Source organism: Chinchilla lanigera, unplaced genomic scaffold (genome assembly GCF_000276665.1).
Source record: "Chinchilla lanigera isolate Chin_1 unplaced genomic scaffold, ChiLan1.0 scaffold00036, whole genome shotgun sequence".
Lineage (NCBI taxonomy): Eukaryota > Metazoa > Chordata > Mammalia > Rodentia > Chinchillidae > Chinchilla > Chinchilla lanigera.
In genome coordinates, this window is record NW_004955437.1 from 11,012,941 (window position 1) to 11,157,119 (window position 144,179).

The 144,179-nt window shown below is 47.6% G+C and overlaps 1 protein-coding gene across 1 annotated transcript; it reads right to left on the minus strand.

Annotated features, from left to right (window-relative positions):
- Positions 1–40,944: 40,944 nt before the first annotated feature.
- On the minus strand, positions 40,945–105,210 carry Clic5 (chloride intracellular channel 5). Its single transcript, XM_005389839.2, has 6 exons — positions 104,963–105,210; positions 72,632–72,741; positions 67,662–67,787; positions 65,874–65,980; positions 47,962–48,146; positions 40,945–45,107 (listed from the first exon to the last, which is right to left on the minus strand). The coding sequence occupies exons 1-6, from the start codon at positions 105,023–105,025 to the stop codon at positions 44,940–44,942; spliced, it is 759 nt and encodes a 252-aa protein (XP_005389896.1). The 5' UTR covers positions 105,026–105,210; the 3' UTR covers positions 40,945–44,939.
- Positions 105,211–144,179: the final 38,969 nt, after the last annotated feature.

Below are 144,179 nucleotides of genomic sequence, written 5' to 3' on the forward strand. Positions count from 1 at the left end.
GGTCATCAGGTATGTAATAATCTGCAAAGGCTATTAGACCCTAGTAACTAAGGTAAAAAATCAATAAGGTAATTTAGAAAGATTAGCACCTGAAAAGTGTGTGTGAGTGTGTCGGGGGGGGGGGGGGTGTTGTTATTTTTATTGTTTTAACCAGGAAGGAAAAAGCTGTTTCCCAAGCTGCTTGTCTTCTGCAGATTGCAGGTAATAATTCATCAGTGTCCTATTACCTCCAAAGAGAACTTCCTCCTTGCCCACTTCCGGGCCTCTCCTCTTCTCTCTGCCCTTGGTGAGCAATAGACACCCCTGTGCCCCACCCCCACCCCCGCCTCACTTACTCAGTTAAAAAATAATTAGCCAAGTCCGTGTGGTGGCTTAGGCCCATAACCCCAGCACCCTGGGAGGCTGGGGCAGGAAGACCACAAGTTCAAACCAGGCCTGGGCAGCTTAGCAAGACCCTATCTCAAAATAAAAATAAATAAATAAAAATGGCTGACGATGTAGCTCAGCATGAAGACCCTGTGTTCAATCTCTAGTACCTCAGATAAACGTGTAAATAAATAACAGCCAAAGTGTTCGGAAGGAAATGCAGATTAAGACACTGAGGGCGTTTGTGAAGGGATTGCGTATGTGCCCTTCGAAGAGACAGAGGGGCACATGGTTTTGAACACGGGCTCTACCTTCAGGGATTTTGTCATTGTGCGAAGGGACCGAATGTACTTCTATAAACTAAGATAGCCACAGCGTTGCCATCTTTGCAGTGTGTCAGTCACCAAAACATCACCGTAGGAGCTCCCTTGCCTAGGATCTAGGGTTCCAGGGAGGAATGACAGCACATGCCAGACCTCCACACCTGCTCAGGACCAGAGACACTTTGCCCCAGCGTGAGAGGAGCTCTAAGACCTTGCTAAGTCCATGATGTGCCCTAGAAGATTCTTAGGATGGCTCCTGGCATCCTCCCTGATACTTATGGACCAGCCTCTGGTCCACACGTCAGCCCCTATGGGTGGATTTGGTCTGCCGGCCCTGCAGGCGGGAGTGTGTGTAGGGGGGACAACACACAGACACACAGACACAGACACACACACAGACACACACACAGACACACACACACACACACACACACACACACACAGGACCAGTGGGTGGCCTACAGGAAGCTCATCAAGCTGCCTCCCGCCTACCCCATGCCAGGCCTCCTTCCCTCCCCAACATCCTCCCCCTCTGGCCGATCTCAGAACAGCCTACAAAAGAAGTAAGCGCCATCCCTGTACTTTGGAGCATGCTACTTCGCCAGCACAAACAGGGTTTTTTTTTCCCTTCTCTTTTACCAAATTTGGTCATCTGTCTTATCACTGGCTCTGGCCTCTGGCAGCTGCCACACGCGCCAGTGGTTTGTCATGGAGCCTTGGCTCCTCAGGGTTGACAATTTGTCACTTGGGTCTATGTGGCAAAAGGGGTAAATGCCAAGAAACACATGTTTAAAGAATTCAGGAAGGAGCAAGGAAGTGGATACGATCATGGGCTAATTGCTCTGTTAGGCTGAACAGGCTTTTGGGTGCTCACTGCAGCCCCCTAGCCAATTTTTAAGTACTGGTGACCTCTCTTGAGGTCGATGTGTGAATGACTGTGAGAAATGTCTGGTTTGGGAAGATCAGGGCTTTCTCTCTTTTTGCTTGTTCTCTTTCCCCCTTCCTCCCCTTCCTCTGGTTGCTTGGGATCTTATTGAAAATCACAAACCAGAAAGAAAACAGCTTCCAGGATGCGTGGTGAGTTTGTCAAGCATCGGGTTACTGTGGCCTATGGCTCCAGGGCTGCACTGAGAGGAAAGCCATGTGGGCTTGGTGATCTCCAGTGCATTTCCCTTAAACACTAAAATGCCTCTGCCTTTGGTGTAGCACTGAGCGCGGAGGAGAGAGGCCCAGAGTGAGTGGGCTGGGTAGTGTGGCAGGACACGTGTGTCCCCGGCCCCGGGCAGTAATTGGGTCTGCATGGAGCTGCCACTGAGCCACAGGCTCAGGAACAAAGCAATCCTGGAGGCTGTGCCCGCGGTTTGGGAAATTGAGCGATTTTGTAGGCGGGCTCTCTGTGAGCCTTCCCCGAGTGATTCAGGGGCTGTGAGAAGTCCAAGCGCTGGGTCAGCGGAAGATCCCTCGAGGAGGAGCCACGAGGGTCTGGAGCGGGCTCTACAGCCAGCACAAGGGTGGCGAAACAGCTGGCCCTGCAGCCCACAACCACGCTCTCGACGTTTGGTCCAATCATGCTGAGCTGGAGAAACTTAAACAAATCCTGTTGCCTTCCTGGGCCTTACTCCTGTGGTCATAAGATGAAGAGATTGATTCTCTCAACCCTAATATGCTTCCCACCACAGATGCTGTCACCATTACCCGAGGGTGAGTCACATGAGGCAAATTTTACACCATGATGGGGCACATCCCGTTTTCCAGTGTGGCTTATTGTATTGTACCCATCGTTTCTATTAAGTTGCGGCATCCTATACGCCAAAGAGCAAAAGCCAGAAAGCTAGTCCTTAAAGAATAATTTCAGTTCTAATCAGGGTTACAAAGAAAGGCTCAACGCATACAGTGCGAAGGGAGCTACTGAGTCAATTCTGGAGATTCACGTAGGATCATTTGTATTTGTTTATTTGTTTATTTTTGGAGACAGGGTCTTGCTATGTAGTTCAGGCTAGCTTTGAGCTCACCATGTAGCCCAAGCTGGCCCTGAACTCCCAGTTATCCTCCTGCCTCAGTCTCCTGAGTGCTGGGATTACAGGTGTGTGCCACCACACCCGGCTGTATCATTTGTATTTAGCACCTTTTAAAAAATGTGTAAGTTGTATTGTCGTGCACTTGTAGCAGTGTCTCCTTAAGAATATTAAACATTCCTTAAAAACCATGTTTACTACTCTTTGCTTAGATTTGCCTGTGTTCCCTCAAGGTGCATAAACTCTAAATTAGTCAAGTCCAAATTAATGCAATTTTATCATATTTGCTTCTAGAATGTGTCAAGCAAATCGATAACTCTTGAATCAGCCTAAAGTGGGAAAATAAATCTGATATGAGCTACAAGACTACATAGGGACCATGGATTTCTTTATCTAACAAATGCTAGGATACATAGAGTTAAACCAAAACCCAAATATGATTTCCTGAAGTCTTGGAGGCTAATATGTCCCGCATTAGCCTTGAGATGGGAAGAGTCCTTCATAACAGAAGAGAACACATGCCAAATCTGGTATCTTAAAGCAGTAATGTAGACTCCAGCCTTCTGATTAAATTCTTTGGATATTAAAATTTGGTTTGACCTAAATTCGAAGTGACTCGATGTTTTATTTTCCGGCAAACTTCAGGGAATTCCATACCAAGGCAGAGGAGCTGCCTCTAAATCTCTCCTTCAAAGGCACTCATAAAAATACACTCTGTGCGAAGTTTCCACCCATGGAAACGAACAAAATAAGTTGGATTCAAATGGCAACAACAACAACAACAACAACAAAGATAAAATTGGGAAGTTCTGTAATTAGACCTCAACATGGAAAAATGTTCCAAGTAATTCCAGTAATTGTGGTCAAATAAAGAACAGAAATGGTAAAGCACTTCTATTTTTGCAGGAGCTGGGTGTGGGGTTCTTTCTCTGCACTCATTAGCACCCTAAAATATTAGTGCTGGAAGAGTCATTAGTGAGAGGGGCTCCAGTCCCCTTTGGAGAAGGAAGTTGAGAGGTTGGCCAGCATCGGGAGTCCATTAGTGGGAGAAAGGCACTGGAACGTAGGTCTTTCTCAGCCACCACAAGCAGCACGTCTAACAAGCACTTACGAGATCTCTGCAGGATCAGATTAACTTCTGCCTCTTGGGCTGGTACTGGGAGCTAAAGGAATCCAAAGCCAGAACACTTCCTCGAGTGTGTCTTTTCTCAAGACACCTTCTGTTTATCTGATTTCCTGGACTCAGGAAAAGAGCTTTGGGAAGGGCAAAAAAAGAGGCGAGGTGGGACCACTGAGAGAAGAAGTTCTTTCACACAGGTGGACTCCACTCCATTTCTAACGCAAACTCTTTATAGAATAAATGATCGGCTTGTGCAGGAAACAGAAGAACAAGATCAGGTCACAGGGGAGCAGGCTTAGGATCAGAGTGACATGGAGCAAACAGCGGGCTCTCTGGGGACGTGGGTGCATGAGACCCTTCAGCTCTGATGAGCAGGAAGATGGGGTGGGGAGGGAGGGGTCTGGCTGCTGCCCCTCTTCATCCCTTGAGATTTTGGGAATCATTGTTGCTAATGGAAGGCTGCGATCCTCAGTTGAATTCTCTTTCTAACCACAAGGAAACTGAGGCTCTGGGAGGCTTAAAGCCTTGGCCCAAGTCCTAGAATCATTATTGTTATCATTGAAGTCACGTCTTTCATCCCAGGTTTCCTCATTATCATAAGTTGAGGGGGTGGATATTCTACCTTCCCCCATGCCAAGTAAAAATAAATAAAAAAAGCTAGAACCATGTCTGATCACCAAAATACAGGGTATGCACATAGCAGATGCTACGGAAATATTTGAAGAATGAAAGAAAGAAGTCCAGGTCTCAGTCCTGGCTGGTCCCAAGGAGAGAGCCAAAGCAGATCTACAGAGTACAAAATTCCCAGTTTGAGCCCTGAGCTGGTCCAGGATGGAGGTTGAAAATTCTACTATGGGGCAAGACTTTGCATATAACCGAAAAGAATCTCAAGTCAAAATGTTGGTATTGATCTTGTGGAAAGCCAGCTACTTCTCTCTAGTTACAAGGATTCAGTGCCTCCACATTACAGACCTACAGTAGCAGAGGCCAGGTGTACAATAGTCATAGTGCAGATATTGCTGCCCCTGGTAAACTCCGTCCCTTAGCTCAAGGTCCTCCCCAGATTTTGGAGATTGGCTGACTCTACCTTTGCTGATTTCTCTGGACCTAAGCTAGCACTGCCCAGTGATGTTTTGGTGACTAATTGCAGAGTGGTGACACTGTGACACTGTGGCTGTCTTAGTTTATATAAGTGCACTCAGTCCTTCACACAGTGATAAAATTCCTGAAGATAAGCTGCTCAGAAAGAGTCCTCACCTTTAAGCAACACAAAACTGGATATTATTTTTCAAAAGGAAATGAAAATGCTAAGAGAAACAGCGACCTTGGGCCACTCTCCTCCACACACACACACAGAAGACTTTTCTATATCTTGTTCTGCCCACAAGTGAACGGGGATAGGGGAGGAATCCACAGGTCCTGTGGAAATCAGATCAGAACATGGGGCACAAGTAGCTGTACACACTGAGGTCCATTTCACATGGTGAACCATATAGAGATGGATGTCTCTATCATTCTAGAACCTACTGTGGCTTTATCATCACTCTGGAAAAGGATGAGTTCATGAGCCTGGTGCTCATGGTGCCTGAAGGCTTCCTGACTGGTCTCTGGATGGGTCTGAAAGGCGCCCTGCACCCTGGATCCACCTGGCATCACTTCAGTCCCTCCTGCAACTTCCACACTTACTGATCTGTGCCTCCTATCTTTACTTCTAAAACTCTTCCCATTCTCCGACTTCCAGGTTGCCTCTGAGATCTGTGGGAAGTGCTCCCTCCTCTGAGCCTGGAGGGTGCTGTGTTTTGGTTTTGAATGCTTGGGAAGAGCCTGAGTGTCTGCTGCCTTGGTGCAGGACTTTTGAGGTAGCCTTTCACTGTGAGTTATAAACCCTTGGGTTCTAAACTCTTGAGGCTCCTCCACCTCTCACTCATCCTATCTCTCCCTCTGTTCTTCCCAGTGGTGGGTGGTGAGTAGTTTCCCATAAAGGGATGAGAGTATGAGCAGTAGATTTGACCAAAGTTCCTCAAAGAGGCGAAAGCTCTGTGCTCAACAGCGGAGCAGAGGGTCTGGTGGACACGTTGCTCTGCTGGTACTGTGGGATCTGTCATTTTCTCCTGGCTCTGGCTGCTCTCAGGAACATGGAAGTGTGTGTCCCCAGTGCAGTACCAGTGACAGGGCGCCATGCAGGATCTTGGCACTCTGTGTCAGCAGGGCCTGATGTCCTTGCTGGCTGCGAGCCCAGGCCAAATAGTACTTCCCTCAGTGGCTGGTGTCTCAAGCTCTCCAGCTTGGAAGCGCAAAGGGCCAAGAGTCATCAGCAAGGTACTCTTTGGAGTCCCCGTGTAGTTAGCGGCCTGGCCTGGCCATAACTCTGTGCATGTGTACGTGTGCATGCACATGTGTGTCCATGGGAGAAGGACACATAGGCACCTTGGTGTTGAACTAGGCCCTTGCTGTGAGGTGGGGACCAGGACAGGCAGGACTGCCGTGGGAACTGGACCCTGAGCTGGCACCGAGAAGCAGGACTGGAGTGGCCCAGTTGGGCTGCAACTACCAGTGGAGGATGTCACAGTCCCCTTTCAGTCACTGTAACAGAACCAAGAGATGGTAGTTCCTAAAGAAAAAGAATCTGGTTCTTACAGTTCTAGAGGCAGGAATGCAAGGCCGAGGCCCTGCCTGGGAAGTCAGCAAGGATGGTCCCAGGTGGTGCAGGGTACTCCCTGGAGACAGAGGAGCCACATAGAGCTCGCTTCAGTAACAGTCTGTACCTCCACAGCCCACGAATCCTACACACAAAGGATTAATCCGTTTTCCAGGGCTCTGCCCTCCTGACTCAACCTCCAAAGATCATCAGGGTGTAACTTGGGGATTAAATTCCCAACACACAGATTCTGGGGACCAAACATCCAAGCTGCAGTGCTGTTTGAAGTACAAGGGTGCGGTCACATCAGAGAGGACATAGGAGCTGGGCAGAGGCTTTAAACTGCAGAAAGGGAGCTGGGTGACTTGGGGAGTCCAGTCTGGGTGGTGAAAATATCTCATCTGCGGCAGGATTACCTGCTCTGCATGCTGGCTTCTTGCTTAGAAAGTGGCACTTGCCTTATAAGTCATGGTGAAAATTGTATCACATGAAGTATAAAATCACTTTTTGTAAAATGAAGGACGGATAAATTTTGATAAATTATTGGTCTTTTTATTTTTATCATTTTGGTTTTTGCTATGCTGGGGACTGAGTCTGGAACCTTCACTCTGAGCTACATCCACTGCCCAACACTTTTCTTATTTTTTATTTTGAGACAAGGTCTTGTTGCCCAGGCTGGGCTTGAACTTGTGCTCTTTCTGCCTCAGCCTCCCAGAGCGCTGGGGTATGCACCACGACACCCAGCTTAGTCCTATTTTTAAAGATGGTAAAAATGATAGCTTCAGTGAAAAGAATGTCAGCAGAAAGACAAACATGGTATGAAAAGAGGTTGCAAACTATGTCCCCAAAGTAATGACCGGTGGGATCATATCACCCTGCAGACAGCTTCTAAGTGATGCACTGCCAACCCCTACCTCCTTCAGTATTTTAAGAAAAGAACTTAGAGAAATACATTGAAGATCTTCTATGGACTATGCAAATACTGAAGAGCTTGGGAGGAAAATAAACATTAGAGAACTGGACTAGGGATGTGAAACTATTATTTGGAGATGATTGCTGTATTTAGGTTTTGACAGTAAGCACTGTTTACGGCACGATGTGTTTCCAGAACGCTATTCTCCCTGCATCCAAATTGCAAGCACACCCTGTGCTCCCTTCCCTCAGCTTCCCGAGCTTCTGTGGGTATTCGGTTCCCCTTGGCACCGACCCAGCACCATAGGCATGGAACAAAGACAGAACCCTCCTTCTAAGAGCCCCTAGTTGTAAAATTAGTGAAGGAATAAAAAACAGCTGGCAAAATCTGATAGCTGTTATTCTGAGCCCATGAACCTGAAAAGATAGTTTATTTTAGAGGACAAACAAAATCTGCCTGCTGTTTGATCTGGGACAGCATCCCTGTAGGAAACTGTTCACTCACATCTAGTTCCTTTGGAGGCTTGAGACAAGCAGCACCGGCGCTGTAAACAGAGTGCAGAAAGGATCGGCTTCCGTCTTAATTTGACAGTAAACAATACTAATTTGACTCTGCAGCTGTTTATCGATATCTGGGGGTGGGGTGGAGGTTGCAATTCAATAGAGAGAACAGTAGCCAGTGTGTTCGGGGCAGAATTGGTCCTAGGATGGCGGGAGCCAGGCTGTCTTGGATCTATGGATGTTTGCAGAACGCAATGTAAATTGCCACACGATGCGGTTTTCATCTGGCAGCGGGGCCGGCCACGGAGTCTGTGCTCTTGGCCCTGAGAGGGGGCTCTGTAGTTGCTCCGTTGGGGTTTGTCTTAGTACCTGCCAACAGAGGCCCTGTCAATCTTTTCATATTTCACAGAAGACAGGTTTGGCCCCTGGTGAGATTCTCTATTCACTCTTCACTGACTCATTTGACAAATGTTTATTACGTGCTTGCCGTGTGCCAAAAGCTGAGCAATGCATTGAAGATAAAAGATGAATATTAGTCATGCTCTGTGATCTGCCCTGTGAGCTCTGGAGAAGTTTGTAAAAGAATCACAGTGATACACAGTCGATGAGCATGATAGAAGGCATACTGGGGAACTAGAGGATCGCAGTGAATTCCTGAGTGTATTATCCATGAATTGGTCATGGGCAACTAGGCTGTAATATTGCAGTTTAGATTCAGAAACTATGTCCCACTTTCCCTTCCTTCTTACTTCTTCCCTTCCTCCTTCCCTTCTTTCCTTCCTTCTTCTACTTTTCTCCTTTCTTCCCTCCCTGCCTTCCTTCTTTTCTTTCTCCCTCCCTTATCCTCCCTGTCTTTCTCTCTCCCTCCTTTCCTCCCTGCCTTCCTTCTTCCACTTCCTTATTCCTTGCATTCTCATTTTAAAGATTTGGGTAACGCTAACAAGCATACATATTCTAGACACCTTGGCAGGTTTTTTTTGCCCTGCATTCTCTCCACCAACCCTCACAGCCTCCTTATAAGGTAGACCTGATGGCATCATCCATCTGGCCATAAAGAAACTATCGGGTCCTGTAGAGTTTGAATTTCTTGCCTGTTGTCATGCAGCCCTTAAGTGGAGAAGCCAGGAACAGAATCCCAGGTTGGTGGATTCCAGATCCCACGCTCTTTATAATAATGTTTTCATTTAAAAGATCGTAAATCCCAGGAACTCCTCATGGATGCCCATTATTGTTGTCATATACTTTTTGAGATAGTATAGGGTTTTCCAATGAATGCAGTGTATGTTCTAACAATTTATTACAAAGTACATCTCAAGCCTGCTCATATTATTTTGCTTGTTTAGTTTTGTGGTACTGGGATTGAACCCAGAGCCAGCACACTGAGCTACATCTCCAGCCCTGTTTTATTTTTTGAGACAGGATCTCCCCAAGTCACCCGGGCTAGGCTCAGGCTTGCAATCCTCATGCTTCAGCACTCTGAGATTACAGGCATGTGCCACCAGGCCTGGCTGTGTCCATATACTGTAAAACTGCCATCTTAGTGATTCTTGGGGTGTTCTGCTTAGGACAAGGAGGACACTGGATTTTAGTTTTTAAAAACACATTTGTTGGGCATTTCCTGTATGCCAGAAACAAAGGAGCTCTGTCATGACTGGGAGTTCCAAGTCCAACAAGGGCATTCCTGAGGCATTTTTCTGCTCCTTTACCAAGAGTGGCTGTTTGCTTTCCCGATCCAAAATGTACAACAAACACAATCTCACAACGTTTTAGATAAGTCTGAAGACATTTACAATTTGCCATCAGACTAACAAGAACAGGGCGAGCAAATTATTAGAAGGAAACATCTTCCATGTGCTGCACGTTCCGGTGGGCACTGGGATCCTGATAGTAAAGGCGGCGCATGTGTTGGAAAAGCGCTGGAGCTTCCTCCTCACCTGCTGCCTGGATACATGACTTTCATTGCTGTGAGATGGGGGCTGGGGATTTAGCTCAGCGGCACAGTGCCTGCCTGGCAAGCGCAAGGTCATGAGTTCGATTCCTGCTACAAAAAAAAAAAAAAAAAAAAAAGAAATACATTGCTGTGAGGTGGCCACCTTTGCTGAATACAAAAAGTGGAAGGCATGGCTCTGAAGAGCATGGAGGGAAAAATCTACTGGGAAGCTCAGGCGGGCTCCATTTTATGTCCAGATTCTATTTCCCATCACAGATCAGCACCCTGTCATCAGAGTAGGACAACCTGCTCTGGCATCTCCTGGTAATTTTTATATTCTCACCCTCGGGCAGAGTTTATAGGATTCAATGTAAATTGTTGTTATGCATTTAACTCTATGTGCAAATCTATCCATACATAGGCACACATAAAACTATACATAATATATACAACAAAACTATATGTGTGTGTTTGTGTCCATTACTATAACCCCATGCACAGGCATGCATGTGTGTCAATACTTCAAATTGCTATGCCACCTGGGGTATATGAGGGTGCTCTTGGTGGCTAGTGACATAATACCCCAACTCCACGGCTTCTAGCAAAGAATCCATGTTTCCTGTGGCAGTTTCAGAAACAGAGCAGCCCCAGGGTTGGTTCAGGGGTTCAGGGACATTATCTATGGCCTCACTATCCCTAGAGAGGTGGCTGGTGCTCAAGTGGGTCCCTGTATGAAAGCAAGCTGCAGCAGTAGGACCAGTATCTTACCAGCTAGGGCCGTGGCCAGGGGAACAAGACAGTTTCTTCCTTATTCCTCCTTTCAAAAGCAGAGAAGTCATTTCCCCAACCCCACAGGACACTGCCCACTCATCTCAGAGGTCAGGACTGAGTCCCAAACCCTCTACCCGGCGATGGTGGAGGGTATGGAGTCACCATGTGTGCTGAGGCCAATCAGGACACAGCCCCTCCTGTGTGTGGTCATGGGGAAGACATCTACAGCGGCGCAGAATCGGTTTCAATGTTAGAGAAGTCGGGCTGAGGAGCATCAACAGTGTCACTACAAGGGGCCATGTAGGATCTTCAGATAGCCTAACGTGGGATGAAGCCGGGGGTTGCAACCTCCCAGCAAGCAAGCAAAAGAGACAGCGAAAGTTGCCTTGTTTGCTTAAGATCACCTGAAACGAAATGGCAAGGAAAGGCTCCAACCAGGGTCTCCAGTCCTGTGCCCTGTGTGCCTGGTGATCTCTCCCTCGGTCCTGCCATGGTGGGTGGCACCTCACCGCTCCAATGCCTGGCTCCAGCCCTCTTTCCTGGTGCCTGAACTCGACTATGCCTCGTGTTCCTCCAGGGTTGGCTGTGGCTGACACCCAAGCCTCACAGAAGCCCTAGTCACACAGCAAGTACAAGGATCAGTGTTCCAACCTGAGCGATTGGGTTGGGAAACCAGCTCTTAACCCAGGAGGGCAGTGTCTGCTCAGGCTGCAGTGGTCGCCTGTGAAGTCAGTCCAGCTGCACAGGTCTCTTGGGGTGGGGTCTGAACACTCACGGTGAACAGCTACTGGACCCTGGAAAAATTTCCCTCCATTTTCTTCTTTGCAAAATGGAAACAAAATAATTGCTACTGTGCAGCTGCGTGGTTGCAAAGTTTAAGGAGAAGCATCTGCAGAGATACTCTGTGCTTCACAGGCAAGGGTACGAGCGTGGGCGGCACTAACAGAATCAGAGGGCGTACATACATAGCAAGGTGGATGCATCTTGAAGTCAGGCACCGGGGCTCCCTGCGCGCCCAGCAGAGCTCCCTGGAGCTGGTTTTATACGTGCTGCACAGACCTGGAGAGCCACCCTCAGCAGCATGATGCCGACCTGTGATCCATCACAGTCGGGAAACAGAGGCCATGGTGGTCACCTGTGTCCTGAGCACACATGCTCAAAAGTGTCTGGCAAGCACAGCCGTAGGCATAGCTCTTCAAGTTCCCTGATTCCTAGTTGAATTTTTTAGAGTCTTCAATACGTTCATAAGCGTTAAGGTTCTGTGAGGAAAGATTTTCCAGCATTATTTGGTAAGATAATAATTTTTCACGGAACATTTGATAAACTTTGCTGAAATGCAATCCTATTACTTTATATTTGGGGAAACTGAGGTCAGAGTAATTAGCTGAGCTGCTCAAGCAGGTTGAAGAGGGGGTTTCCAGCCCACCGTGTTCTGTGCAGGAGGCTCTGAGTTGTCCCTGAGCAACAGCATCCCTGGAGGGCTGGGTGTGTGGCGCAAGCCTGTGATCCCAGCGCTCTGGGAGGCTGAGGCAGGAAGAACACAGTTTGAGACCAGCCCAGGGGAGTTAGTGACTTACTGAGATTCTGTTTCAAAAGAAGTAATTTTTTAAAAAGGGCTGGGGATGTAGCTCAGGGTAAAGGCTCTGATTTTAACCCCCAGTATCAGAAGAAAAAAGAAAGAAAGAAAGAAAGAAAGAAAGAAAGAAAGAAAGAAAGAAAGAACAAAAAAGAGAGACAGAGACATGCAGTACTTCTAGAACTACTTCAGAAAATGGCGAGAACAAAGGGATAAGTATATTCAAAGTGGGAAGGGGGATATTGAGGGGGATTTGTGGAAATGTGTCGCTAACAGTAATACATTTTACAGAATTTAGATATTCCTATATTTTTCATTCATACCTCATACATTCTCCCATCCTTGCTGAAGTCCTCTTCCCTTATAGGGAACCTTCCCAATTAGAGATGCATAGTAGTTTTTTTCTTTTGTTTTGTTTTTATTTGAAGTTGCCCTTTTGTAATGCAAATATTGCTGGGAAGGTGAAGGAAGATCATCAGTCATTCACACTTGAGTAAAAATTAGTTAAATCAGATTCTCCTTTGTACTTAGCTGAGAATACCCTTGGGAGGGAAGAGGAGTTTTGATCGCTTGGAGAAACCACTGTAGAAAGACCAAACTGGGGAGGGCCAAGGGAAAATTTGTAGCAACTTGCTGGGTACTTGGAGGTTGGGAGTTGGTAGTCACTGAGGTGAGTTGTTCATTCCTCTGTGAGTAGCACCACCCTGAGAGTCAGCAACTGCTGAGCGGAGTGGGGTCAGTGTAGATGCTCCTCTGGATCCTGGAAGCCTTGTCCTCATCCACCTGCAGCAGCCTGAGGTGGCCCAGCTGACACAGATGAGCTCCAGGGCCTTTGCTGACCAAGAAAGCGCCTCCAGGTGACAAAGGGAGGCTCTGGTGAGGGAGTGGGAGCCTGGTGGCCTGTCCCCAGCTGGACTCGGTGTCCCTCTGTTCATGGGAACCTGGTCCGCTGGTCTCACAGCTGATGTCAATTGCTAAGCTGCCTCCCGTTCATTTCTCAGCACTGGAACAAGACCGCAGTCTCCTGCTTGCTTGCTGTCACCCTCTTTCCCCTTGTCCTCCCTGCATTTTCTGTCTCTGGTCCCCAGCACTGGCTACCCCTGAGGAGGGCAATGTGAGGACAGAAATTCCTCTCTAGGGGAGACTGGATCGCCTTTGCCTGTCCTACAGCTTTGCCCATATCTGTTTACATAAAATTTTATTCAACTGTTCAGGAGTCCTGATCCACTTGTGATCCCCTCGTGACCTTTCAGGCCTTGGGGCCAATTCCCTCATCTTCATTGCCGCACCAGGCAGGAGGTGGCTGCCCTCAGGGTCACCCTGAGTAGCAGGTGGATGGGAACGCAAGGCCCCTGGGGTGCAGACCTGGGGGAGCCCCAGGCCTGAGATCTGGAGCTGCGTGTGGCTTCACACTGGATGGGGGACTGCGATCTCCGGAGGTCTGGCAATTGATCTCCTCCACTCTCCGGTTGGTTCCTGCCTTCTGTCCCGAGCCTCAGGGCTGGGCAGAGCTGGACTGCAGCGCAGCGAAGTGTGGAAGTCATTTCTTTGCCTCCCAGTGGAGCGCAGGGCTCCTGATCAAAGTCAGGCCGGCTGCCAGGCAGTGTTTGCCCTCCCCTTCTGGGTGCTGATGACTGACATTGTTCTGTTTTCATTCCTGGCCCTCAGAAGCAATTGTTTTAGAAAAATATTGTCTAGACTTGAAATTGAGTGAATGTGACATTAATTACAGGGCTTTCCTCCGAGTCTCTCTCTGCCAGCTGTGTGATGGGCTGAGCTCTTGGGAGACAGGACGGGGACGAGGGCGTGGCTGGCATAGGGGCCAATGCACGGTGGCCTCTGGACCCCGCCTTGACTTCTCTGTGCCCACTGTACCCTGTGGAAGTCACGTACTTTCCCATTTGATAGTGGGAGAGACTGAGGCGCAGGACAGACTGATATTGTGTTCAAAACACACAAGGTCTGAAAGGTAACATTCAAGTTCAGGCCTGGGTCAGTCTAGCTCTGAAATGGAATGTCAATGAAAATTTCATTTACAAACTTTTCTGGTTTTCTTTCTTTCTTTTTTTTTTTTTTGATGCTAAGGATTGAACTGAGCTACATCCCCAGCCTTTATTTTCTTTTATTTATTTATGTATTTATTATTGAGAGGCTGGGATCACTAAATCACTCAGTTGCCCAGGCTGGTCTTGAACTTGCAATCCTCCTGCCTCAGCCTCCCAGAGGGTGAGGATTGCAGGTGTGCATCATGAGACCAAGCTCATTTGCATAGATTTTTAAGGTACTTTTTTCAACTTTGACTTTCTCCATTTCTAGGCCACACATAGTGTCCATGGAATGAGTTACGATGGCCAACATCAAAAAGTGCAAAGAAGAAGAAATGTTTGTTTTAATTACATAGTGGGGTGTACGCGTATGTTAAGTAGGACACATTTTGTAGACCTAACACTTGCCTTAATTTGGATGTCCTGTTTACAAAGAAGGATACACAATTGTGATACATTTTCAGAATGAAAATAAAATCACAGGAAATTACTAGCTTTTAAAAAGTTCACCACAACACTACGCAATTCAGTTTTATTAATTAACAGTTTGATATGTTCTACAATACTAGTTTTCCCACGTTCGTTGGCCACTTACACCTGTCAAATCTTCATACAATTACAATGTTGTAATATTTTGGCAGGAATAAATAAGCAATTTGAGCTTTAGCTTTGTTAACTGAGTTTTTTTTTTTTTTTTTACTATTGATAGAAACGTTTCAACATGACAAGCTGTCATCAGCTGGGTCATTTGAAATTTTAAGACTTGGGAAAATCTATTAAGTTCTGTTCGTACATGAACTGAAAAGGCCAGGAAGACTTTTCCATGGACTGGCTTTGGGCTTCCGCATCTCAAAGGCCTTTTCTTTCCACTGCCTTTCAGAGATGGCATCAGAGGACAGGGTTGAACAATGCTAGGACTACTGAGTCTGCACCTTAGGGATGAGTCACCCGTCTGAGCTTCTAGGATTTTCCTGTCTTGCGGGGGCTAGCAAAAAGGTGACCAGGGGGACATACGTATCTGTCGTCAGTCTATCTCTGTATGTCCCACTAAACCCAAACTGTAAGGGCTACAGTTTATATCTAGATGTTCTTGTAAAGACTTATGGGATCATAGGAAAGTGATTAGATTATAGGGGTGCTACAGCTGGGTTGCTATTAGGAGGTGGGGCCTGGTTGGAAGAGGTGGGTCACTGTGGAACGTTGTATCTCCCTTTCCCACTTCTCCCTAGAATCCCTCTGCTTTTCAGACACCATGAGGTGAGCAGCTCCTCTTCACCAGGCCCTTCCACCATGCTGCTTTTGTCCGGAGCCAGCCAACCACCCAGTGACTGAACCTCCGCAAACTGTAAGCCAATGTAAACCTGTCTTCCTTTTATTGGTGTGTGTTGGGTATTCTGTCCCAGCAAGGAGGACAGTGACTAAGACAAGAAGTATTCTCAGCTCCAGTTCCCAACACCAGTTTAGTTGGATCCCGCAGGTGTCTCGGCCCCACTCCACATGTGGAGGAAATGATGGAGGAAAGTTGGAATGAAAAGGGACAATGGTCTCTAGATCTCATTTTTCAAATGTTGCAAAATCACACAACCATATGAACACATCACATGGCCTTTCAAGGCCTGGGGACTGGGGGTGAGCATCCCTGAAGCTCACGCCTCACTAACTTCACAGAAAAAGCCTTTAGTGCTGGGTGTGTTCGGGCATCCTCTTTACCAAGATGGGACAGCATTCTTGAAGAGAAGCTTTTCCCTTCCTATGTGCAGGCTTGTTAAACAACTGAGAATCAGACTTCAGAGTTTATAAAATGCAAATATTATATAATGCTCTGAAGCTGCAGCCCTTTCTGACAGGGTCCACAAGAAGCTTCCTGTAGGGGACCAGAGAGCAAATAGTTTATGGGAATGTAGTTTCCATGGCAACCATTCAACTCTATATTTGTTGTACAAATCAGCCCTGGGCAATAGGTGAAGGGATTGTGGGCTGTGTCCGACATAACTTTCTGTGGAAAATCAGGGAGGGTTTTTGCTGACCCCTGTTCTAGTAGATCTCTTCCTGTGTTGGGCATAGGGACGTCGCAAGGAGGGGTGTGGCTCCCCGCTTCTTTTGGTGACTTCCAGGCAGGGGTGGTTTGAAGGAAGAGAGATGGCTTGTGAGATAGACAGGATCAAGAAGGTTTTTTTTTTTTTTAAGATGTATAGATTGTATTTTCTGCTTCCTCTTTGCATTTTTAGGTCAATCACATATCAGCACAGGGCAGGGATGTATGGCTTTTTGAATCCACACCTGAGTCATGTCACTGGATTTAATTGAAATACTTGGTCAGACTACCTTGCTAGGTCTAAAAACTTTGAGAAACTCCAAGGAAACTTCTAAGCTGACCCTTGCCCCTCAGATCTGCCAACACTGGTCTATGTCCATTTCTACAGCATACATGCTCCTGTCATCCATGTCTAAATTTTTAGAGGTCAGGATATTAAAATAATTAAGGTAAACTTACTGTATCTTCCTGAAGAGAGACCTTATAGGAAAAGCAGAGCTATGTCTTTTTCCCTCCCTTTGGAAACTTCAAACTATTACACCAAATCACTGTGATTATTGTATACTTTAGAGTTAAAATTAGGAATAAATTTTAGTATTACTTTCCCTCTCTTCTCTTCCCTCTCATTTTAACTGAGTTATAAAAAAAGAACTTGATTAAATCAAGTAGAAGACATCATGTTATGATTTAAAGCATTTTAGAGTTCGGTTTTCCTCATGTATACTTTCTCTTTATTATATTATATTTCCACTCCCCCAATTAAATGTTTAGCATCTGTAACAGATGCGAACATTACATTCAATGTGTGCTGATGGGAAAATGTCCAATATTAGTTCAAGAGTTAGCTAACGTTCAACATAAATCACATAAAATTACTTTATTTAACCCTTTAGGTATTCTTAATTCCATCGACCAGCTCTACCAAGAAAAACAAACAGCATTTCACTTACATTTAATTTATAGCAAAAAGAGTATGTTTTGGCTAATGATAAGTTAGTTCATTAGAGAAATCTAATGATTATAATCTTTACAGATGCGAAAGGTGTTTGTGTGTGTAATTACTTCCGGGGGAATGGAGAAGATGTTATATTTCTTCTGTGAAGTGTACAGGATGTATCAGGAGGGAAGTGTGCAAGGTCACTCTTTGAGTAGGTGGTAGAGTGGGGACAATCTGAGGCCTAGGGACCTAGCCAAGGACTTTCCTGTGATGAGTGAGTGAAGGCAGAGACTGCGGGATTAGCAGAGTACAGAGCAGGGCCGCAGAGTCTACCTACACAATTTGGAGCAATAATCTCTAGGATTCCTAATTTTCATGTGTGACTGGAAACATTAATACTTCATTTTATTTAGAGTTAAGTGAGACTTTGTCAGAGCATTGATAAACTCTCACTTAACATGATAAGTTGACCTTTTCCTACTTCAGTTTCTATAAAGCAGCGGTTATCGATCTCGGTTATTGCTCTTGGCATTACTTGCACGGCCTTGATGCTTTACACAGCTCCAGACTGACAAAATTTGTTAAGATCATTTAAGTATCCCACACCAAAAGTGGGTACAAGTGACCCAGAAATCTACCCACCCCTCCCTGTGCTTCACATGGATGCCGAGGAATTTATAATAATAGATATTTTCATAGCTCTTTCACATTATGTTTTATACAGCCCTTTGTATAGCGACTGATTTTATTGTCTTGGCAACTCTAAAAGATTTTTTCAGCTTCAGAAAGATCACATCAGTTACTTGCAAAAGGACTTAAGTAGCAGAGGACACAGTTCCAAGTCTTTACACTTGTGTGAGGGACGAAGAAGACTCCTCACTACCTGTTTGTCAGGTGAGGAGGTGGTCCTGGCATGAGGTCCCCTGCAAGATCCTCTGCTAAGGTTCTTCCCCAGTGCGCCCTTTTAAATTTCTTTTAAAATATTGAGACAGGGTCTTGCTAAGATGGCCAGGCTGGACTCAAATTTGCAATTGTCCTGCCTTAGCCTCCTATAGTACTGAGATTCCTGGCTACTGACACCATACCCAGCTTAGTAATCCTTTATTTCATTGAATGACTAAAAGAAAAACAAAGCAAAACACCAGTCATATACTATCAATATCATCTCAACAAAGATGATATTTAACACCACCTCCGAAAAGGCAGAATGATGTTCCATGGAATAAATCTGACTCCACCAACAATTCCTTCTGCGTCCCCCTCCGTCTCCCTCTCCCTCTTGCCATTTCCTCTCTGCATCTCTGTGCAGCTCAGCTCTGAAAAGGGCTCAGAGACCCAGAGCTGAAGCTATCTCACACCCAGAAATACAACAGTGGCCTCTTCTTTTTTCTCAAGGCCCCTGGGTAGCGGGGAACTAAGCCAGCTGGGTGTTTCTTGGCATCTCTGAGGTCTCTGTTTCCAAGAACTGTGAAGGATCAAGGTTACTAGGGTGTGCTGACATAAGACACCAGGCACAGAGTCGGGCCACCAAGATGTTGACATGGGCCCTCTGCAAACAAGGGCTTCCCTCGCCTCTTCCCAGAGGAGATGAGCAGGAAGCGCAGGGTGTGGCCCTGACCGTGCATGTGATAGCCAGGGGAGGGGTCAGTGTTGTTTGGCCAGGACTGTGCACTGGACAGTCCTCTCTCCTGATTGCTTTTCACTCTAGGGCATTTACTGCTTCCTGGAGCAGTCAACTCTAGCATAATGCACTCCATTTCCTGTGTCTCCTACGCTCCCTTCTGCATCCCTCCAGCACACTTAAACCTTCCCCCAAGTTCCCAGAAACTCCCCAGGATGCCCAGTTCCTTGGAGTGAGGCTGAAACCATGGGGAGCAGAGGACAAGAAGAGACAGAGTCACAGAAGCTATGTAAGGACAGCACGTCCTACAGATGCCTTGAGCATTGTGCCCACCCCAGGACTGCTGATCAGATCTGCGTTCTAAGAGTACCTCACCTGATGTACGTCCACACCTCGGGTGCAAGGTGCCACTTCCTGCACCCTAGGTGTTAAAGCCTTTGGTGCTGGCCTCTGCCCACAGCTGAAATGCAGCTGAGCTTTCAAATAATTAAAATGAAAATTCCTGTTCGAATGTCAAGGGAACAAAGAAGTATTAGACTCATGAATCAGGAATTCTGCAAGACACAAATCCAGGTTGAAAGAGATTACAAGAGACTACAGTCAGTACAGGCAACACAAGTGAACTTGCTGAATAAGAGAGAGACTTGATATACGAAAGTAGTTACTATTCTATGGGAAAATGAAACGGTAACCTTTGGGGGTTATCTTTTCTATCAGGCAGACATTGCTTACATCTCTAGCAAATAAAAATGACATGCACTCTATTAACTTCCTACAAGTTAATATGTAACTTTACAGAGCCTGGGCTCTTAATCAATAATACATGAGTAATAAGGAAGGAAAAGCAATCTTAGGATAGAATCAGGAACTCGTAGGAAGGCTCGTCAGACAATGGTCTGGCAGACCCTGAGCCTGGGCACTAAGCTTTGGCATCTTTTCTACCTTCTGGATAAACTTTGTGAACACAGAGTATGGCAGAGAGATACTACATACCTCCTCCCACCACAGAGGATCTTCTCCAACTTTCCAAGGACTCATATCCCGTTCCACTAGGTCCCAATGCCCTCAGGGACATATTTTAGGTTAGGAAGTAAGGCTGAGGTACCCGGGGATGAAATCAGAAGAGCAAGAGGCATGGCTGTCTTTCCTTAGCATGGATTTCTTCATACCTTGTAATCCCAACACTTAGGACACAGGATGCGGGATGGGTAGATACCCATGATGAAGTGGATTTGGGAAGTGGGCAAGCTCTGGGTGCCAGGAAAGAGGCAGAAGTCACAGTGACAGGTCCTGTGAGGCCCTCTCCATGGGCATCATGGCATCCGGAGGTAGGATGAGCCCAAGAGGTGAGGGAGAGGGAGACATCACTGTAGTACCATTTGCTCAGCTTTTAGTCACCAGCTACTACGTTCTGAGCAGGGGCTCCTAAAATGAGTAAAACTCAACCTATCTTCAAAGACAATCTAGTCAAGGTATTTTAGCCTGCGCTTCCTAAGGGAACTTCAGGGAATCCCAAAAATTATAAGTTTGTGTTTATTTTACATTTTCTGAGGAGAGAGAGCCCATCACTTTTGCCAGAATCTCCAAGTGTTTGTGTCCCCAAATAGTCGAAATCTAATGACTTCTTACAAACTTGTAAGAAGGCAAAATCTCACAAATTACCTATTATTAGCACCAGTGCCCAACAAAATGGAGAAATTAGCCAACACAGAATCTATGTAGAAGTTTCCTTCTGGAGAGGTCACAGCTCCCAGGGACAAGCCAATCTATAAACAATGGTGACTCACCCAAACTACCCTCACCCAAGCTCCTGTCTAGAAAGTTCTGGATAGTTCTAGAAGGATTTGTTTTTTTGCTTCCCTCAGCTTTTACAAGGCCCCTCTATCTTCCAGGACCCTCCTGGACCTTCCTACTACTCTCCAGTCTTCAGAAGCCCCTTCTTTCTTTATATGCTGCCCCATCCACATCTTTCACCACATTTAGAAACATTTTTTGAGCATGGAATGGAAGAGAAAAAGAGTGTTGCTTCTTTCTGTCCCAAGAGCATGCAGCTCAGCACTACAGAGGGAGTGTGATTTTATTTTTATTTTGGGGCACTCTGGCCTGCTACGGAGGTGGAGGGAGGTTCTCTTCCTGGGCTCCTCCTGACGGGATCACAATGTAGAGAAAGACCCAGACACAAACCAGAGGGAAAGAAGTGGTAATGACTGGAAATCCTACGCTGTGATTACAGCCTCCATTTTCCTCCATTTCTAACTCGAACCATTTCCTTTGCAAATTGTTTGGCACAGAAACGCTTTAGCCCTGCTTGAGGGAGGTGGAAAAGAAGATAAGTTAAAGGAAAGTGTAGCTGGAAGAGGCAGAAACTGTAAAAAGGCATACAAACTATGGATTCCAGAGGAAGGCGAGAGGCTGTGCAAATAAACAAAGGCGAGGAGAAGCTGCGCCAGACAACGTGAGCTCATCCCGCGCACGCCTGGCCCGCAGCACTGTTTGCACAAATCTATCAGGGGTATTGGGAATGTTATACTGACACGCCATCGCCCGTGGGTCCCGTCCTAACCACTGGAATAAGCAAAACATACAGAGCACATTGCTGGCCCCAAAGACTATAATTTTCTCTGAGGAGAAATATTGCAAAAAGGGAAAAAAGAGAGAGAGAGAAGAAAACATGATATTTTGCTCAGGTCCTAAAAAAAGCCTTTTTTCCCCTTTCTGTTCGGCTCTTTCCTTTCATTACTCTGCCCTTAAGTGCTTTTAAAGAAAACTAAGTAGCCCACAATTCTGGGCTGCTGACTGAATAATTATAAGCCCGGGACAAGGCCGGGAGGGCCGGAGTGAGACCCAGGTCTCCTTCCTGAGTCCCGGAGACCTGTGGGGACCGTGCCAGCTGCGGCCGGACTCTCACGTTGAAATGATTTCTCATCTTGAAGGGAAATCAGGGACATTCTTCTCCATATTAGTCCTCTGAGAACTTGGACCCCTGCCAGATTTTATTGGAAAATTGCAACAAAAGAAATGAGAGATAGTGAGTTCTTATATCCGAAGGGTTACAGGAGAGGCATATCGAAGGCAGATTATTTCCAGATCAGCTCTGCCCCGTGAGCAAAAAATGCATTCTTTGCTTTTAAATATTCACGTTTCCTTTTGCTCAGGTTCTTATTGTTAATGCTCGCTAGATTCTGTGCATGTATAAGACGTTGTTAGAAGGTGACTCCAGGGGAGGGGAAAGGGCGTCTTTAAACTCAGTCCCCCAGGACCTGCGTCTGCCTTGTGGGTTTCAGAGATGGCTGGGGACATAAAGGACGGGAGAGAAGAGACTGGCAGGGTCTGAGTGTGGAGCCCACTGGGAAGTAGGGCGGGGATGGTGCACCCTAGTGCTCAGTGGCCGTTTCAGGAGCCCGGGCACAGACACACAGGCTGCACGTGTCCACCACGGTGCTGGGGTCTGCAATCCCTGGGCCTGGGGCCCGAGCTTTCTACGGGTCTGCAGTGACCAGGGCAAAGGATGCACCCTTTATAGAGAGTCTCAAGAGACTTCTTATCTGAAAGCTTAAAGATGTCTCATTTTCTAGTAACTTTTTGGAAACTGATGCATTTCATTCAGGTCGTAAGCGCAGCATCAAGGTGTCTGCTCAATCCAACCCTGTCTCTCCTTCCCTGTTCCACTGTCCTAGTGTGGCCCCCTGATTTCTGGGTTGTTTTGTTTTGTGCTTCTGTACTGGGGATTGAACTCAAGGCCTTTGTACTGAGCGACATCCCTAGCCTATTTTAAATTTTTAAAATTTCCTGACAGGGTCTCCTTAATCATTAAGTTGCCCAGGCCGGGCTTGAACTTGGCAATCCTCTTGCCTCAGCATCTCACAATTCTGGGGTTACAATTGTATGTCACCATACCCAGCTCTGACTATTCTTAAAACAGTGTCTTTGTACTCCAGAGAAAAACTGTTTTTGAACGGGTTAGAAATATCAAAGAACACAATTACAATGGTGTATAAACTTGGTATAGTAAACTGTGTCCTGTTAGGTATGTCTTGGTTCTCTGATGGTATTAAGATCACAAATATTAAAATCAAAGTGAAAACCAAAAAACTAAGGGGAATTCATAGGCACAGTCTCAGGCAGAGAACCAGCAGTAAGTTAGGTGTCATCTCTCCCCTCTGCCCCTATGTGTGTATGTCATTCAATACCTCTGTGGGATATGGTCGGATTAGCCCCAGGAAAGACACCTTGTTCTGCCACTAGTGGAGAACAAGAATCTCTCCTGAGTGTGGTATTGTCATCCATTTTTAGGTTCCTAAGCTCTCCTGAAGTTCAAATTGCCCTGCCAAAGCCCATGAGGGTAGATGTTCATTTTAGATGCAAGTCCAGTGGCCTCATAGATGTTGAGGGACAGTTGTCATCTCTAGGCATCTTCTCCTTGCTGGTCTTGCTGTATGAGCTGGGATTTGAGAGTCCTTGATACTGAGCCAAATGTCCTCAGGTTGGGAGGCTGGCCCAGGTAAACGTAACGGTGTGGGCAGTCTTCATGGGCACAAGCGGTTTCTATGAGCTGACACAGATTTAAGAGACCATTATGGGCAAAGAGGAAAAGCTCTCTTTGGATGTGGGATGGATACTAGGCATAGCTTTTCTCCTTGAGGGGACATTCATAGACTTTATTATCATTCTCATGCTATAGATATTTACACAATTAAGAACAAAGAGAATTGAGCCGGGGATATAGCTCAGTGGCACACCCACCTGCCTGGCAAGCATAAGGTCCTGAGATTGATTCCTGGTACCATTAAAAAAAAAAAATCATGACAATTGCTCTTTCATTATGTAGGTAGCTAATTTCCGAACATTTTCACAGATTCCATAGACTGTTTCCCAAAGTTACTATTTTTTACCCACTGAAATAAAAAGGAGAAAAAGGAGACCTTTGCACTGGTTTAAAGGCAAGCAAACAAAATTAAAGATAAGCAAAGGATTAAATTGTCCAACAAAGGTAAAGATGAGAATTTCTTTCCTACTGCAGTACTACTCTTCCATCTTGGGCTAACTGTTGGACTGATAACATTTGCTGTGTATTTACCTAACTCTGATCAGATCGAACCAAACTCCTTTGGGTGCAGCCATAGAGGAAAAGTTGGTGCATGGGTGATGGGTGTTTCTTGTAGGGATCAGAGGTAAGCTGTGATTCCTGGAGGACCAGAAAAAAGGAAGGAAGGAAAGAAAGAAGGAAGGAAGGAAGGAAGGAAGGAAGGAAGGAAGGAAGGAAGGAAGGAAGGAAGGAAGGAAACAGATGTCAGTAACTCTGGCCCACATATTCGTAGGAAGACAACCATTCCAGACCTACTGCTAGGTGACTTTTCTCATTTTAAAGTTTGCTCCTTTGGCTCTCAGAGTAACTATTGTCCCTGCCTTTTGGAACATTATTCTGTTATTTAAAGATAAAAACCAAGTCCTTTATGATCAACTGAGTTGGCTGGTGCACCACTGCCTACCTGTGTCTCGTCAGAGAGTGCCCACTCTGAAGACATCACCAAGTAGGATTCTGGGTGTTTTTTTTTTCAGGGGCTGGTGGGGAGATTTGGGTGTAGGAGAGATGGTTTTGAGTAGAAGGAGCAACCAAAAAACTGCAATGTTCATTTAAAAATTTGGGTGCTTAAGACATAGCAAGAATTAGGTGGCTCAGGGCCAGCATTCCTTCTTTTCTTCTCCAACATAAATTTTAAAAATCATAAAGCCACTGAGTCTACTTAGGAGCCTGGCTGCATCCTCCCCTCTCAGCTCCCTGACCATAGTGAGCCTGGTATCCTGTCCTCAGGCTGGCTCTGGAGGCCAGTGTCACACCACATTTTGATAAATGCTTCCTTCACTTCTTCGTGTACTTCTCCCATGCCAGTTAGAGTTGAGGAACAAGGTAGACTCCTGAACCCCTGCATGGAACAGCTCCTTTAATAGCAGCAGCAGAGACTGCTTCTAAAGTCTTTGCCTCCCTGTCCAAGAAGTTCTGACACTGTGATTGTCAGGCACTCCCAGAAGCACCCCTAGAGGAGGCTTAGAGTGAACCTCATCCTTCTTGGTGGTTTGCCTGCCTCAGCTTCCCCCCCTGAGCTGTGAGGACCAAATGCATCACTGCTTTTGTGGGATCTGGCTGAACATCTGGCTCAAACTACACGGGAAGGTGGATATACCGATGATGACAATAACAGGACATAGTCACTGAGCCCTTACCGCAGCTGCCTTGTCCAGAGCTTTGCATAGCGTGTGATTGACTGCAGCTGGGCACAGGCCTTGTTTCCCATACACTTGCACTTGTTCTCATCACCCCAGGCCCTGCTGAGGAGTGTGAGGGGCAGTAGAGCCAGGGTGTGTGGATGAAGATGGCTTGCTATGGGGGACATGATGGTAGAGTAGCAAGGTGAGGCTTGGGTTCACCCAGCAAACTTTGCAAGAGTGATGGCACCTAAGTGACCTTCTCCAGACCTCATGCCCAAGGTCCCCACTTGTCTCATTGCCTCTGGTTTTCACACACACAGTGGCATCTGTGATTGTATTAACAGTGTGTACCACCGTGCAGTGGAGGAGGAGGAGTCAGGCAGTCTATATGCCACGGACGTGTCTGTGGCTTTCACAGGACCAGTCCGAGTGTCCATCCTGAGGTCCTAGCTAGCAGCAGAGGCCCTGTCCTGTAGATATCCGTGCAAGGGAACAGACCAGATTGATTGCCATGGGGGATCTGGAGAAAGAAAGAGTAGGCTCCCCTGTGGGCACCACCTGCCAGCTTGCATACTGGAATGGGGGCATGTGTGTCTATGCTTAGCCCTGATGGCTTTGTGTGAGAGGTCACTGCCCACATTGCCCCAGCCTCATTTAGTCTGTGGAGCTACGTGGTGGTGCCAGCTCCTTTGTGATGGTTGGGATCAGGCAAGTTGAAAGGAGTCATGAGAGTTCAGAGTGGACCTTATGTAGGGGCCAGAGTTGAGTGTGTCTCAGCTTCACACAGCATGTAGCAGCCACTTGCTAGGGCAGAAAGAGCTAGGGGTCCTAGGGGTCCCCAAGCCTGGGTTATGATTTCTTCAGAAAATAGTATCAGAGTTGTGGGATCCACTCAACGTGATGAAGGATCACCTAGGTAGATAGATCTCCCTCCCTCTCTTTCTCTGTCTCTCTGTCCTTCTCTCTCTCATCTACCCATTCATCTATCCTACATCTATCTATCTGTCTTCTACCTATCCATCAATCTGACATCTATTTGCCTATCAGTCTATCATTTATCCATCTATTCATCCACGATCTATCCATCATCTATCAGTCTATTATCTATTCACCTATCATCCATCTATCAGTCTGACATCTGTATATCTATCAATCTATCAACTATCCATCTGTGTTCATCTGTGATCTATTCATCCACCCACCCAGCCATCAGTATGACATCTTCCTATCAATCTATCATCTATCCATCCATGATCTATCATCTACCAGCCTGTCATTTGTCCATCCAGCTGTCATGTATCCACTCATATATCAATCTTCTATCCATCTATCATCAATGCATCCATCAATTTGACATCTAATATCTATCAAGTTATCAATCATCCATCTATGTGTTGATCCACCCATGATCTGGCTATCTGTCATCTATCCATCTATCATTTGTCCATCAACCTGTTATCTCTCTACCTATCTATTCATTTCTCTGTCTACCATCTATCCATCCATCAGTCTATCATCTATGTATCCATTCATATCCACTCATCCATCAGTCTTTCGCCTATCATCTACTCATCTATCTGTCCATCTGTCACCCATCTGCAGAAATGTGTCCATACATATATATGCATTAGTATACATAACATCCATTATACACAGACTGATAGAAACATATAGTGAATATTTAAATTTTTAAAATTATTACAGTAAGAAACACATTGCCATTAACTCTCCTCTCTTTCAACACACATCCCATCATTCTCTCCACTTTCTGAAGCAGTTCTAGTTTTCTTTCCTGTGTGTCTTTACTAGCACTGTCCTGGCTGGCTAGATGTCCTGAATTGATTCCAAACATCTACCTTTCATGGTCATTTTGACCTTATGGAAAAATCGGAAGATGCATGGCTCCAGAACTGGCAAATAAAGTGGATGAGGACACACTGTGATGTTTTTACAAGGGTGCCTTTCCTTTAGATGGCACTTTGTAGCAATATTTACATTTTGATCACATCTTGTAAAGACATGAAGGAGGACTTCCAGAACTGCTTCAGAACTGACAAGAATGATGGGATGTGTGCTCAAAATGGGGAGGAGGATTTTGAGTGGGACCCATGGCAATGTGTCTTTTATTGTAATAATTTTAAAAGTTTAAACACTCGTGTTTTTTTTTTACCATATCACTGAGCTGCACTGTGATTTAAAGTCAGTGATCTTCTGTAAGGTGACGGTCTGGGTCCTGTCTGAGGGGTTATTTCCTGCTTTCCCATGGTCAGAGATGTGATATAATAGGAAAGTGACCCGCTGCTCACAGTGGGGACAGTAAAAAGGGCTGCAGTTGACTGAGTGTCCTGTGTGTTCGGGAGTGAACTCAGCAGACGCCACTGAGGAGTACGCAGGGCAGTGGAACCATTCCCCCTTCCACGCCTTTGCACAGGTGCTCATGGCTTGAGGTCAGAGAGCCAGTAGGGAACATAGTTTTGTGTTGTTCCCCATACTGCTCAAAGCTGTCCTGCTGTTTTGATGGATCAGGACGTCCTGAACATGCCTCTCTCCTTTGGGTGGTGTGGTTGTTGGCAAAGCAAATGTTGCTGGGCTTTTTCTGCAGACTTCTTTCACAGACCCCAGGGGTCCTGCAGCTACGTGGCCAGGGTCCCATCACCTCCTCATCCCCACTGCTCCGAGGCAGGCTCTGCAGACAGAAGCCGGGCCTGGTGCGCACTGTGATCTAACAGCTGCTGGGCGTCTGGGCTGGGCCCTACCCGTAGTCTGCTGCTGATGGCTGCACTTGAAGCAGAGCTTTTCCATACAGGGACAGCTTCTCTTGCTCACCTGTACCAGGAGCTTTCCCAGCTGCCAGCCTGGAGGATGTACATGACAAGAACCTTTGCATCTCAAAAATGAGGGAGGAGCTCTGGGGAGGTGACAGAGGGACAGACAGGGAAACTCACAGGTAAAACCTGGACTTCACTGCTGTCCCATTCATCCTTGGGGTCTGCACTCTGGGCCTCTCAGCATTGAATCTGGCCAAAGTCAAGGCAGCACTGACACCCAGAGAGCAGCCCAGGGACCTGGAGGTGCCAGCAGGGAATGGGCGGATGGATGCCCATGGACAGCGGGAAACCTGGCTCTGGCTTTCCCATCCTGCTGTGAGGCCAAGCAGCTGGGTCTTCCCAGGGCGATCGCAGCACAGCTCGTTTGTGCGTGTTTTACAATGGTGTTGATAAAATCCCCACGGAGCCACAGAGCATGTGCGAGGAGTTCCCACCAGAAATCTAAACAACGCCCTGGCGTTGCTGACAGCTTAATAATGTGACAAAGTTCAGTGACAAGGACAGGAATGCAGCTGGGCTGGCCTAACCCAGAGCTTTGAAAATATCCCCCCTCTGCTCCACTGCGACCCAGCATTTGACAAATAACCTTTGCTTAGCCTCTGTGGAGGCACCAGACAGAACCAAGTGCCACACAGGGGCCACACGCCACCGTTAGAATGTTAAATGGAGTGGTAGGGGCCACTAGAGTCACTCAGGGCTGACATTTATCTTTATTATTATTAATAATAATAATGCATATATTGCTTTTTTGGTGCATTCCAGGGTTTTTGCCCTCCTAAATCACGCGGCAGCATATCAGCAGGCTGAATAAATCACCGACCGGACCCAAATTCAATGCAGCTGTCAGGCCAGAGCTGAGAGAAGCAGGGTGAGTTTAATTGAGCTGCAGCCTGCGACCCACGGGCGTTGCCCAGAAAACCGGAATAATAGTGGCGTTGCCGGTGACATTTTGAGAGTGAGATGCAAACTGCTAGCTTCAGCTTTAATTTTACAAGAGGGAATGGGGGCAGGGAGATGGGTACACCAAGCAATCCATGCTGCAACAAATATTTAAACTCTTAGGCTATTTTTTTTTCTGCCTCAAAGCCAGTCCAGACAATGAGTTCCACATTTAAAAATTTCAGTAGGAAGAATCCCAGCTTTTCTTCTCTGCCTTCCTCCCCATTTCTTCTGCTCGCCCCTTCTGCCACTCCATGCCCCCTCTTTTTCAACAAAAAGAACGCTGGATATAAAGGAGCAACAGGATTTGAGTCAGAGCCAATTTAACGGGCCAAGAGGTTACATATGGAGCCAACAAATCACAGCCTGTGAAGGATACTACTGATTTAAAGTTATGTACGCTAAAGCCCAAATCTTAACAGCATTCATAAAGGTAAAGGTAACTAATGGAGAGGCTTAGCTGGCAAAGAATGGGCTCCCCCCCCGCCCGTGGCCCTGCCTCCCCCTGCACAAGCGCATGGCGCATAGGGGCAGGCGGGACTGCAAGCCTTAGAGTCTCTGCCCGGAGGAGATGGTGCCCCTGGCCAATTCCCCAAGAAGCACGGGCATAGCTTCATCTGCACCAGGACAAGGCCTTGGAGACCATCCTTGGGCTTATTTTTGTTTGCATGTTTGTGTGTTTCTTCTTAGATGTTTTGGGGTTACCAGAAAAACCATTCCCTATCCCCTCTTCTTTTTTGAAACTGTGTGTAATTTCAGGGAAATGTGAGCCATGTGTTTTGGGTTCATTTGCACTTAATCATCAAAATCTCTCTGGAAGGAGCTATTTTCTCTCTCAGAAGATGCTGGTGCCCTCTTTAATAAGCCTGGTAAATGCCCTTCCATCCCCGGCTGCCCTCTCTGGGGCAGGAGGTTAGACTCTGCCAAAGGAAAACCACCAAGGGCTTGGGTCTGGTTTGAAATGTCGAGCTCATGAGCTTGGACCGTGTTCTGGAAATGGGGAAGTGGCTTCCCTGCCCGTGTTTACACGGTCAGAGAAAGAAGGCTTCCTTAAAAACAGATAGATGAGTGAATGAATGAAGTGAAGATGTGCAGATTAACTCTAGAGCACTTTGGTCCCTGGCAACAAAGAGGCAGGGCCCACAGGAAGTGCCCCGGGCCACAGCATGTTGGCCCTAGCTCCTGGAGCCATGATGTGTGGTCTCTACCTCACTTTGAGCTTTTTGGAGAAAATGATTCTAGCCAAAGACTCCCAACTGCAAAACCACCCCAGAACTCTCTTGGGTAATTCCCAGGGGACATGACACGACCGTGTCCAGAGCACACATCTCCCCACCCTCTATCCACAGCAACCCACCATGGCTTCAAAGCCACAATGGCATTCACCAATCCAAAACAAACATGTCATTACCAATCCCAGATTAACTGATACTGTTTGTGCCCTGCTGGTTGGGTTCCAGTTGGAGCCTGCTCAACAGCATGGCCACCACCCTTGAAAACCTCAAGGCACTCACCGCGTGGCCCTGGGCAGAACTTCCTGACTGTTGCTCTTACCCTTCTGACCCCACGCTCAGTTCCTTCCCACTCTGAGGTTTTGGGCAGTTTTGAAATGAGTTCCCAGTGGAAGGAGGGTATCGTAGAACTGAGTTTTGCTTTGAGTAAAATTACTGACTTTCATTAATGGTAAGGTACACTTGCTTTTGATTAAACACACTTGAAATGAGGATGTTCCTTGCAATTCATAACAAGAAAGCATTGCGATGAGATTGTGGAAAGCATCCTCCATTTTAGTGGTACAAAGAATAACGGTGCATCTCTTCTAGCCCTCGGATAGAGGTGATCGCTTTCAAAACATGCTGATCAGCCTTGCTTTCCCTCATTCATCAGTTTATTCCTTCTTCTTCAGTGAGAGCACATGGTGGACCACATGGTCGACTCTGCACATGGTGAGGAGAAGACTAGAAGAGTGTGGAAATGGGCCCTTCCTTTTAGAAAGTTATAATTTTGTCCCAGACTTAAGTGCATACATGAGCCACCATGCAAAGTGCTAAATTAGTGGTGTGGCCCGAATGTGGTGGGGAAGATCAAGATAGAGCCACCAAGTGGGATGGAATTTACTCTGACAGGCTTTATGTTAGTCAGCATTTTGTTACTGCAACACAATACCTGAGGGAAGCAACTCATTAAGGGAGAAGGTTTATTGTGCTTCATCCCTTCAGAGGTCTCAGACCCTGGATCTCTGACTTATTGCTTTGGGCCTCTCCTGGCACTTTACATATGGTGGGGGCATGGCAGAAAGGGCTGGTCACTTTATGCAGCCAGGAGCCAAAGGAAGAGACAGGAAGGGCTAGGGTCTCAACAGCGCCTTCAAGGACACACCACCCATGGCCTTACTTCCTCCTACCAGGCTGCCCCTTCTCTCACCACTACCTCCCAGTAGTGCCACAGGGTGACAACCAAACTTTAACACATGGGTCTTTGGGGATGCTTATCCAAACCACAGAAAAAGTGCTTAGATTTTGTTTAGCTCAGGGTCCTCAAACATATCTGTCCCTAGGATGGATTATTTCATCTATAGCCATTGTCACTATCAACCTCAGAACACCTCTAAGGTCCCTTGCATCTCTGATGATCAAGAATCCACAAGGAATGTGGAACAGAGTATGTGGGAGAGAAGGAAGAGAAGCTGGGGAGCCCTGAACCATGACACGTACTGGGCATGCAGAGAAGGTCATCACCATGAGGCATAGCTTTGCTGACTGCTCAAGCATGAAGCATTTATTAAGTGACTGTTGTGTACTGTGTGGGGGACCAGAAGTCAGAAATAAATGAAACATTGCCCTGATCTCAAGTGACTCTGAACTGCGGAGGAGTGAGAACACACGTACAACACAAGAGAAGATTCCAGGCCATGAGGGGAGCATGAGCAAAGACAAAGGGGAGAATGTTAAGAAGCTGGTCCTGGCATGGAGGACAAGATATATCATGAGAATGAGGGGAAAATAAGGCTAGCTAGTGAGATAGGCCAAGGCCAAACCATGAAGGTCTACATCAGAAAGTAACCCTAGTGATGAGAGATGTGATTATCTTCTGACCAGGACTATGGAGGGTTTATATGCCACCCATTTTGGAGATTGTTGCAGCAGCTTGAACTAAGGTACCTTCACTGAATATTTTAATCATGTTATGTTCCCAGTGGTAACAGATGATCATTTATTTTTCCCAGAAGAACAGGACTGACCAGGGAAGTGCATGGAGGATGCTTCCTCACAATGGATACAAATTTGACAGTGAAAAGATGAAAGGACAAGAACCTCAACTCTTTGGACAGTTTTTAAATCTGAGTTCAACCAAAAGGGGCTGGTTGATGAAGCTGAAGTCATAGCTACCCAGGGAGAAAGAGGCCTCTCTTTTGAGAGGGCCTAAAGCTTAGGAAGCAAGGGGCTCTTCCAGGTGTCTGCAGCAGATTCAGAAAGACTTATGTTCAAGTGGTGCAAAGAAAGGAATCGGCCACTGGCTTCCACTGTGGGCCAGAAGGCAGGGAGACCTCGCGATCCTAAAGCCATCATGGAAACGTGATCTCTCCTCTAAGGAAACCAATATGGTGTGGGAACTTGAAACAATTTCCACTGAAGAGACTAGGGGAACTACTCTCCCAGAATGTGGTGGAGAAGTTCAAGATAGAGCCACCAAGTGGGATGGAAGGTGGATGCTGACAAGTGGAACCAATGGGCTAGAACCAAATCTGGGGTTAAAGCCCAAATGTACCAAGTCATTCAACAGTCCAAGGCTCATCTGGGACTCCAATGGGTCCACCTGTGGCCCAAGGTGGGTGATAGAAGGAACCATGTGACATGAGGGAGGGGACACACTCACAGTATCCCCAGATGCAGCTCTCCTCTTGATCCTGACCCAGGTTTTGACTTGGCATCTGGATCTGTCTTGAGGTCCATCACTGGACCACAGGGGAGAACACTTGCCTGGTCTTTCACCAACGGTGTGCAGCTCAGGGAACCCCAACCTGAATAAGTTCATCCTGTCCTTGTGCCCTGAGTTATACCTGTGTGGACTGTTCCCCTTGGCCCCTCTCAGCAATGCTACTGCAGGTGGCAATAGAAACCTAGCAAGGCTCCCTGCTGAGTACTCCTGGGTAGGTTTCCTTCTATCACCAGCTCACAGGGAGTAACTGGATAATGTAATTACGGGGCAGGAGAACAAGGCGTTTTGATTTTTGTTCTTTGAAGATTAGCCAAGTGCCCCACTGCCAAGTCCGTGATCACCTGAAAGGAAGTCTTCAGGAGGAAGCTACCACCTAAGTCCTCCAGGTGCTTTTCAGTTGAACGGCTTTGGAAACAGGTCTTTTCTACCTCAGTCACTGGCGACCTCAAAAGCTCGTGGGGTGGCGGAAGCTGGTGGGTTTGCCCCTGTGTGATTACATAGGCAGGCGAGACAAATTGGTGCCTCTAGATGTTGGGAACTCTGCAAATCACAGGGAGTGACAGTGAGGAGCCACCTCCGATCTCCGAGCATGCCTGGAACAGTCCCTGTGCCTATCCAGTATGGAGGTTTGTGAGAGGAGTGATCAAAGAATATGATCAATGTTTAAAATTAAGAAAGTCTTCATTACAACAAAAGACACGTCATCATGAATCCTCCTCAAAATCCTCCCCCTTGCCTCAAACTCCCTTATCCTGTCATTCTTGCAACTTTCTAAAGCAGTTCTGGGAGTCCTCTTTCCTGGGTGGCCTTAGGAGGTGTCATCAAAAATGTGGCGAAAGCTGCCGCTGAGTACCATCCAGCAGAAAGGCACGCTTGTAAAAACATGACACTGTGTCCTCATCCACCTAATTCACTGCATCTGGCCCTGTGCAGCTGCCAGCTCTTCCTCAAAGTCAGAATGATCGTAAAAGGTAAACATCATGAGCCGATTCATGTCATGGAAGCAAACACGAAGGCACTCAAGAAAGACGACTTCCAGAGCTGCTTCCGAAAGCACAAGAACCAAAAGTGTGCTCAAAGCGATGGGGAGGACTTTGAAGGGGGCATCCTGGCAGTGTGTCTCTTACTGCCGTACTTTTTTAGATGTAAACACCGCCGTATTGCTTAGTGCACCTTGTAAGCGATGTTGAGATGTGGTATGGACCCACCACGGGGTCTCAGACTTCAGGGCACAGGACGCTGCATGGCCCCTTGGGGGCAGAGGTAGCGCTTCATCTGTGTGAGCTAGGCGTATGTGGAAGGGGTTCGTGTGGGACATGTCTGGTCATAAACAGATGACAGGAGATCAGTTGCCTGCAGCTTCTGTGACTAGGTCTCACCTTCATGAAACAGAAAGGTACTTTCTCACAGGTGTCAGTGCTAGCCATCCAGAATCAAGGCATTATCTGGGCCCTGCCTTCCTGAAGCTCCTGGGAGAGAACCCCTGCTGTTTTAGCCTCCTGTGGCCCCAAGTTTATAGCCTTTGGTGTATAGTAACACAACTCTATCTCCACCTCTGTTCTCAGGTGGCCTCATGGTCTGTGGCTGAGATTTCCTCCTCTTATAAAGACACCAGTCAAACTGACTTCATCTGAACCTGATTACCTGAGAAATTCTGCTCCTAAATAAAGCCCGAGACACAGAACTCGAAGGTGTCTGTTTGGGAGACATAGTTCAAGCTATAACACATAGATATATTGGGAATCAAAGCTGCTTCTTTGATTTGTCACATAAATCCCTGGGGTGATGTAGGAGCTTGCCTCTTCAGCTTAGAGCTTACCCTATATAAGAGGTAATGACTTTTGGGGCTCTCATTCTAAAGAGAGGAATTCTGGTACAATGTAATGAATGTAGTTTTCAATGGCAAAAACTTAGAAATAGCTTTAGTGTCCATTAGAAGGGGACAAATTAAATAGTGCAGGGAAATAGCATGCAGTTGTGAAAAAACATAGGGTGTGTCAGTGTGTGTTTGCATAGAAAGATCTGTCTAGGTCTGTTTTGGCTACTATAATAAAATGATGTAAACTGGGTGGCTTATGGCCAACAGAAATGTAGTTTTTGGGGTTCTGGAGACTTGGAAGCCCAAGATCAAAGTGCTAGTGTCTCATGAGGGCCTCCTCCCCCTTGTGTCCTCATATAGTGGACAGCAGAAAGATCACTTCTCTTTCATCTGTTCTTATTGGGGCAGTTATCTCACTCCTGAGGCCCCATTTCCTGCTACCATCATGTTGGGTGTCAGGTTTCAGTATGAATTTGGGAGACGCATCCAGTCCAAGACCTCTAGGGCACATGAAGTGAAACACATAAGATGCAGAACAAGGCATGCAATACTCACACTTTGGGAGCAAGAAGAGGAGTTAAGTTTATATATGCATGTCCTTGCATCTGGGCTGCATAAAGAGCAATGAGGCAGGATTCAGAAGAAATGAATAAAGCATTTCCAGAGACTGAAGGAAGTACAATGATCAAAGATAGGCAGGCTTCTGGATATTTATTTTGCTAGAGTATTTTAATTTTGAGCCATGGACATAAATTTTCTATTTAAAATATTTTTATATGAATTAAGTGCACATCCCCAGGATCTGGTTATCACACCTCCAGGAACCTTTCCTACACATGCTTTCTTACACTTGTGCAAAGATACCCGCTAGGATGTTGGCCACAGTCTTACTTCAACAGCAAAAGACTGGAAATGACTTGAACATGTGTTGAAAGTCGAGCAGTTAAGTGAGTTACCTTACAGTCATGCAGTGAAGCATGATGTAGCTGCTACAAAGAATACGAAGCAAGCATTGATATGAAAAGCTCCCAAGGGATATTTAGTAAAAAAAAAAGATAAAAACATTGTGCTCCCATTTTTGATAAAATAAATGCGACACATCCACATATACTCCCGTACATAGCCTATATTTTTATTGAAAAAGACATGCACAGGCCCTCTCATCTATATCTTAGTGTGTATATGCATGGAAAATTTCTGGAAATAAATACTGTGCAAGAATACTGTGTTAACAGTGGTAGCCTCTGGGATAAACGTGAGAATGTCTGGGTAGGGAAATTATCTACTTTTCATTATAACACTTTTCACTGGATAACTTTTATGTGGTACATGATTTTCTTTTTTAACTACAAACACTTATAAATAAATAGAAATACATCTACACGAGGAAATGATGCATTGAAACATAAACAGAGCAAAGGGTACTCTTCATATACTTACACAGAACAGACTGCAAGGTACAGCAATGAATGCAGTATTTTTTAATTTTCGCTGTTTCGGGGTTCTGCACACAGTGTGCTGCCTGATTCCCATTCTACATGTTGGTCAGCTCACAGCACTTCTCATCAGTTTGGCTTTGATCATTGTTATGGTTTGTCTGTGTGTTCCCCCAAAGCCTCATGAGGCCATGGGGCAGGCTTTTAGAGTTGATTGAGGTGTGAGAGCTACACCTGCCCTGGGGTGGATGGTTTGCATATGTAAGGGAGAGGAAAAGAGTGCTTGAGGCCATTCCTCCCCCATTCCTCCCTTTCAGTGCTTGTTGCTTTTGCTGTGTTCTGCTGCCATGAGCTGTAGCTCTCTGCCATGTGCCACTCTGCCTTATAATCTGCCAAGTACGGACTGAAACCTCCACGAACTGTAAGCGAAATAAACCTTTCCTTCCTTAATTTTGGGCGTCAGGTATTTTGTCCCAGCAGCTAGAAAAAAAGTAACCAAGACAGTCATAGTACACTCTCTGCCTTTCTGGCTGAGGAAGACTGTCCTCTATTTTAGCCATCGGTCTTCCAGTTGAAACGCGAGCTCTTCGCAGGCTTATAAACACGAACAACCCACCACACACCTATGGGCCCCACATCTCATCTGCAAATAAGACAGACTGCATTGTGATAAGAATCACAATTGATTGTGATGTGATAAGATGTGATAAGAACTTGAGAGAGGATAATCATGTGCTGTTTATCACATGAGGGTCTGAGGATCGACTCCCCGTGTTGGCTATTGCCGGCGTTAACCCTCCTCCTCGTGGTGAGGCAATCAAGTCTGCAGACCAGAGCGACCCAGAGAGGTTAGGTTTGCTGTGTCGTGGCTGAGGCTATTGCAGGAAGCACAGCACATAGCTGCTGTTTTTGGCCACAGTGGCCATACGCCAGGGTATCAAAGCTTCGGCTGCTAAGGACAGTTTGGAATTCACTAGTCTGTGTGTGCACTTTGGGCTTGTTTTGCCTGTATAAGGCACCTGACTGTTACTTTTAGGGATGCCTATTTCCGTCTTTCTTGCAGCTGAGTATTTTATCCAGTGGCTACGCACCCAGGATTCATCTGGCTGTCATTATGGTCCTCAATCCATCGGGCCTGTTGGTGTTTGAGTCCATGTTTATGAACAGCATCTTTCGAAAAAGGAAGTGCAAATCTCCATGTTGCCTTTCTTCATCTTTACCGAGCCAAAAAGAAAACCCCCTGTCCCTCCATGTTTTCTCCATTTCGTCTCCCAGGGCGGCTCTGGGTCAAGTGGTCGCCCTGATTATCTGGTTGGCTTTCTGCCTTGATGCATTTATGGGGCCTTTTATTATTGACTTTGGATTTCCCTGTAAGGTACTCCAAAAACGCATTTTAAAATAGTCTCCAGTGGGCAGTTTACATTTTAACTGCTCCTTTCATTATCCTCCTCAGCACTCTGACATAGCTCCCTTTTCTAGAATTAAATAACCACAGGATAGCTCTTAGGCTCTGTGTCTCTTTTCCATGTTGAACTTGGCCCTGCTGCGGTCTTTATTATGTAGTGGTTCAGTCAGAGTCTCATGATCCTTCGCACTCATCACCTCCCTCCTAGGTTTTGTTTTCCAGTTACACAGCATCTTGATAAACCAAGGGCCAGAGAGTCAGGGCCATCTTGGTTTGTTTGTACCTTTGGAGAATCTAAGAATTACTGATGGTCTGTTAAGACAGGACACTCACAGAGCTGTGCAATGTGTAAGAATGTGGGGGCGGGCAAAGGAAAGACCGGAGACCACTGTTTCCCAAAAGTCCTCTGGTTCCAGCTGAATGAAATCTCTCCTTCCAGCATTAATTAATCTAGGATTTAAGGCTGGAGATTTGCCTGTCTCTTGGGCTTTATTTTAGACACCATAGTACTTTGGAGACCATTTGTGCTAGAAATATAGACTTGGATTTTTATGGGTTTGCTGCTTCGCTTGCCTATATCACACTTCCTTGAATCCCAGCACCGGGCTGGCCAACTGTCTGTCTTTCTCTGGATTCTTCTACACCCAACATCCCTACAGGATTGGTCTGATCTCACTCGGTACACCAAGAGCTCTGTGAACTATGAGAGTTTCTTGGGGGAGCTTGCTGGTAGAATGTAGCTCATCACAAGTCCAATGCTTGTGAATACAGTGTTTCTAAAGCTGTAAGTCAGAGATGCCCCCCTACCACCCTCCCCACCCCTTCCCCAAATATGTCCCTGGTGCCCTTGAAAGCATGCTGGCCCAGTACTCATTTGTTTTGGTCGAGGGTGGTAACCCTATTGTTGCCTACAATAAGGGATTTTTCTTTATTTTAAAGTTTCCTCATGTTTTAGTTGAAGAGACAATTCCATGTTTTGTCCTCTGCTTCAAAACATACCAGGAAGTCCACAGGGAAACAATGACTGCCATAGGAAGCAGTTCATGCTGAACCACTCCATGGCAGTGGGAGATGTAGTAGCTACATTTCAGGGAGGAAACTGGTACCCTTGTTTCTAGGGGACAGAGAGAGAAACTAAAGACAGCAAAGAAGGTAGACAGGTCCGTTTGGGAAAGTTCTTCAACAACTGGATAAATGAGACCACCATGAGGTTTATCTCGCTTGGCAGATTGAAAGAATTGAAAAACTACAGAACCCCACGCTGGTCAAGCTATGAGAAAAAAGCCTGCTTATTTCTGCTAAAGAGGAATTCACGACTTTAAACAGTATACATCAGAAGCCTGAAGATGCACAGTACATGCCTTTTGGCTTAGCAGTTTCACCTCCAGAAATCTATTCTGAAAATGAAGAATCTCACTTATTGGTACTCCATTATAGCATTGATTTTAAGAGTACAAAAAGAAACCTAGAAAAGCCCTGAAAGCCAAGGAATGGATACTGGTTAAACAAATTGTGAAACTGAAGAATGATGTTATATGTGAAAGGGTCCTAAGAAGATTTTCATCATATAGGAAAGAACTTTTATTCCATTATAAAGCAGTGTATAGAGTGTTGGCTGAAAATTCTCAAAAAAAGAGTGCTAAACAAACTTGCTGACTAAGAAAAGTTGATTGTATTAAAGACTAATTCACATTTATTCCTTACTTGAAAAAGTCTGGGAAGATAATTATTGCTAATTTTTTTTCAAAATTGGAATCTGGTTTGCTGTCTGCATCAGTGCTTACAGCTTGATGAGCCCCGCTGCAGGACCCTGGGTTCAAATTCAGACATAGTGCAGACTTCATGCACATGGGTAGAAGATAGGAAATGAGCAGTATGTGAATCGCTCCTGGTCAGCCCTGAAACTTTAAAAGAAAATTAAAGACCACAGCGAGGGCTTCCAGTTGGACTGGTTGGAGCCATTCCATTTGCTTTTCATCAGAGTGATAACCTGGTAACTGCTTTCAGGAAATCAGGGCCTCTGAGGAACCTTTGCCTGAAGTCACAGAGCCAGTCAGTGATGAATCCAGGACTGGAATTCCGCTCCTCGTTTTCAATCCTGAGTTTCCCCTGCTTGACCCTCCAGGCCCTTCCCGCAAGTCAGAATGTGTTAGGAACTCTGGGATCCTGGCAACTGAACATAAAAAGAGACTCCCCTCACAACACCTCAGAGCATAATGTATCCAAAGTTTCTGGTCCAAGGTCACCTTTTGATGGCTGCTCCGAGAGGGGACTCAGTCCTCAATGCCAGACCCCTCCCTGCCATCCTGTGCCCCTTGGTTTCTTCATGGCATGGTTGAGGAAACCATGACCCAGAGAGACGAAGTCTCTCGTGCTTTCATCCCTGGGTCAGCCGCAGAGCAGAACCTGCGTTCAAACAGCGAAGTTGGGTCACTGCAACTAGCGGGTGACAGCAGACTTGGCTACTTTACCCCATGGGGCACCTTTGGTCACTTGTGTATGTATGTGTGGGAGTCTCACCCTCCTACAATCTTACACGGATTATGGAACAGGAAGTGTAGACATAGGCCCAGTCTGAGGCTTTGCCTATCCAGGTGCTCCTGTTTCTTCCAGGAACTGTTTTTTTCCCCCTATGTCTTGCTGAAGTGTAGGGCCTGGGTTTGCCTTACCTCTAGGTTTGTCCTTGTGGTCCCCGGAGAGTGGCAGCGCATCTAGGCCTCACATCACACCCAGAGGCAGCACAGAGGCCAGGACTCAAGGGGGCTCTTTGGTAGGAACTAGGGGTTCTTTCCCAGAAGCACTTGGGCAATCTGCCTGCACAGCACTGAGCAGGACTTGGCCAGGCACACGCTCTGAAACCAAGCAGAGACCACTCGGGACTTCCCAGGGGAGTCACTGCCCTCTGAGTGACAGGAGGGTGGCAGTGTAGGGGGCTGGCTGGGCCAGTGAGGGGGAAGGAAGGTGTCTCTTCACCCCAGCAGAGCTCTGCAGAGGATGAAGGGCAGTGGAATGGGCAGCAGCCATCATCCTGAGCTCCAGGCTGCCCTGCCACAGGGACCTGTCATCCCTTCCCATTCTGAGGAGGTGCTGGGACTGTGTAGAGGACCCAGGAGGGACAGCAGTGTCCGTGTTCATAGATGGCCCCATCCCATGTTATATCAGCTTCAGTGAAATTTAAGGGCCCTCAGACCACCTCAGGGTGGCCAAAACTGGGAACTTGAGGCTCTGAGTGCCGAAAACTGGGGACAAGGGTACTGATATCTCAGGATGTGTCTATGTCAGCTTGCCCTCGGGGATGACAACACAGACAGGGACTGAGAGGTACAAGGGGTGTCCGTGCTGTGTCACCTAACTCATGTACTGTGGAAGAAGTTTTGGCCTTGCTTCAAAAATAGTGGTGGTCTGGATGGCTGGTTCCTGAGCTCTTTTCCTTTTCTTTCCTTTCTCCTCCTCACATATTTTAAGAAGGCTAAACATATTGTATAATGGGAAAATAATAAACTTTATTTGGAAAAAATATTTCAGACTTGATCATCTGAAACAGCATAGGAAAGCCCCACCTTAAATAAGAAGGCTGATGATCATGTTTGTAATATTTGAAAATAAACCAGTTTTATTTGAAATCAGTCCATTCCAATCAAGACCAGGAAACAAATTCATAATTGCTCCAGCGTCATGAGGAAAACACTCAGCCCTATCTTCATTAAAAGCCATTTTACATTTATTAAGGCTTGAAAGCAAGGCCTGTTATTTTATCACCACAGTTAAAGGTCTCGGGAAAATCAAGTAATCATCATTCAGAGTGTCTTTATTAAATGAATGCTTGTTCACTTATAAAACCTAGGCATCTTTTACTAAATTAGTTAACACCCCAGCTTAGAAAATGATACAACTAAGGGGCCAGGAGAAAAAAAAGACAAATTCAGACAACAGCTGGGTATTTTATATTTTAAATATATGCATAGTTAACATTGTGAAATCTCTAACTACATATAAAATGCCTTAGACTACTGGATCCTTGAAACTGTGTTTTGCCAAAAACTAGATTGCATTCATAGAACTACAGATTAGCCCCAACCTTACATAGAGGCGATGTTTTATTTATTTTTGGTTAGCAGAGGGAGTCGGATCTGTTTCGTTAAAGAACATTAAATAAGGTTTGAATCACATCTGATTACGAGACTTGGTATCCATAGCTAGGCTGGAGAAGGATAGGAGTGAAGGGAGAAGAGTTGTGTTCACGAGGGCACAGCATTGTGTGCTCTGAATGGTGGACAGTGGCAGACACGGGGCCGGGCCTGGGCGCAGAGGGGCTGGATGGCCAGTGAGAACATCACTCGTGTTTGGCAGACATCAGAATCGACTGGGTATTCACGCTTACGCTCCTTTCTCTAATGCTTTCTTAATATTCTTCTTAATGTCATAAGGAACATAATGACCCCTTGAGAATCACTGAGCTTAGTTTTAACCGTGAGTTCCCAAGGAACAACACCAGCATCTTGTTGCTTCTAAACACAGAGTGTCACAGTGATGGTAAGCTCTCACCAGAGAGACCTTCCTGTCTCTGCCTCCTTCCCAATTCTGTGATTAGGTTTGCTGACTCCTGGGGCTCTTAGACCATCCAGATCTGTCTGTTCCTTCTTGTGACCATCCTAAGACACTTGATATTGTCTGACTGTAGAGTGACCATCAAGTAACACAGTTGCGGTGAATAGTTCCATTGTTTCATCTGAGAAGTGCTGGCAGAGACTTCTGGTGTTGGCTTTGTGTTGTGAAGACCAAGCTCCTCTGTGGCACCAGCTGCTTGACGAAGGAACCCTGAGAAGGTGCCATTTACTGGGAAGCTGAACTTGCTTGGGATTGTGTGGCTAAGCAAGCTGGCCACATCGCCCCCCTTTTTGTTGATCTGCCTGCTGCCAGGCAGCCAGAAGTGATTTGTACTCCTGTCTGTGATTCCAAATTCGCCTGGCACTTGGCTTCCTTTGTCAGGAGATAAAGAAACTGTGCTCTGGGTTATCTTTATGCAGCTCATCTTGCTGAGGTGTTATAACTGAATCCAATACTTCTCTTGGCCACACACAGAGATAGGCAGTCCTGAGCAGGGATAAATTCACCTCTGTAATGCTGACTTTCATTCTAGTTTTCTGCCCCTGCCTTCTGCTAACAAACCCACAAAAAATGGTGGTGTGAAAGTCAAAGGAGAGACAAATACAAAATAAAATAGGATCTTAACACAAATAACCTCCTTTCTGTGCTATCAAATGTGTGTTCTCAGGAACCAGGATCCATTGGGGACCAATTACCTAGACCTTCTCCACCCAAGATTCTGAGCTGCAGGGTCTGGGTGCAAAGCGATCAATACACCCAAGCAATCCTTGGGGCGTACAGCCTCACCACAAAGAGGATGCCACTCTGCAAGGTTAAGGCCAATGCCCAGAGAGGCTGGAAGATTTGGTCAAAAATCTCTTATAAAAAAAAAAGTTAGAAGGCAATACTACTAACATCATTGTTATTTCATATACAGTGATGAGTCTGGCCATAAAACATCATAACTCTAATGAGTAGCTGGTTAGTTGTATTATTTGATAAACTACAGCTGAAATGAAAAGGTATTTCTGAATTAAATACCCAGAAGAGCCTCCCTCCATAACTCCTCCTGCCTTTAGAAAGATTATAATAAATCTGTAATACCTGCTGCCTTTCCTAACACTGTTAGTTATGTGAGCTAACTCTACCCAATGAGGAGTGAGTGCCCAGGGACAGCACTGACTTGATTTGCTTTTAGACTTTATAGGCTCCAAGCATCAGGTTGGTCCCCAGGACCTGGCCCACGACTTGGAAGTCATCTCATCACATTGTGGGTTCAGAGGAGGCACTGAGGATGCTAGGAGTTTACTCTACTTAGAAGGCCTTCAGGGTCTTTGATTCCTCATCCCCGAGGCTGGTGTGGGGCTTCTCCCTACAGTGCACAGGTCAGCTTCCGCCTGTCTCCTCTCAGATATCACCAGGGGTGCAGAAAGGTCCTTTGGTGGGGAACAGGAATGGACTCATGTGATGTCCTGCTGACTGCATCCTCTTCCTCATAGGTGAGCAGGAAGAGAGCCCTCACTTCCTGCCCTTGGTTGCATCTTGGGAGATCCCACAGTTGGGGGGTTGGATGAGTGTGTGGGTTAGGATTCACTGGTGTTTCTGTGTTAAGGAACTGGTCATGCTGTTCTCCCCAGCAGTGGGCTTTCCCTTAGGGCAGGAGGATCCGTGGCCTCCTCCTGGAGTACAGAGGGGAGAGTTGCTGCATGTATGGCCACGGGGGTATGTTTCATTGTGAAGTTCCCGAAGAGGAGCAGAGGTTTAGTCTATTTCTCTCCATGTCCTCCCTGCAGGTGTCCAGTGTATGCCAGGAGGTAACAGGCAGGGGAAAGGACTCAGGGGGACAATCAGCAGGAACGTTATTGCCCTTTTGCATCTAGCAGTTGGAAAGTTAACCCAGATGGGTACCTGTTTTCTTTTTCCAGTTTAAAACACATGGTTTCCGGATCGGGAGACATCCCACCATTATTCCAACTCCTCCATGTGCTTCCACCTGTTCCGGGCCACCAAGAAACCCCAGGGAGCCCCAGCCAGCAGATTCGTGGCCAGGTGCAGCTCAGAGAGACCAGAAAGACATTTTGGCCAGACCTAGGGTGTTCGCTATGCAGTTGGTATTTAATGACATCAGCAGTCCAAGGCTTATATTGTGAGAGAGGAGTCAGTCTGACATTGACCAGGGGGCACCGAGCCTCAGAGCCTTTTGGTCTTCACCCATCCCCCCTCCTGTACCCTACCATTTCCTCACAGACCGGGTGAGCAATCTCACCATGCAACCTCTCCTAAGCATGCAAACCCATGGCTGTAGACCCCTGGGGCCTTTTGGCACCAACAGTGCTCCCCCACCCTCCCCATCCCAGTCACCCCAGGTTGGAATTGCACACCAGCTTCCTTCCTGGCCATGCCTAGACAGGCGAAAGCCAAGGTCAGCCAAGGTTGAGAATTGCCAGTGTGTCTGGAGGGAGTTTGCAGTCTGGTCTTGGAGCGTCTGCTGGAGTGAGCAACTGACAGCGAGTATGTCTGCCAGATGCCCAGAGCCACACCAGCTCGGTCCTCCCAGCCCCTGTGTGTCCCCTAGCAAGGTGAAGACTCATTCTAACTAGAGCAGTGTGGGTCCTTGGCCTTGCAGGTTCGACATGGAGAAGCTGGTCTCACATTTGCTAAAGCATCTGAGAGACATTAGGACACTGGCAGAAAAGACTGAAACCACACGTAGGTGGCTCCCCAGACTGACCCCAAATCCACTAACCCAGACTCTGCTGGCAGGTACAGAGGCGTCTGTTTCTCTCCCCCTGCTTGCCAGCTTCACACATGTCCAGACAGAGGATGCACTGACCTTCAAAGCTAGCAGGCTGCAGTTCTGGGGAACCAGCAAGAGTGGCCTGACAAAAAGGTTCCCCAGTCAGTGAGGAAGCAGAGTCTGTGAAGCCTGTGAAGCCAGAGTCTTGTGGAAGAAGCGGAGTCCTCTGCAGCAGGTGGGTGGTGGCTGTGCTCAGGGCCTGCTGAGGCGCTTGGCGACGTCAGCGTAGGCCAGCTCAATCTCACAGTCAGCTGCGCAGGTATTGGTGAACTCGTCCCGGGCGTAGGCATTCTTGAGGTATCGCCACAGGCCTGTCATCTCAGCAGGAAAGTCATAGTTGCGGTATTTCTTGGCCACGATCTAAACAGAGAGACAGGATAGAAACAGGTAAAGGAAGAAGGCCATCCTCAGGAGGTGTCCAAGGGGTGGCCCAGGGTGTGGGCACAGCAGGAAGACCCATGTGCAGTGCCATGGACCATCCCCAAAATGCTTGCAGGGTGGGGGACAGGGCTGCCTCCATGTTTTACCTATTTCTTGCATAAATATCATTTGTCCTTCCACCTAGTGGTTCCATATCAAGTGATTTTTCCTTAGGAAATAATCATGGATGTGGACAAAGGTGTAGCTACACTGCTAGGATGACAGCATCCTAAATAGCACAGAACAGTGCATAATGCTAAGGGGCAGTGATATGTGAGTGGGGAGATAAATGCGTGACTATATGTAAGTGCAATGGCACCCATAGAGCTGTTGAAAATGATGCTGCCCGGGAAGATCGAGTAGTCTAGAAAACTCAAGATAGACTGTTGTACTGAACCCACCATATAGCACATTTACAGCTATAGTTCTATTACGACGGGTAGTAAATGCCTTGGAGGCAAACCCTTGGCCTTCCTGTTATTTTCTACATAGAACCTCTCTATGAGACATTCCCTCAGTTAAAATGAATGATGTGGGTGGCCATCAAGGAAGCACCCGCAATGTCTGTCCAGTGGAGGGGAGGCCAGTGATCAAAAGTGACAGCATCAACAAGTGCTGGCCACCTGGGATGGGAGGGAATGGAAGTCACACCCATGCCAGTCCCCACAGCCTCCCTGTAGTCACTGTGAGAAGTGGCTCCCCCTGTTTGCCCATGACTTTAAGAGGTAGCTGCCTTCCCTCTAGGGCAAACCCATGGGGAAGCTGTGGTCCTCGGGTGAGAAGTGCTGGGCCAGATATGGAACAGCCCACAGAAAATGAACAGTCAAGCAAAAGACATTCTTTGTGGGCCAACAGCACAGCCTCAAATGTGTCTGTGCAGAGATTTTATTTTCAGGGCTTTTTGTTTTTCCAGTGAGGGGATCAAACCTCGTGTATGCAGGGTCTTGTGTATGCTGGCCAAGTACCTAAATTCTTGAAGGACAGACTTATAGCTTGAAAAGTGAAAAAATGTGATGAATCCATCCATTTGAGTTTGTATTTGGGTCTCTCTTCCTGTTTGTTTCAGGGGGACATGGTCACTGTGCTGGGATAGGACAGGCCAGCAGACAACTCCTTTCCATGTTAGATACCTGCTATGCCCTGGGCCAGGGCCACGTGGGTCCTCAGCCAGGGCTGGACCTGAAAGGCAATCATGTAAGGGTATGCATATGCAGCTATGACGTGCAGGGACGTCAGTGCTCATGTTCTGAATTTGTTCTTTCATATGAAAACAGTTAGCTCCCACAGCCCAGATTAAGTTTTGGCATCTGAGGCCAAACTGGAGGCTGCTCAGCTCCCCCTCTGCTCTTGTGCACGGAGAGGTTTGCCAGGTCCTGGATCTGATAAGCGGGATCAGCAAAAATGCAAGGTGACAGGAGGGAGACCCAACGCCCTCCCTCCTGAATCCTCATCTGATCCCAAGGCTCCAAGGAGAAGTCTACTGAAGTCCTCCAAGGACAGGGATTCACTTGGCCATTTGTGGCTGGAAGGAACTGGACGAATCACAGGCTGGTGTACTGGAGTGGGAGAATGGTTTGTCCATCTGATTCAACAGATGATTCTTAAGCAGTGGTTAATACCTATCAGAGATCCAGAAAAGGTAGGGCCTGATATATCTCTCAGAAAAGGGAGAAAAAAGCACACTCTGGGGAGGGGGCCTCACACTAGTTAACAACCTCAAAGTGACCTCACTTGGCTACTCCTACAAGTGACCATTGGCTTGGCTGTGAGCCCTAAGAATCTTCCCATTAATGACCATGTTTGTTCAACCATGAGCTCCTGTTTCTGACCAACGCCAGCAACACCAGTGCATACCCAGCTGTGTGATTTCAGCCAAGCTTGGGTGGGTTCTGGGCGGAGGAGAATCTGCATGTGCAGCTCAAGATGGTGGCTGGGGAATGATAGGCACAATCCCCACCCTCGGATGGTGGGGTCTGGTTCTTCTCGGTGAAGGGTAGGAGGAAACTGGATCTCATCAGGTAGGGGTGTGGCAGTCATGCTCCTTTGGCGGCTTTGGCCACGACTGTTGTCTTCAGAGAGGCAAAGGAGGGTGAAAGTATCCTGCGTTGCTTCTGAGGATGGAGGGGCAGCAGGAGATACCCATAGGACTCCACATGGAAGGGCATTGTAATAATCTGAGCTGTGCTGAGGGATAACGCTGGTTCATTCTGCACGGAGTTCCCTATCACCAAGAAATGTGCCACCACCCGGCACAGAAGCCTATCCCGGGCACAGCAGAAAGCTGACCAGTTTGGTATGGAGGTTATTTTCAAATTTCCTTCTTTCTGACTCTCAGAGAGCTGTGTAGGATATGTCGTATCACCAACAGTCAGGGAGGAATCCACCCCCTGCCCCTGCAGCCTCCAGGTGTGTAGCTGATCCTGAAGAAGAGGATGGCACCTGCCCAGGGAGCTGATGCAGGGTCTGTGCACCAAGGACGCAGATGGGGACACAGGGCTGCATCAATGGAGATGGGGGCTGTGGAGAGGCAGCTCCAGGAAGGGGTTTTTGGGGTGCTCCGACTAGGTCCACATACTGTATGTGGAACCCATACAGTATGCAGGCATTTCCACACCACATTTTACCTGTGCAATTTTAAAGTGAGTAATATCCACACATTTCATACACACAGACAAGTTCCGAGAGACCAACAACCAATGAGCAGTGGCTCCCACCTTTGGACCACACATGAGTACCACCCTGACTCAGCCACACAGGTGGCCTCCAGCAGCCCCTGTGGCCTGAGCTCTTTTACCTTGACCACATGGAGCTTGGGCAGCAGGTTGCAGTCTGCCAGGGTCAGCTCATCCCCGTCCAGGAACTTGCGCCGGGACCCCTTGTTATCACCCCCGCATGTGTTGGTGTCGATCTCCTCAGGCAGCGGAGTGCTCAGGTAGTCATCCAGCTTCCTCAGGGCCTTAGTCAGGCCCCGCTCCAGGGCTGGAAGAGCAAAGGAAGGGAATTTAGTCCGCTCTGTCATCCCTGGATAGAGACACAGGGACCCTGAAGTAGGACAGCTCATGCAGCATCCTGTCCTCCCCTCTGACAGCTCACCACCCATCCAGAATACCTGGGAACCATCCACCTGGGGCCACATGAGGTGTCCCATGCTGGAGAATGCAATCAACACACGCTAATCCTGGTACAAAGTACAAAAACACAGCCCTTGGGATTCCTACCACATGTTTATCATGTTTGTCTCAAGCAGGTGCAGTAATGCTCCTCAACTTTTACATTAGTTTGCTTACCTACATTTTGTACATATTCTACAATAAGCCCATATGTTAACTGTGTAGAAAAAAAGAAGGTGATTAAACAATAGAAATGTCTAGATGTCCTGGAACAGAGAGCTAGGACCAGATCCTGGGTAAGTGTTCATTGTGACTAAGCCAACCCCAGAGGGGCAGGGGACGCCACTAGTAGGAACGGGGCAGCCCTGCTGGGTGCCAGCCACAGAAAAGCCCAAAGCACCTGAGAGGCAGCCCGGAGCTTACTCGAGAGCTCACTGCTAAAACCCAGACTGTCCCCATTGACAAGGCCAGTGCAGCAGGCAGTAGTGTCATCATAAATGCGCATTGCCAGCTGCTCAGAGATGGAGCCCGAAAAAGTGAACGCCCACAGGAAGACAGTGTGACAGGAGACTGTCATAGTCTCATCCCAATCATTATCTATGGAACAATTCATTTAGAAGCAGGAGCTGAACAAAGTTCCTAAAGAAAAGAGTGGGACGTCACTACCATCCTGAATCTTTACACCAGGAACCATAGGGTCCATTCCAATACTAAACTCTGACCTAGAACCTTCCCACCTTAGCACAGAGGAAAGCTGGGTCCCAAGCTGCTGCACCACTGTACCAGCCCTGCCCCTGAGAACTGTGTCCCCAGGCTCTGGTTGAGCTCAGGGATCAGCCCTGGGGCTCAGGCCAGCAGAGGCTAGAGCGTGTCACTCTCAGGAGGAGAAACCAGCAGAGGACCGCACTCTGGCTCACATCTCCCCAGATGTGCTTTTGCAGCCACTTCTCACAACCACATCTGTCTTTCTGTGGACGCCTTTTGTTGAAGACAATGGGACAACACCAGCCCAAGATAAATCCACTGAACCCTTACTGGAATGTCTCGAGACGGCTGGAGGCGGGACATAGTTTCTCAATGCTTCCTTCTCCCTGGGGTGGCACTGACTGCGCAGCCTCATCTGCTTTGTGTTGCCAGTTTGGGAGAACAGAGCGAGCAGCCTGGGAAAATGCTGCGTGCCCTTAGAGATCGTCTAGACTGTGATGGGATCAGCAGGCGGTCTGGGCGAGGGTGGGTACCAGCCTAGACAATACGCATTGTGCTACAAAGACAATGGCAAAATCTTGATTATAATAGGAGAAAGAAAGATTAAATGGAGTGCTAGTCAAATTTGGCCAACTGACCCCATCCTAGGGAGAAGGAGAAGGAGACATTGTGAGTTCTATTCCAGATGCCCCTGGGCCACCTGGGCAGCTGCAGCCCTCGTCTCTGCCCGGGTCACTGGGCTGGGAGTGGCTGTGAAACCTGACAGAGCCTAAAACCACAACTGGAGCTGTGGCTCATGCTGAGACACATTTTACTGCCCTGTGTAGTGGGTCCTGGAGGTGGAAGGCCCCTCATCTGAATGTGGTTGTTGCCCTGGGTCGCATGCCGCCATGTTCCATGTTGGTGTCCTGAGGATGTCCTTTGTGTGCTGGGGCCCTCCTTACATGAGTGTAATTTTGTCTGGAACATGAACGTTGGGGTTGGTAGTGGCTGCAGCAGACAGGAGAGATTCCAAAGCAGCGAGAAAGGGCTTGGGCCTAAGGTTTGCCTGGGCTTAGATTGTGACCTCACTCGGGTCAGATGTCAGTGTGAGTGCCCTTTCATTGCATGGGGCTCTTCCAAGGCCTTGGATTTATTTGTTCTTACTGTGTGGGCTTCAGACCTTACCAGTCCTGCCAATCCATATACCTAGGGTGACCTTGGTAAGTTTTCCTCAACTCACTGAGCATACCTTCTCTTACTTCGATAAGAAAATTAAGATCTCTAAACCCTCATTCAATCACCATAAGGATTAGCTCTGATGACACAGGGTGAGTGACTGATGTAGGCGTGTCCCCCCTCTCCTGGGAGATGGGTGACAGTGATGGTGTCATTGCTCCTGCATTCCTCAATGTGCCGTCACCCTGCTTTCTGACAGTCACCCAACTCTTGGTCAACGTGTCTCGGAAACTTCCAAGGGGTGGCAGGGAATTGTGCCAACTCTGAGGAGGAAAAGGCACAGCCTGAAACATCACTTCCTTTGCTTGTTCGATGTATACCTATCACCCCGTCCCTTATACACTCGCCTGGGCTTCTCCTCAGTGAAAAGCCATGTGGACAGGCGTACCATGCTCATGTGGCAAAACATGGCTAAGACACTGCCATCCAATGGCATAGGGCAACACCCACACTTTCTCTACCAGCCCCCCAACTCATGCCTCCGCCCTGAGCTCAAGCTGGGAGCCTAGATGAATGATATCTTTGGCTGCTGGCCCCCCAGCCAGGAAACTTCATGTTGAACTTTCTGCTCTGGTAAGAGTGAGACAGATGTAAAAGAAATGAGAGTGGCCAAAAGATGCTAATTCCTTCCATGTTTGTCTTTGAAGCTCTCTCTCTCCAAAAGATATCCCCACACAGACGTGGACCACTGCAGGGAAGCTGGGTGAGCACCCCAGGGCCCAGGGTCCCTCCATCCCAGGGCTTGATAGATCCTCAGTCCCTTAGTCGCTTTCTCCCCTCCTCCATGTCTGCACCCCATCAAGATTTATTCTGTACCACACACAAACGCACTGGGTAAAATATGCGATGAGGAAACAGGGGGAATAGTTCATAAATATTCTCGGCCATATGCAAACAATCTCAAATTTATTTTTCTCTTTTTTTTTTAAGGAGGAAAAAAAATCCACCCATTCCATGATCACTTCCAGATTCATTGAGGTTGATATTACATAAGACCTAATATTGTTTTCTCGTCGTAGAGAAATAATGACTTGGAAACGGCAATTTGAGCTAAGAAAATAATATAGTCTTACCAGGGTATGGAGGTTGCTTGGGACCAGGGAGCCAAGATGCTAAGCCAGCCTCCAATAAAATCTTGCCAGCAGGCACGGTGCCCTGGTTGGCTGGCAGCTGGGTGCAGTACCAAGAGCACAAGGCCACAAGGAACCCAGGGCCTCAAAGCCCACACAGAGAGGGGCAGATGTCAAAGGGGTGTGGGTCTCTCCATGGCTTCTCTGTAGGAACCGAAGTTCACCTCTGACCACTCTGTAGCAGGATGGGCGTCTATTCCATTGTCCTACCAAGAGGGAAGTCCCCATCACAAGCTGAGCTCCCACCCCTGCCCTGTGCCTGTCATGGCTCCCGCCAGTCCCATTCCCCAGCACTTGCTGAATTTCAGAGGTGACCCAGGCATGTGTACGCACACACCCCTTTGGTACAGCATGTAGCTGTTGAGATGGGAGTTCTGACCGCCTCCTTTAGCAAGTAGAAAAATCAAGTCGCGATTACCCAGGGCACACCCTCTCGTGCAAGCACATACTCAGCTGGGCCCTCAAACACCAAACTACTCCAGGATACACAGTGAAAATGTGCCCTATTCAGTCTCCAACTGCTGTGGTCCTCACAGGCCCCTATGCCCTGTGTGGTGGGGAAACAACTGCTTTAATTCAGTGGGTTCTGGATTATAACCCAGTCTGATGTCATAATCTAAACAGTTCCTCGGAGGCACTCTCCGTCTCGTTGTACAAAAGTGCTCAGTTTCTGAACAACCTGCCTCTCCCTGCTCTTGCCACTTCATCACTGGGGTGGCATGGGGACAAGGCTGCCGTGACTTCATGCACTGGGGAAGTGGGGGTTCTGCAATCCATGGGCAGGGAGGCCCCAGGAGCATCAATGCCTTCCATCAAGAAGAGGGAGTTGCCCTCTCCAAGCACTGGAAAGATACCCAAGCAAGGCAGGACCTGAGGTTCCTGGGCCCCTCTCCTCTCCTCTGTCTCCAAGTCCCACGAGTGAAGAAAGGGGTGGCCTTCCTAGGACAGGCCACCCATCAACTCCAGAGCCCAACCCTCCCGGCTGGGCACACCGGCAGCGTGCTATGTTCTCTGAGCACCGAGCCTTCTAGGCAGGGACACTCAAGGGGTGAGACAGAGGGAGAGAGATCAAAGAATTTAGGAAATCCCAAGACAGTAGCTACTCTCTGATTGGAAACACTAGCTGCAGTGTCAGAAGCTGAATACTGAATGGCCTTCGCTCTAATGCTATCTACATTCAGAAGTCCTGATCTTCCCATAGCTGACGGTAGGCTGGGATGAAACAGATTCCATACTTAGAAAGGTGAAGAAAAATAATAACATTTCAAAAATGTTAGTCCCACCCTATGCATTAGGAGCAAAACCAGGATTGAAAATCAGGGCTATTGGGTTCCACAATTTAGGTTTCTCCTACTGCACAAGGTCACTTCTAGGTGCCAGGGGATGTCCCACCACTCTGGTGTCCCCATGGCTGGACACACACCTTCCTCCTACACCCTCTGGTGACAGAGGACAGCACTTCCTGGTGTCCTGCTTCCCAGCTAACTCGACAGCATATTTGCTTTGAGCCAGTATTCTTGGGATGGTTGGTAACGAGCTTGAGTCTCAAAGGAGCTCTCCTCGAGTGGAGGTGCCACCACCAGGGGCCTGCCCAAGGTTTCTCAGCACCAAATGCCAACTCTGCCTGTGCCTGGGGCCACTGCTGTCAGCAGTCTGTGGTACCTTGGAACAAAGTGAGAGAGCCACTTTGACTTTGCCTAGGACGGAGGAAACAACTCACTTCTGAGATACCCGGACTGAGTGAGATTTCTACTTTTTGCCCTCTCCTTTGAGCTCATGTGCACATAACCAAAGAGTATTAGAAAAATAAAGGAAAACGCAGCCACATTTCAAGGGAGACTGTTACAGTGGAGATTTCTCTACTCACCATGCACTCCTGGCCACACCTTGCTGACATTTGATAGCTAAAGACATAAATGATAAACTGAATGGAACGAAACTGCACTAGGAAGGGTTATGCTCCTTGGGTCTTTTAGCGGGTGGAAGCCTTTCTCTCTGTGTCCATCTGTGAGGGAGGAGAGGAGACTGAGGAGAATTGCCTGGGGCTAAGGGCTGGGCCAGCACAGAGCTCCGGAAGCCAGGAGTGCGGAGGGGAGGCGAGGGTCAAGCACAGGCTGTCGCCTCACTGTACTTCGGAGGAAGACACATGTTCTGGGGGATGAAGCTGTTCAGCTTTGTGAGGGGCAGTGTGATCCCCTCTATACAAACAGGAAACCCCACCAAAAGATCGACATCCACCTTTCAGATGGCCAGGCTGCCTGTGCAAGACAGCTATGGGAAGGCAAAGTTACAAACAGGTGGGAGCTGGGTGAGGGTGGTAGTGGATCTTCTTGGCTCCTTCCCCTCACCCCATCTCCGGGCACCCTGACCAGGCTGGGCTGGCCCTAGATGCTGGGACAGGGCATGCTGTAAGCCTGGCACCCTCCCCACACAATATGCTCCCCTCCGTCCCATTTCTGAAGAAAGAACTGCCCAGCAGGTGGTACATTCTGAGGTATCTCCAGGAGCCCAGAGACTTCTGCCTAGGGTGGAGACGGTCTCTCCACTGCCTCCGTCCCAAGCTGTACGGTGAACCTTCTGAAGAACCATATTTTGAGTTAGCTCAACAAGTCTACTTATATTTGGTTTAGGTTCAGATGAATTATACCAAACAAGAAGAGCAACCACAATACACACACATACACATACACATGCACACATACACATGCGTGTACACTCATGCACAGGATTTTTTTAAAGACAAGAGCCTTTACCAATTCCTAGGCTGTTTGTGGTGAAGAATTTAGGGTCACTTTGGTATGCCCTTCATGGAACATATTTCTAAAGTTTGAAGGGAGGATCGGACAGATTGGACAAGAGAGACAAATCCCAGGTCCAGATAATGTTCTAAATCTCCTGAGCGCCACAGTAAATTTGAGGAGAAAGATGATCACGTACTCTTTAAATTTATGCTTCCTTTTGAGTATTGCAATCTGTACTAGGCAAACGCCCCGCATGTTTATTTATGGGGTGGGAGAGGAATTAAGGTGCCAGGCACTCCAGCTATGGGGCGGTGGCACCCTCTGCTGGCCCCTCTGTGCCTTCCGCAGGACTCCATACGTGTGTTTCCTATTAGCTTTCCCCCAAACTCATAAATAGTTGTAAAACCCATTGTGCTAATAGAAAGGACGACATAAATACTGACTGAAGCTATTACTGCCGCTCCTACTTTATGTAGCCAAAGGAATCAGGCTGAAATCTATAAGATTTTTATAGTTACTTTATAACAGGTTATTTTAAACATCAGGGTATAGATTAGGTGCAATGCAGATGTTTGGTACAATCTAACTTCTCGGTCCCCTCTGCTGCAGGGTGCAGACCTGGAGCTGTCTCAACTCTCCGCCGGCAGAGCACTTGAGGCCGAAGCAATTTAGCCACATTTTGTCTTTCCGCATCCTCCGACGTCCAGGGTGTTAAGAGAAGAGCCATTTGAAATGTAAAAGCTGTCGTTGCGCCTACCACAACTTGAAATTTAAATATTTCCCGGCTTGGTTTAATTCTGTGAATATTCTGTGTGTACATTCCCTTCCTTTGCCTGGTCTTTTGTCAGATATGCAGCCATCTGTTCAGCGCCCAGCATGGCCAGGTTGGAAGCTCTTGTCCTTCCTGGCCTGTGAGGTTGGGGCTCAGGGATTTAGCGGGGCTTTGGGTGCATTTAGGGAACACAAATAGTGGCCATTCAATGGGCATTTGTTGGTTTATGGACTGATTGGATTATGGCTTCTTAAACGATCTGCTGTTGTTTAAGCTCAGCACCACCTGCATTTTAAATAATGGGTGACAGTAAGTGCAGCACCCACAGGCCAGGGGAATGGCGGCAGGGGCCACAGTCCTTACTCTGCCTCATGCTAGCTCAGTGAGCTGCACGGCCTTCAGAGCCTCAGTTTCCTCCTCTGTACCATGGAGATCACAGCATCTCCTCCCTTAAGGTTACAGAGGGGCAGTGCTGTGCCAGGCACCCAGAGACCGATCTACACAAAGCTGCTGAGTTCCCAGTTGGGCGCCCCCTGCTGCCCCGATGGTGACTACAGACCCAGGGGTCCCTGCAGGGTATTTTAGTTGCGCAGTTTTTCCTACACAAGTCTTGGGTCTTCCAACCCAAGTTGGAAGTCAGAGAGTAGCAGATTAAGTGTGCAATCTTATTCTCTTATGCAATACTTCTATTTATTAACATCTAGGAGGAGGAGTGACTCAAATTTCATCAACCCCAAAAGAGAATCTGAAATTGCTGGGGATATTCAGATATCTTCACCATAGGAGGAAAATACCTATGCTTGAAAGTGAATTATATGCAAGAATCTGCTCTCCCCTTCTTTGCTACTAGTAGAAAACAGAACCTAGATTTTTTTTTGCAGGGTATCAACGTGCCCAGTGAAAGATACTCCCTTTCCCAGACTTTCAGGTAGAGGAGAGTGAATGATCAAGTTCTGACTAATAAAATGCATGTAGAAATTTATCAATGGAGTCTAGGGTGCAACTCAGTGCCCGAGCAGCTACCTAACATGCTGGAGGCCCTGGATTCAATCTCCAGCAATACAAAAAAAGAAAAAGGAGAAAAATGTATAAATGGGCTCCCGGGAAAGATAAGACAGTTGGCACTGCCTGGAGCTCTCCCTGGAACCAAAGGTATAATGTCTGGAAGTAAAGCAACCATGTTGTGACATGAGGATAAAAGTCCCACACTGAAGATGAAGAATTGGGAGCTCCCAGGACTTGGGGCCCTGACTTCTTTAAACAACTACATTTGCCTGGAACTGTCCGCTCTCTGGGCTGCTAGCGATGTGAGAAAAGCAAACTCGTATTAAGAAGTAAACATTTATCAAGAGTGCTAAGAACAGGGCATGGTGCATAGTAAAATGCTTTACAGGTTTTGGTTTTGCTAAGTTAACTAGGATAAATATTTGCTTTAGCCACTGTAATCAGGTTTCTATTACATAGACACACTCCTAGCCCTTGCCAATGCACAGAGGCATGGCCAGTATGTCATGTTCTGTTTTTACTCCAGCGACTTGCACAGAGCCTGGTACTGGACTCCCGCTGAGAGAATGAGATGCTCAAGGAGGGTTTGAGGGAAGAGGAAGACATACAAATTATGGGACTTTGCATGCTTCTGTATGCTTTGACGACACCTGCTCCTTAGGGCCCCTTTCTTTATATAAGGGAAGCACCTGGTTTTTTGGGACAGTTGGAGGGCTCTATGTGTGTCACCCAGGATGCCCTCCTGTAGGTCTCAGCTCTGTCATCAGGGTGAAAAGAGGAGCCCCCAACACACACCTGCCTGCTGGATGATTTGGAATGGGGCAGGCCTGGCCCTGGGCTCTGTTTCCCACAGAGAGGTCCCAAGGGCCTTGCTTGCTGCCACTGAAAGGTAGTTCTAGTCAAGGAACATAGTTGGCTTTCAGTGAGGACTCAGGTGTTCCACAGAAAGGTCACCTAGAGGACACAATGAGCTGCAGTTTGGGTTCAGGATTCAGAGGTAATATTTTCATATTACACTCACTTGCCTTCCTACAAGTTGCTGCTCAGAGCCTCAAAGCCTTTTGTCTGTGTCACTACAAATGCACTGTCCTTTGCCGAAGATGCCGCAGAAGCAGGGATTCAAGGGTACCTGGAGAACTACCCAGCCCCTAGGTGTCTGCCAGTGACAGACAAAATGCATGTGGGAATCAGCTTCCTTTTGTTCTCGTTAATCTTCCAGGTCCATACAGACCAGTGGTGGCAAATCTTTTAGAGCTTTCAATGATACAAACAGCCTGCTGTGACACTCATGCTGTAGGTTCGCCACCACTAATACAGGCTATTCCACCCTCTGGCCCTGGGGGTTCCGTGTCCATTCATGGTAAAAAATGCTTCAGGAAAAAAAGCCGAACATGGGCAGAGCTTCGACATGCTGAGGTCCCGAACCTGAGGCATCCTTGGCTCATTATGTTCTGTGGAGGCCCAGCCACACCCCTTTGCCCGTGCAGACAAAGGGATGTGGCTGGGCCCCCTGAGAAGACTCTTAAAGAAAGCCAGAGGGTTTTCATCAATGTCTGAGTAGCAGCTTCTCCATCAATAAATTATCCTTTCTATGCTGCTGATAAATTCTGAATAACGGACAGGATTCAGCCCTGGTTTCATCTCTGATGCTTAAGTCATACCTATTTGTAGCCAAGAGTTATTCAAGAGCCATGAAATGCCTGGTGCATCCATCTTGGCTCCACTGTCTACCCCAAGCCATCAGGGGTACAGTGTCCCAGCCTCCGTGTGTCCTTGTGTGGAGCGGAAAGAATGCTGCTCGTCCTATCTGGACAACAGTGATGTATGTGACAGGGAAGGCACATAAAGTTAAATGTCTGTATTTTTTTGAGACATTTCAGGAGACCAGTTGGATTTTATACCTCTGTCAAGCTCTGCTGGAATAGGGGGAATCCTCTGGGAATGTGGGGGGCTCCTCCCTGCTGATATTCCCTGAGCCATTCATTCTCCCTGGAGTGTCACAGGAACATGGGGGGATTTTCCCCAAACCTATGTCCGAATGACAGGCAGGGCTCACAGGTATAGTCCAGGGATGTGTTGACTATGACAGTCCTGACCCCACACAATGCTTGGGTGTGCACAAAGTGGTCCTGATACCATTGTGCCCACTGTGAAGCTGTGAGGTCCACCACTGGGCACCATGACTGACAGAACTTTGCATGCAAGCACCTTTCCTCCTCCAGATTACGGATATGTGAGCCTGCTCATGTAAGGAGTGTGTAGCCACCTTTGCTAGTCCACGGAGACATCGGCACACACACAAACTGTGCATGTGTGTGTGTGTGTGTGTGTGTGTGTGTGTGTGTGTGTTTGGGGCAGGAGCCTGAGAAACACATTTAGCCCGTAGTGCTAACTACACAAAGACAAGAGTATGGGTTGTGCAGGAGGAGGTCACAGTGGCCAGAAGGAGAAAGTGTTTAGCTTGTGTGCAAATGGCTCATTTAATGCTCCTTTATCCCCTGGTCTTGAGCTGAGGCCAGGCCAGGCCAGAGGCACACATTTTGGTCAGACGGGGAAATTCCGCCCCATGGAAGGGTGTTGGTGGTCTCCGCTTGGCGGCTGTGTGCAGCCCACACAGCAGAGCTCCCCTAATGAATGCGCCCACCCACGCAGAGCCCCCCCACCCCAGGCCCTGGGCCTCCCCTTCCAACAGCGTGCGCCACCCACCGCCCTCCTACTGGCTGCCCCGAGATTCTCTCAGGAGCAGAATCTGTGAAGTTCTAAATTGCAAGCATCCGGCTCCATAATAAACCAAATCAGACCCTCTGGAGGGATCCTGGGTGCTCCTAGGAGGTGCCAGAGGAACCCCTCGGCTATCCCCTCCCTCTGCCCAGCCTCAAGGACCCTCCACTGGGACAAGTCTGCAGTGGAGCCTCAGAGCTGGGTCCCACCCAGTCAGGTTATTTGTTTTTCTTGCAAGAATGCTAATCAAAGCAGAGCCTTAACCCAACCAACTGACAACACCCCCTGCCAGGTGGCTGTCGGCGGTGCAGGGTGGCCAGGAAGGCAGCGGGACGGTCCTGTCTGGGTAGAGGTGTTTGGAAAGAGACAGTCATGCCCACTTTGCAAGGAAGTGGTGAAACAGTCACCGATAGCCCCACCCTAGGGTCTGTCTGACCACCCCGCAGCCCTAAAAACATGGCTGGATGTGGCCTGCCAGGGCTTTAGCTGGGTAGGGGGACATTGGTCCTAAGCTGGGACCACTGTCCCCTCCAAATGCCAAGGAGCCTGGGTCTGAGGGTGCTGCAGGTGACAGTACGTGCACTCCTCCACCTCTGCTATCCCCTTGGCTTCCTCTCAGGCCCTGGAGGGAAGACTAGGTGTCCCAGGCTGGGCCCATGGCAATGTGACACAGGGTGGAGGGGAGGCACTGAGGTGGTTTGGAATAATAAATACACACACGCTCCTTTAAACGTGGCTCCCCACATCCTGGGGATCTGGGAAACACGCCCCACCCCCTACTGCCCAACAGCGCTGGCTTTCACGACGTCGAGGAAGGCCTCGCCTTTGCCTCTGAAGGCTCATTAGTTAGTTCTAGGCTAGCACCCGCCCAGGCACCCACATCCTTTCAAACACTTTCCTGTTTTAGGTCCAGGAAGTTCACAAATGTACAGGCTGGAGGTGGCGGAAGTGGGAGAGGAAAGGGAGAAAGGGGCGGCTGGGGGCAGGTTGTCACCCGGCAGCTAGGGACTCCCGAGGGTCCCTCGGGCCTGGAGGATGTGCTGCTCCCTTGTGTGGGGAACAGATACCGGAAGAAGCCTTGCAGCCTCCGGTGGAGACCTGCTGGTCTCTTTTGGAACCCGTGACAAAACTCGGGTGGAACAGAGTCCTGCACTGACAATGTTGAAACCCACAGGCCTCTAGAGCCGATTCCCCAGCCTGCCAGAAGAGGGCAGCACACGCTTCCACATCTCAGGGATAGGGGTGGGGGCGGCTATGGGGGGTAAAGGCTGGACTTCAGCCTTTGGAGGAGGGTGTGTGACATCACCAGTGGCGCCAGCAACAACCATCACCTCTTACGCCTACTGTGTGCAGGATGATGCTTTGTGGGCATAAACGCAGCAAGTTATGAGAAAAGGCACTGGGATGATCTGATCTCCATATTACAGAGGAGAAGAGGCAGAGAAATCAAGAGACCTCACTATTGTGGTCTGGAGCCGCCCAAGACAGAGCTGATAAATAGCAGTCCAAGGGCCCACCCAGCCCATGCCACACCTACTTTGATGTTGCCCTCAACCTGAGAACAATTTTCACCTTTATGGATAGTCGAAAAAAAACAGCCATTTTTTTTTTTTTTTTTTGATGTTCTGTGACAAAAGGAAATGCTATCAAGTTCCCATTTCAGGGTCGGTAGACGAAGCTTTATGGGGACTTTATGGTTCTTGCAGAAGCGCTGAGCAGAGACTGTCAAGCTAGCGAAGCTCAAGATATTTACTATCTGACCCTTCACAGAAAAAGTTCACCAAGAGGGACGGACCACCTGCTTCCACGCCTGAGGCCAGAGAGTAGAACAGTCACACTGCTGCATGCGGAGACAGAATGGCCTTTCCAGAGGGAACTGACAATGCTGTTGGCCTTGATTTCCTTTGTTTCCCACAGGGTAGTTCAAGGTCAAGCAGAAAATGGGTGTTGGATCTGGAAAGGAGCTTAGGAATCACCTCCATAGTTCATGGAACCAACGATGTGTATTTCTTCCTCACGCTGACATCTCTGAAATCAGGCCATGCCTTACTGTCAATATTCTAGTGTTTAAGTCAAAGCACTTTTCGTCTGAGTATCTTTTGTGTCTTAGAGGTATGTAAAATAATAGCATCTTAAGCAGATGACATTTTGGGTCAGGCAGCTTCTGCCTTCCTTGGTCCAGCCTCTTTCTGCCCCTCCCTTTGTTGGGACACCCATGTGTTTTGTTGGCACCCATGCCATAGATTTAATTGTAAACTTGAGAGAGAACTCAAGTCTGTAAGCCTCGATGCCCTACACATCTTGTTTAAGAGATTATGGGAGTATTCATACTCGTCTTCAGAGGTTGACCTATGACTTACTCAGAGCTTGCATTAAAAAAGCACTAGGGGTGCATGCTGGGAAGGAGGCGCCTTGTTCCTTGGGGCTTGGAAAGGAAGGGTGGGTCCCTCCAGCCGTCTGCGGTGGGGAAGGACAGGGTGCTGGCATGGACATGAACCACAGAGGTGGAGGAAGAAAGATCCCGCTGGGTTACTGGCAAGTCCGTTTCCCACCAGCATTGGCCAGGCTCATTCCTGGCAATGTGGGCCTTCAGGAAAAGCAGCAAAGGGGACTCAGAGGCAGAGAACACAGGTGAAGGACAGAGGGACAGGGTTCAGGCATGAGGCCCTGAGGCGGGGTGTGCAGAGAAGTCTAGGAATCATGAAGCCAGAGGGCTGGAGTCTGCAGAGGCTGGGAAGGGAAGTCACAGGAGGGAAGAGCCAAAAAAAATGGAAATGGCAGCTCCTCTGCCTGCGGCTGGGGTCAGGGAAACTTGTTATTCTCGGGGGCTGTGGGGAGGAGCAGTTTGCTTGTGTCCGCTGGGGAAATCATGCTGTAGCTGACCAGGGGCCCCATGTCACCATGTGAGTCAGGTGTCAGGGCCTGGGGCTGCTGGGGCTGGTGCCACCCACTGTCCACCTGCTCCACGGTATGGTCCTCTTCCTGTTTTTCTTTCACCTCCTCCATGGCATTGCTGTGCTGCCTGTGGAGGATGAAAGCCCCAAGACCGAGGAACACAGAGGCAGCTAAAGAAAAAAGAAAGATAAACCCAAAGGGAGAAAAGAAGAGGGAACTCGAGGGAAGCCACTCAAACTGGGTGTAACATACGGGGTGTAACTGGGTGTAACTTGAGGGAAATCGCTCAAACTGGGTGTAACATACAGGGGTGAGCTGGGGGAGATGGGGCCAGCAGAGATCACCAGGCTTGTGTAAAGGCCAACATGGTAGGGAATTTATTGTGCCTGAGTGCAGGCAGGCAGAGAGCGATAAGACCATCTGCCTTGAACAAAGAGAAGTATGTGCCTTTTATAGGGGTGGAAGGAAGGTAGGGACATGAGGCGGGAAGATTTTAATAAATATCTGTGATCAAAGTTCTCTGGCCATCTTGCACCTCAGTGGGCAAAGTCTTTAAAGTGTCCAGAGTAAATTTTTGGGTTTCTGCAGATGTCCCCAGGACTAGCAACATTCCTTGTCCTCTCTTATCATCTTTCCTGTTCTTGCCCATGACAGCTTTGGTGCTGAGCTGAGTTCCCTGCAGAGTAGTGCCTCTGCTGGCAAGCAGGATGGAGGCTGGAGAGTCAGGTCCGTTTTGAAACTGCCAGGAGATGTGTGTGGTCCAGGAGCCCAGGAAGACTGGGGAAGCCCAAGACCCAAAGCGGCAAATGATACACAGGTTCCAGGTACAGAGATTGAGATGGGGACTTTTCTAGAACCCTTGTGAGAAAGAGAGGAGTGGATGGACTTCTCTTGACATCTTGGAAACTGCAAAAGGGTGGAGCAAGGAGGTGGTGAATGTGAACGGAACAGGTGAGATCTCAGACTGACAATCTCCATGCTCTCTCCTCTCCAGCCGGAAAGGAAGTGGGCGAAGCATATGAAAATATGACACTTTGATCAAAAACAAGGGCGGGGATTCTGGGCAGGAATGGTGACTGTGTCTGAGGGAAATGGGATAGGGCTGGAGGAAATAAAAAGGGACCTACAAATTTGTTAATAGGACTAGCCTGCTATGAAACTCTTTTCACTGTGATTTCTTACCTTTGTCTGTTTAAAATTTTTTACAAAATGTTAATAAGAATGGTGAGTCAAAGATGCACATTCAGCCTGTTCGTTCATTGTCTGGAGCTCGAAATGTGTACAGAGCAGGAAATAAACACTGAGAATTGATATGATTGAGACGTAAGGAAAAAGAGAGATTGTGAAAAATAAAGTAAAACATGGTATTTGATGCCTAAAGTATGGTAAGCTGCTAAAATGAATTCCTGGAAAGCCACGAGATTTGGGAGAGGCAGGGAAAGTCTGTTCTGACCACAGTTTGAGAGAAGGAAATGCAAAAGGTGAGATGAGAATTTGGAGGGAGAGGTCTCAGTCTCAGAGGAGATGGGAAGTGGAGGGGACCTGTGAAAGAGGGTGCAGAAGAGACCCCTGTGGGAAAGGGAGGACCCCAAAGCCAGAGTGATGTCCCAGGCAGAGCACATGGAGGCTGGGATGTGGGGGGATGAAAGCTGCTAGGAGCAGGGAGCCTATAGCCATCCAGTTCCCCTGGGCATCACAGAGGAAGAAGAAGGAACAGATGGGACAGGCATTTCCAGGGACTCTGGGGAGAGAGAAGGCGGCATGGTAGGGGAGTGGTTGGGGAGGTGGCGTCTGGTGCCATTGCTATACTCTGCCCCAAGGCTGGGAAAATGGACAGGGCAGTGCTCAGGGTGACCGAGAATCCTAGGGATGCTACAGATGTGTGCAAAGGATAGAGCACACTTGTGCGCTCCTCAACCATTCGCGCCAGCATCCTAGCAACCTCTGAGAACAGACCAGAGGGAGAGCTGTTCCCTGCTGGACAGAACCTTGCATGCGCCCTGGAGAGGGACCCTGCAGCCACACTGAGTGCAGGGCTGCTCCCCCCGCTTCCACCAGGGCAGGGCGACCCATGCTTTAGAACCAGGCCTCCTATCTGCTGTTGTTATCGTTCATGCTGACAGGGCAGAAAAGGCCCTGTATGTGCATGGGGACTGGCTGGGCTCTGCTCAGGAGAAAAACTGACTCATAAAATGAGTGATCTGAAGAAAGGCCTTTGGGAAGCAGCTGCGGAGCCGGACACCCCTGGAAGGCATGGCAAAGCCTGCAGAGGAAGCTGGGGCGGAGGTTGATGTCTCAAGGTGGGGCCATGGACTGTCCCCCATGCAAGCGTCATGCTGGCTGGAATCACAGGCGGCACTGGGCCCCTGGCAGGAGTGATGCCAGAACCTCTGTCCCCCTGGGCCCTGGTGACCACAGTGGGGGTGTGGGTGGGAGGAGTGAGGAGAGGGCAGTTACAGCCACAAAGCAGGGATAAGGGGTTCCTGTTCAAAGGATGACGCTATTCCTTTGGGAAGCAGAAACCCAGAGCTCAAAAATGTGCAGTAGAGTCAGGGGTGACAGAGTCACAGGGGCAAAACTCATTACAGACAAAAACAGGGTGAGACAGAAGAAGGGAAACAACGACAACTGGACAGCGTTGAGTTTTCAGGAAATTGGTACACGGCATGCTGTGGAAACTCTTGCTCCGGCTTTGGGGACCTGAGAACTGTAAATACGGGTAATGTGTAAATACCATTTATAATTCAAGAAGTCTGGATGCTCAGATGAGAAAATCGTTCAGAGGGCGCTCTGATGAGTACAAGGAAGATGTTTGTGGTGAAGGTGAAGGATGTGAAGTGTGGGGGCTGGAGCCAGAGCTGTTCCGCCTCCCCCCGCCCCCCCCCGGGGAGAGGGAGAGGTCAAATCAATGCGCTGGGCCCAGACAGGGGCAGCTGTGTTCTTTCCCACAACAACGTGCCACCAGCTGGGGGACTGAACATGAAAAGATGACAGAAATCAGACCCAAGTGTCACCCAGCTCTCTCCTCGCCTTTCCCAGCCTCTGCAAAGCCACAAGCTCTGCGCCTGAGACCCCATGGCTCCAGCTCCACCTCCAGCTTCAGAGGTTCATGTGCCTCTCCTCCGTCTCTGCATCTGAACCCTGAGGTCTTTTCCTTTCTTTCTTTCTTTTTGAGACAAAGCCTGGGTTCAAACCTGAGATTCTCCTGCCTTAGCCTCCCAGAATGCTCCTGGGCATGAGTTACCACACCCGGCTTTTCCTGTTCTTTTGAGGACTCCTGTTATTGGATTTTAGCAGTCATACTGGATCTACTATGATCTTATCTTAGGATCCTTAACTAATTACATCTGCAAAAATCCTATTTCCAAGTAAAGCCCAGTTGAGCATGCATTTCTGGGGATCACTCCAACCCACTATAGGATCCAGCTACGCAATGAAACAAGAGTACCACGGATATTTAAAATATTTCTACCTCCTTCTCGTCCCAAGTCACCTTTGTCACAGTGCTGCCACACGTGCCTATAAGGGTGGTCATGCCCACAGGGCCGAATCCCAGCTGCTGGCTGGCTCTGCAGGCTCTGGCGGCTCCAGTCTCTGTACCTGGCTTTCCCTGCCCTCCCAGAGTTCTCTATTCTGTGACCTCACATAACTGGTTCCCCTTGATCTTTACGACCCTGCTGTGAGAAGCGTCCTCAAAGAAGCTCAGCTAAATTCTTCCCTGGGACTTTTTCCCTTTCACCTGACAGCTCACACATTGGTCCTTCCGACTCCTTCCTATAGCCCAGCATATACCTCTTGTCTTGTTTGGCCTTTTGTGACTCAGAGCCTCTCCCGCACTGGCCAGGTGTCTTTTTCCTTTTCCAACTCCAAGTCTAGTTCTGTGCTGAATGAGGCGCCGAAGTGCTGTGGGCTTAAGGAAGGGACCCAGGCCTCTGAAGAAGGCGGGCCAGGAGCCCCAGAGCCAGATGGAGAGGATGAGGCTCTGAGAATCCTCCCTGATCCCCTGCACACCTGGGGAGGGAAAATGCAGAGTGGTGCCCTTTCGTCTACCGTGGTGTTGGCCTGGCACACATCCGGAAATCTCACAGGAACCACAAGGGAATGGGCAGGTGTGTTCCAGTGTGAACAGGTCCACCAGTCTGGGACAACGCACGGTACCAAGGACTCTTGTACAGTGTGTCATGCAGACCCCTAGGTCAGCACTGAAGCCCCTCCTGTTCCTCACACCAGCTAAGCAGCAGTTCTACCAATCCTGAGCCCGGGTCCAGGAGGCTGTGAATGGCAAATGACAGGCAATGTTGGTCCAGATGCTTCTCTGGCCCGAGTACCTGATGTGCCCCTGGGAAGCGGAAGCCACCCCGGGCAGTGACAGACACATCCAGGGGCTCCTGGTGGGCCCTGTCACTCACCCGCATTGTTCTGCTGCTTGGTGTTTTTGATGTAGGCAGAGAACTTGGAGAAGATGTCGATGCCCGCAGTGTTGGACTCCCGGTGTTTCGCGGCCAGTTTGGGATACCTGGAAGGAAGATGTTCAGCTCTGTGAGCTGTGAGCCTGCAGCCCAGGAAAGGCGAACCTGTCCCTGTCACTAGGTCCCCTTTCTAGCAGGACCCGCTTACCTGTGTGTATGCTCAGAGTGTGCTCACAATGAAGACTGACGCTGCTGCCCCAGTGAAAGACCCAGATCTTGCTGCTGGCTCGTTGCCTCTGCACTGGCAAGCCTGACATGTCCCCTCTCCAAGCCCAGTGCCCGTCCCTGGAAGCTGTGATAGGATCCCAGCTTCACAGAGCCAGGCAACACCACACCTGAGCTCCTCTCCCAGGAGACCCCACAGTCCTCTCCTGAACCAGCCTCCTCCCGTAAGTACTGCGTGTGACAGTGAGAGCAGAACCTACCCAGCTCCATCTGCAGGGTAATGTTTCCCCTCCTTTCTGTGTCACCCCCAAAAGTCTTTACTTCTTTTGTCATATTTTTTCTCCTCAACTGGCTCATTAGCTAGGTCTGTCATTCTTGGGCCATGCAGGGTGACTGTTTAGTTTTGGAAATGCCCTGTTGGAGTCACTAGGGTTCATTTAAACAGGTGCTAGCTGTTAGAGAACTTTGAGGACTCCTTGGATCATAGAACTTGGGCTGAAAAGGACGCAGAGACCCCATAATATCACCCTTCATTTTAGAGATGAGAAAAAAAGGAGGCGCTAGGAGGGACAGACTCGTCCGTGGTCCCGGGATGAGGTCTACAGCTGGTGAAGAGGCGGCCTGAACTGGGTCTCCTGACTTGATTCTACATCTTAGACCCTCTGGACACTCCAAGAGATGAGATGCTGGGCTGGCTCGTCCCCACCACCAGGCCCCAAGGCCTCCTTGTCCAGCACTGGCTGGGTCCATGACTCAAAAGGGATGGATGTTAGTCTCATTTACAAATTGACTTGAAATTTCCTGGACTCGTCATTACGACACCAAATGCCCTGTGGAATCAAATGTGAGTTTAAAGAGTTGTTGGAATGTTTGGGTGTGGTTTGGGGGAAAAGGCTCCCACGGTGTCTGAGCTCCCTGGCAGTCTTAAAACAGTGGTGTGACAAGAAGCATGCGGCAGGGAGTGCAGCTGACAGGTTTGGAGTTCTGCTGCCTCCTGGAGAAGCACAGGGTGAGAGTGTCCTGATCTGAGGCCCAAGCACACAGGCCACCCACCTCTGCCCCCCAGCCCAGGTTGGTGGGGATACAGCCAGGCTGTGGCTGGGCCTGTAGTGTCTACATAGACCTGAGCACTGGCTTGGTGACAGTTCCTGGGAGGTCATGCAGCCCCATCTGCTGAGCACAAAGTTATCTAAGTAACACTCTTGTGGGGTGTATGGGACAGTCAATGGTCTCACTCAGCCACTGTCTGCTATGGAAGTTTTTATAGTTCTGAGGTTCTGCTCCTAGGGAATCTGGGTCACTGCATCACTAACATAGCAGGCGTGTGCTGGTAAAGCTTCCTGCATTAACTGCAGTCCAGAAAAAGGACCTGGATCAGACAGAGCCTAGCTCAGGGCAGGTGACATGGGCGGAGAGAGAGGGGCCTAGCCCTGCATGGAGATTGGAAACTTCAGAATCTGGTGGAACAATGCTGAATGTGATCATGACCCTCCTCAGCAAGACCATGCAGGGACACAATCACCCCTTCCCTTCCATCCAATCCAGAAAGAATCTGCTCAGTACCTTTCGGGGGTCAAGGTCTCCTCCAGGAACTCCTCGATCTTGTTGACATCTGTCTTCACTTCCCCGTTGAAGGTCAGGAAGGGTGGGTGGGTGCCAGGGGCAAGGTTGTGCAGGTCGGCTGGCTTTCTGCAGAGAGCAAGAGTCAGGTGTTGTTGGCCTATGCCGGGCAGAGTCCCATCCCGGGAAGCCTGAGATTGACTGTAAAGTAGATCTGTGCTGCCCAGCACACCTGGTAGTAACACAGATGTAGTGTGGGGTAGGGGAAGAGGGGCTGGAGGAAGCACTAGAGGATGGACACGATGTGATAGGAAATCTTCCCAGGAAGGCCAAAGCCGCAGGTGAGTACTTGGAAGAAAGTGGAGAGGGTCACAGGCGACTCTAGCTTGGCTCCCAGCTTTCCTTCTGCAGCGGGAGCTGGAGCCGCACCTGGCTTTCAAAAGTTCACTAATTATTCTGACAAAAATACACTGAGCATCATTCCAAACCTTAAAAATGAATGAGTTGGGGCCGGGGATATAGCTCAGCACCATAAGGCCTGCCTGGCAAGTGCAAGGTCATGAGTTTGATTCCTGGCACACCCCCCCACACACACACACAAAAGAATGAGCTGGATCACACTTTTATCCTAGGAAATAGCTTCAGATACCAAAAGGAGGATCTTGGACTATTTGTTCAAGGTCAAGCATTCTTGTCCTGTGTAAATTAAATGTACTATTTCAGAACTGAGCATAACATTGATCAGCCTCTTTTGACAGACTCAAAAGAGCGTTTTTTCCACCCATAAACAGCCCCCGATATGGCCTCTTGATATCTGCCTAAATGCACAAACTATTAGATTGAAAAACAATTTTAGGCTGGGGATATAGCTCAGCGGCACAAGGAAGTACCTGATAAGTGCAAGGTCCCGAGTTTGATTCTCGGTACCATGGAAAACAATTTTAAAAAACAATAAAGTAGAGGCGCAAAGGCATTTGATGGTTACCTTTCTAATACAGACACAGTAGTCCAGGTGGACAGATCCAAGTTTCCTGAGTAAAAAGGTATCTAGGAGACAGCCTTAAACTGAACACCGAGGGAAAGGCCTAGAGGAAAATGCCTAGACCTCACATTTAGGAGAGAGATCCTCATGATTACATAAAGAAAATTTCATTTCTAATTTAAAAAGGAGTGATTTTAGCTTCACAATTAGAATAGTCTGGAGTTTGCTAAAAAGCTTCAGTCCTATTCTTATTTTGAGGATACTTCTAATTGTTCTGGAAGGTAGTCATTGTCCTTCAAACATTTAAAAACTCGTGTTCTACATAAAAATTATGCTCTACATAAAAAACTGAAAATGCTCCCTAAATTAGATATTGTACTTATCTATTTTTTCTTATTATTGGTACATGTTTGCAGTACATACTGACTGCATGTATCTTGACAATACAAAATACATCCCAATGCTTTTCTTTTTTAATTCCCTTCCCCACTCTCCCCGATGCTTCAGAGCATTATGAATTTTACGAATAACGCTACCTAAGTGTAACCTTAAGTTATAAATAATCCACTTTTTCAGTAAATATATCTTCTGTTTTCTAATGGGACTCAGCTAGAGGATTTGCTTTATGAACGTTATTTTTCCTGTATAGCAAGCTGTGCTGGGACTGGTAGGATCTTTTCTGGGAAGCACATATAGGATAAAGAGCACATTCAATGCCTAAGAAGAAAGAAAGTGTCTTCATGTGCCTGGAGGATTCTGGGTCTGACACTTAGATCAAAGATAGCCAGGGCAACAAGGAATTGTCCCCCTGCGGAAGACCAGATGGGAAAGACGGGTGTCTGTAGAGGTGGAGGATGGACTCCTGGGACACATGTCTGGTCAAATGAAGGGATACCCTGTGGCTTTAGGGTCTGCATTCAGACATGGCTATGCTAAATGTGGCCCTGCTCTGTGCCAGCAGGCAGAACCCTGGCTATCTATTGAGGGGAATTCTGGTAACCACCATGGAAGGGAGGCTTTGGTGGGGGCTCTGTTAATGCCAGGATGATTCTGGGATCAGCCAGGTAGTCAAACGCAAGAGCAAGATGGTGCAGAAGGGGGAGGAAGGGTTGGCAGATCGGGGCTGTGCTAAGAAGGGGAAGTTAGGAGAGGTGTGAGGTGACCTGCAGGAGCCCCAGAGCCCCAGAGCTCCCTTGACGCAGCCACCTGTCTCTCGTAGCCAGGATAGAAAACACTAGAAGGTGGTGAAAGGTGAACAGGGCAAAGGCACCTGTAAGAAACAAATTCCGGGCATAGTCAGCTGGGGAGGGGACAGGAAGAATGTCAATGACTGGCCACCACTCCCAGTGGCTGTGCTGGCAAACACACAGGCTGCGGCTCAGAACTTGAGAGGGAAAATATGTCTAAAATCCAGCTGACTGCGTCCCTGTGTTTACTTCATGTGTGTCCCTCCTTCGCCCCATGAAAGCACATTCTTTCCTGGCTCCTCCCGGCACTGGTGCTGACACAACTTGCAGGGAAGCTTGGAAGTTTTGTTTGCCTGTGGTCACCTCTCTGTATCTTAAGGCTGTCGGGATTCAGGATGGTTGCGGTGTGGCTTTGAAGAATAGCAGACACAAGTGGAGGTCTTGTGGTCAGCTGGGTGTGACCCTAACTACAAGTGCTCCCCATGACCCTCCTAACCCTGTCCTCATCACTGTTCTGTAGATTACTGGTCACTATTTTATCTCTTCTGCAGAGATGAGGAACTAGGGTTAAGAAAAAGGGCTCAGAAAATGTCAAGGCAGCTCAGCCAGTGAACACTGGGTCCCGCACAAGAAATTAGTTTTCCTAGAGGTCAGGTGATGTGTATGTGCAGGCAGCATGAAAGATTCCTTACTTACAAAACTGGGGAGATGCTGTCCTCTGAGCAGTGCTGGTGGGACCAGGTGCCAGCAAGTGGATGATGCTGGGCTGGGGGCTCCTTCCCTCCCTGGCCTCCAGTGGAACACAGGTGTCATCTTAGAGACAATGATCTGAGAGCCTGGATTTCCCACCAAGGCAGCTAGCTGTCCTTTCTAACTGTGCAGAAGCTCTGCTCTTTCCAGTTAAAGGCAGATGCTAACTGTGTGGCCAGCATGAGCTCAGAGGCACTACCAGAGAGCCCGTGAGCGGCTGGGGAGCCTGAGAAACATCAACATGGTCCGACCTATCCTTAAGGGGTCTGTGGTAACACATGAAGGTTGACACAAACTTCCTAACTGCGGTGCTCTGAGAAGCACAGGTTTAACCCAGGAGATTCTGGCATGAGCGGCAACCCCTCTAATGTCTAGCTGGGCACCTTGGGTGAGGTTCTGAGTGTGCGTGTCACTGTTCCCATGTGTAACGAGGGGGAGACTGCCTTCTCCATAGGGCGCTGGTGTGGGTGTATTGATGGGAAAGCCCTCACCGGCTTGCAGCATGAAGGAAATCGAGCTTGTGGCAGGGTGATGTGCAGCCTGGCCCATGGGTGCTGCTGAGTCAGGAGAGAGCTCATTTCTGGGATGACACTGAGCCTGGGGCCAGGCATTCTGCAGAGACAGAAGAGGGCCTGTGTAGACAAGGGATGCAAGCTGCCAGGAGAGCAAGAGCGGCAGCAGGTCATTCACCTGGCAGGTGAGCAGGATGCTGGGAGAGAGAGCTGGGGACAACAAAGGACAGGAGGAAGAGGACTTTGGGGCATCCATTCTGTGCACTGTGGGAAGCAGCGAAGGTTTTGGAGCAGGGGAGACCCTTGACTAAGGCACTGCTTGAGCAGGAATCGCCCGGGGATAATAAAAGCCTGGGGAAGCAGGGAGGGATGGAGGAGAGAGAGGATCTAGAAGGGTGAAGGAAGGAGACCGGTTTGAAGAACGAGATAACAGAGTTTGGCGGTGCTGAGATCGGAGCCAGGACCAGGCATGGGCTTTGAGCAGGGAACAGAGATCACGGGGGTTGGAAGACAGCACTGAGAGGGGAGAGAGAGAAGTTGGGGGGTTGGGGGTTGGGAAAGAGAAGAGCAAGGACATTGTGACAAGAACCACCTCAAAGGAAAAGGGTGACAATTTTAGACATACAGACTGTAAAGCAGGGCTAGAACATCCCAGTGGAGACATCTGGATGGTAGCAGGGAGCTGAGTATTGAATAATTCATACCAAAATGACAGGGAGGCCATGCCAAGCCCACCGGGGAAGCGGATGCACAGGCTGAGCGCTTGGAGCGAGGCAAAAGCTGCTCCACAGTTAAAGGCCAGGTGGAGAGAGGGGCAGACACATTCTGGGAAGGGCAGAGGTGTAGCTCTGGGATTGGAGGATGCCTGGTGCTTCTAACAGCTACTAAACAGCACTTTCAAAGCAGAACATGAGCCAGCCATGGTGGTGATGCCTATATTCCCAGCGCTCAAGAAGCCCGAGGCAGGAGGATTACAAATCTGATCGCAGCCTGGGCAACTTAGTGACTTGGAAAAACTCTGTTTCATATGAAAAATAAAAAGGGTTGGAAATGTAGCTCAGTGTGAAGGCCCTGGGTTCAATCCCCAGCACCCAAAAAAACCCAAAAATAATAAAAATTAAATCGGAAAGCAAGCCCCTCTTTACCTGGGCCCATAATTTAGGCCTAATACACTAAGGACCTGAGAAGATGTAACAGCATGGGAAGTGAAGGCTTAAGTCTCACCTGAGTCCTGCCGAGGCCCTGGGAATGGTGGCATTGCCCTCCAGGGGCAATAACTTTTGAGTCCTGAGATGCCTGCTCCTGTCTCCCCACCGGACACTCTTAGCTATACCCAGCATCCTTCTTTACTCTTTTTCACAATTTGGGCAGCAAGGGATGTGCTCAGCCCCAGAAGACACCGCGTTTACAGCCTCCCCATCCCTGGGTGTCTCGGGGGACACTGATCCCGACAGGAGGTCCAAGCCAAGGCAGCAGGGACCACTTGAGGCTCTACCTTCTGTCACACCATGAGTCCAGTGCTCAGGGACATGGTGTCTTTACCTTTTCAGATCCACAGTGGTGACATTGAACACAACGCCTTTCAGCCAGAGGATCATGAAGAGGCGCTGGGAGAAGGGACAGTTGCCGATGCTTTCCCCGTCAGTGCCCGCCTGGAGGGACAATAAGCAGAAGACTGAGTGGACACATCCCTAAGCAAGGAGGGCATTTGATTACAAAATGCAGATGCTTGTATGAGGGGGGATCATGCCACAGCCCACCTTTACAGCCCGTGTCATCTCATCTCTATTTTTCTGGTCCCTTTGTAGCGCAGTGCTAGGGCTCAGTAAACTCATCATGAACTGAACTGAGTTTCAAGCACAGGAAGTTCATGGAATCACAATCTCTTAAACCTACAGAGCCCTGGAATCTTAGAGGAAAAAAAGGTCCTCCAACAACACATACTCTGCCACAGGTGGTTCCAGAATATTCCAGGTGATTCCAGAACATTATATCTCCAAGTAACCATCCCCAAGTAATCTCCACCAGTGAGTGAGACCGCAGAAGTCCCCAACTTTTGTGCTGTCCTTGGTGACATTTAGTGAGTAGACTTAGCTACTCCCATGAAGCCTCAGTGCAACTGCCGGTTCATGTGCAAAATAAGTGTCACTCAAGCCACTGAGTCTGGGTGGTTTGTCACTAGGTAAATCACCCCCCCACACACACACACACCCAGCTACAGGTTCCATAGTCACCTTGCAGGGTGATGATAAACCTGGGAAATAAACTATAAAAACACAGTATTCACTTTATAAAGCTACAGCTGTTGTCTTGATGACCACAGATGACAAACATTTAGGAATAGTTCATTAAGCATGCCTGTCGGTGACACACTATGCCTTGGAGAAGAGTTAGGGGACCACTCTGTGACAGCACAAATCTCAACAGTAGCTTGGCATTCAGGGATCTGTGTTGGATCCACAGCTCCCACAGAGAAAGCACACATGGGAAGAATCACAGCCACTGCCACTGGCTGCGGGGACGCTCCCCAACTAGGTCAGCCATGCATTGACCATGAAGGGAGACAGGAAGGTGTCTATCTGCCCAGCTGCTGGCATGTGTCCATTCTGAGGCCACTGAGTATCTGTGCATAGCAACATTCTCCAACCAAACATCTTTTTCTAAGGGTCCAGGAATCAAGCACGAGGACTAGAACCCAAGGAAGGCAGGGGAGTGAAGCTCAAGGGTCAGGCATAGGACAGTTTGTCCAAAGCTTGCTGTGGGAGCCCAGTGGAAGTCTGCACTCTCTCCACATCTGGGAAGCTTGTTGCAAATATTTAAGGGACTGTCATGCTGTGTGTTAGACCTGATTATGCTTGGCTCAGGAAAGCTGAAAGCTGGACTTCTTCCATTTCAGAAACATACCAACACAAAGAAAACCAAAGAAGGATGCAGACCCTCTGCTCTACTTAGAGCCCTTTCCTCATGGGTTTAACTTAAAGAAGGGATCTTCTCATCCAAGGCTCCACCAGACAGTCCCAGTCCTCAAGGAGGAAGCATGTTTTCCACTTAATTAGGCCACTGTCAAAACTTTTGCTTTCCTCCCTTGACCTGTTCTTTATTTGTTATCCAAGATGCTATAAAAATGAGTTCCAGCGTTTAATCATGAATCCATTTTTCCGGCATTCATGGAATGAGTTTGTGATTCTTAAAATCTCTGTAGTGAACAAAGGTATCTCGACATCAGCTGTTTCTCCTATGATGTTTGGTGTGTATGATTCCTCAGCTGCTAGTCATCCTCCCTCTGCTGTGGTTGAGCTGGAGTCAATAGGATAAGCCATTCTGGAAAGATATTAGAGAAATCACAAAGTCTAACATCCTACATCTCAGTTGGGCAGAGTTCAGTTCTCACCAGCCCCCAAATTTAGAAGTGTAATAGACTAAAAGATTCTAATGCCAAATCAAATATGAATCACTAGATATATGAAGGGCTTCTTAAGTCTGGGACCTTGAGAAAATCTGCACAGAATTAGTGTTTTAAATTGTCAACAAAGCAGGTAGAGAGAACATGAAGTTTCTCCTCTAATGTTCATGGTAAAACATGGTGACTGGCCCCACTCTCTGCTGTTCCAAAAAGATTCATCTGGAGAAGAGCTCAGCTTTCTACCTGTTCCTTGCATGGTTCTACAGGTGATTCTCATGCTCAGCTAGGACCCATGGCTTCCAGTCTAATGAGGATGTACAGATTGGCACAGGAGCTTGGTGGGGTCTCAGAGTCCCTGGGCTGGGATGGATGTGGGCGAGTAGTTGGGTCAGGTGTCCCAGGAGTGGGTGTTGCTTCCCTTGACTCTGTTTCCTGTTTCCCTTTCTACACTGGAAACTCCTTCATGACACAGCTCATCCTCCCTGAGCTCCAGTTTGTACTGTCCTCCCTCACCTTCCCTTCCTGCATGGGGCCTGAGGGAGGGCACCATTTTGAATTAGCTGGGAGCAGAGAGCACTTGGATAAAAACACCTGGAGAAGCTCAAGTCAGTGCCGCCATATGCAATGCCAAGAACTCCACTTGCCAACGGATATCTTCATGACTGCTCCCCCTCACAGGGCTCCTAAGCTCTGCCCAGTGGTCCTCCCCCAGGGTGGCAGAAAATACTGTAACCATATCCAGCCATCCTAGCCACTGAGCCTAGCTCTCCTGTGGTCAGTGCAGCCATGATCACAGGCACTCAACCACCTTGTGTCTCTCTAGCTGCTTTCCTTTCGAACTATGGCTAGAAGATTTGCTTCTTCTGAAATGCAGTGTCCCATTTGGCTTTCCTGGATGTCTGGGGTAGAAGGAGGCTTTAGCTCCACTCTCAGCTGTGGTTGTTGCCTAGCCACTTTGGGACAGCTGGTCTGATACAGCCTGATGTGGCCTCACCAAGGAAATGGGAAGGTGGGCAACAGGAGCATCCTAGAGGTCTCAAAACCAGGTAGGGATTTACCTCTTCAATCCTAGGTGAGGCCCAGCCAGCTTGGTACCTCAGTGCCTCACAATGAGAAGCTCATACAGCAGGTTCCCCTAACAAAGGACTGGCATTTCTTGTCATTGAAAATTCTGTATTTACAACGACCTCATGCCTGTAACCCCAGCTACTTGGGAGGCTAAGGCAGGATGACCCCAAGCTCAAGGGCAGCCTGGGCCTTTACGAAAGACCTGTCTCAAAAAATAAAGGTGGAGGGGTACTGCAGCTCCACAGTAGAGCACTTGCCCGCCATGTACAATGCTTGGGTTCAATGTCCAGGACTGCAAAACAGAAATTTAAAAGAAAAATAACCACAGGGTTGGTTGGAAGGTGAGAAGGGCAGGGCATACAAACAACACCACATTCCTCCTTTAATTAGTTTGGAGGTGGGAGACTTTTAAACATAAGTGCTGTGAATTTGGAGTAATCACTTTTCCCACACACACAGTAAGACACTTAGCCACGCAGAAGCAGGATGGTCCCTGACTTGGGTCCCCAGGTTGTCCTATAACAAGAGTGGCAGTGTAATAAAAAGCAGAGGAGCAGGAGTCCTGAGTTCTGAACTGAGTTTTGACACAAAGCATTTGATCTTGGACAAGTTATTTTTCCCCTCCAGGCCTTAATCTTTTTATTTTCGAAGTGGAGATGTTAGAATAGACGGTCATGAAAGACACTCTGGGATATTTCTAAACTATAGCTGGGAAAAGGTGAATATCACTGAATCTTTTATTTGCATCTAATAATTCCAGAATACCTTCTGGAATACCTTCTCCCTGAGCTTTCCTGGCTCATGGCTCAGGGTCCATGAATGTTTGCAAGAGGAAGGACCTGCTAGTGACACTAACCAGAGTTATATGTGCAAATTTACACTACCCAGAGTAGGCAAGCAGGTGGACTGCAGGTCAGGAGCCGCACTGTATGAGGGTCGGTCAAAATAAACAGTGAGTGTTTACACTTTAAAAATGTATCGCAACACGAGACACATTCCCAAGAATCCCTCAAAACCCTCCCCTTCCCTCTGAACACACATCCCATCGTTCTTGACACTTTATGAAGCAGTCCTGGAAGTTCTCTTTTCTGAGAATGTGGCTGCTGTATACCATCCCACAGGAAGGCGGGATTGTAAAAATGTGACAGTTTGTCCCTCTCCACCTGATCTGGCGCTGTGCAACTTCTGGCTCTTCTCCAAAGCCAAAATAACCAGGAAAGGGAAATGTTCTGAATCTACTGAGGACCCTGAGGTAGCTACGATAGCACAACTCAGGAAAGAGGGCTCCCAGAGCTGCTTCAGGAAGTGCCAAGAAACATGGGAGAAGTGTGTGTGAGGTGAGGGTAAGGATTCTGATGGGGATTCATGGCAATGTGTCTCTCACGATAATAAAAATGTTTTAATTTATACATTCAATGTAGTTTTTGATGCCTCTGTGTTAGGTGGGGGACATGAGCCCCTCCCTGCTGTCCTCTAGCACCTCCAGCCCATCACATTCTAGCACACTGTGTCATGGGGCAGCAGGAGCAGCACCCCTTCTGGAAAGCTGTCCCCCAACCTCTGTGCCTCTGAAGCTTCATTAAGCCCTTCACTCTTTATACTGGGCCAGCTGAGGTGAAGAGTCCAAAGGACTTTTCTGCAGCTGGGCAGGTAGACAATAGGTAGGGTGGGGTTTGTGGCTGGGTAGGTTGGTGGAAATCTCTATGGAGAGCATCTGTGTGCACCCTGTAGACGTGATCACAGAAGGCTGTGCTGTGCTTTGGGGTGCACAGCATCCCATGCGTGTCCTGGTGGCTGCGTCCTCGTAGAGTCACTGCTAAGAGGTGGAACCTGGAGGGAAGTCTTGGGAAGCGTTTGAAGCTGATCTCGAGGTGAGTTCATTATTCTTGGCAGGGGGTTGCTATACAAAGAGCAAGATGGGCCCCTCTCCTCACTGGATTCCTATCTTGCCATGTGGCTACTCTTGCATGGGCTCAGCCATGTGATGCCTTCTACTACCAGGTCCTCCCTGGAATCAGGGCAACACTGGCAGCAAGCCTTTGAGCTTCTGGATCTGTGAGCTAAATGAACCTTTCTCACTTATAAAGCCTCAGGCCACAGGTACTTTGTTATAGTAATAGACCATGGACTAACACAGACAGTGAAAAAGAGAACTGAGCCCTTCCAAAAGTCATCTTAAAAGACTTCCTGTGAACTCTTGCTTATCTTTCTGTTTACTCTCTTAAAAGAATAAAGTGCTGAAGACACAGGAAGAAAAATTCTATATTATGATAGGGTCTAAATTCTAATCAAGGTTTCTTTATCTCTAATGGGGAGGATTCATTCAGGGTAAAAACAAGGAGCAGAATCAAGCTGTAGATCTTGTACCAGATCCCTCCCCTCACATGTTCCAGTGATGGTGAGGACCTGGTGTTGTAGCCAGGGTTTACAAGGGAAAAGATTTAATACAGGACACATAATTTATAGGATTATTTTATAATATTCACCCAAAGAGTCAAATGCAAATGAGTGCAGGAGATCTGTCCACACACTAGAGACCCAAAGAATCCAGCTGAGGGCTTGGATTCACAGCAATGTCCTGCACGAGTCCAGCTGAAGAGCTAGAGCCCATGGCAATGCCCCCTACAAGTCCAGCTGGAGGTCTAGAGTCCACAACATGTCTCATACAAGTTTGTATCAAGGATCTGCACTGAGACCCAGAGGTCAGTGGTGAAAGCTATAAAGTCTGCACCAGTGGGATGAAGGATCTGTGCCAGCAGGCTGAGGGATCTGCCAGGAAGTGATGTTGAAGGTAAGGACTAGAGCTCCCCCAAAGAGGTCTACAGCCATCCTCAGTGACAACGAGGTTCCGAGCTCCTCCCATGATAAGAGCTGAGTTCATATCAGGAAAGCCAGTGTGACAGCTTCTCCAGGAAAATCAACAGCACAGCATCTTCCCCTCCAGTTCTCTTTTTATGCTGTTGGCAACAGTCCTCAGGTGGGCCTTCCTCACCCAACACCATGCTGACTCAGTTCAGCTAGGTGTTACAAGTTAACCATTAGTTAATCCACCACAACAGGTAACAGGTAAAAGGGAGCCCAGTTCCTGATGGAGGGTCACTCTCACCCAGTTCCTCCTGGTACTCTGCCCTCTGGGCCCATCTTGCCTTCCTCCTCTCTTCTATGCCACCACCGCAAGTATGGAGAAAGCTGGGCAACGCCACTGTGCCATAGGAAATGGTCCTGCGCTCCCCCCCCCCCCCCCCCACTACCAACGCCCCCCCCCCCCCCCCGAGTGCCCCACTGTGGAGCTCACCCTCCTGGTTGCCGCCAAGTGCCTGAGAACTCCGTGCAAAGACTGCACATCTCCTGCTTTTAAAAAGGGCTTTGCAAAACAACCTCACCATTACGGACATGGAAACAGAGCCAGGTTTTATGACAAGGAGACTCAATTTCATTTTGCTTGCCTTGAAAAAAAATCAGTCTGAATTTGTGCCTGGCAGAGTTATATGTGCAAATTTAGGTCGAGCTGTAATTGAAAAGGAGTCTGTCTTTTGTAAGTCTCTAGGCCAAAAGAGGAAATGAAAACCTTTTCCAAATGGCAGGCTAAGGCAGGAAATGTTCTATTTATTATACTCCCATAAAAAAAAAACAAAACCTATCCCAGCAATTATACCGCACACACAATAGTCCAGGCGTTCACCCAGGAAGCTACAACCTGAAAGTGGATTTCTCTGCAGAAAGGAAATTTTTCTAAGACCTACCATATATTTTTTTCACAAGTCCCCCTGTAGTTGGGGGACAAATTGCCCTTCAACTTCCTGCCTGACCAGTGGGAGCCCAAAGCATGCTACATGCTGGTCCCCGTTGTTTTGCAAGATAAAGGCATCCTCACACAAGTCACCGCTTCTATCTGCCTTCTGCATCCCTGCCCTTGAATTAGGGATGCCTGCATAAAGCCTACCCTGACATCCTCTGTTTTTCACCCTGCTCACTGTTCAGCTATGTTAATTGGGTTTGAAGAAGTTGAACGTGATCCTTACTTGTGAAGAGTTTTCATATAAACTTTCTACTTCATTCAGAGTAGCTGTCACAAAGATACAACTGTCCCCATGGGTTGACTCCAAACTAAGTGACATGCAGGAATTGTTCTTTCCCTCTACGAGATCCTTTCTGTAAATCTCAGAATCTGATACTATACTCTTGGGGTACCAAGCACCAAAAAAACTTGTTCTGTATCCATTCTATCCTGGGTGGGTCCCTGAAAGCAGCCATTTGGGGTGTTGATGCAGAATGCGTTGGTAGCTTTCCCTGAGATATCCCATCTGTAGGTCAAGGGTAAACATTTATGCAGTTCATAACAGTATGGGGTCTCCATTTCACTGGAAAGGACCAAATGGAGTAGTTGTGCCTATTTGCCAAAAACTGTATTATGGCCATCCACTCCCCTCACCAGCTCCGCCAAACAATTGCTACCCTAGCAAGCCAAAGTCACGGTACCTTCCCCTGACTTGCAAGAAACTCCCAAGGAAGGAAGCCTGCTATTGTTGGGCTATGTTTAGAATGGGAGATGACCTATAAGCAACAGCAGCCATCCATCTCATGTTTTGGATCAGGTCCTGTGATAAGGAACTGCAAAGAAGTTTTAAATTGTTCTCCATCTCCCAACACTTGGAGGAGATTCTGAGATCTCTAGAATCCTTGGGGAACCACATCAGCATCCTTTTCAATTGCAAATTTTGTGTACACCGCTGAACTTTGTGGAAACGAGAAATCTGCTGAAGAGCTAGAAGAAATGGAGCAAAAGTAGAACAAAAACAACAATTTCCCTCTTCTCACTGTGTGACATAGTTTGGGGCCAGACATACTCAGACTGAGACCTTGGCAGCAAAGAATATTCTGTGGGGCCGAAGAGAAATGAGGTCTTGGAAACAACTGAATGTGAGCAGAGTGTATGTCCATTGAGGACTTTACAGCATTTGCAGTTAGATACCCAGCTATGAGTGGGGATTTCTTCTCCCTGTCCTTTCATCTGGAATTTTCTTAAAAGATGGCTTGCATTGGCCTCAAAGCTGTCTCCCTTGTTTTAATGAGAATAGTAACAACTACCACCTGCTTCACAAGTTCCTCAAGGATCCCAGGGGACAATGCACAGGCCACGCCCAGAAAGGATGAAGGCAACAAATAGCACCCCTGCCTCAGTGCTTTGGAACAGTAGCTGGAATTTAATGTTCCACAGCTCTGGAGACTCTTGGGAAGATGAACACGACTCCATCCCTCAACTGAGCACCATCAGGAGGTCCCAGCCACAGCCCCAACAAGAAGACTCTCTGATAGGAGGAAATTCTCGGCTGTTGCCAGCCTTGCTACTCAAAGTAGGTCCATGGACCCTCAAAGTCCAAACCCTAGGAGCTTTTTAGAAATCTAGGTTCCCAAGCTCAGCCTGTATTTAAGGAATCTGAGACTGCATTTTTAGCAAGCTCTCTGTCTTGCTGGATGATTTATGCCTATTAGTGCTTGAAAAGACAGTGCTTTGCAATCTTTGGAAGACAACTACCTCACGCAGCACCAGAGTACAGACCTTCATAACTAGTGCCGTGGTCAGTGAAATCAGGCTTTCTAAAACAAATTATTTAAAACTGAGTCTCTGCACATCTGGATTTCACATAACTTCTGTTGAGGGCCAAAACAGCCCCTTTACTTTTGTACATAGTAATCTGGCCCTTCTGGTTTCTAAAAAAGTTGTCAGTGAACCTCAGCCAAATTTCTGTACCTTGTGCGGAGGAGGAGCCTGCTTGCAAGTGGCAGAGGCAGCCAGGTGCTGAAAGGGGACACTGGACTGCAATGGGAGCTGCGGTTGGATTATTTATGGAAATTCCATGACTTGGCTGATCTGCTAGAAGCCAGCTGTGCCCAGCATCATGGAGCAGGGTTGTCCCAAGCAGCTCCACCCTTGCCCAAGTTCCCTGCCTCTTTCCCATGGGAGCCAGATACTGACCCCTGCATGTAGGTCAAGTGATGGAGCCCTGATGTGTCCTGAGAGGACCAGACTCTTGGATGGTCCCCCAGGGGCTCCCCACATCCATCACGTCTACTTTCCTGTAACCCCAGGACAAGAGCCCAAGGCTGCAGAAAAACAAGGAAGAATATGCTGTACATAACTTTAAGGAAAAATCGTCTGTCTCAGGGCTTCTACCTGTATCACAGACAGAAAGGTTTTCCTTACCAACCAACATGTATATGTGTGACTAAACCCTAAGTATAAATTTACTTTTTATAATCAATATTTGAGATCCTCAAGAGCAAGCACTACAAACTGTACATTCATTGATAGCTGATGGTTGATAATAATATGATATAGCCACATTAAGTAATATCATACAGCTATTGAAAAGAATGAACTGTGTTTTCTGCATTATTATTTTGGAGGGAGTGTCATGGTTAGAGAAAAAGACAAGTCATAAACACGAACAGTGCAACAACCCCCTTTAAGGCAGGGTCTTGCTACATAGCAAGAAGACCTCAAATTTGTGATCCTTCTGCCTCAGCCTCCTGAGTGCGAGGGTTTCAGGGGTGTGTCATTTTACCCAGGTCGTATCCTTTTTTCTTTTTTGTGTGTTAAAAACAAAACCTTCTATGTGTTCATTAGTGTACATGTATGTGTTTTCATATGTGGGTGTGTGTACTAGGGGAAGGGGGGAGTGTGACCATGAGCGCAGCTTGGTAAGACGTAGGGACACAGTGGCCTTCCCTGGGGACACAGCAGTGTCACACCCACTGACCTGTGGGTAAAATAGAGGCAAAGGAAAGAGTTCTAATGAACTAGAAAGTCATTCAGGTGCTGAAGAGTCATGGCCCCTTCTGTGGACCCCATGTGGCCCCTGTCACTCACTATGCACCTGACAGATGCATTTTGGTCAGAGTTAACATGGATGTCAAGGGAGGTCCTGAGGAAGAGCCAATGTATGTGGAGACAGTGTCCCCATCAGGGTCTCCCTGAGCAGGTGGTATGTGGTTTTGTCTGGGTCCCTCTCAGTGTGAATGAATATCTCCTTTTAAATAGAGTTAAGTTGTCGATTTAAAAAAATGTCTTCAGAAGTGCCATGAATTCACATACATGGAATTTCAAAGCACAAAGTGATATTTTACCTGTTGATCTCTAAGTTCAGTCAAGTTCCTCTTACTATGGGGCTACAGCCCCTCTCTGCTCTCACTCGGGGGGGGGGTTGGTGCACCATGAAACTAAAAGTGCTAGAAACTGTTTGGGCTTGTGTGTGCTATAAGTTACCAGTGGCCAATTGCTCTGTGTCACGTAGGTGAAGGGTCAGGACCTGAGTGTCACAAGGCAAGGACAATGGTAAAGCCCCCAGGCTGGAGCCAGAAGCCTGGGTTGGGGCTGAATGCTCCCCAAAGCCATGGGTGCCCATTTCTCAGAGGCCCTGTGAGACCCTGTGCAGGGAAAGGCTCTGACCCCTGGAAGCCGTTACAGTGTCTAACCACTACAGGAAGGCAAATGTTAATGGGATAAAAATACCGACAGTCCCTGCTTACCGCAGCTGGACCTGAATGAAATTTCTACCTTACCATGGTACAGAACTGAACCCATCTGACCCTTCCGGTTTTTATGTCCCTACCAAGTCACATGAAGTACTCAACACTTTATTATAAAATAGACTTTGCACTTGCTGATTTTGTCCAGTTAGAGCTTCCAGTAAGGGTTTGGAGTGCGTTTCATATGGCCAGGCTGGCCTGCAATATTCACAGGCTGCCTACATTACACACATTTCTGGCTTCTGGTAGCTTCATCAGAGATAACCACATCCTAATTTGCAAAGCACCTGTTTAATCTGAGGTGCAATAAGGGGTAAGCGGCTGTCACCCACCACATGCTCAGGGAAAGGTGCAGCTCCCGGGCACAATACTGGGGAAGTATCTTTCCATTTTCATGACTTGCTTCCTGGACTAATTTTTTTGACTGCCTGCTTATTTATTTGTCACATGCACAGGGTGACTACCTGTCTTACCGGGGACTAGCGGTCTCAGGATTCTCAGGGCTTGAAACTGGGATATCTCCGGGATGTTGGGTGAGTTGGCAACCCTCTTAGCGCACCTTTCTGGTTTCCAAGAGGAGTTGAGAGACCCTTGGACACAGTCTCTTATATTTCAAAAGCTCCTTGTGTAGGACATACACTTGGACAGGGCACTCATGTCAGACAGCTGAGAAATCTCAGCACTTTTCTACTTCTTTTGTTTCATTGCGCTATAGTTTTATCTTCTGTGGGATCAAAGCTAGTGATCCTCTGTATTGATATTCACTCCAGACTCAGTTTAAGTGTCTAGATGAGTGGTGGACTCTGCAGTGGCTCTGGCCTCTGTGGCTTTGCTAAACATAAGTAGAGCAAGTAAAAGGCTGCTGGTCTGCAAAACAGCAATAACACAGCCAAAGCACCTTGCTGCTGATTCTTCAGGCAGAATTTTCTGTGCAGTGCGCGTAGTACACTCCCATACTTGCTTGGTTTTTCTCTGCTGAATGGGCAGTGTGTTCCAACCTGCTGCTTACACAGCAAAAGAGGAAATTACTACCTGTCAAGACTTTGCCTTTGGCAAATAAGCTGTGTTTAAGCTATTTGATGATTTATAATCAATAGTTGCAACACACAAATACATTTTAAATCAACAGGCAGGGTGCTGGAAACCCCTGAATAACAGCAACAATGCTACTCCTCCAAGTCTTTGGGTCCACCCTCTTGCCTTTGGCTCTGCCACCTTCTGTCCCATGACAGCACTCCAGGTTTCTTACGGTGAACCATGCATGTCACTCTTTGTAATGTCACTGCAGGCATCAGGGACAAGCATACGGCACTCACTGCTGATCCATACAGATATAAGGAACACTCTGGCACGCTGCCCTGAGAATGCTGTCGTCAGAGCAATGGCAAAACACCCCATCAGGGTCTCCTGGGCCCCAAGTCGTCTTGGGCTCCAGTACTCACAAGCTCTGTAACCTGCAGCAAGTTCTCTGGCCATATCTCGTTCCTCTGTAAGGCAGCAATGTGGAGAGGGACATTCATGATACAGTGTGGTAGATGACAGTCACTTGAGGTATAACCTAAGTACCCAGCACCCACTGCCTGAAGCTTCCAGAAAGGCTTCAGTCAGCTCTGTCTCAGATTGCGTGGCTGCGCAGAGGAGTGGTTTTAATAAGGGACATCTAAGAAGTCAGTGAGTAGCATTTTGTACTGATGGATGCTTCTGTCTCTTGTCTGGGAATCCGTGTAAATGACACACAGCTGGAACTTACAAGCACTGAAAAGAATAAGGATAAATTCAGAAATGGAATAACCCTGAAAAAGATGAGAAAAGAGTCAGGCACAAGACCTGCTGCCTATTTTTATGGGCTGCACAGGGGAAATGAAATTCAGTGAAGGAGAGGAGCAGGCTTCCTCATGGCCTGCATTCAGTGGGAACTCATGATTCTCAACAAATCTGCTCAGTCCTCAACCTGTGCATGGCTCTTTCTCACATCCTGACCCCCCCTAGATATAAAATCCACATGGCACAGGGAGGGAGGTGGGTGGTCAGGTAGGGCTTTGTTTCCAGAAAGCCATACAAACCCACATCTTCTGGGATGGGGTGTGTGCAGTCACACATGGAGCCATCAAAGTACCACTGAAAGAGGAATGTCCCCTGCATTCCCAAGTGGGGCATGGGAGTGACAGGTCATGGAACCATGGCAGTGAAGACAGAACAGGGTGCTTGGCACAGCACATGCCTGGGGTGGGGCAGGTCTGCGACAACCTGCTGGGTGCACAGAGCTTGGCTCTGGCTGCCTCAGCTCCTGTACATGGGGGGGTCTCTGTTTTGGGAAGTCCGGGTATACAGGGATGGATGGGAAGGGACACAGGGAGCAGCGGATGAAGACTGGCTGGGGTGAGGAGGTCCATGGGGGTTGAGGGGCTGCCTGGGGCTGTGGCTTGGACCTTGAGTGACCCCAAGGCCAGGTGTAGAAGGCTCAGTCCCCAGTCTGTGGCACTGTTGGGAAGGAGTGGACCTTTTAGAAATTGGGGCCCAACAGGAGAAAGCTAGGTCCTTGGGTATATGCTTGCCAAGGGGACTTGGGGACCCTGGCACCTTCTGTTCTTTGCTTCTTGGCGGCAGTGAGGGGAACAGGCCTCCGCCCCATGCTTCCAAAATGATGTCTGCACCACCACAGGCCCAGGGCAGCTGGACCAAGAGATCACAGGCCAAACCTTTCCTCTTTGAACCCTGACTGTTTCTGGTATCCTGTCACAGCGATGGAAAGCTAACACATCACAGGCAAGAAGAGAAGGCTCAGGACCCCTCCTGCCCCTCCACAGATCCCACCAGTGGCTCTGAACCAGACGCCAGCTCAATGCTAAGGAAGCCAGGCCCATAACTGCCATCCTGGTCCCCAGTCATCCCTCAAGGGACGGACACCAGGCAGGAAAGCGGTCTGCTCTTCTAAAGCAGGGGTCAGGGCGGTGACGAGGCTGCACACGGGGGACCCCATAGCAGCTCATCAGCCTGAGGGAGGGGCTGAGAAGCTTGGAGGGTGCAGGTCAGGGGAGAGAGAGAATGTGGGGTACATCCAGGGGGAGAGAACCATGGGGACAGGAGAGCGAGTGGCCCCTCCAGCACTGGGCTGAGAAGTCAGTGGGGGTATGGCCTGGCAGTGGGGCAGGGACGGTGAGAGACAGAACCAGGAGATAAACAGAGCCTCTCGTGAAGTGATCCCTCCTACCCAGGGCAGAAACTTACGCATTAATCTCACCTATTAAAATTTTCAGAGGAGCTGCGGTGTGGCTCAGCGGTGAGCACTGGCCTAGTATGCAGGAGGCCTGGGTTCCACCAGAGAAGAATCTAAAGTTGCTGTCCCCTTCAGGGCAGCAGAGCATGCGGATGTGCAAGCTTCCCCTTCTTGCTAATGTCTTTGTTCATTTTCTGTAGAGAGCAAACTCACCCCCAAACCCAGCGCTTCAGTAAGTTCTCTGCGTGAAGCCGGGAAGCAGCTGCTTCCTCACCAGCGGGCTGGAGGTCTCTGACTGTCTCTCCAAGCCCCTAGCCCTGTCTCTGCTCTGCTCTGTGTCCTGGGGAGGGGGTCGGTGGGGGTGGCATCAAAGGGCTCCCAGCTCTAGATGCAGAGGACGCAGCACACCAGGGAGAGGCACCAGAGGAGCCTGGAGGTCTTCAGAGCATGAAGCCAGGGTGTTTACTGCCCTGGTCTCTGTCCCTCTCAGCCTCTCTGGGTTATTCTGTCCTCTTATCCAGGAGCAGCGCCCATCCCTGAGACTGTGTTTAGGCAAAGGCTCAGGTCTCTGAGTGGTGAGACCTCACTTCTGCTCCTCCAAGGGTATTCTCCACCACCTGTATTCGGTGCTTCTACACTCTGCTCACGCCTTTGCAAAGAATTCCTTTAATAAGCCCTCTCCCACATCTCCAGTTTGGGGCTCCAGTAGTTCCCGGGGACAACCTGGCCTATCCCGTGTCCCTGGATTCTTTGGTGTAACTGGAATACAGGGCTGCGGGATGCTAAGTGCCACAAGAAGAGCCCAGCTACGTGCTGAGGAACATGGGTAGGAAGTCAGGAAAATCAGAACCAGTCCCATTAGTGGCTTGGGATCTCAGGCAGTAAAATCCCCACGCTTGCTGATTCTTGGAGAAGGACCTCATTGCATAAGAAAGAGGGTAGTGATCTCCACACTTGGGAAGGGTGAGCTTGAACTGGGATCTGAGACCATGTTCCCCAGAGCGCCCTGTTCTATGGAGGCATATTAGGTGCTCCCTGGGGGAGAAGAAGGCGGAGCCAAAGAGCCCTCTTTGATCTTTTCATAATAAGGAAGTTTCATATGTGATGTAGTGGGATAAAGAAAAGGATTCCTGCCACCTGAAATACTAGAAAGTTCTTGGGCTCAGTGAAGCTGTGAGGTCTTCCTGGCCTTGGAGCTGAGGTTTCCCCTCTGCTTGTGCACTCCGCGGGGGATCTTGTTGGACTCCACCTCCCCTCCAGCGCATGTCACAGCAGCTAGGAGTTTGTGACCTTGCAGCACTGTGCAGCTGCCTGCATGTCAAAGAACTATGATGGTCACCTTGCCCGACATAGTGGGGGAGGCTTGTGCAGGGACAGATGACCCTGATGCTGCATTCCAGGATGACACTGACCTGAGTCACTTTCCGTGGATGACTCACATGTCTCAGTGGCCCTGTGTGTATCTCTCCTGCGAGCCAGCATGGCTCCAGTGTAGCTCATGAAACTGAAGATCGGATCCTTTCAGAGGCTGCCAGCAGGGTGACGGGATAGCAGCATGGGTGGTTCTATGGGTCCACCCGGCTCTCAGCCCCACTCACCCAGCTGTTGTAGAGTCCACTGATGCTACCTGTCTCCTGGAAACATTCATTAGCATCCCTGCTCACTCTACAAAACTCTTCCCGATAACCACCTGCTGGAAGTTATCACTCCTCCCTCTGAACCAGCAGTCTCCAGCACTGTCTTCTGCTAGCCCTTGAAGGAACAAACCTGGGGAGGGCGGGAGGGTGGGATGGGGGTCCTATTTTGGCTCTTCTGCTAAACTGGCTCTGTTGAAGGAACATATTGTACCCAATACCGCATTCTCTTCTTGCCTATATAGACAAAGCTGAGGAAATGTTCTCTGGTTTATGGGCTGAGGGAGAGCATTGGCCTGAGAGGGATCTATAAGATGCATTTGGGGTTAGTGTTGTAATCACAACATGAAGGTCTTAAAGGGGTACCTTATGCTGTTCAGCCTCCAATAACAAAATACCATATATTGGATGGGTCCAACAATAAACATTCATTTCTCATAGGGCTGGAGGCTGGGAAACCTATGATTAAACTGATGGCCAATTTGGTTGCTGGGATGGGCTTGTAGGAAGCTGCCTTCCAGCTGATTCTTCATGGAACAGGAAAAGATTTCTCCTTCTCTTCTTCTTATAAGGCCACCAATCCTACTGGATTAAGTACCTACTTTTATGACCCTGTTTGACCTTAATTATCTGTGAAAAGAACTATCTCCAGTCATAGTCACTTTGAGGATCAGGGCTTCAACACGAGGTGGGAAGAAAGGACACAATTCAGTTGCCTGCAAAATACATTTATTCCTTCTCAATAGCTCCAGAAGCTTCAGCTCATCCTACCATGAACTCTAAAGTCCAAAGTCTCGCCAAAATCCACCTAGATCAGGTAAGGGGGTAACCTGAGTTGGGGCTCATCCTGAGGAAGAATTCTCCTGAGCTGTACTCCTGTGAAGCCAGACAAGCTATGTGCTTCCACAGATCCATGTGGGGACAACCAGGACAGACATTCCAGGAGGGAGAAGCCGGAGTGAGAGAGGCCATGAATCCCGAACCAGTGCAAAACCTAGCAGGGCAAATCCTATTACATCTTAAGTTTTGGGACTCTCCTTCTTGGTCCGGTGTCCCACATTCTGGGTAGTGGTTTCACCACTGTGGCTCTGGGTGGTGGGGGTCCCACTGCCAAGGCTCTGCTGGGCAGAGTCCTGCCCCCAGCTCTTGGCAGCCCTCTCCCCAGTACTCCACAGATGGGCCCACACCCAGCTCTGGTCGGAGACCTGGTCTGTTGAAAGTGAGATGCTGGCCCCACTCTTTGAAAACCGGACCATTCCCCCAGCTCCTCCAGCAAGCAGCCCCAGCATCCTGCAGGAGTTAAGAGCATCCTAAGGTTTAGCCAACACCAGCTCCTGATGCTACCTCTATGAGGAAGGAATCATTTTGGCTGGGAGAAGTCAAGGCTGTTTGAAATTTGGGCAAAAGCGTTAAGAAAACCCCCGGATTAAGACGTCTATTCATGGAATCGGTGTTTCACCGTCATCACTTCTCTGTGCCTAACATCACTGTCTGGCCAGTATCTCAGGAGCTGCCTTCACAAAATCATACACATAGGGTCAATAGACCTGGAATAAGACAATGACCAAGGTGCTTTTCCTTCTCTACAAGGAGTCTCTGCCTTGGCTCTGTTTTGTAAATGAAGATATTGAAAGCCCAAGCAATTAGCTGGAACGAGCTAGGCGGCCATCAGAGCTACCAAAATTCCCCAAGAAGCAGAGAGCAGGACAAATCACATCTGCCTTTCAGAATAGGAGGATACAGCAGAAGCACTGGCACTGAACTAGCACTTTAAAGATCTCCCCCACCGGATGTTGATGTTGGACTCTCATTTCCGGTCAACTCCTGGGTGTGTGCATGGTGTAACCCGGGATTCCCCCAGGACCTCACATATGTGAGCTCTCTCCAGTGACATGCCCACCTCTGTTCAAGGGATGAGAGTTCAGAGTGCAAATTTGAAAGTTAATCCTTCTGCATGAGACCCAACTCTTCCTCCGTGACCTGAATGACCTTAGGCAAGGAGCTTCCCCCTGAAACTCTTCCTCAGCTATAAAGTAGGATCCAGGGGACAGAGTTGCCAGTCAATTAAATGACATAATTATGTAAATCATCTTTAAAGGCTGCAAGGGTTTTACAAGTGAAAAAAATGCCATTAAGATCAAACCCAAGGGACAGGATCTGTCCTCATCTGAAAATTTCACCCACAGTTTCACAGAGGCCACCCTAGCATTGTGCTATTATTTTTTAAAGCGATTTCCACTCATGTTTAAGTCACTAGTTTCCATTGCAGCCCCAGGTCAGCCAGTTAAAGAGGTGGCTAAAAATATAACTGCCTAAAGCAAATTCATATCACCCTCTTTCTTGACTTTTTCTTTTTGTTTTGAAAAACCACTTGAAGTAGCCAATAAGCACCCAATGGGCAAAGGCTGCTAAACGATGGTGGGTTTCAGATCCAACCCTCAGCAAACTCAGACAGGTAGTGTCTCGGGACCTCCCCAACTCTGCATGAATGTCCTTGTGGCAAAACCCTGAACACCAACATTCACACGGGAGAGTGAGCTGCAATGTGGTGACCTCTGTGATGAATAAAAGTGTCCTCCTCCCTCAGAAAGTACACTGATACGCTCCAAGTTCAGAGTCGTGCTTGTAATCTGAGGGGAGCTGATAGCCTGAAATAGTCCCAGGGTGTCATTGCACTGGAAACTAGACTTTCACTTTGACCTGGATGCCCCTCAACTTTATTTATATGTCTGCCTAACTTAAATGAAGAGCACGTAGATTATTGGTTGACTGGTTTGATGTCAGAGAAGCCTGGATTCAAAACCTGGATTCAAAACCTCCTAGCTGTGTCACTTTGGAAAAGAGACTGGGTCTTTGAAACTCAATCTCCTTCTGTATGAAATGGGCCCATGTTGGCTCCAACCCCATGCAGTCTACATAAAGGCAAGATGGTGGCCTGTCTGCATCAAAAAGAGCTCAACCCACCTGTGGCAGACAGATCGTAGGAGGTCCCCATGACCTCCGCCTTCTGCCATTCATGCCCTTGCATAAAATCTTCTCCCCTTGAGGGTGGATGGGATCTATGACTTGTTTGTGACCAACAGAATATGATAGAGCTAAGAAGTTTTGCAGATATAGCCAAGGGTCCAAATCAAGAAGAGGCCACTTCTGCCTTGGATAAGCAAATGACTATGATGTGAGCTGCCTGTGGAGAAAGCATGGGACTAGGAATTGTGGGGAATTCCGGGGTCTACCATGGCACAGAACTGAATTCTGATTCATAGACAAAGGTAGATAATACTAACGATAGATATCTGTGTATATAGACTCATGCAATCTTCTCAACACCCCTGGGAAGGGGGCATTACAATTATGGATTGACCACTTACACCCTACTAAGAGCAAGCTGCTATGGTTAAGGACCACGTCTTTCACTTGGGTCCTGCTCCTCACATATGGCAGCTGCCACTGCATGTGGGGGACCTCAGACATGCTCATGGGTCACTGACTCCTCATCGCCCATTTGGGGTCCCACCTCTGCTTGCACCTCCCCCACCCCTGCCCTGAATCTGACACCAGAGTCTTCACTCATATGAAAGTATAATCACTGCTGAATGATCCCAGACACCAATGGGTAGCAGCACCATTAGGAAAAGTTGAGAGCTTTCTTTGTATTTTTCCTAATTACATATTGAGTTGGTATTACAAATCCATGTTCTATTAACTGAGATGGAGGAATAGGATACAGAACAATGCGTGTGTCAGTCAGAAAGGACATCTTTAAAACAACAGAATCCTAAGTGGTTACTAAGGTGGATGCATTTCAGCAAAGAAATGGTGTGTCTGGAGGTCTGATATTAAGGTAGCAGGAAATACAGATTTTTTTCCCAATCTTGGAGTTACTGGCCCTAGTTAGCATCTTATAGGTTTTAGAGGTGCCCAGAAAGTTCTCAAGTGCAGTCACTTTAGAGATTAAATGGATCAAACTAGTGATGCCCAGTTCTGGCTGTATGTTAGAATCACTGTGAAAAATTATTGACGCTTGGACTCCAACCCTAGAGATTCTGAATTGGTTGGTTCAGAACAGGTGTGGCATAAGTCCAATGTTCCCAAGGTGTTTTGTAAAGAACATGGGGAATACAGCAGCCTGGAAATTGGAGGGAGAGGGTCTGTGGGATGGGAGGGGAGGTTAATGAGTGCCGATAATTCAATACCCACATGCACAGCCTGGGCAAATACAGATTTCATCTGAACCTGAATTTTTAAACAAGATTTTAAAAAATTAGACTTTAATTTTGTGTTATGGGCTTTGAATACATAACTTACTTCCAAAAAGGTTTCAAGAGCATTCAAAATCCAAACAAGGTAGGATCATAGCAAAAAGAACTAAGGGGAAAGAAAGATGGACTTCAGAATAAGACCAATAAAAAAGTAGTGATGGAAAAGAAAAGTTCATGAAGGCTCCCTGCATGAGGTGAGCCCGGTCCCCATCCTGCAGTGGCACTAGGTGCTCATGCCCATAATCTTCATCTCTAACTCTGACCCTTGCACACCCTGGGATACACTGCAAGACCACACCCAAGGTAGGAGGTACTTGGCAGATATTGGTGAAATAAACTGTTGACTGATCTCATTGCTAACCAGCATCCCTTCCAGAGAATGCAGGGAATTCTGGCTGTGTCCGAAGACTCTGAGGTGTTCACTGCAGCATCTACAAGTCAAAATGGGAATGCCCACACCTACACGTATGTCACCAGACTGTTAAGGGTTACACAGGTGTGAAAACAAATCCTTCTTGGCGATATTGTAAGTTACAGAAAATTTTAGAACACTGAATTCAGTCCTGCCAATCAGCAAGTCAATTTCTGGGTGAAGCTACTACAGGATGTGTTGTGTATGGATGTGGGCAGGTACTTGTGCACTTACATATCAGAGCAGCTGTGATAAGTCTGTATCAGTTGGTTTTTTGCTTGTTTGTTTGTTTTGTTTTGTTTTGTTTTTTGTGACTCCCTCAAGAGGGCAGCCTGGGCAAATATGGATTTTAGTTGAAGCTGAAAAGAGACCTGCACAGCACCTGAGATCTTGGAAGGGCCAAGAGAGCAACCCTGATTCAGTGCTTCTTGCATTCTTGCAGCAATTGGAAAGCTGGAGGATTCCAGCCAGCTCTGCAGCTCCAGGGGCCTGACCTGTTTTCCACATCTTGGGAGTTGTGAGGGATTTTATGAGGCTGAAAACATCTGCTTGCATGTAAATGGCAATTTTCTGAAATTCTAACGGCTACATTGCAATTATAGACTATGATGTTTGTGCACTTAAAGTCAGTGAGCAGAATTCATTGGGACAACAGAGAATCATGAGCTATTTAATATTTTACCGCTCTGATCATCAGGGCAGAAAGATTTTATCAAACAAACACTCAGTCTCTGAGAAACTCATTGAGTACCTGTGAAATGACTAGCTCTGTGCAAAGACTTATAGGGACAGTGAACACAAAGTCAGAGCATCTGCCTTCGCATGGCTTTCAGCCCAGTCTGCTGTGACATAAACCAGAGATGTGAGGACTTCAATGCAGGCCATGACTAGGAAAGGCCTCCTCTGTCACTCGAGTAAGTGCCGCACTTCCAAAGCATAGCCTCACCTGCATGATCTCACCTTGACACAGCCTTAGGATAGTACAGCTCCAGCCACCCTCATCCCTTCCTCCTTCCTGCAAAGGTGTAAACCAAGGAGGAAATGAAAGCAATGGGCCCCTGGAGTGGGACCTGTTTTTCTAACAGTTGCTACCGTTCGCTGGAACCTGCGATGAGCCAGGCACCTGGTGCTGGGTGTGGATCAGGGATTTGTCCTGTGGCAATCCCTGTGTGGTCACCCATTTCACGAGTGGGGTGTACACCTCTCTCTTGGATACCCCATCCCTCTATTGAACAAGTGTGGCCTTCGCCCCTCCTGCCTGGATCCACACAAATAACTCTCCATCCTCCTCTGCACAGGGCCCTAACAGCATGGGTCAGGGTTAGCACAGGCCCCACCAGTCACGCATCAGTGAAGGCTGGCGAGGGCTTCTGTAGGCTGCACGCCACCTGTCTTATGTAGCGTTGCACAGCTAGCAAGGAGCAGCCCTAAGATTAAATCGGGCCTTTATTACCCAACACCCTTTCCATGAAAGATGGACAAAGCAGGAGAATCTAGGTACATAAAGGAGATCATGGGGAGCCCTGGCCCCTGCACTCCCAGTGCCTGTGAGTGCCATGGAAGCCCTAGACCCTTGGTGGTAGTGCTATCCACAGTTGGTCCATTCATCCACTTAGCAGACAAACTACAGCTGCTTGCCTGTTTACATTTTTCAATACAGTAAGTCCCCGACTTAGGAACATTTGAACTGTGAACTCTCACAGATGTACTGTACGAGAAGATCCTGTTTACAATTTTGTTCTAAAGACATAACGATCAGGGCTCTCTGTTGCAAACCCAGATCCCCATAGCTAGTTTAAAAAGAAAAGAAATGGGGCCAGAAAACTAGTTCTTGGCTTCTGCCTTGAGGACCCGGGTCCTAAGACATGTTCTAAGCAGCAATGAAGTAGGACAAATGTCTACTATGTATGCCAAATGACAGTTGAAATACCTCCAGAACATAAACATATGAATAATGGGTAAAACTGTCTCTTATTATAACTGATTGGCAGAAGAAAGAACCAGGTTCCTGCCAAATCATGGCTTCTGAGACTACTGAGAAAGAGGGCCTTGGATATAAAGAAATTAGATGTTTACACACACACTGACACTGGAAATGTGAAGGTTAACAAAGTAAGTCAACAAAAGCCAGAGACCCTAAGTGGATGCCATGAATGTACACAACTAGAGCTCAGGCCAGGATCCAGCAGGCCCAGGAATGTAGTTCCAATGGCGTCACAGTTGGAGAATTCCTCAGAGAGGCCAAGTGTCTTGGTCAAGGGTGCAGGGAAGTCAAGGGCAGAGCGCAGAGTGCATGACCTTGGAAGTGTGAGTGTGTTACTTTGGAAGATGACGCTCTCCTTTCTCAGGAAATCTCACCTCCATCAGTGGTCAAGGCCCCGCAGCCCAGCCTGCCTGTTAGGACGCCTTACCTCTCTCACCAAGTAAGTGCACAATTGGTTGGGACAAGAGGTCGTCATTCTACTTTTGCACAGCGATGTCCCTGTACAGACTGGCTGCGTATTTCCACTGCCAGCTGGCTGTGTCCCAGTGGTCAGATGTCAGATGCCAACCAGACTGGCAGTGTATGTCAGCAGCCCAGAGCTTGGCAGGAGGTGGACCAGGCAGTGATCACCGAACAAATCACCTGATGGAACAGCACCCTGAGTGCAGCTGGTTCGGCAGGCAAGGTGGTAGTGTCAGGGATCATGTCCGTCCTCATGCTGCTCCCACATGAGGACTTGGATCCTTGACCTCAGAAACATCACATGCAGAAAGGGGTAACCTTCTCCTGTGCGCACATAGGAAGGTCCCCTAAGCTTCTCACAAGGCTTCACGCTACTACTTAACTCCAGGTGACAGTGCTCGGTGCAATGGGCACAACCCAGCCACCACCACTGACAGCATATGCCAAGCCCACAGCTCTGAGCATGCTAGTGATGTAGTTCAATTTTCACACCTCAAGAACAGAGGGAGCCAGGTATGGTGGCACATAGGTGAGGCAGGCAGATTGTTGCAAGTTTGAGACCAGGCTGGGCTACAAAGTGAGCTCAAAGCCAGCCTGAACTGCATAGTGAGACCCTGTCTCAAAACAACAAAAAATAAATAATAATAATAATAATAATAATAATAATAAAATAATAATAATAGAAAAGAACAGAAGGCTTTGGGACTCTCCTATAGGCCAGGACATAGGAGGATCAAAGAATCAATTTGCAGAGCTGGAAAGGATCTTAGAGATGTCCATTCCTCCTGTCTCTTTATTTTAGAGATGAAGAAACACAAACTGCTTGTCCAAAATAACAAAATAGTAGGAGGAGGAGCCAAAAATGGAGCTTCCCCAATGCCATCATTTTGCTGTCCTCCACAGCTGGTGGAGGGAAAGCGAAGGTGGAAGCGTGTTCACGGGGCAGGATCCCTCCCTGTGTGGATGGCAGGGGCCAGACAGTATGTGATGTGAACATGTCAGGCCTGGGACCTCAAATCTCAAAAGCTTCTATACACCTGCAAAATTCACATGTACCTCCTACCCTCTGTGTGTGCATGGATGAAACATACATATACAGGTAAATTGCATAGATGCAATGATGAAACCATGGCACCCACACTCCTTTGTAGGAAAAGCCAGCAGGAGAGAGGGTTCATCTGACCAGAGACTTCAAGGTGACCATTTTTATTTGGACCCATAAATGAAGGAATTAGCACCAAGCCCAGGGAGCAGAGCCGTGACACAGTGATCTTTGTCTCCCGTCCCCAGCGCCTGTGGACTGTTCTTCCCCCTCTTCTCAAGCCCTCCATTGGCTCGGTGTGTCTACCTGCCCCAGCCGATGGAGGGCCATGTGCTCCACCCGGAGCTGCTGGCATTATCTCCACTTTGGAATGAGAGGGGCCTCGCCCTGTTAGAGTAATTCTTGGGGTATGGATGGAAACATTTCCAAGATAAGCTTCATACCATCCTTCAGGTGACCAGAAGTGGGAGAGAGGGTAAAGGACTGGCCCTTGCTTTTCTCTGGCAGCGCCCTTACTCTCCAGGGCCTGGAGAGACCTTGGGGTCTTTGTGGGGGTGGAGGACTTGGGGTCCTGCCTCTCCTGCCCTGGCATCTGCCCCGGCAGAGGGTCTCTGGGAGGGAGAGAGGTCGAAGGCCTCTTCCCGCCTCTGCCCAACCTTAGCCAGGCTCTGCCCTCTCTTCCCACCCTGGAGTTGAACCTCTGCTCCTTCCCCACCCGTGCTGCAAGCCTCTGCTTTCTGTCTTCCGGACTCTGGTGCCCCGCATGTGGGCTCCCTTCCCCTACCCTTGTCTTCAGGTTCAGTCCCCTGAATGTCAGGGGCTGCCCTGACCCTGCATCCCCAGGCTGCATGTTCTGCCAGGGCCACCTGTGTCCACCTTGGCATCTCCTTATTCCCCTCCAAACTCAGGCCTGGCATCTGGTAGCTTCACCCAACAACCGCCACGTGAGAAAGTGTCCTTTGTTCTCCTAGATGTCACCGCATTATCTTCCCTTGTTCCCTACATCCACAGACCTGCCTGGGCCTCAGGATGGAAGGTGGCTGGGAAACCCCATGAAACTCAGTGCTGCTGAATTCCATGGCAACACTTCGAAGTTCTTGTAATGTATGGTTCTTTTCACCTCTAAAGGTGCCCTGCCAAATTATCCATGTTGGTGCCCTGAGGCCTGCTGAACTGTTCCTCTCTGCCCTCTGATGTAGTGAAGCAGCCCTAGTTACCATGGCAGCAGGGCTACAGGTCCCTGTGCAGCCAATCAAAGTAGCACACAGGACAGCCAGGAGTATACCTCAGAGTGAAGAGGTTGACGAGGGGCAGGGGCTCTATGTATTACTCGGCACAGAGCTGAGAGGAGGCTGAGGACAGCTGGTTAGGGCAGCTCTCATTCCCCATCTGGCAACTGCCACTTTTGCCTAAGTGGAGCCATCTGACCTTGGTCGTTGACCTACGGAGGATGAGGAAAGATAAAACCTCAGCCCTGGCCATGCAGGAGGCCTTGGGGAAATGTCCCAGCCTTCACCCAGCCCTTTCTTCGTATAAAGCCAGACATTCTGAGCAGAATGGTGGTAGGGAGCAGGATCATGGTGCCAGGGCCAGAGATTCAGGGCTCAGCTGAGCCCCAGCTCTGTGACCCTCATTGGAGGCATAGTGTGAGCGCTGGAAATATTGCCAGGTCCTCCTCCATAAAACCTCAGGAGCAAATAGGAGTCAGGTGCTCGGAACAGCACATCCCACAGCTTATTTCCAGATGGATTCTCTGACTTCTGGAAGGGCAGAGAGGACCAAGGGGTGAAGACTAGATTTCTGCATCACTTCTGCTCCCGCTTCCAACTGTCCCCCTCTTTCCTACCATCTTCCACTTGGAGAATCTTATACTTCAGGAATTGAGAGGAGCGGTTTGCTAGGGAGAAATAAAACTTTAAAAGCCTGTGACTAGTTTTTACAATTCCACCAGCCAGAGGGGATTCTAAAGTCAAGCTCCAATATTTAAGAATCTGAAGTGTTCTGTATGTTTAGGGGACCTGACTCAGCTATTAAATTTCCCTCCTGTATTCTATTGCCAGTTCCCTTTGCATTCCCACCTTAGGCACCCTTACCGGGGTTCAGGAGACCCACAGCCTGGCAGCCTGTGGGCAGAGCTCTATAACTATATTAGGGGTCAGAACCTGCTACCTAGAGCTCTTGTCAAATTGAAAATATTGGTGCATCTTTCCCTGATGACCCTGATTCATACTGAAGTGCAGCACTTGGAAGATGCCCTGGGTAATTCTCACACTCATGCCCGGCTGGGAGTCCTGGGCTAGTAAGAGCTCAGTTCCTCAGGGTCCAGCGTTTCCCCCAACCCTGTATTGAGGAATCCCACATGTAGCCCCCAGACTGGTGGATTAAATCTCCTTCCTAAAAGGCAAGAGAGTCGAACATGCTTGAAAAACCACATGGGATCGCTTCCATCCTTTTGGCTAAGATCAAGTGCAAAAACCACATGGACACATGAGCAATCATGTAAAGAAATGAGGGAAACCAATTTAGGAAATCAGGTTGGGAAAGGCAGGCAGGCCTAAGCGATGACATCAGTGTCATGCGCAAGCAGTTAAACTTGCCCAGCATCAAGAGGCACAGGGGAGAGAGAATTCCAGGAAGAAGTGACAGCACAGGGTCTGGTGGACAGAGGTGAGGGAACCTTGGTGGTGCTACGTTGGAGTGCCCGTGAGGTGGCACAGGGTAGGAAACAAGAATACACACAATGCAGTAACTGCGATGGAGGCTGGCTTGCATGTCTCCAACCTACTTCCCCCGTGTCCTGGTGAGCAGTGGATGGCACTGCCCAGCCCAAAGGCACATGAGAGTAGTCACAGGATTGGGCTTTGGGCTCTGGAAGTTGGCAAGAAACCACTAGGGCCTTCTGGGCAGGGACTGTGTGAACCTCCTGGGTCTTCCTTCTCTGCAGCCCTGTGTGGGGCACCCCGGGGAGTGACAGAGCAACAGGTGAAGGAACCCAGGCAGAGGCGACCACAGAGCAAATGCTGCCCCAGGCTGTCCTGTGAGGCAGTGGCCAGGTGTCCTCTCAGCACCCAGTCTGGCTGGCCGGCACCGCGCCTCCAGTCTATGTGGCGAAAGCTCTCATTTACAAAGAGTGTGCATGCTCCTTAGTTGGGTGAAGCCTCCAAAGAATCCTGTCAGATCCCTCTTGACCTTCTGGAGTGTGCACGAGAGACAAAGTCACATAGTTTTCCCCATGCGGCTCCCCTCTCCCGGAGTTCCTTTATCCCCACAAGAAACTCTGCAGCATTTATGACACAGAGCCACAGACACATGGCTCTTTTATTTTCTGAGGCAAGACCCAAAGATGCCATAAAAGCCACAGAACCCATGGTGGACATGCACAGAGGCAGGCGAGTCTGCCTCTCACTGTCCCCTGCTGGGTGTCAGGGCCTCTGCTCAGGTCAGCCTCAGAAAACAGGGATGGGCGCTGGGGGCAGAGAGACCTTGAGCAGAGTCAAGAACAGCCCCCCACGCCTCACCATCTGTTGCCATGGCAACCTCCCTGCTAGGCTCCTTCAGAGATGGTGACTGGGCGGAGGCTCTCACTTGTTTCCATTTAGGTGATGGGCTCCCGGCTGGAGCTCCATCTTCCCCTCCTTCACTTTTGTGCTCTTTCCAGTTTCCTTTCCCTTAACCATGGATTAACAATGAGCAGAAGTGGGAAAACATCACCTTATGGTCCAGAGGTTGATACAGGTACAGCATAACCAGCAGCACCAAACGTCTACACACGAAGCCTGTGGGCGATCCAAGACACACTGGGGTGACCCACCCCATGTGACCTCTCCTCCATGCCCCACACTCATGTCTCGGGTTTAAGTAGCAAAGCGGCGCCTTCTCTTCTAAACTATAACTCTCCACCAGCAGAAAGGAGCGCACACAGTCTTCTACATTGTAACTGAAGGTCCAGACTACGCAGCTTGCACTTAGAGATGCCTCCTGGTCCACTCTGCTATGGTCCCCATGTCTGTGTCCCCAGCATTCCTGCTTGGAATCTGATGTCCAAGCTGATGGTTGGAAGGACTTTGGGGAGGTGAGTCAGTGATGACGGCAGGGTAGGGAACGCAGGACGAGATTAGTACTTTAGGGGGACCAAAGAGACCAGAGTCCTCAGGTCCCACCACGTGAGGACCTAGGACCCCATCTTGTAGGCATCATCTCTGCACCAGAAACCAGGCCTTCACTAGACTCTTAATCAGCCGGTGTCTTGATCCTAGTGTTCACAGCCTCCAGAACTGAGAAATAAGCTTCTGCTGATGATAATTCACCTCATTCACACTATCTGGCCAGAAATCAAACATATTTCCATCCACCTTCCCAATGCCCCTGACACGAAGCCTGTGCTGAGCAGAACTCATTCTTCCAAGACGCATTCCAACATGTGTTGCCACCAAGCCATTGTTCAGGAAGCTCCCATCACTCAGGAGATCATATGTATTTCCTGCTTCTCATGGCTTCAGCTCTTTGCTAACCCCTCCTATGCCTCTCTTTTTCTCAGCAGGTGTTTGCTAAAGGACAGTCCTCCTATCTTTACTCCTTAAAAAGGATGAAAGCACTGGGTCTGATTGTCTCCACTGGCTGTCTGTGCCCTGGCTGGAGAGAACCAGCAATACCCCCAGAGCAGCCCCAGTCAGTGGGAGGCAGGAGCTGAGACCGTTGTTGCTGGGCACCCAGGGTGGGCACCATCTGTCCTTGTGTGCTATGCTCCCTGGAAAAGAAGCTCACAACATCTGGATCAGGGGGAGTTGTGAGTAGATCACTGCCGGCAGACCCCCACCTGCCCATGGTGGGGCAGAGGAGCACAGTGTCTGCACCGGCTCCGTGAGGGGTGAGCACGGCAGCCGAATGAGCTCATGCTGAAGTGAGCTGCCCAAGGTGACCCTGCCCATCCCCAGCAGCTGTGGCCAGGGAGGGAGCCTGGCTCCTGTCTCTTCTGGAAGTCAGATGGGCACCCCACAGGTCCCCGTGACCTGGACTTGTGCCCTGTGCCACTGTCAGAGATTTTCTGGGTCACACAGTAAAGGAAACAACTGGCATTTGCAGAAGGTAATCAGGGACTCTTTATTTCCCTACTGACCCACACACAGATTGTTCTGGAGCTCCATAAACAGGACCCACTAGTCATCAGCATTTGTGAGCTGAGTCCCGAGGGAGCCAGCTCTCTATCAACAATGCTCCTGACTTCGATGTCCCGAGACCATTCGCTGTGGATGCAAATCTGCATTAGCAAGGCACCTGTGTTAGCAGTGGCAGAAGCTGCTTGCTGCTACACAACCTCTGATGTTGTCTCAGAGGCTCTTTATCCAGCTGTCCCCTGGAGTTCCCAGGATGGAGTAGAAATGCCACTTCTGTGCCCTACCCACACACAGAGACGCTGATGTCAATAGCCTGGGGAGAGCCTGGCATCTCCCACAATGATTTAAACATGTAGCCAAGCTGGAGAACGAACGCTGGTTTCTCATAAAACACAAGTCCCGGCCCCCCTCACCCCCGGAGATGTTTGGATGGAATTTGTCCACTACGGTCACTTCACTTGGGTGGTTTCCAATATCTGGGGCCAGGGGTGGGACCAAGAGTGGCCATACAATTCAAACAGGAGGAATATCTGGATTTAATGTGCTCAGCACATCCTGCGTTTGTCTTCCCAGCCTGCTTCTGTTTTGCTTTTACTTCCTTGTTGTTTTTTCCTTCAACAAACCACACTCACATACAAGACACACACTCTAACCTGTTACCCTCCCTTTGTGTTCAAAGTCCAAGCTGTGTATGATCTCATTGAGTCTCAAAATATCCCTGCAAAAGAGCCAGGCCTTTGTTCCCCAAGACAAGCTGAAAACATGCAGGTGGGAAGAGGTCTACCTGACCCTGCCATGGAACCCACATCATGATGGAAGCCCAGTGTCCCGAAAAATTTCCAATTCTGGTAGTGTTTCCACCTATACGTTCCTATGGAGTCTTATAGCAAACCTGTGGGGATAGTATTTTCCTAACCAAAGTGACCACACCTCCTGATTTGCTCCAAACAGCCCTGGGTTGTACTCATTATCCCAGAGGGAAGCATTGGTAGGATTTCCTGACACTCTCACAAGTGCCTTGGTTTGGACGATATATGCTCACCTTACTTTAACCTTGCTCGTGTTTTAAGAGGGGGACATTTAGGCTCACACAAGCTAATTTGTTCAGTCATTTAGCTGATGGGAGGCAGAGATAAGACAAATGGTTGGCCCATCCAGTGGTATTACCGAACAGTAGAATCAGAGTTCCCCTGAGCTAACCTTTCTTATAATAGATGAAGAAACTAAAAATGCAGGGAAACTATCTCTTCAAAGTCTCCCTTAGCATGCTCTCTGCAAGGGAATGAGCCCAGGGCTTAGCCATCTCCTTGACAACATTCTATGAAAACATCCTCACAGATTAGTAAATGACACGTCATTGTCATCACAATGATACTTGAAAGCTCAGAACTGGAAATTGAGTATGAGGAAGTATAAGGGAGGATATGAATGTTATTTGCTCTCTACCTTGGAGCATTTCCCACCCCTCTCTGAGCACACCTGCTGGTCCAACACAAAATGGGACCAATCTAAGATTCTGTTTTGCTCTGGGGCCATCACCAGAGGGCAACCAAAGCTCACCAGATGTTCTGACAGCATCTGTCTCTGGAGGTCCCTGTGAGTCAGCTCTGTTTTGCTCATTTCTCACACCAGTGAAGCAACTCTCATAAACAGTGATGCTGGGGACCAAATGAGATAAAATATAGGAATGTGCTCCTTCCATAGGAACCCAGTGCTGCTGACTGCTGCTATCATAGGAGCATCAGTAACAGGTAGTGACTATACATTAACCTGAGAGAAGGTCACTTGCCCAGCAAACCCCCTGAGTGATGGTGACGTAGAATGGTGGACCCAGTAGGCTGGCTGAGCTGGGGGTGCTTTCAGTAACCCTATCCAGACCCTTGGTGGGGCCTGCTCCCCTGGGAAAGACATCCTAGAAACCACCTCAGCCACTGAACACCACTAGCAAAGAGGCCTCTCTTTATGTGGGAATCATAGCTCTCTTGGCTTAGAGAAGCCCTAAACCCTGTATACGACTGATTCTGTAAATCAGGACATTGTTTCCCTAAAATGACACAGTTCAAGGCCTGGATGGCATCTTTATTTCACAGTCTTTCCAGCCTTTATTTGTCCCTGTAAGTGGTAATCCGAACCAGAAGCTCAAGAAATGGGGGAGGAGGGTCAACACCGCTTCCCTATCTAATTTTTTTTTTGTTCTCCCCCTCAATCTGGCCTTTGAGCAGTCCCGAAGGCCTGCCTGGCTCTTGTGGATTGCTTTCCTTTAGGGAACAAAGCAAATGGCAGCACAGGCATTTTAGAATTCTTTGGGGGCAAAGAAGCTGTGCAGTGAGCTTTTCATATAAATGGACAAAATCTCCAGGGCTGCCAACCTAAAATTCCAAAGGTGCAGGTAGAGTTGGTCTTCTTGCCTAGTAGCCTAGTAGTAGGGCAAAGGGCTCTTTGGACTCTAAAGAACCAATTTGTGTTTCAAATACCTCTGGAACTTGACACCTTGCCTCCGCCACCTACTCCCAGGGAATCTGAGTAAGTCCTACAGCAGCTTTCTTAAGGAGAGGGGCAGACTCCTGGCTTTGTGAAAGCTCTGCCTATTCACCCTCTGGGCTGCAGGCCTGGACTGTGGGGGGCAGGGCACCCCCTTCATGCTCCGGTGGCCCCAAGGCTGACCTGCCCAGGAAGGGACACCAGCTCTTGCATTCCCTGGATCTGCAGATCCTGACCAGGGGGATCTAGAAACCAGGCAAATGTCACAAAAAGACAGGTGTCATTTGGAAAAAAAACAAATGTGCAGACTATAAATCCAGCAGGCAAAATTTAACGAACCTTTTATGTAGACTGGGAAAGATCACTTTGCAAGCATAAAGAAAGTCACCACCGATTTTCTATGTTTTTAGGTGGACAAAGAGTGTTGTCAATCAAGGTGAATGTAGACCTCCAATTTTCCACAAAAATCTATTGAAGTGGCTTGCAAACACCGATGACCTGAACAAAGCCACGTTCTCCCGGTTCCGTGAGACCAGGTGCCTTTTCCATCTAGCCAGGAGGCCCTTGCAGACTCCCAGGGACCTTCTCTGGGCTTTCCCAATATTTCCAGGAAACTCTCCTTCAAGGGCTCTGTCCGGGTGAAAGGTCTGGGCTCTGCATCAGGCTACGCCCCTCCCCCACAGGCTCCGCCTGCTCTCAGGTTTCCCAGGCTGTAGAGGCAGGAGCCTGATCAAATGTTCCCCAGTCATCCTCTCCTGCAGGTGAGGATGCATCCGCCTCCAGAGTGGCCCCATCCCTGACCCGGTCTCTCCCGAGCAAGCACGGGAGCGACTGTGATCCGGGTCCTAACCGAGCACATCGCGGTTCCCCTGTCACGCAGCAGAGAATACCTTTGTCCCTTGTGCTTTAATTTAATTTTAGTGGTTCTGAGTGAAAGTGAGAAAGGGGGTTAAAAAAATGTTATTTTTGCTTTGCCAGAGAGGATCATACTGACACAAATCCCCTCCTGGACCCTCCCCAGGTTACCCGAGGGGTCCATGGGGACACTGCCTTGTGGACCCGTCCTGCGACCACCTCTCCAGGACGACGGACACCTGCTGGTCGCGCCTTCTTCCAAGAGCGGTGGCAGCGGGAGCGGGGCACCGCTTGGGGGGGTCCCAGTGGCACCCCAGGGGTGTTTCCGGGTGGCACCACACGGTCCGGGTGGCACCTCAAGTCTCTGCATGGGCACTACGGGTCGCGCAGGTCTCCCGGGTCCCCCTCCTACCTTCACGAAGAGCTCGATCTCGGGGTCCCTGTCGTCCCCGTTGGCCGTCGCCGTGTCCGTCATGCCGTCGCCCTGTCCCCGTCCCCGCGTGTCTAATGTCGTGTTTTAAACCATCCACTCCTGGACCCACGGGAGGGCACACTCGGGGCAGCGCGGGGCAAAGACGGTGAGGGCAAGTCCTGAGCAACAAGTGCGGCGGCTGCTAAGGCGGCGGTGTCACCGGATCCCGACTGTCAGCGATCGCGCGCGCTGCGAGCCCAAAATAGCCGCGGCCGGGGGCGGGGTCAAGGGGGACCTGCTAGGCCACTGTCCCGCAGAGACAGGGCCTCCACCCCGCGGGCCTGGAGGGGGTGCTAAGGCAGGAGAGGAGAGTTAGGGACAGGGGCACACAAGAGAGATGGCTTTTTAGTATTAAATGATAACTCTTCCCCCTCCTCCCCCAGTTCAGGGATGAACCCAGAGCTTTGATACTGAGCTACACCCTCAGCCCTTTATTACGATTATTTTTTTAATTTTTGAGGCAGTGTCTTATTAAGCTGCTAAGGTGCCCAACTGACTAGGCTTGAACTTGTGATCATCCTGCCTCAGCCCCCTAGAGTGCTGGGACGTTTTTATGCTACCAGCGCCCACCTTGGAAAGCTTTTCCTGTTTTATTAGCCATATCCCAGGCAGGGGGAGGCAGTGAGAGCCAAGGAGGTGAGGAAGGAGTGGCTCGTGGACCTGTACACGGGGACCTTTGCAATCCTCTGTGGAGCAGAGAGGGACAGGGGTGGGTGCTGGGAAGGCAGAGGGGTGAGCCAGGGGTTAGGTGTCCCTCAGCAAGGGATCGCTCTCTCTCTCTCTCTCTCTCTCTCTCTCTCTCTCTCTCTCCCCCTCCCCTCCCCTTCCCCTCTCCCTTTCCTTCTCCTTCTCTTTCTTGCTATTCTTTCCTTTCTGTTCTCTTTGTTTCTTCAAGGGCACATGATACACACATGATACAACACACACACAAACACACACACACACACACACACATGCACACACACAACAAGGCCACACTTCAGAGAGCTTCCCCAACCTGCTCCTCACACGTAGTGAGCAACAGATGAAGAAACGCCCAGATAGCTGTGCCCCAGAGCTCCCCTATATAAGCAGCATCCCCACTGAAATCCGTGCCCGGCTCCTCCGCCTGGGGCTTGGTGCTGTGCCTGTTGCTCCTGCCTCAACACTGGCAAGAGTCGCCTCTCTGCTGGTGACCTGGGTGATGTGTATCATCTGTTTTCACTGCCGCCACTCATCTCTCCCTTCTTCTGATGAGGGACATGCCTCTGGCGTCCAGTTACGAGAGCCACAGATATTTGCGTGATGACCGTTCTCTGCCAGATATTCCTGGACTGGACCCACAACCCTTTTCTCTTTGAAATGCATCTGGGGCGGGATGGCTGGATCGCAGGGTGTGAGGGTGCTCTTGATACATGGTACTGTGTGGGCTTCTAAAACGATGAGACCAGCACACATTCCCCAATCTTGGTATCTCTTAAAGACAGTTGCTCGCTTTTGGCAGTCAGAATCTGGTCACCTTCTCTGTTTTCTTTGCCTTCTCCTCAGTTAACCCTGTTTGTGCTTTGCCTTGCTTTATGTATCATATATATTTGTTCCACAGTTTTATGAGAAAAAATTAATTGCTTAATAAGGAAAATATGTAAGAGCACTTAGGGTATGCCAGGCACACCTGCTAAGCACCTTACATGTCTCAGCTTGTTTAATCTTCGCAAGTAGTGCTATTCCCCTGATTTTATGAGAGGGGAAACTGACACCCAGAGCACTGATGTGACTTGCCCCAGCTAGACAAGGGTAGTCAGGAATCAACTGCAGACCGGCTGCTGAGCCTACGTGCTCAACCTCCCCACCAGGTGCTTCTCTCAAGCTGAGTGTACCAAGTAAGTCACTTCAGGGACAGAGGCCATCCTGGTCTTATGGAGTTTTAAGTCCATGTCAGGATGACATCATGTGACAGGAAGACCAGGGTTGTCACAGGGATCAAGTGGACGGAGGATGCTAGAGTTTGGATCCGAAATGTCCCCAGGGACTTGGTTTCCAGCCCATAGTACTACTAGAGGTGCTGGCTCCTGTGGGAGGGGAGGCCTAGTGGAAGGAAGTTTGTCATTGGTAGATGCCCTGTGAGCAGATTAGGGACCCATCCCATTCTGTTTTTGCAGGTTGTGTGGTAAATGGGACTCCTCCACCACAGCTCCTACCATGACACCCTGTGTCACCACAGGCCAAAGCAATGGGGCTGATTGGTCATGGATGGAAGCTTCCAATATCAAGAAGCTTCCAATGTCAATAGCCAAAATAAACCTTTCCTCTTTTTATGCTGACTTGTCTCAGATATTTTGTCATACTGATGGTAAGCTAACACAGAGGGGCCATGGAGAGATACTGCTCACCGTGGCTGAGATGTAAAGAGATAAAGTTTCCCAAATGTTCCTGCACCTAAGCAGGGAAGAGGGCAAGACATCCTGACCACCTTGTATGCAGCCTGTTTCCCCACAGACTCCACATGCAAATGGTCCCTGCTCACCAAAGAAAGCATCTCTAAGCCCACTTGCAACCTCTAGTGCACAATAGCTCAATCGAGGTGAGGTGTAATGGCTCCCTGCCTCCTTGGTTTCAGCCTTACATCACAGTCACCTCCACAGCCAGCATTCCAACCCCATGACAACACGCTCCAGAGAAGGACCAAGGTGACAGAGGGAGATGGTGCCTCCCTGAATGAAGGGCAGGCTCATCCCTTCCCTGTGCTGGCGTGTGGACAGAATTTTTAATAGGAGTATAGCAGGAGCAAATAAAATTATAGGCACAAAAGACCTTTAAGAGGTGTTTAAAGTCAAAACTGCTTTAGAGAAATTTTTAGATCATTTCCTTGGCTATGATCCAAGCAATGTGGGGTATGACTTCTCTTTCCTTAATCTTAAAATTGGCAGAGCTAACTTTCTTTATTATATCCTCTGCAAATATCTACTACTTATTGCAAAATGGAAAAATCTCCTTCCAATCACAACTTCTTGAAAATATCTTCCATTGGGACAACCCTATATAATGGTACTTTTGATATTATAAACCTTCCTCTTGCAAAAATGAAGGAGAGAAAAAGGGAGGAAGGAAGGAAAAAGGAAGGAAGGAAAGATAATAGGGAGGAAAGAAAGGAAGGGAGTGAAGAAGGAGGGAAAGAGGAAGGAAAGAAAAAGAAAAAATCCACTTTTGCCACCAATTATTTTTGCATATATTTCTAGTTTTAATTTCATATTATGCCTTGGTTCAGGATACAAAGATTTAATTTTGCACTCTTTACTGTCAAAGCTTAAATGCTTATTACAGTCAATTCTAGCTTTGTCTGTAATTCTAACTTTATTTTTTAAATTTTTAAATTTTTTTTTTGGTTTTTTCCTGGTACTGGGGATCAAACTCACAACCTTGCGCTTGCCAGGCAGGTGCTGCACCACTGAGCTAAATTCCCAGCCCCTGTAATTGTAACTTTAGTGCACAGATCTACAAAGTTGGTGCCAATTTCAGATGTCTTTATCAAGAAAGCACTGCAAAAACATGTTTGCTGCTTACTTGGACAGCATGTACATTAAAACTGGAACTGCCCAGGGGAGATCAGCATTGCCCCAACGAATGGGTGGCATGCAAGTCTATGTAAGAGCCATAGTTTTATGATTGTTGAAAGCAAGAATTATACCCACGTAGTTTTTAATATATTTAGGTTCCATAATATGACAACTTTAACATAAAAAGCAAAGTATAAAGGGATGCGAGTAGGTGCAATTTTCTTCACTGGAAATAGCGAACTATTAACTGGAAGTGTACTGAGAAGTTAGATACACCTATTCTAACCCCCAAAGAAATAACTATGTAAGTTATACAAAGAGATATAGTAAAAACAAAACAAAACTGATAGGTAAGTTAAAGTAGAATGACAAGAAATACTCAGATGGATCAGAAGCCAGGAAAGGGGAGCAAGAAAACTGCAAATGGAGAGTAAAATGGGAGCCAAGCTAAGTGGGGCACACCTGTAGTCCTAGCACTTCCGAGGCTGTGGCAAGAATGTCAATGCTTCAAGGCCAGCCTGGGAAACATAGCAAGACTCTCTAAAATAAAATTTTAAAATGCCTAAATCCAACCATATCAATACTTGACACTAAATATAAATGCTCTAAATGCATCAATTAAAGTCTGGAGATTATTGAGTTGGATAGAACAACAACTACACAAGACCTAACTATATGCTGTTACAAAACTCGGTTCAAGCACAAGGATATCAATAAATTAAAAATAAAAGGATAGGAAAGGTAACCCTGCCAAGCTAGTGGCCATGTTAATATGAGCTGAAATAGACTTCAGAACAAGGAAATTATCAAGTATAAAGAGAGATATTGCATAACAGTAAAAAGAATCAAACTCACTAAAAAAGATTTACCAACCTTAAATGTGTGGGCACCTAATAACAGAGCTTCAGTATAAGCAAAAGCTGATGGAATTGAAAGAAGAAAGAGACAAATACACAGTTATAGAGTTTTACATCTCCTCTTGTAGTATTTAGTAGCCCAAGCAGACAAAAGATCAACAAAAGCATGGAAGACCTAAACACCACCATCAATGATAATTATGGAATTATGATTTTTAATTAATTGATATTTATGGAATATCCCATAATATTATATGGAATTAATTAATAATTAATATCTATGGAATATCCCACCAAATCAACAATAGTATATACATTATTTAAGTATACATGAAAAATTCACAAGAATAGAACATATTAATTAATATTTATGGAATATTAATTCCATAATTAATATTTATGGAATATCCCATCAAATCAACAATAGAATATACATTATTTAAGTATACATGAAAAATTCACCAGAATAGACCATATTGTGAATCACAGAACAATCTTTTAAATTTAAAATAAAACCACACAAAGTATTTTCTAACTATAATGGAATCACTTAGATGGACTTGCAAATTAAGCACCATACTTTAAGAAATTCATTGATCAGCACAGAAGTCTCAAGTATTGTCTCAGTCACTTTCTTTCTCACAGAAACAAAACCTCTTACACCCACAAACTAGATGAGGAGAGACTTATTTTGGCTCAAGTTTCAGAAGTTCCAGTCCATCAGCAGACTTAGACACAGAAATAGCATAGCAGAAGGGTCTGGGCAGAGGAAAGCTGCTCACAGTGTGGCGGACAGGAAGCAGAAATAGTCAAGGGAGGAGCTTGGGAAGGAGATGTACCCTTCCAAGCCATGCTTCTAATCTAATAGCAAGTGTGCTATGAAGCCCCCATAATCCAGGAACCTTCCAAAAGCTCCACCTATGAGCCCCTGAGGCTCTTGGGTTACATCTACATATTCACCATAGCAAGTATAATTGCAATAATATTTTGAAATGAATGTAAAACATATTAAAATTTGCAGGCTACAAATGAAGCAGTGTCTGGAGGAAAATTTATACATGAAACGCTTATTTTAGAAAAAAATAAAGGTCTCCGAAAGATTTCACCTTAAGAAACTAGAGAAAGAAAACCTAACTGTTCATAAAGCAAGCAAAAGGAATAAAGTAATAAATACAAGAGCAGAAATTAATAAAATTGAAAAAATTTAAAACAGTAGAGGAAAGCAACCAAATCAGATGTTGTGTTTTTGTAAAAGATTAATAAAATACATAAACATCTATGTATTTTACCAGGATAGAGGAGATATAAGTGTTACCAATTTCATGTATGAAAGATGAGCTATCAACTACAAACTCCACAGACCTAAAAAAAATTACTAGAAATAATTCTCCAAACATGAATTAGACTGTGTCACTCAGACAAAATCTTAAAAGACACAAGCTAATATAACATACCCAAGAAGTAGATAATAGAAATAGAAGAAGTAGATGAATAGTCCTATGTCTATCAAAGATATTAAGTTCATAGTTAAAATCCCTCAAACAAACAAAAACCTCCAAGCTCCAAATATCTTCAATATTGAATTCTACCAAAGACTGAAGAAAGAATAATAATTCTATATAATCTCTTTAAGAAATGAGAAAAGAAAGAAACAGAGGATTTATATTCAGGATTTGTAAGGAATTTTCACAATTGAATTCAATTGTTTAAAAAATTTAAAAATAGACAAAAGATTAGAACAGACATTTTACCCCAAAAATCACTGGAAAGTCAGCACAAGAAAATATGCTCACATCATTCAGTAGATATGTAAACTAAAAGAGAGAGATTTCAATATGCCTATTAGAATAGCTAAAATCAGCACACCCGACAGCCCCTCATGCTAGCAAGAATTTGGAACAACTACAACCTTCATACGTTATTGGCAGGATTATAAAATCATCCTGGACAATGGTTTGGACATTGCAAAAAAAATCAAATGTACCCTTACTATATGGGTGTTCTCCTAGAGAAATGAAAAGTTGTACTCATAAAATTCTGTATGTGAACATTTATAGCATTATTAATCATAATTCCCCCAAATTGGAAACAAGCCAGAAGTCCTTCAATGAGTAAATGAATAAACATTTTGCAATACATCCATACAACGACATACTGTTTTGCAATGAGAAGGAATGAACTGGTAAGAGGTGTGAGACATAAATAAGCCTCAAATGCACAATGCTTGTGAAAGAAGCCAGTCTCAAATGCTATATCTGTATAGCTTCATTTCTATGACATTCTTCAGAAGAAAAAAAAAATCATGAGGTACAGAGAGGACGGTGGCTGCCAGGGCTGGAAAGGGGACGGTTTGATCGCAAAGGGTAGCAGGAAGTTTTTCAGGTGCTAAAACTGCTATGTATCCTGTCTGTGTGGTGGTTACATACATTTTTGTATGTGTTAAAATGTTCAGAACTGCATAACAAAAACTTGAATAGTTGCAAACACTGTAAAGCCATCCCTTTACAGTTCCATCTCTTTTTTCTGTGCATTCTGTGCTTCCCGTCCTTAGCATCAGATCTCATTTCCCCATTAACTTCAGAACTATGAAACAGTCTTTTAGCCCATGAGAACTGGGGTTCCTAGTTATAGCTGATCAAATAGAAAACAAAACAAAACACGCAAATTTAGACTGTGTGTGCACCCATGTGTTTGTGGGTGATGTGAGTACGTAGACTGTGAAACAGTGATGCTCCCTCTGGGGAGATGTTCTAGACATGCTCGTCTGTCTCAGCAAGGACCACGGCACACCCCATGTCACGAGCCCACAGGTGCTTCTGTGCACCTGGCGATACACGCTTAGACTCACTCTGCCTAGGGTGGAAGCTATTATTTATGAGAATTAAACTAGGTTGTCACACCTCACATTCTCCACAGCTCTCTCAGGAAATCCAAGGATTTGAGGTTTAAGCTGAGAGAACTGGTGGGTTTTGATGACAGCTACCTCAAAGCCAGTCATGTTTCATCACCGTGGGAGGCCATATGGTGAGTCCTGAGGGATCATATCTGCAAGAGGTCGCAGGTGTGGATGCAAGGGGGCTGGGGTCAGTCACTGTTCTCTCTATTCCTTTATCAACTGACACGCCTTGGGTGTCCCCAACATTACCGGGGAATCTCTGTCCCCGTAGAAGTTGGCCTACTGGTACTCAGCAGAAGGAGAGGCTGGGATCAAATCCCAGAGCCCTATCCACAGCCATCGGTCATTCCACTGATTCACCATGACTCATGTCATGCGGGTGTCTGCTGTGTGCCAGATACTGCACATGCTCATCCTCAACACTTTGAGAACACAGAGGGTACATGCTACCTGCTGGCTATGAGCAGGCTTAGTCATCTTAGTCCCTGCATCATTCAGCTGCGGGTTGGGTTATGTCTTCCTCACAGGAAGGGAAGCACTTGGAGGTCAGGAATCCAGCTCTGTTTTTTTTCCCGTAATCTGCAGAATGTCAGGGTCCCTTGTTGTGTCCTTGTAAGCAGACTGGTAATGTGCCCAACACAGTAAATCATCATTAACAGAATTAAATGAACGAAGAATTGGCCCTTTTTCTATGCAGTCTCCTTTTCTATTTGGGGTTGTGGCCTTACATCAGTGAAATAGTTATTACAGTACACAGTTTTTATAGATTCTAATTTGAACTAAAACTTAGCAAGAGGTTATGAAATAATAATAAAAATTAACATTTACTAAGAGTTCACCATGTGCTGGGACCTCTGAATCCCTTACTTCATCTCCATAATAACCACATGAGGTAGTGTTAATAGTCACATTTCATAAATGATGAAGCAAAGACTTAGAGACTAAAGACTAAGTAATTTGCCCAAGGATAATTGTAAGCAGCTTTGGTCCTTGGTGCTCTGACCCAGCTCTCTCCACCATTAAAGGCTGTGCTATTAACCACGTGCCTTCCCATGGGGGGACAGGGTTGCAGCTGGAGGAGGCATGGATGTCACAGACACCTAGAGACTGTCTACGGCATTGGTAGAGTCAGTGAATGGTTGGCCTGTGATAAGGGATAGGCAGGTGTGGAGAGTCTAGAATTCTGCTTAAAGAAGAGAGAAAAACATGGTGGCCAAGTGATAGCACACAAAAATTTAAAAATACCCAGCCCTAGAAAAAAGAAGCTATGAGTGCCAAAGGCAGGAGAAGAGAGACCTGAGGTCGTGTTCTCTTATGTCACCATGCATTTTGGGCAGGAGTGATTGCTTCGCTGATTGTCTTTCCTCAATGATCAAGCTCTTGCTTTAGCTCTGGAAAGATCACATACAAATCTATGTGAGAATATCTTGGAAGGGATCCAAGATAAACATAAACATAACATACTTTTCTGAAAATCCACACAGCTGTTGACTAGTATTACGCTGTTCTGAACATGTGATTTCTTTGGGCTGAGTGTCCTGTCATGCCAAATAGCCAGAGCTGGGCTTTAACAACTTTAAAAAGGGTGTGATAGTGATTTGTCCAAAAGTACAGCAAGTGGGCAAATGTTCGGATCATTCCAAGTTCTGAAAGGATAAGTAAACTAAGTAGTCCGTGGATTTCCTTTGGGGACTTACACCTTCTCTATTCATAGCCCACTGGATTCCAGGGGGGCTTCAGCAGTGGGTAGGTGGCTTGCATTGCTCAATCCTGCAACATTCATCAAAAATGTACTCTAGACCATTTTCCTCCCTGCTGGACTTAAGGGGAATCTAGGACTTGACTCTAGAGCTGTTGCTCCATCCTGCCACCTCAAGATAAGGCCTGACCAAGAGTCAAACCAATAGAGAGAAAGCAAGGGCCAAGATGTGGAGAAAGGAACCCCAAGTTCTGACGCACTCTTTGAGCGATGGGATCTATTAGTGCCCAAATTTGACACCTGTAGAGTTTTCTGTCCTCATGGTCAGAATCCTTTTTGGGCTTGGATCATCATGATCTTGGCTTTCCAGTGTTCACACCTGGAGATTTATATCCTTATCAGTGAGAACCTTCACAGAGTGCAGAGGGCTTGGGGTATGAGACAATCTATTATTTTTTAAAAAAAACCCTCTGAACCGTGTAAGATGAGCACTCATCAACAACACAGTGATGTACTTTTTAGAAAGCTGCTGCATCCTGGTTAGTAAAAAGTATTATTTTTAAGGGTGCAGATTCTTGTAAAAAGACTGCATTGCACTTGCAGGCTCTTGAGTTAAGATACAAAATGAAAGTGAAAACGTACTCAGAGAAAACCTATATGCACAAAGTTACAGTGATTACAGATAGTCAAAGAATAAAATAATAAAAATCATAAAGCAATGCCTTTATGAATTCATTGTTTTTCAGTGATCTTACGGTATAATGAAAGGACCACTAGACCAAGATCCAGAAGGTCTAATTTTGAGACTTTCTAGCCTATAATTTGGTCATCCAACTTCTCTGAGCCTCAGTTTCTTTCTCTATCAAATGGGTTAATAGTGTCTTCCTTGCAGTTCATGTGAAGTTGAAGAAATACTTATGAGTATACATGATACACCTAATACTGGGATGAGGCATAAACACAGTGCACATGTGTTACTTTTACCTAGGATAAAAGATAAGCTACTTTTACCTAGATGTACTGATCAAAGTGGTTCACAGTCTTTCGCTTTTCCACATGGATGGGGTGGCTACTGCTATGACCCACTTTTCAGATGACAAAGTCGATACAGCATACAGATTAGTCTGTGAGCTAGAAGGCTCCAGGACTGGGATTCGATCCAGGCCAATCGGACTCCAAGTCTCTGCTTTGCATACGCTCTGTAAGTGAACAGTAGTTCTTACTGCTTTATTACCAGTGTGTTTAAATGGAGAGAAAAGCACAGTAAATACTGTAGTTTCAAATAGTAAAGGCCTAGTGCAGAACTGAAGGGAGACCATCAGCTGCTGGATCTTTTGAAAAAGAAATGCTTCCTGATGGAGCCAGGGTGCTGGGTGCCCTGCGCCTCATTTCATTGCTTCCCTGCCATGCCCGAGGTCTGAACGGCATGTAAGAAATTACTTCCTGAAAGACAAAATGTTACTGAGAAAATCTCAAAGGCCTTCCTAGAAATGGACAGAGTCGGTCCAACCCTCCAATTTTTTTTTTTTTTTTTTTTTTTTGTCTTTTTCAGACAGGGTCTCGCTATGCAGTTCAGGCTGTCCCTGAGCTCACTTTGTGGCTCAGGGTGGCCTTGAACTTGCAACGATCCTCCTGCCTCAGCCTCTTAAATGCTGGGATTACAGGCATGCGCCACCACGCCCAGCTTAACCCCCAATTTTTTTAACAGTACTTTAATCTCTCCTGGAAATGGGGGAAATGTTGTAAAAGTCCTCCCCTAGAATTGCAAGAACATCTTTTACTTATGTCCATTTCTTTATCTATATATGCATTTCTCTCATTTAGGATCTCAGAGAATTGGATTGCACATTTCTGTATGTTCTTCCTGGTAACAGATAGGCGGACATAAAGGAAATTTATCTCTGTAGCACTCTAATGTGTTGTGCTCCTTCCATACAGAGAGAGGCAGCTTTGATTCTGTTTTTCCAGGACTGTACCCAACTGTATAGTATTTTTATGATGTGCCAGGAAGATTATTCCTGCCCTTGGTTGCTTCAGTTCTCTTCTAGGGAGAAGGCAGGAAAAGCCCTCAAATAGCTTTATTTCTAAATTCAACAAACATTTCTGGAGGAGCTGTTCTGTGTCTGGCCCTGTGCTCAAGGCTGGAGGTAAATTTGTGAAAGGGCCAGGCTCAGCTGGCGAGGGACTCGCAGTTCCCAAAGCACTCGTAGGGCGCTCCCAGCCCTCACCTCACTTCTCTCTGAGTGGGTGCAATGCACCATTCGGAGAATACAGAAGAAAGCTCACAGTGTTGACACTAGCTGCTCCTCGCTGAAGCTCTCAGGAGTGGAGGTTGAGATAGCCCTGGGCACCCGCTGTCTCACAAATCAGTCCTGTCCCATTTTCCTGTTATCATTTTCAGATCCATTTCTCTACAACTACCTATCATACATCACCTCTCTTGGGAATGCTAAGCAACTCTGGGAATGGAGTAGCTGTGGACAGCTCTGCCGAGTGTGTCTTCCAGTCTGTTGTGGGAAACAAGACACAGACAAAGAAAGAGATGTATACATGTAAATGGTGACCAAAAAGCTAAGGGGCCCAGTGACAGAACACAGTTAAGGGCTCTCCTTTGCAGGGAGGTCCAAGGGGGAGTCTCCGAGAAGATGACATGTAAGCCCAGACTAGAAGGATGAACAGGAGCAGTCATTTGAAGACTGGAAGGGAATAGCATGTGCAAGGGGCTTGGGGTAGGATAAAGCATTTATGCCTGAGAAAATGAAGTCCTGCCTCAAATTCTCCCCCTGTATCCTGTTGAGTCTTCATCATGGGAGGGTCATATTCTAACCCTCTCGTGTATTACTATATCACACAATACATCTCTGGGGAAACTTGGCCGGGATGTAAAAGTGGTAATGGTGGTGGTGATAGCAGATCTTGCTGATGGTGCTGGTGGGAAAACAAATGGGTCTAGTCTTGGTAGTGTGGTTGTTGATGGTGTTGACACTGAGAATGGCACAGACTGCATGGATTAAGTGACAGTGATGATGAGGAGGCTGGTACAGATTGGGATGATGGTAAAATGGTGTCAGTTTTGGTTTTTGTTGGTGAAAGAGATGGGATGGTAAGAGCAGTAATGACAGCACTGTAGGGTAAAAGAGCTAAAATGATATGTTTTAGCCACAAGTGACAGAAATGGAACACTAATAGTTCACTGCTACCTGTCATGCAATTTCTTATTTAGTCTTTCTAGAAAGTAGCCCGGCAGCACACAGCAAAAGACATAATATGCTCTATATTTTAACACAGAAATTAAACTTTTGGGAATATATGTCAGGAAAACACCCCCAAATTAAAAATGGTCTGCAGGGCTGGGGATTTAGCTCAGTGGCAAAGCGCCTGCCTGGCAAGCACAAGGTCGTGAGTTCGGTTCCCAGTACTGGAGAAAAAACCAAAAAAAAAAGACAAAAAAAAAATGGTCTGCAAATAGGATAGCAGTGTTATTTATAACCAGGAACAATCCACAAGCCTCAATAACAGGGAAATGACTAAGCAAATTAGAATACATCAGGATCATGGAATAATGTCATATAGCTGTTCCAAATGACACATGAGGAAATAAGGGGTCTTACAAATCTGGGTTAGAACAAAAAAAAAAATCTAGGTGTTCCTACGTTGTGCATTTTTGTGTTTTACCAAAGAACAGAAGGGAATACAGATGCATGTGCATTTGTAAGGGTTTAATGAAAAAAGTTTAATATGTGTTAGGCATTTTTCTTTTTTAAGTACTTGCTCAGCCTACTGGGCATGGTGGTGCATGCCTGTAATCCCAGCACCTGGAAGGCTGAGGCAGGATCATTGCGAGTTCGAGACCAGCCTGGGCTACAAAGTGAGCTCAAGGCCAGTATGAACTGTATAGTGAGACAGTGTCTCAAAAAGACAAAAAGAAAAGAAATACTTGCTCAGTGGATGCATGAATTTGTGCAGCAAGCGTTATGGTTGAACTTCAGGATACGCCAGTCCAGCTAACTGGACCCTAGCTGACTCGCACTGACACGGGCCACTCCCACCCTTTCTCAGGAGTCCACTTACAACTCGTCCCTTGGTCACCACCCCAGTTCCATGTTCCTCAGTTTGTCCTCACAGTAATTAGAAAGAACTTTCAAACACAAAAAAGCTTTTGTTTACCATTCAAAACCAAAAGATCAGAGGTTGTAAAACAAACAAACAAAACCAAAACCTGGCCGTATCAGTTTCGGTGTATCCCTAATAATTTGCATGTGAGTTGGGTTTGTGGTCGGGTAGAAAAAGCCCACAGGCATTGGTAAGTTTTTGATTTTGGAGCAGTTACTTACTTGATTTCTCTAGGCTTCATCTCATCAGCTGTGAGATGAGAGGAACAGGAGTAAGTAAGCCATTGGGTTGTGAAGATTAAACGAGGTCCCTGTCTAGCACATCACAGTGTCTGGCACGCAGTAAGTGAATGTCTGTACTTATTTGCATTGCATGTCATCCCTGCCATTGCTCTTATGTTCACTTTTCCAGAAAGCACAGGAGCTCTTGGCCCTGAGCAAAGACTCTTGTTCTTGGTTCCACTGTGTGTGTCAGGGTCGACCAGATGACCGGGAGCTTTCTGTGACTGCTGCTTGGGAGAGAATATGATCTCTTTTATTGGTGATTGTCCCATGTCAGAAGGGAGAATAAGAAACTCAAAAATATAAACAAAAACGGGCTGTCAAAAAAACTTATTTTAAAATGTTGATTAGATAAAATACTGACATTTACCTTGCCTAAATTTCTGGAACATGTTCTTAACTACCTCGATGAAAACAATAAGAAGGGTATATTTCTTCATTAAATGTTGTGTGTCTTTGAAATAATGACTGCTCTATCAATCAGGATTTAATTTTTTCTAATAATTTCTTACATGACTTAGGTTTCTGTACCCCCATATCTTATAGGCTGTTTTTGGCCTTAGTGAGGTTTTTATTATCCTTTTTTTAATTTCCCAGATTGAGTTCATTTGCATTGCATCAAGGTAGAAGCAGCACTACACAGCTCACTCCCGACCAGCAGGTGCAGGGCTGGAATTGTCAGCCCAGATCCAAGTCTGGTCCTCCTGAAAGAGGCGCTGCTGGGGCCCCTAGAGGGCGCTGTCCCCCAGCTTTTTGTGGCTTCTGCCCTTAGTCCTTTTAGTGGAAAAATGGAAAGAAAAAAACAACAAGGAAGGAGGGAGCTCTGTCATAGACGAGACAGGCTGCATGTCCCCAAGCCCAGGGGAACAGGAAAATATTGAAGCTTGGTTCCTAATTGCCAGGTCAGAATGCAGGAGACCCAGAGAGCTGGGACCCCTGGTCACAGTCACTCTGTACCCGTGACTAGCACAGACAAAGCTGGGAAACAGACTCCCAGACCCCTCCACTCTGCGAGTGCTTCTCTCAGCATGGAAAACACCATCGCCACCCAGCAGGAACCCCTGAGCCACATCTGCATGCGCCTACTCCTGTGCTCATGTGGCTTTGTTTCCAAGTAGCAAGGAGGCTGCTTGACAGGAGTATATTTTACAGCTGTGTAATCCATGGGGGCTTTTACCTCATGACTTTCCTAGCTTACCCACAAATCACAGCTAATGTCTTTGTCTCACTGGTGCTGACAGAATGGGATGCTGTTACTTGATACAATGCTGATGATAAGACTGTTGATGGTGACAGTTGTGACGTGCACTTATTAAGCACATCCTCTGTACCAGGACTGTGCTAGGTACTTTACATACATCAGTTCATTTATTCCTTGCAATAGCTTTATGAGGTAGGTATTATTTTTATTCCCATTTTACAGATGAGGTAAGTGTGGGTTGATGTTTTAAGAAGCCATCCCATAGTCACACACCTGGTACATACAAAACTACATTGTAAAAGCAGATGAATGAACCAGGTGTGGTGACACATGCCTGTAATTCCAGAGCTCTGGGAGACTGAGACAGGTGGACCACAAATTTAGGCCCACTCTGAGCAATTTAGCAACTTAGCTAAATTCCTATGGATGCCTGTCTCCAAATAATCACAAACAAAAACAAAAAAATGAATGTCTTTATTTGCTATGTACCATACTCTTAAATACCTGTAATGAATAGGAAGTGGGTAGGGCTGGACTTCAGACAGAGAAAGATTTGAGATGACAAAGGTGTCACAGTTAAACTAAGTTTGGTGCTTTTGTGCTACCAAATCAAATACTAATACAAATTCCTAATGTGCCAGGTGCGTGTTCTGTTTATGAACACAAGGCAGAGGAAGTGGCTTCAGAGTTGGAGGGTAACTGCAGTGGTTAGTGGAGAGCAGGGCAGGCACCAGCAGAACAAGGTCTGAGCTGCACAGAGGAAGAGAGAAACACTGGCCCTGCGCTCCCTGAGGACAGGCCCACACTGGCCTGCGTCTCTGCAATGAGGGGTAGGGTGGCAGCTGGGCAAGTGATGGCAAAGAAGCTCTGCTACGGAACTTGCCAAGGCCGCTGTGGCTTGTCACTGCGGCTTAAAGGGAGGGCAGCCTGCTCTTCAGTTCACAAAGGCATGGGGTGCGGGCTTGGTGCCTGGCTGCTGAGGAGGGCAGAGCTTGTGCTCATGTTGGACCTGGGGGAAGAGACGTCCGAGGCCACGGTGCTGGGGCACACAAGTGCTTGGAGTCCACAGCAGGTGTGCCCTTGGCAGTCACCTGGACTGCTCCTCATCTGCAGGGCTGAAGGTTTGACGGGGAAAGTCAAAGTCTTTTTGATTCATATAAAAGCAAACACCTTTATACAAACAACCACCACAGACCATAGTCATGCTTTGACCCGACTGCTCTGAGCAGATTCTTTTCTAAGTGCTCTGACCCAAGAGGGTGTGAGAGGAGCAGTGGACAGAAAAGAAAGAAGCAGGAAGCAGGGTGGGGTTTATGGCCAGGGAGGACATATTTTACCTGCCTTGTCACTGCAGTTGAGACCAAACCTGTCCAGAAAGGTGTGTGTCAGGAAATTTCACACCGTGGATATGAATTCTTTTGCTTTTGCTTTTGTTAAGAAATTTCAGGGCAATTTGAAAGGTAAATGGAGACTTGTCGATCTTTTCTTCCCACCTGAACAGTAGACCCCACTAGCCGATGTAGGAAAGCAGGTTTTTTTTTTCCCCCAGGGAGCCCAGGTGGGAAGGTTTGGGGAACTTTGATTAAACACTTACCTGCTTCTCTCATACTGTTTATCTCTTGAAAGCTATAGTCACTGAACATCCAAAAATGTGTGTTCAACAGATGCTTGGATTAAGCCACGCTTAATAAAATCTGTGATCTATTTCCCCCCTATGGGTGTCAAAGAAAGTGAAAGACCAGCAGCTTGAATTAAAACACACATCTTTAAAAATTGTTGGGCAGTGAAAATCAGATTCAAAAACACTTCACTCTTGGGCACTTGGTTTCCCAGGACCCCGCTGGCCCTGGCATGCTCCACATAAATAAATCATCCAAGTGCGCTGACCTGCAGGTGTGATCAGGCCACACCCCTCCCCAGGGGAAAGATGCCCTCTTGCATTTTTTATGCCACCCCCAAGCGTCTGTGTCAAGTTTCCATCAAGTTTGCCAGAGGGATTAACTGCCTCTCTTTCATAGGCAGTTCCAAGAGGTCAGAAAATAAATTTGAAAACAACTAAAATTATTATTATTATTTTTAAAAATTTCTATTGCAACAGACTGCATCTCATAGTTTTAGAAAAGATTGGCTTCTAGAATTTTACCATCTGGCCCAACCGACTGCAATTTACTTCACTCAACACAATAACAGCCAAGTTGTTATGATTTTCCTGTTCTCTCCCTTTTCTTCAGCTGGCAGATGTGGGGTCCGCCTGGGGGTAGGGTGGGGATAAGTCATCCTGGGCCAACCTGAGCGCAACTTCACAGAGCACAGACACTCGGAGCCCTGACCTGTGCTCTACGAGGTGCGGCACCGGGACTGCTGGTCTCCTGGGCACCAAGGTGGTCTCCTGGGACTGTTTTTGGAAGTTTATTCCCTGCCTTTGGGTCTGTGGTTCCCTATTTATCAAACAAGGCACCTGAGCCAGATGAAAATATATTTAATCATTATTCAAATTCAAGGTAATTTTTCCTTTAAAAAAATGATATGCCTCAATCTGATCAAAACCATCTATGACAAACCAACAGCCAACATCATACTAAATGGACAGAAACTAAAAGCTTTCAATGCTTTTAAAATATAGTAAATGACTATGAATTATATCTAGTCTTCAAAATATAGAGAGAGACAAAGAAGAAGAAAATGCTAGGTACCTCTGAGTGCCCCTATGGCAATACTACCCTATTAGCAGTGCGATGCGTTCCCTACCTGTGTGAGTTCTACACAAGGTGTTTTATTTTTTATATCTCAGAAAATTCAGGTCAGCTGAATTTTTGCCAGCTGTGTTGCCAGTTGGGTTTCACTGTGACATCACTGTCTTCTGCCTCTTATTTTTTCCTCTTGTGGAACGGTAGTCATGGAAGTTCTAATGTCCTGATCAGTCTGATCATTGCTCTGGCCTTTCTGGGATTAGACATTTTCTTTTTTTTTTGGTTTTTCTCTGGTATCGGGAACCGAACTCACGACCTTGCGCTTGCCAGGCAGGCGCTTTGCCGCTGAGCTAAATCCCCAGCCCCAGGATTAGACATTTTCCTGACTTCATGGAAGCGAGCGTGGATCATTGAGCGTGATGCCTGAAAAGACCTATTTGCTCACTGAAAGCTGCTTTGACTTGCAGTTGGGAATACACCCCACGCTGCTTTTGGTAAAGGCCATTGGGAACACAGTCCATTTAGAGCAGCTGTAGCATTCTTCTGTTAGTATGGGTGATTCCCTTCAGTAGAAGCACGGGACAGGAGGCAGGTTTTCCTAACTGAGGTGCACACAGGCTACAGGGCGTTGTCACCTGCCCTTACTGTGTAGAGGTCAAGTTCAGGCTGTATTTATCCCACTGTTTGATCATCCCAGCTGGAGCCATCTGTGTTTATGTCCCTCAGCAGTGTAGGAAGAAGTTTAGAACCCTCCGCCCTAACCCAGGGAGGACTTATGACAACCTTGCAACTCAAGGTCTGGGACCTCTCATGTACACCGGTCCCTTCCAAGGTCCGGAAAGGGACCTACCACTGTGTTCATATGCTCATTGATTTAGGTAAAGTTTGCAAGCATAAGCTGTTCAAGATGCAGTTGGTTAAGACACAGTGAGTTAGACTTCTGTTCTGCTTCTTCTAGCATCGGTGGTATTGGAGTGGCCAGGGGCATCACTAAAAGGGAAGCTAAATTGGGGATGTAGTTTAGTTTCAGTGAGAGGCACTTGTGTGGTTCTAAGACATTTCTGGTAATGGCTATGTTATTGTTGACTATTCTGGTGAAAGGCTGGCTTCCAGATATATAATAACACCCATTGCGCTGACTTAACCCCAGTCATGACCCAAGGGTAAAAGGTCAGAGGTTATATGGAAATATAATGTGTCAGATGGCACTAGCGCTAGAAGTATGCAGGTAATAGAAGAGGATCAAGGTTTAAAATATATAGAGTTGGAGCCTAGTCTGTGGGAATTTCAAGCATAAATAGTTATAAAAATGCAATTAAATAACTATAAATATTTGCATTTTGCATTCCAACTAATATTTTGATTGACACCAAAACCCGATTTTGGTGGCTCCTTTATCAGGAGGAAATGTACTTACTTTATCTTCTCTCATAAGTAAGGATATTACCAAATTAACAAATGAAGATGCAATCAGAGTATGTGCTGTCCAAAAAAATCAAAGAGAATAAACATATTACAGGCAAATGTTGGGCACTTAATACAATATTAATTTGCACTTCTGGATTTTTTGGTATCTGTGGTATTTGATGGCTTTTTAAAAGTTTATAGTTCAATTTCTTATTCTAAAACTTTGCTCTGTATCTAATTTTATAGTCACAATTTACACACATTTATGCAGCACGATCTTCTGGCCCCACAAATCCTGGGTCTGCCCCTGTCACCTGCCGTGCTTGGCTTGGAAGCACGTCCACCCTCCCAGTGTCAAACACTCTGCCTCTCCTGGCTTCATCTACAGCTCCTGGCCTCTTTCCTCCCCGCCTCTCTGCCTGTAGTAAAAGGGCTCTGTGATCCAAACCGCACCTGGATTGCTGTCAATTCTGCTCCACCCAGTGGTCACCCCCTCAACCTCTGCCCAACTGCTGCTCTGTTCCTCAGGTCCTGCTCCTGACCCCAGCCACAGTCAGAGCTCAGCCTCCTCTTGGCTGGCAGTGGGGACCGTACAGAGCTGTGTAGCCAGTGGAATCCGGGAATTGGCTCAGGTTGCTTGGCCTTTGCCTCTTGGGGAAGAGCTGACCCAGAGCCTGGAGTGCCAGGTCAGTCAGTGGTTCCATGCTGGCTTGACATCAGATCAGGGAAACGGTCTCTACATGATGGGACAAGATGCTAAAGGTAAGGCTGAATTTAACTTGAGAATTCAAATTTGAGAATTTGAAAACCAGAGCGGTCAGAGGCCATGGAGACAAAGTAGGTTATTGCTTTGAAGCTAAGTGCTTTCCTAAAGTGCTTTCTTAAAAGCTCTTTCCTAAATGCTCTTCTCAGATAAGGTAGATTGGGAATGATGAGAGAGTGATTTCATGGATACTCTTTTGCTTTGCAAAAGGAGGTTGGAAGAACTGCTTAGGACTAATCTATGGGGAAAACAGGGAGAAATCCTAGACAGTTCATTCACCACCGTCCTTTCCTCATGGATGGATGGATGTATGACTGGCGGGAGGGGGGTGGATGAATGGGTGGATGGAGAGTAGATGGATGGATTGGAGAATGGGGACATGGATGGATGGGTGAGTGGAAGTATGAATGGAGGATGGGGACATGAATGGATGGATGGATGGATAGGAATGATGGATGGATGGGTAGATGGATGAATGAGTGGAAGGATAGAGGATGGAGGATGGATGAAAGGGAGGAGGGGGGCATGGATAGATGGATGGATGGATGGATGGATGGGAGGATGGGGGTGATGGATGGATGAGTAGGTGGGTAGATGGGTAGCTGGGTGGGTGAGTGATGGATTCATAGGTGGGTGGGTGGGTGGATGGGTAATGGAAGATGAATGGTTTTCATCCTTTAAATTTCAACCTATGTCCAAGCATAACATTTTCTGGGGAGTTGTGACAGCAACAAGAAGAAGCAATAAAGAAACAAATATTACAAATTCTCACAACTATCCCTGTGGCTAAGTCTTAGCTATGCTGCAAAAAGACCTTGAATCCTCACTTCCCTCCCTATTTCCTCTTTTCTTCCGTCTTCCTTTCCTTTCTACCTTCTCTTCTTTTTTGAACCTAGCAGGCAGGGGAAGCAGGCAATGCAAGAGACAGTGAGGGTGTCCAACCACCGGATTACCTTCAGAGAGAGGAGTTTAAATGCACCCTGTAACACATGGAATGACACATGGATAAAACTTGAGCTTTAGGGACCCACAGACCCGGACAGGAGTTCCTGTTTCACTACAGCCTTCAGATTCCAGCAAGATCTTTGCTCTAGCAATAGGTGGAACTTATTCCAGCAAATGCCAAAATATTGTGTCACATAAACCTTTTCAGGGACCACAACACCCCAGACTTCATATGCAATAAAATCTTCACTTCTTCGTCATTATCTTTGACGGGCTATGTAAGTGGCCTCAGGCTGAAAGCCGAAGCTGTCTCCAGGTTACCTTTATTGTTTTCCTGAACTAGAAAGCCTGAGTTAAAGCAAGTTGAAGGAAAGCTTCTTGATTAAATTCTCTGCTCCTTTGTAGGCTAATGTGCCCTTTGAATCTTTAAGATTAGGAAGAAACTAATGTTTCTCAAATTTCTGTGGCTATAGGATCCATTGTTTGGTTGTTTTTTTTTTTTTTTTTTGAGACAGTGTCTCAATGCATTCCAGGCTGGCCTCATGCTTATTGTATAGCCCAAGTTGACCCTGACCACTGCACCCTACTGCCTCAGCCTCCCTCCTAAGTGCTGGGACTGAACTGTGTATCCCAAACTACTCTAAAGATAAGTAAGAAGTGAGAGTAACAGCTCCAAAAAGGGGCGGGTGTGTGTGTGTGTGTGTGTGTGTGTGTGTGTGTGTGTGTTCTCCCCCCTAAGGAATCTTTGAAGTGAAGGGACAGAATTCCTGAAAGTGGAAAATGCCAACCACAAAAAAGCCATTCTGTGTTGTCATCTACAACATCCCCTCCCTGAATGCCTGGACACCCCACTGAGCCCAGGCCACGGTGACCAAGTCCTCCCTCCCCATGTTTGCCTGGGTCCTCCTCTCCAGCACTGTGGGCTCCTTGGGGGGAGCCCCTCTTGGCCCCGCCCAGCCCTCTGCCAGGGCTCAGTCTGCACCCAGCCTGCACCCAGTCATCGCTTGCTGGACTGTGTCCTGTGGACCAGGGCATGGAAACTGCTGGCTGCTTCTGCATTGCCATTATCTGCCTGTGACCGGGCACAGTACTAGACCGCCCTGGGTCACAGTTTCTTCCTGTTCAGAACTAGCAAGCTGGACCTGTGGTCTCCAGATCTAGGGACTGCAGGTCTCTGGATCTTCTCTGGCCAGGAGAGGATAACTCCTGATTCAGCGCTAGTTACCAGCCATGGAAATGATTTGGGTTTCCCTGCTTTTTTTTTTTAGTACCAGGAATCAAACTCAGGACCTTGCACTTGCCAGGCAGGCACTTATGCCACTGAGCTATATCCCCGGCCTGGTTTCCCTGCTTTTATACTGACTGTTGCTCCTTCTGAATCTGCAGCTTGGCCCATCTCCAAATACAGGACCTTGGGCCACCAGCCAGGTGACACGAGGCGTGAAGAAAGCACGAGTGCCCTTTTCATTTTCCTATTCCTGGGACCTAATAACCGAATTTCACAATGACAGTGAATTCCTCCTATTTGTTCAGTGCTTCACATTTTAAAAAACATTGCTTCACCTATTTTTTTCCTTGGAGACCCACAGCTGTCTTATCAAATGGGAAGAGCAGATGTTATTCCTGAGTCACAGATTGGGAAACTGAGGCTCAGGGATATTAATCCATCTGGTGGCCCTGCAGTTACCTCACCTGACTGCAGCCTGGACGTCCTTCATTGCCACAAAGGAGAAACCTGTTACTTGTGTGGGTGGGGTGTGACCCAGCCCCTGGGCTCAGGCTTCTTACACTTATTTCGCTTCAGGGTCATGTTAATGAGAACTGTGTGACAGTCCCAGGGCTTTCCCATGTGTTTCCTGGAACCATAGCAAGATTCCATCTCCCTGAAAAAAGGTTTTTGTGATCAGATAAGTAAGGAGCGCTCTGCATCACATTCTTTTCGAGATTTGCGTTTCATGTTTGCAAACTAAAGGCACTGAGAAGTCCTGCAGTCAAGAGCCATGTCTAAACATTCAACAGCCACTAATTCCCAAGCTGTTTAGAATACTTCATTATGCGCAGTGTATTAAAGGGCTACTGTCTGCAGGTTCTCTTTAGCACCTGCTGCAATAAAAGTGTAGAAGTGTGAAGTGGAACAATCTCAAAAGGGTAAAGAAAATAACTCAGATCACAAGGGCACAAAGGATCTAGACAAACTTCTGGGAGATGGCAGGAGCAGCTGGGAGTTTATGGAGGCTGATGATACCAGACAGAAAGTACCATTGTCCCGAATAATAAATCCCAGCAGAGCTGCAGAGAGGGGGTCCATCTTCTCTGCTGGCACCAGGGGTGGCAGGGTTGGAACTGGCCATCCACAGTGTTGGAGGGACCACTGAGAGTCCATCTCAGCGCCACGGTGCCCAACAGCAGCCGGTGGCCACTTCTCAGCTCTACTAAGGCACTGGAAGGTTGGGATGAACTCCAGCTGTCCGTGGGTGGGCCTGGTGAGCTCAGCTCCCAGCTAGGCATGGTGGTGCCCGATAGAGCCCTCCTCACCCTGGTCTTTGGGGGTCCACCATCCCACTCACACTGAAGGCAGGACAGGCAGTGTAGCCTCCCGGTCTTTGTCCTGCTAATATGGCATAGGAAGCTTTGAAAAAGGCAATTCTGAGAACAAGGGGAGAGCTATTAAAATTAATGAATAACCATTAAGAATAACACATTTAATAGAAGAGCTCTAAAAGTGCAGCTCGGTATAAAATCACACAGGAAGAAAACAAGTCAAAGAGAAGGCATGAAATAAATAATAGGAGACGGAGGCCAAACGTAGAAGAGCCAGCAACCAGGGGTGTCACAGAAGGGAAAGACAGAGAAGGGGATGGAGCCAGACGCAGAGTCCGCTGGTGCCACCATCCACGTGCCAGGCCCTTCAGGCCCACCTTGGTGCTGGCAACCTTCTGTGGGGCAGACAGACACCCAAAAGAGTGCAGAGGACACAGGAGGGTGACAAAGGGCAGCGCAGAGGTGGGCCTCGGTGCTGAGGAGACACCCGGGCAGGGACCCTGAGTGACCTGAGGACTGAACACTCGTGAAGTGAGTGGGAGGACAAGGCACGAGGTGAGGCCTCCTCTATTCTCCCTACACCAAGGGTCTCTGGGTGCCACAGTTTGGAAAGGGCCTTCCATCCCGCCTAGGAGTCCCCTGAGTCCCTGGGGTCCTGGCCCTGGTTGTGTTGAGAAACACATCTTGTCCCCGCTGTGCGGCGGACACTGCGCCACCCTTCCTCACAGCCGGTGCTGCTTCTGCAGCCAACTCTCCTCCCGCTTCCTGGGCACTGGGTTTTTATACGAAGGCTATTTTTAGAGACTGCCCGGGCCAATTGCCTGGAGGCTGGCAAGGACTTTGCCCCGGGGAGAGGCGTTCCCTCTCTAACCCTGCCCTGAAGAGCTTTCTAATTGAGACTGGACACTTTACAGCCCCTAGAACGGAGAACCGGAGAAATACCAGGGCAGGAAGCAGGGATCAGGTGGCCTTGCCTGGTTCTCTGCAGCCTAAGGAGCTGTCTGGAGTGATTCTGCTCAGGGGATCAGTAGTGCCATGCCGGACGTTTAGCTGAGATAAAGAACACAGTTACGCTTGGGGATGGATGCCTAGAGAGTCCCCGCTGGGGTCAGCCAGGGACGATGCCCTTGCACGGATTTCTCTCCAAGGCTCCCTCAAGTCACTGGCCATCTCTGCCGGGTCAGGCACCTCCCTGCTCCAGACTTGCCTTCCTCTAAAAGTCCTAGCTGCTGTCAAAGGCCTTCTATGGCTCAGGCGGGTCTCAGATATGATCTCACTCATCCTGCGCTTCCACCTCAGCCCTGTGCATGCCATCTACACCACACCATAGAATACTCCTTATAAACGCACAGTACTTGCTGAGTAGCCTTTCTGAAATGCATGGGCCCAGAAGTATGTGTTCGATTTTGGATTTTGGAGAGTTTTTGGAATATTCACATATACATAATAAGGTATCTTGTGGATGGGACCTAAGACTGAACAGGAAATTCATTTATGCTTCATGTATACCTTGTACATATAGACTTGGCAATTTTAGATGATACTTTTCATGCATCTGTTTATTACCCACCCCAGGAGGCCAGGTGTAGATTTGTCCCCTGTGGAATATGTTAACACTCAAAGATTTCTGCAGTTTGAAGTATTTCTGCTTTCCAGATTAGGGATGTTCAATCTGCAGTCTTCTACCCCTAAGCCTGTTACAGGCTAGTTGTTTATGCCCCCTTCCCCAATTCATAGGGTGGAACCCCAGGCTGTGACTGTATTCGGAGGAGTGCCGGGAAGGAAGGCATTAGTGTTAAGTGAAGTTGTCAGGGTAGGCCCCAATCTAACAGGTTTAGCGTCCTCAGAGGTAGAGATGACATAGAGATCTGGCTTCTCTTTGCATGTGAGGACACAGCAAGCCGGTGGCTGCTTCAAGCCAGGAAGGGAGCCCTGCCCAGACATAGGCCATAGCAATGTTCCAAGCTGGGACTTCTGGCCTCTACGACTTCAAGGACAGAAATTTCTGCTGATTAAACCACTGGATGAGCAACATTCTGTTATGGCAGTGCAGGTGCTTCCACAGAATATCCCTTTCACTAATCTGCTGTTTTCCCTGATCCTCCTAGCCAGTGGTGCTATCTTCCTCTTCTACACCACCCCAAAATATTTTCGGCACTTCTCAAATTTTTGCTTTTAGACTTAATTAGAGTTACCAATGAATGAGGAATCTTTCCTTGAGCCGCAGATCCCGGAAGTGGGGACAGTACCCGCTCATCTTTTGATGTCCTGTGGGTGTCCTGCGGAGTCTTTAACATCGAACATGGTGGCTGTCTCTCATGGGATGTAACCTCTGCCCTGGTTATGTAGGAAATGTTTTGCATGGCCTGCTGGAATCCTCGTGGTCATCATGCCAGAAAGCCATCATTGTCCTCACTACACTGTCACTGTTCCTTGTGTTGTTGATGCCCTCCTGGCTATGGGGTCCTGTTGCACGCTCACCTTTGCCTGCCAACCAGGCAAAGACGAGCATGCAGCTTGTCTTGTCTTTTTTAGGATACCCAAGACTCCCTTGCCTGCCTACACATGCAGGCCAGTCATTCTTCTGCTTAACCTATGGTTCACTTCCTTGGGCCCACAATCCCTCCCACTCCTGCTGTTCATCTGGCTGCTGTTCCTTTCAATGTACACTGACCCATGTGCTAAGCCAAGGCACCCTCAGATTCCTCCTAGGACGACCTTCCTCTCTTGTCCTCCTGCATCTCTGCATGACCTTTGTGACCCTCTCCTCATGGGTCAAGCTGTGGAAACGTCCTGAGCGTCCTCCCTCATCCTGAGAGATCACTCACTCCTCCCCAAAGGCTTTTGCTTTGTAGGGCCAGGTGATTTTGTGTTGGGTTGTCTGCTCTCACACACACAAGCATGCGTGCAAGTCTCTTGTACGTTTTTACAACTTCAGTAACCTAGCGGGACACCTACACATAGCAGATACTAAATAATTTCAATTACCTGGAGACACAAAGTTGAAATTCAGGTCATCTTAGCTCTTGTATATTTGCAGCTCTGCTGTGCCTGCTTAATACCATGCATCATATATTCTAGAGCCTGATGTGACCAGAACTCTAGTGTTAATTCCTGGATCCTTTCTGCTGTCAGTGATTCCTCCAGAACTAGCGGGTTAGAGTCTCACAGAGGAGCCGCTACCTTGGTTTGTTTGTTTGGGTTTTTTTGAGACAGGGTCTTCCTGTGTAACCAAGGTTGGCCTTCAACTTACTGTGTAGCCTAGGCTGGTCTTGAACTCGCAGCAATCCTCCCGCCTGCCTCCTGAGTGCTGGGATTATAGGAATGCACCAACACACCCGGTCGTAGGTCTGCTACCTTGGATTACTTTCTACCTGTACCTTGTCTGCACACGAAGGGCAGCATACAGGCTCAGGGAAGATTTGCCAATCTGCTTATTTGCCATGTATTAACAGCGTATATCAGAAAGACTTGGGAATTGACCAGACTCAGTCTTGCAGCTGTGAAATTTTATGATGGAGTAAGAACTGACCACACCCACAAGAGAATGGCTCAACCTCACCTTCTCAACAACTCCTTGCCCTATGTCAGATAACCTTCCCTGGTTACTCTTATAAAACTTTTTTTGCAATTACCAATAACTCTTTGATATCCTCAACCATCTGATAGGCTGTTTTGATCACAGGCAGGCAGGCCACAGGCTTGACCACAGAAGCTGGCCACAGGCATGGTCCTGACCTCTGTGTCTGCCTAGGGCCCTGGTGGCTGGAGGGGTAGCATCATATATCCACAGAAGTTCTGCATCTCTATGAGATCCACCTCCGCCTCAGAGAGACTTTACAGGGCCTGGCCTTGGGCAGGAGTTGGTGACAGCTTTATTGAGATTTGCAAGGGCCAGTTGTAGTTGTTGAACTTTGCATAAATCGCCATTATTTAAAAACCATTGAATTTGTACAAACCTATATGTCAGATGCTGCTTTGTGAGGTGAGTAATTCAATGGATGCTTCCTTGGGAAGTTTTCTGTCTCACTTGGTCACCTACTTCTTGACTTCACCACAACAGAAGTGGCCTCTGGCCACACTTTCCATGTCGAGCACAGAAACACAGCTCATGTGACTGAAGAACTGGAGTTTTCATTTTCTTCCATTTTAATCAAGTTAAACTTAAGCAGCCACACACGGCTACTGGCTCTCCTTTTGAACAGTGCAGTTCCGAAGAACCAAGCCAGTTTATAGAGTGGCTGCTGTAGATAGTATCAGCCTTCCCATCATGTTCTTGTCTTTTCTGCTGCCACAGAACAACATAACAAAAGGGTTTCTGCAGAAAGAAGGCAAGCAGCTACAGTCCAGTGAAGAGCTGGTGCTCTCACTGGCTCCTGACGCCACCTGATTGTTTGCCTGATCGCTGAACCCTCAGCATGCTGTTTGCTTCCTAAATAATGCCTTCCCTTATTTGCTACAGCTGTTGCCTAGTGGCTGTGGCTCACCAAGCCCTGCAGCAGAGGCTGTGGCTTCTGAGGGGCTAGACTGCTACTGACCCAAGGTTGGTACAGCATGGAAGTGAGGGGGGGCTTTGAGCTCTGATCTGTGATCTCTGCACTCACAGGCATGCACAGATCATTTCTTCTCGGGGATAGTACCCCCACTCTCCTCCCAGGGCAAGTCTTGTGTTTTGTTTTGTACCGGGAATCGAACTCAGGACCTTGCACTTGCCAGTCACATTACAGCAGGCACTCAAGTGGGTTCTGGAGCCTGGGGCCTGGCTGTCAAAGTAGCTTGAGAAAGGGATTCCATTTGGCAGTAATAAAACCCATTACTCCTTGGGTTTTTCCAAAGAAATTTAGAGACTTGAATCACAAGAGATTGGATGAGAGAGGTGACACCTGTTAGCTCATACCATGAATGATTGGCCAGGCAGCTGCTTTGCTGCTTCCTCATGGTTGAGAATTTAAGGTACAAGATAAAGGCTTCAAAAGACAGCAAACATTTAGTAAAGAATAGGAAGGAAGAGTCCCAAAGGAACCTTTTTCAGAAAGCCAATCCCATATGCACAGTTTGGACTTTGCAGCCAGCAGAATCATGGGCCAAAAAAAAAACGTTTTTTTTTTTTACATATAACCTATGGTCAGGCATTTTGTCATAGCAACAGAAAACAGACTAAGAAAGTGAAAGTCATGAAAAGAAAGTCTGTTCTTCAGACAACATTATTACGAAAACAAGAAGTCAAGGCACAGACTTACAAGCCATTTGAAAGACATTTACCTGATTTATAAAGTTATACATTTGTGGAACCCTATGCCTGTCATCTCAGTACTCTGGGAGGCTGAGGCAGAAAATGGCAAGTTGAACCCCAACCTGGGCAATTGAATGACTTAGCAAGACCCTATCTCAAAATAAAACCTGAAGAAAGGGTTGAAGAAGTAGCTCAGTATGAAGGCTTTGGGTTCAATCCCCAGTACTTTACAAACAAATTTGATAATAAGAAGAGAAAATAAGCAAAATATTTGAATAGATTCATCAGCAAAGAGGACGTAAAGATGGTTAATCAAAACACAAAAAGGTGGTGAGCAACATTAGTCACCAGACAAGTGAAACTTAAAACCTGTTCTGGAATTCTGTCATACATTCACCAGTCTGCCTACTGCTGAAAAGACCAGCACAGCCTAGGCTGAACAGAAAGCAGCTAAGGTCTTGTGCACCTTTTGACAGCCGTTCTGAAACAATCTCAAAGTTCTTTTGAAAATAAGGTTAAACATTCACTGTCCTGTAACTCAGGAATTCCACTCCTAGATGTTTACCCAACAGAAATGAAAACATAATCAACACAGAAGCTTGTATGTGTATAGCAGCCTCATTATTAGTGGCCAAAAGCTGGGAAAGAATCCAGGCGCCCATCAACCGCTGAATGCATAAGCAAATTGTATGTAGCACATCTACACAATGGAATACTGTTTGGGGCAGGAAGAAGCCAGCTGCTGGCGCGTGTACCAACACAAGTGAATTCAAAGGTGTTACGAAGGAGGCCACACACAGTTTAGTTCCACTTATAGAATAGCTTTAAAAAGACAAACCTATAGCAAGAGAACAGTCTGTGACTTCTAGGAGACACGGCGTGTTGGGAGGAGGCATTCTGAGTTCATGGAAATGTTCTACATCACCACTGTGGAGTTAGTTGCACAACTGTATACATTTGTTGGTGTTCATTAAGGGGAGTGCTTAAACTGTGAATTTTAACCTATATAAATCATATGCCAAAAGACTTGCTCTCCCTATAGCAAGGTGCACAGTTGGGTATATGGCAGTGGTGGTGAACTTTTTCGAGCTTTCAGTGATACAAATAGCCCACTGCAGCACACATGCCGTAAGTTAGCCACCAATGAATATGGTATAACATCATGCATAGAAATAAAAAGAAAAACAAAAGGGAAATTTCAGATGCATGAACGTGGGCCCCTATTTGCTGGAATGTGCACTTAATATCTCAGGAAGCACATACAGTGATGTTTTTAGAATGGCTTCCCCAGAAATGGAAATGGGATAGCTCAGATGGGAGGGTTAGGGGGACTCTTATCTTTGTGCCTTTCAAATTTTGAATTGTGTAAGTAACCAGCCTACTGAGAGGGAAAGAGGGAGCTCTGGGCTTGTGTCAGTCAATGGTTCTTTGTACAGATGAGAAATCCAAGGCCCAAGCAGTGCAGGTGACTCCCTGCAGGTATGTAGTTGGTGTCAGAATCATATCCACTCTTCAGACCTATTTTAGGGATAATTCCCAGAAAGCAGGAGACCCACCGGCAGAGTTCACAGTGGATGTTCAGTGGATAGGAGTTTCCCTTCTGTTTCCACTATACCGACAGCTTCTTACGGGCCCTTCCTTGCCATCTACCCCACCCGGCCCGAAGTTGAGTACCAGTGGATGCAGGGACACGTGGCCTTTTCCCAGGAACACAAGAACTGCCCTCTCCGGAAGTGAATGGAACCACCCTTTCCATAACCGGTCCAATTTAATTCAATCCACAAATACTTCTGAGCCCCAACTCTGGATCAGCTCCATGCTAATTTAAGTGGAGTCCACAGGGGCACAGATGTGGCTGGGAAGTGCTTTCCTTGGGAGGCTTTCAGTCTATGAGGAAGTTGGGGGCCCATCTGTACCCAGGTCATTGCAACCTGAGGTGACAGTCACTATGGTGAAGCGTGGCCACACTCCAGCCAGCTGGTCTCCTCTCCAGCATTGCCCTGATCGCTTTCTTCCAGTCACGGTGTTGAGTTTGGCTTCTATGTCTGCTGATGGAAAAGTGTTTGCTAAACCACACTGATGTACAAATGCAAACGCAGGCTCCAAAACAAGGAGGATGCTTGAATTAGTTATGGCGACTCTGCTTTCATAAGTGGCTCCTTTTTAGTGTTTTAGCCCCAAATGCTATGCAAATGAATCCTCAAGGCCTTGGACTCTGGGATCCTTTCAGAGCTCAACAATCAAATTTGTGAGTATTGGCTTTCTGCTTGACTTCAGGACTTGTTGGGATCAATAAGTGAATGTCTGAGAACTGAGGTCTCTAAGTCCTCCCAGAATCCCCAGCATCTGGGGGGAATACGGCTCCTAGGGCTGCTGTTCATGTTCAGAGGTTCCTGTGCTTTCACCCAACTCATTCTCCCATCAGGGCTGTGGTGGGTTGAAGAGTGGCACTTCAAAATACATGTCCACCCTAACCTTAATCCACCTGGAACCAGTGAGTGGACTCTTATTTAGGAAAAGAGTCATGATAGATTTCAGTAAGGATATTGAGATGAGATCACCCTGGACTAGAGCTGGTCCTCAACCCATGATAGGCCTTTTGAAAATAAGAGAAGGGGAAATAAATACAAAGACACGCAGGAGACAGCCATGGGGTGACAGAGTTGGAAACTAGAGCCATGTAACTGCAAATCAAAGTCATCAGGAGCCACCGGAAGTGGGAAAAGGCAAAGAAGCCTTCTCCTTTAGTGTCTTTGGAGGGAGTGTGGTTCTGCCAACTCCTCATCATCAGACAGAGGACTTCCAGGATGGTCAGAGGGTAGATTCCATTATTTTAAGCCATCTTGTTGTTGCTGTAGCAACTCTGCAAACTCCCACAGGGGCTTAAGGGGGTTTCTTCTTCCTGCCAATGGCCCTGGCATAATCCTGCCTCCTCCACCATGGCTCCAAAGACACTCCCCCAAATGATTTATTCCCTCTGTTTTCTCTCATCCAGCCATCAGTGAAGTGTGCCATGGACCAGGTATACGAGAGTGGATACAAGGCGGATCTTCCTTCGAAAGTTCACAGCTAGGAAGATATGGAGACGTAAACACACAGTCACAGCATCAAGTTTTTCAGGATTAATTGGGCCCCCATCCTCCCTGCCAGATTCATAAACTGAAATGCTAATCCCCAGGACCTACCTCCTAGTGCAATGATATTTGAAATAGGGTCTTTCAAGAGGTAATTAGGTTAAAATGAGGCCAGTAGGATGGGCACTAATCCAGAGAGCCTAAAAGGAGAGGTAACGAGGTCACTGGCATGCATAGGGGAGGGCTGTGAGAGAGGAGATGGCCATCGCCAGGCCAAGGGCAGAGGCTCAGGAGGAACCAGCCTGCACCGTGGTCTTGTAAGCTCCAGCATAGGGAGGAAGCACTTTCTATTGTTTGAGCCACTCCATTGCAGCACTGTGCCACGGCAGCCCTTGCCAAGGGGCGCACGGAGGTCAGCATAGGGCTCACCCCCAGCCTTCCTGAGGGGTGACTGCTGGGCTGCATCTGAAAGGACAGGTTGCCCCAGGAAGGGGGCTGGGAAAAGGGACAGCTCTGCATAGGCCCAGAGACAGGAAATGACATGACCTAACAGGGACGGGGACTGGGGAGCCCTGAAGTTGTGAGGTCTTGGCTGAAGCCTAAGGGATCATGAGAGCCTTTTGTGGGGAAGGGCAGAGGGAGCCACTGTGCAGGGGGGAGGAGGGCTGCAGGGCCAGCTGCTCTGGGGGAGCACATATGGACCGTCCTGGAGACCAGGTACAGCTATGGGAGGAGATGAGTGTCCAGGCAGTGTAGGCAGCTGAATGGCTGGGGCCAAGATGGCAATGACCACAGCCGCTGAGATGAAGGGGCAAGAGCACTTTAGGAGGTGAGGCTGGCTGTACTGTGGGAAGGTAAAGGAGAAATAGAAATCTAAGCTATTCGAGCAGTTTTGGTTTGCAGTCAGCGGCACTGGCCATCAGAAGAGGGGATCAGCTGTGGCTGAATGGACATTGAGTTAGCAGGCTCCCAAGAACTGGTGTCCAAACTTCCACTAGCAACACTGTGAGCCCCGCATGGATATTTACTGTGGAGCACCAGTTCCCCCTCCCTGCAGAGCTGACCTCCTCCCCTATGTGATGATGGGGACCGCTTCTCAACCCTCACCCTCGAGGCTTTCTCCAGATGCTGAAAGTCATGTTGAGGAGCCAGGTCACACCATGACACACCTACAGCTTCCACAGGGCACCCAGGCAGAACAGGAAGGCTGCATCACAGCCACAGTTATCACCTCTGAGTGCTCTGGGAACCAACAGGTTGCCTACACATTGTGTAGAGTTCCGAGATGTTCCCAAAGCTCCTGGATCACAGTGATGAACATCCTGCAGCCTAGGCTAACGGTGCCAGCACACAGAAGAGCACCCAAAGCATAGCCCAGGGTTTCCGCTGGCGGCTTCTGATTTTCAGTGGCTTTTTTGTTTGTTTGTTTTTGGGTTTTTTGCGGTACTGGGGATCGAACTCATGATCTTGCGCTTGCCAGGCAGGTGCATATGCCACTGGGCTATAACCCCAGCCCATTTGCAGTGTTCTTGCAGCAGCCCCAGGATTCTGTGACTTCATTGATTAAAGTCACTAATACACACAGCAAGTCAGCTGGCCTGGGCACTTAGAAGATGGTTTAGAACAAAGCTGGGTCTTGATTGTGTTTCAGGCATTCTAGTTAAGAAGACATGTATGACAAGAACAGAGATCTCAGTTTCCTTTTCACATGCTTCACTGCTGCTGTGAAAGAATCCAGGGACCCAGGAGACAAGTGCATAGATTGATCCCATAAACATTTCCACGGATATTTTTACCTGTGACAGGATGGCAGGCTGTTCTAGAGGATCGTGGGACAGGAGGACCTTTGAGTGTTCTCCTCCAGTGTTCTCACTCTCCAGTATGTAGCTTTGGAGTAATCTGGCCAGACTGCCCCGGACCCACACAAGCATTTTTACCACAAACAGTACTAAAATAACAACAATCGATACTTCACACTGAATTCACATATCTCCCTTCATCCCACAAAATATAAAATACCCAGATACTTGTAGAGATAATCTATACACACCATCCCACTGGCTGGCCTTTCCTTAAGAACTGTGTCTGTATGGAGCTATGGATCTAAATATTTGGACATGCCCGAGATCAATGACACATTAGGTATTTACACCAAAACCCTCAAACCAATCTTAGAATGAAGCACAGTGAGGATGGATGTCTCAAGCCAGTCCTACTGGCCAGGTGGAAATGCTTTCTGATTGCTTTTTCATCATTGAAAACAATGCTTTGCTCAAAAGCTCCTCCTCAAAACTGCTCTGCTACCCTTGATGGTCTCCATCACAGGCGTGCATGCACCTCTGAGCCTTTTCTCTAGCAGAGCCCACTGCTTTGACACCCTTCCCACCCTGCACCTGAGCTATGTTGCAGTGTCTGAATCCAGGCTCCTTCCCCTTGGGTCTTCTCTATGATTTATCCATTCTCACCTGCAGGAATAAATCTGTTTGCCTCAAAGGTAAGCAAGCTAAACACATTGCTTATGAAAACTCCCAGAAAGACTCTGGTGGCAGGGAGCCTGGTCCAAGCAGATCTTAGCCCAGGAGAGGGTCCTGCTCGCAGTGGGGCAGGAAAAGCAGACAGGCCTACGAAGCAATGTGACTTTTAAAATTGCATGTCCCCCTTGATGATGACGGAGAGGCCAGTGTTTCTTTAGCTTAACACCAGCGATAGGTTAATTTCTGGGAAGAGCAACGCTTTATCAGGTTTATAAATCATGTCTTGATGGGCCAGTGTAGATGGTGGTGATGAAGATGATGTTGGCCTACCTTGCCTGTATCGTGATATTGCACAGATGCTTCTGCCCTGAGTACATAGTATATCTAGCCTTCACCCTTTGCATGTGGAGACTGGAAGGAAGTGTGCACCCAATCAGGGGCTACCCCTCCGGGGAGACTTCCCTTAATCCTGTGTGCATACCTGGTCTCCCTCCCCAGCTCCACGGCACTCACTCGTGCTTTGGTTCCACCTCCTACATTTCTTATGAGTTCTTATGGGCACCTCCACCTCCTACACTCTATAGTTGGCTGCGAGCAAGACTGCATCTTAACTCTCCTTCCCCCAAAGCCTGGCACAGGGCCAGGCAAAGCTTGTCAGGTCCCCCAAGGACAAGCCACTCACCATGCTGGGTGCTTTTAAAAGACCCTGCAGTAGAATGAGGAAGATGCAATCAGCACACAAAGTACACAGTAGAATATACTGACATACTCAGTGAATAAATAAAGTATATTTCGTTGGAAGTATTATCGGAGGTCAGAAAGAGGAGAAACAAGAATGGCCAGGAGTTTTGTCCGTTCATAAAATAATCATTTTTATTAACAAGAAATAGAAGTATTTACTAATTTTCTCTTCCCAAGAAATAATTTATGCAAAGATGAATATTGTGTGCTTGAGGGTTTTGGAGATAAAGAATCTGCCAAGCTGACTGCAAAGGGTGATTTGCATAGCCCTGAATCTCATTTTGATAACATGCCTAATGATAATCTTTATGACACGAGCTTGGTGTAACACCAAGAACAGCAAAGTACTTTGTTTCAGTATCACAGGCATTAAATATTAACACACAGTTCGTATTTTAATACTACTGAAACCATTTTACTTCTTCAGAGTTTAGTCCCATTGGACCCGGAAGGGCAAGCTGGGTGAGTGACAGAGTTGGCCTTCAATGACCCCATATCTGAAGTATCTGTGACCTTGAAAATCCAAGAAGGAAACCCCAGCTCCTGCCCATAGACCTGACTTTCTCCTGATACTGTGGTTTCATTTTTAAAGATTCTATCGACGGGGGAGATGTGACCAGGCTGGAAAATGCACTGAACGTTTGTCCCAAAGGTGAGGGTTTGAGCAGTGATATTCCGCTCACCCCCACATACTCTAAAAAAGTGTTTGACCCATGGTTTATAAAAGTCAGTGATTAAAAAACACTTTCAGTGTACTTTTGGAGCCTGGTAATTTGGAGAAGTCCCTGGATGAAGGATCTAATCCATCCCTGGTCCTCAAAGCAGAATGAAGCACCAGTTATGCTGCCTGTGTGTGCCATGTACCCCGAGAGGCAGCCTTACCTTCACAAACAGGAAGATCTCAGGGTTCACCAAAGAAGCTTCTTTTCCTTCCAAGCCATTGTGGTCATCCCCGGAGCAGCGGGCAGGGGACCACCTGCTGGAGAAGGCCCGGCTGTGCAGGATAGTGAAGCTTGAGGGGGACAGCAGTTCTTCCTGCTCTGTGCTGCTGTCTTCCTTTGGCTGTGCTAGGTGAGGCTCCAGGTCTTGGGCTGGTGACAGTAACTCTTCCATTGAGATGTCCCCATCCTGGGGCTCGGTACACACCTCATCAGGCAGGAGGTAGCCTCCTGCCTCTGGTTTGGAAGAGGCCAAGTCTTTCTCTGCACTTCCAATAGCATAGACCAGCACCGAATCATATTCATGGTTGTGTAGCCCAGCAGCAGACAAAGTGTGTTGTGGCCCTAAGTCTTCATAAACACCATGATAAAAAGGAACTTCCCCATCTCCTGCTGGGTCTGGAACTTCATATGTCCCCTGTTTCTGGATTGTGTCATAGACATTGCTGTAGTCCTCGTCACTCATGCTGATTGACCCGACAGCAACAGGTCAGCAGGCTGGGGATACTGTACCTCCTCGCAAAGGGATTGATGAGCTTTTGGAATACGGCAACCAGCAACAGCTATCAATGACAGGTCTCTAACAATCATTTACCAAGACTTTAATAAGCAAGCTACAGGCCATTGGACAGAAGATAAAGCTCACACACTCAGTTAACTCCTTCATGCCTAAAGATATTTTCAGCTGGACTCTGGGATTTTCCTCACTGCTGGTAATTCCCCAGTCCTGTGGCTAAACAGAAGGTTGAATCAGATTGTTTTCCCAGTGTGCACTGAAATGCTGAATAGTTAGCCATTTGTCACTGGTAGAGCTCCCTCCTGCAATTGTCTCCAAACGCTGACAGCTTAACGGAAGTCCCTGCAAGTTGGTGGATGGCTCTGCTTCTTCACAATGCCAAACCCATCGGTCACGTTGCCGAATTCATCACACAGAACAATTCCTGGCATGGGGATATCCTATGATAAGTGAACTAGATGTGCTCCAGTTAGGCAAGGGATTCCATTTACTTCTCTTATCTGGAAGCACCACCAGGTGGCTAAATGGCAGAAGGAAAAGAAGATAAAGGCTCTGGCCTCTGGGCCCATCAATACAGACCATGCAGAACAAGACTTGAAGATCTGTGGCTTGATTTTTATTTCCACCCCTAAATCTTTGCAGTCATCTCAGTCAACAAACATTCATTAAATCCCCTTGTGTACAGGATATGGACCTGGGCACTATCTAAAAAGAGGCTGACAAAGTAGCCTTTCTTCAAGGGGATTTAAATATGACTGGAGGTTCGGGAAGAAAGATAAAACCTTTAGCAGACAGAGAAGAGGCTGTTGAAGATTTTCTCGGTGACTTTGGCCAGGTCTGGAGCCATCTGTGTCTCCTTTGTATGGGCTCCTGTATGTGTCCCTGCCCCACCCCAGGATCCCCTATCTCTTGGAAGGACAGCTCTGATGGGTTGTAAAGGGACTTTAATACCTAGGAGCCCTGGGAACTGGGCAGCACTGGGACTCTGGTTGACAGGCTGCAAAGCATTTGATGGGCATCCCGTTGCCAAAACTCAGTTGCACTCTCAGGCCCCTGTATTACAGCTGGGAATCTCCTAGTAGGACCTTGAGCAGCATTTAAAACCCCTACCTTTGGGGACAACTTAAAGAATGGCTACAGGGAAAGGGACCTGAGTCAGATTTTAATAGCTATCTACACTGGCCTTTTATTTGACTGCAAAGGGAAGTTGAATGGGAACAAATATCTGATATGTACCTTGGCTTCCATATCAGGCATTTATAACTGAGTGACCCTAGCACATATCTTCCTATAATCCTACAGCTGGAGACCTAATAGATCATTCAGTTGAGGATTTTATTTCACTTTTGAAAATCACCTGTAACCCAAAAGCAGAAGTGCCTGGTTTGAGTTCTTCCACAGAGTTAAGAATACAGCGGACACCAGCTGTGCCTCTCAGACCCTAGCTCGGTGATCTTTCTGCTGTTCACTGCTTAACTTCCGGTCCGCCGCCATTTTTTCGTAATCACACACACCCTGGCTACTCCTCGCCTCAGAGTAAGATTTATTTTTTCCCCTCCTAAGACTCAATTTTGACCTCTCTGGAGGTGAGATTGCTCCTTTGGATGATACACACGGTCCAGAAACACTTATAAAACGTGACTCAGTGTGTGACCCTGGATTCTGCCACTCAGCATTATTACCAGAGTCCCATCCCCCAGGCATGCTCACGCGTAGCTCACGCTGCTGGGCTCTCATGGGGCCCCAGTGAAGTGGCTGAGGCTGGTGCAGTTTAGGGCCCAAGGTCTCACAGACTATAAATCAGGTCTACTGTTATCTCAGAACACGCCTGTCAGGACTGACAGTGCCAGCCGTAATATGAAACAAGCCATCCTGTTAAAATGTAAGTCAGTTCCTATCGCTGTCTATTCCACACCCGCAAAGGCTCCCCATTTCTCGGGGTAAAAGCCAAAGTCCTTACAGTGGCCAAGGGCCCTGCATAGAACCTGCATCCTGCCCCATGCCTGCTCTGTGGCCTCTGCTGGCCAACTCCAGCTTCCCTGCTGGGCTGGAGTACACAGGGCTCCGTAGTCAGTTCCTCTAGTGCCTGTGAGTGTCTTACATTTCCCCATCTCAGGGAGGCCACTCTGGGCATGCTGTTAAAACGACATCCCAGTCACCCCTTCACTTCAGTCTGGACACAGGGAGGGAACAGCAGAGGAGGTACCTGGGTCTTATGGATCAGCAGAGCCTCTGTCCCTGGACATGTACTGCTTCCCCATCTCCTTCCTGGGTCTCTCCCCTCCTACCACCATCTAATACTATTTCTGGCTAGTCACTGTGTATCCTTTCTTTTTGCCCTCTTTGCTCCATCCAGCTTTCTCAGTGTCTTCATGATTCTTCCTGATCCAGAATCTGCCACTATAATTCACCATAAGGTTAGATCTACAGTGGTTTAGATCTACAATGTCCCCTGTAAGTCTCCAGAGTTCTGTGCTGATGGGCTTTGAGGAGCTGAATGGATCATGAAGGCTCTAACTTCATTAAGTGGATTAATCCATTTATGGATTAATTAATTAATCCATAACTCAGTGGGCTTATTGGGAGGCAGGGCCCAAATGGACAATGCAGGTCTCTGGGGCATAGTTTTTAAGGGTGGCTTTTGTCCCAGGCCTCTTCCTCCTGGGCTCTTTCCTCTTTTTCTGTTTCCTGGCTGCTGTGAGATGAGCAGTTTTGCTCCATCACGCCCTTCTTCTGTGATGTTTCTGCCTTGGAGCCAGCTGACCATGGATTGACACCCCTGAAACCATGAACCAAGGTAAACCTTTAAGTTGTCTGTGCCAGGTATTTGGTCCCAGCAACCAGACGCTGACTAACACTCTATCTCTTCATAGTGTCTGCACGCACCTGATCCCCATATTTTACCCTACTTTCTCACTTCTCAAATTGTCACAATATCCAGGTTGGCTGATAGACACCGGTGCTCTTTTAGTTTCCCCATTGGTAAGAGATCTGGGAGTAGCCCAGATAGAAGTCATATGTGACATTTGATTACTATGAGACGATGAAGAAAGCAAGTAAGAAAAGGAAAAAATTTTAGCCAAGTATGGGTAGCATGACAAGATCATTTCATATAATTTAATACAGAAGTGACCACACACACCAGTATCATGTTAATGAAAGCATGATATGTGTTCCTCAAGCTGGGCATCTCCTGCCTTGTCCTCTCCCTGTCCTGCTGCTCTGTTGGGACCAGTCTCATACCTACTCTCAGG

Coding starts and splice junctions, on each gene's coding strand:
- Clic5 (XM_005389839.2), bottom strand. CDS start 105,025: ATGACGGACACGGCGACGGCCAACGGGGACGACAGGGACCCCGAGATC. Junction 67,788..72,631: donor ACCACTGTGGATCTGAAAAG/GTAAAGACACCA, acceptor TGCTCTCTGCAG/AAAGCCAGCCGACCTGCACA. Junction 48,147..65,873: donor CAAGCAGCAGAACAATGCGG/GTGAGTGACAGG, acceptor TTGCTCTTCCAG/CCCTGGAGCGGGGCCTGACT.